This window comes from Caenorhabditis remanei, chromosome IV (assembly GCF_010183535.1).
Source record: "Caenorhabditis remanei strain PX506 chromosome IV, whole genome shotgun sequence".
Taxonomy (NCBI): domain Eukaryota; kingdom Metazoa; phylum Nematoda; class Chromadorea; order Rhabditida; family Rhabditidae; genus Caenorhabditis; species Caenorhabditis remanei.
Window position 1 is genome coordinate 21,574,079 of NC_071331.1, and position 124,747 is coordinate 21,698,825.

Below are 124,747 nucleotides of genomic sequence, written 5' to 3' on the forward strand. Positions count from 1 at the left end.
TGCAAACGTCTTCAATCTCCACTGCCTGAAGACTTTCAACCGGACAACTCCACTTATCCACCACTTCCAGACACCAGCACAATTTCAGAATTGATGTTGACGACGACGACGAATTCATCTGAATCATTGGATACTGTAACCACACCGACGACTAATGCACCATCTGTGCTGGATTGATCTACCATTTTTTTGTATTTTACGGGTTACGAACATTTATGAACTGATTTATTATTCTTTATAAAAAGGTTATGAAAAAGTTACAAACAGAGAATCAAAATTTAGTGGTGACCAAGAAAACTGCCTTTTTGTGCTTAACACAAACATATTTGATATTTAAAAAAACGTATTTGAGCATTTCTGGCAGTGACTTCATGCTTAAACATTTGAGAGAGCAATAACTTAGAATTTGGGCAATAAAAATGGTTATCTGTGACTCAAATACTTTTTTGATATTCGATTGTTCAGTTTGATGCCTTTGTCTTTGACAAAAATTTCGAAATGATTCGCCATGTTTTGTCCAGTGTATATTTTCCAATTTTCACTTTTGCCTTTCTTCGAAATGTGAAACCCGGTTGGAATTGGGTGAATGATTCTTTCGAATGGTATGAGAAATTGATGAAGTGTCTTCTGATCTGCACAGAAATGCAGAATCGTTTTTCATTATTAGAAGAAGAAGATAAAAACCAATGCACTGTCGCTGGTATTCGAGACGTGACCCTTGGTAGAGTTAAAGATGGAAATCCTGTTGGTGAGTACGATTTCTAACTGTATCTATTAAAGAACGAGGCATTAAGAGCGTTGTATACTTATTAGCCACCTTGTGGAACATGAAGTATTTAGCTTAGTTTCTTGTTAGTTATCTAAGAAGCGTTCTAAACCTATTTTGCTGCTCCGCGACAATTCGCAACTGCGACATTTCGCAACTAACGTAAATTTCGCAACTGCGACACTTTGCAACTACGACATTTCGACAAGGGTCTTTTCTATGGATTATTTAAATCAAAAGTAGTAATTCACTTTGTTGTAGACACAGAAAAGGTGTTTTTTTTTAAATGTATATCATCCGTACGAAATCGAAATTCTCGCACAACTAGTGTCACTTTTCAGGTAGCAACATTATCCGATTCAACAATCCCAGTGAAGGCACAATGTCAAATTATCATAGAATCTGCATAAACCCTAATGGAGGAAAAAACAAATCCGATCCGCACTTTAAAGTACCTGCTAGCATCGTGAATGAGATTGCACCGTCTATAGAAAAAAAACTTCGGGTAATTTTCTGGATACAAAGTGTTTCATCACACATAATAAAACACTTATTCGTTCATTTTTTGTGAGAGGAAATACATTACTCATTTTATTTATGAGCAATTGTGAGTTAATCACATGATTCTGACGCAACTTGTTTGCATATGCTATAGGATAGATGACAAAAAAGGTGTGTTGACTCGAACCACCCATTTTATGGTGTGCATACCTCATAAAGTTTTAAACAGTTTATTTTTTTCATGCTTTTGACTATTTCACATTTTCTCTATCATCCAACATGCTATGTTTAGTTCATTACTGACTTTTTTAAATTACTTTTTCAAATTCATTCCAACTTATCTTGAAAAATTGAGAAAAAATAGCCATCATTCTAAAATGCGGAAAACGCGCCGAAGACACGTCATCAAGAAAATCTTACAGACATTCCACATTTGGAACTGGCATGCATCGATCATCGCATCCTTATGTCGTATTTTGGGTTTTGATTTCTGGATTACTTTCGAATTGAATATTGATAGCGTGACAATAATTATTTTTAATACTGCAACTGAATACATGTTTGCACTTTTTTTCGCGTGGATTGGATCCTTGTTTGGGAATTACTGGCTTGATAAGTTCAAAGACTACAGACATGGGAAGTCATCAAAGCGATTGTAGTATTTTATTGTTGTTGTGCATTTGGTAGTTTTTGTGGGGTTAATTATAAGTTCCTGCTACAAAAATTATTTCATGTTTTTAACAAAGGAGCACAATGTTTTATCGGTTTTTACGAGAAGTTTATCTATAAATAAATGAGTTTGAAACCATAATTTTCCATCTGACCCACTCTTTTTAATCATTCGTTTCATCGATGCTATCTTACTATCTTTCTAACTATTTCTGATTTATTTCTAACATATAATTTTTAGATTACTCAATAATGTTTTCTTCGCAAAATCATGGTTTCAAAAAGGAAAAAGTTCGAGACGGACTATACAAAGTGGATGTGTTGGGAGGTGTGATTCAAGATGGGACTAATCATGAATACAGAAAATTTGGCAAAGAGTTGGCGGACTACTTGATTGAAAATGAGAAAACGGCAGTGCTTATCTCAAGTTATGAAATGGGACACTACCTACTCGATGAATCAGATATTTGTGAGTCATCAACCAGTTTTGTTCTGGATAACAAGGAGTATTTTATTACTGTAATTGAGAATTCTCATCTCAAAGAATACATTCCCGATATTCTGGAGTCTGAGGAGTTTGTGTATGGTTTGAATGTCTGGTTGTGTCTATTTGATAATAAACCAGTGGTAGCTGACATCGAAACAGTGGAGGAGGAAATGACAAAGTTGATACGAAACCTCTGCGAGCTGTATAATTGGAAGATGAACATTGAGATGCTCGCTGGATCATCAGATGAATGTGAAGTGTTATGGTTTGAACCACAGACTACTAGGTAAGAAATTTTCATCGATAGCAGACTGTGTTTGTAGAACGCCAAAACGGTAGTTTCTGTGAAATGCGCAGGAAAACTTCGATTCAGTTTTTTCCAAAAAATACAAGTTTTACAGTTGTTTGAAGGGAGATGTGGGCAATAAGTCAACAGTAGTGATCCAATGGTCAAAAAATGAAAATCAAGATTTTTTAAAATCAAAAAACTGTAGCAGACGCTAATGATACACTCGATTTGCGATTTCTTGAACTTTTATGATTTGAAATGTTTACAAAAAACTTGTAAACCATGGTTTTTTCCCAGAACGCGTATTAAATGTAACAAAAACTCTAAAATAAATGTTTTCCGAAAGTTTCAGGCCAATGATACTGTATGTGTATAGTAAAATGAAACACGATTTCGAGATTCTTAGAATTATAGTTGTTACAACATTGTCTAGTCTCTCTGTAAAACTTTCAACGCTCAAATTTTTTCAGTGAACCAGAAAAGTTGGAAATGAATTCTCAAGAACCGACAGTACTCACATTCACTCCGAAACAATACTCTATGAAGACTGTAAGCGGACAGCTCGCATTCCACTTTTTTTGGAAAAGTTTTTTCGGCAACTCATCGAAAAAGAAGTGATGAAGTTTGTTTATCAATAGCAAGTGATTGACCACTTGCGGAAACTCGGACACGGGACGTTGAGATCTGTCTTGCTCCGTAAATCGGAAAAAAGAAATAGTCATTTTGACAAAGCGAGGCTTTTCTCAATCTCCTGGGGACTGAGTCAAGCAAGATGTCAAACACTGTCATGCATTTTGAGAATCGTATTGTCTGATTTTGTACCTTTTATTTTGGTTTTATAGTGTTGCAATAAATCACTTTATTACTTGTTTGTGAAGGTGCATAAAGGTCAATACTGGTTTTTCATAGAATGAATGTGTGTGATAAAAACTTTACAAAACTTATTTATTGCTATTAAGAAAATAAAGAAACGGAAACACACCACAACCTTATTTAGATTGTGATATTACAGAACGGAGTCTTGATACCGTATCCAATGTTCCCTGCTTGAAATCCAAATCCCAAAATAGTCGCTCCCATTCCATCAGCACTAATTCTCAGTCCAGTATCCACATTTGCTCCGGCTCCGACATGAACAAGTCCGAACTTCTTCTCAGCCCACACTGCTTTTCCCTCAAACCCGGCATTCATTCCGTCACCAAATAAGCCGAGATGTCCACCGACTCTTGCTGCACAGATACTTCCTCCATTGTCATGTTTCCATTCGGCTCCAGATGCTTTCCATTTGTATTGAGCTCCGTCTGATCCAACTGATACGCGTGTGTCGATTGGGACGATTCGTGTTGTGGAAGATGGATGACGAAACTTTGCGAGCTCGGTGTTGGTTTGGAAGACGTCACGGGAGACACTCATTTTCTGGAAATAATAAAGATATATTGATAAGGTGCAGAGTTGAGCGGAATGCGGCAGGTGAAAATCCGCTCAACCTTGATAAGGTGAAAGCATAAAAAGAGATTTGAGTGAAAACACGATTATTACTGTTTTAATTATCGAAATCGTTGAAATAATTTAGCAAACTACAGATTAGAAAGTCGACTAAAAATTTGAAAAACCTTGAAACTAGGAAACTTTACGCTGTTTGAAAATCGAAATTAGGATTCCCTGTGAAACCTATAAGAGAGCCGCCGTAACAAGAGGCTATTACGAAAATAGTGAATTGACAAATGAGAATAGAGGTTGTACGGTATCAGATGGATTTGCTGCTCACAGCACGCCTCAAACTTACCCAAGGGATTATTGACCCTTCAGCAAATTCTTACTGTAGCTTAAAACGCATAGAAAAAGGCAGTGGTTTACTATTGAATTCAGTAAAGTTTAGTGTTTTATATAACTTATTTTTATTTTCCAAAAAGTCGATTTTTTCGGTGAAAACATTTTCCAAGCATTTTGAACACAGTAGACTTCTGACGTTTCTTCCTAACGCATTAAAAGTAGATTTTTGAGTGATAGGGTGCCGTGCTACTACTATTTTTTCTGCATTGTTCAGCCTTAGTCAACTTTTGATTTATATTGTTGCTTTTATGATTTAGACTAAGCAATCTCACATGCAAATAAGTATGAGATAAAGCAAGTTTTTTTTTAATTCAAAAATCGATATTTCAAATAAAACTAGCCGAAACCGCAGGGTTCTTATAACCTCATGTTACATGATGCAATAAGTAGGAGGGAGCAATGTGATCGACAGACAAGAACGAATTTCGAAATTTGTTTTGATAATGCAAAGTGGGTCGGGAAACATTGGAAATGAACAGTTTCGATGATGTTGGCACTCCTACTCTTGTCAGGGAATCGTAGAACCTTCTTCATTTTTTTTTTCTGAGAAATATTGGATATATTTAAGACCTCATTGCTAATATTCACTGAAATAAACCATTTTTTGATTCTTATTTCAAGTTTATCAAAGAAAACCTATTTGGAAAAAAATTATTTTCTAAAAAACACTGGACCTATTGAAACGTTTTATAGGCCTTTTCAGTTTATTAACACAGATTTCCAAGCTCCCAAACTTAACTTCACATATATTTTTTGGGAACTTGCTATATTTTTAAAAAAATCACATTTTCTTTCTTGTGTGAAGTGTACACAACTTTTTCAAATTGCGCGTTTTTCTAGGCCACGCGTTCTGAAAAATTTTAAACTGAAGCTCATGAAAACCATTACAAAACACATTTATTCATAGTAAGAAACAGAGTTGAGCGGAAGGCGGAAGGCGGAAAGAGGAATGAAAACTTTCTGGGCGGAAAGCAGAAAGCTGTAGGCGGAATTATTTTTTTAAATCGGCGAAAAGCGGAAAGCGGAAGGCGGAATTCCGCTCAACTCTGGTAAGAAAGTATAGAAATACGGAAAACAAAACACAAGCTAATTGAATGTGATGTTACAGAACGGAGTCTTGATACCCACTCCATTGTTGTCTGCTTGCAATCCCCATCCCAAAACACTCGCTTTCATTCCATCACCACTCCATTTCATTCCAGTATCCACATTCAATCCGGCTCCGACGTTCACTGGTCCCAAGTTCTGCTCAGCCCACACTGCTTTTCCCTCGAACCCGGCCTTCACTCCGTCAAGAGATAACCCAATGTTTCCACCGACTCTTGCTGCAGAAATACTTCCTTCATTGTCATTTGTCCATTCGACTGCAGATGCTCTCGCTTTGAATTGAGGTCCGTCTGAACTGATTGATACGCGTGTGTCGATTGGGACGATTCGTGTTGTGGAAGATGGATGACGAAACTTTTTGAGTTCGGTGCTGGTTTGGTGGACATCACGGGAGACACTCATTTTCTGGAAGTAACAAAGATATAATAGAATATAGATAGATAGAAGAGAATAAACTGAGAAGTCAAAAAAAGAGAAAAGAGGTTCTGATATAATGAGGAGACTTTGATGGGGGTTCTTATACTTAGCAATCATCAAACAGGTGGGAGGAGAAAAAATTTCTTTTATCTGAAAAATACAATCAATCAGGTCATTGGAAATGAACAGTGTCTTATCTATGAGGAAATTAATGAAATCGTTTACTTGAATAATGCTGCACTACAGTACCGGACAAAAAATGTGAACTTTTGACTTTTTCAGTTAAAAATGTCCAAGAGTGTGTTATAGTAAAACTAACTGTCCCACAAAATAATTTTTATAGGATCACGCAAAACAAGAATAGAACTCCATTTTTGTAGTTGACCTAGAAAGTTACGTATCTACAAAGTAATTTTTCCTCAAATCGACCAATTTCGGTGTAAAATAGTGCGATTTTTGAGCTTTCTACTTAAAATGACCATAACTCTCTAGGGAGTGTCCGTACCAAAAAAGTTGTCAACTACAAAAATGAAGATCTACCTTTGTTTTGTATGATTCATCAAATATCTAATTGATGCGACAATCAGTATTACCATGACATACTCTCAAAGTTAGACATTTTCAACTGAAAAAGCAAAAGTTGATACATTTTTGTCCGGTACTGTACACTGGAGGACGAGAGACATTCTAACACTTAACTACGTTATCCCTAACAACTCAATAACCAGCCTATCCTTATTTTATGAGGACCATGGTGGTGGACTTACGGTGACTTTTAAGAAAAAGTCGAACACTCGCTAATAATCGGTCCAAGAGGTAGAGATACAAGATGACGGATAACTGGGAAGAAACCTCGAATGATCATAATCTTTCCTTCCAATGTGGGGCGGGGCCGCAGTCGAGAGCATGAAAGAGATGACGGTAGGCGGCTCGTGCTCAAAGGGCGTCAGCTGGCGCGCGTGGGACGGTCCCGGAATTAGAATGGTTAGCGAGATATAACGTGTGATGGGGAGGACATTCGAAATCTGTCCAGAAGGACAGTCGCGTCATATGACCCCTTTTTGTATGACGCATCGCAAAGGGTCCATGGGAGACGTCACTAGGCCGAAGCACAGAAAGCCGAAGGAATATAGATAAGTATTACTCAGGGAATTTTCGGCAAGGGTTGGGCATCGGGTGGGCATACTGTAGGCGAATTGCCTACAGTATCGGCGATGAGCCTTCATTTAGGGCGAATCGCCGGCGTTTTGGGCGAAGTGCCCAGTGGGCAAGGGTTGGGCGACGGTTAGGTCGAAGAATTGAGAAAGGAGGAGTGGTGGGGCAGGGCGAAGTGCCCAATTCAATAGCAAAGTGCCCATTGAATGAGCGAAGAGCCCAAAATTTCAAAATGCGCTCCAGCGTATGTTACGATTTTCTAAATCATTCCACTATATTTGTTATTTTTATTCCGTTTTCTAACTATTTGAAATGAAACGACATGCAAAGGCGCCCTTCAGGACAACAAATAAAAAAAGTAAGTGAGTAAATTGAACTGGTTCAAAGAGAGTTTATTGAAGATTTTGGAGAATTAGAAGAATACGAAACTGAAGATGAAGAAGAAAGAGTTGAAGTAGAGAAGGAAGATGAATTAGATGAAACAATGAGCTCCATTGGTGACAATTTCGAAGTAGAAGAGCTATGTGAAGACTACGATTTTGGACTTGAACAGTGTGGTTATGAAGACGTAACAAGTTCAAATTCTGAAAGCGACGGAGAAAGTGATCACATAGACTCTGAGACGGATGCAAATGAAAGTAATGATGAGGAAGATGAAGAAGAAGAAGATGATGATGAGGAATTGTATGAAGATGACAGAGGAACCATTATTGTAGAAGGGGAGGATATGGACCACCGTCTTCTGGCATTGGTTACTTTCTATTGCAAGGAAGGATTATCAGAGAAATGCATGAAAAGGATGTTGGCTTTGATGGCAATAGTTTACGGTGAAAAAGCTCCATTTTCCGTACGTCTGGTGCAATAAACACACCAACATCTTAAATTTCAGATCAATGACATTAAAAAAGTGGTGAGAAATATGGGGAAAAATGTTATTGACAGTGTATCGTACTATTGTAACAAATGTGCGAAAAAGAAAAACTTCAAAGAAGAGAAATGTGCAGAATGCAAAGAGTGAGTATTTTGGAAATCATTGAAACTAATGATAGGAATAAATTTTCAGAAATCGGTGTGAAGTCTTGAATCGAGTTACCCTCGTACAGTGCAATGTATTCTGGCAGTTGGAAGAAGAATTAAGATCAAAGGGGATTGAAATAATTGAAGGACATAAAACGATTCATTATGGAACAGGAGAGTTGTTACCGGAGGATATAAGGAACTTTTCGGGTTACACGTCTAAAATGGAATCGAAAGAAGAATTTGAAAAAGGAACTGTTAACCTTATATTCTCAGTTTTTTCGGACGGCGCAGTTTTTAAAAGTTTGAGCAGGTATTACTACAATGAAAATTCGAAGACACATTTAAACACTGCAGGAGAGAAGTTACGCCGGTGTTGATGAGACTGGAAGGAATTAATGTGGAATCGAAGAGCGGAGGAAATAACTTTGTGATGGTGTCGATGGTGTTTGCAGATGGGGGTGTGAAGAAGGAGTTTGCGGACACTTTTGTAGAAAAGTGAGTTTATTTAAAAAAAGATGCTTCTGTCTTTAAAAAGATGCAATGTCATAATTGAGTTTAGGTCGTTCTGCAATCTGCCGAAATATGTGAATGTAGATGTCAATGGAAGAACATGGACTTTTCGACTCAAAATCATGAGTTTCTTGGCTGATATGAAGGTAAAATATGAGATGTTGTCAATGAAAATAATTATTTCCCAGGAGAGAAAGATGTTGACAAGGTTACCTAACTGGCATCAAATTATGGGATGCTCCGAATGTTTAACGGAGGGGAAGAAAAAAAGGAGTGGAACGGTATCGTATAATAATTTCAATAAGTTTTCCCATCGCACTGATTATACCATAATGAGAGATTCATCAGAAGGTATCAATGGATTTAACGGATCTAAAGGTTAAATTCCTCAGTGTCATACATCTATATGACAACTGATTTGCAGTTCCCGCTGTTTTCAAATTTTTCCCACCCAAGTCATTCTGTTTGGATCCATTTCACATATTAGGATGCGGGATTAGCAAACATCTAGTATCAGGTATACTGGTTATAATTGAATGAGATAATCATTTTTTGCAGAAATTTTGAAACCTCACCATTGGGTTCATTTGAAAATGAAAACCGGAAGTGTGGAGGCAATAGTAAATTGTATTGATTCAATCGTGCCGTACACATATGACCCCGTCCCATTAGTATCAATGAGAAAATCGTCTAAGTCCACAGGGAGAGAAACGGAGAAGGTAGTTCCACAGCTTATAAAAAATGAAATACGGTTGGAATGCAGAAGGCAATAATTATGAGCGGGCTTGTCTGGCAGGAAGCGTTTTGCACCAGCAACGATTACAATGCTCTGATGTGCGGTTTGTATTATTCTTTCATGTGCCAAGCAAATATGATGTGTGACTCCACAAGTCTAAACAAATTGTTGGCCAAAGTATATCAACTCCATGCCACTCTCGAGCCGGATTCTATAACAATTAAATACCATGTAGGATCCAAATGACACACATGTATATGATTAATCAATAGAGCTTCTTTCAGTCATTCTATAATCATATTACTTCACATGAATTGCAATACGGTAGGAAGCATACATCCGAAGTTTTCGAGAGAGAACATAAAAATTTGATGAAATCAGTCAATCATCAATCGACCAATTGTGAGCAATCCATCATTATTAGGTATTTTTCAGTATTGTACTCATATGTTACGAAAACATTCAGATATGTATGCGCCCAAAAATGCGAAACCCTTCTACTTGACGAAGCTCAAGAATTAGCCTGCAAAGAAGACATTTTTGAAGCATTGAAGCAAACCAAAGAAAGGCTACCCATCTTGAACAGCCAAACGAATATCATAAATATAGAATGTTTAATTCCGTTTCATGTTGAAATTGTCAAGCACTTGAAGTTGGGAAGAGATGTCAAATTTCTGTAAGCTTATCTATGCCATTCAAATCAGTTATGCCACCGTCGTATTGTAGAAAACGATGTAAAGTGTCATCTTCTTTCGGGAACTTCGTATTCTCCGCCCCTTCGTATTGTGGAGCAAAAACGACAGTGTCAAATTTGATATGCTACACGGATCCGCTCACAAAATCACTCACGTTCGGTCAGATTGAGATGATAGTTGATAACGGAACGTGCAAACATTTGATAGTTAAAGAATTTATTCTGGAACCTATGACAGAATTAATGAAATCTGTTAGGAGACAAGGGATATCTCGTGTTGCCTATGAAGTGCTCAAACAATGCCAAAGTTTGCCACCTTTCATTGGGAAAGTGACAGATAAAATTCAATCAATAGTCCCTCTGGAAAACGTGATGTGCCCCGCGATAAAACTCAAAATAAATGACGCCACTTATGTTTTAATGAGCAAATAATTGAGCATTTTATTGCCTCAAATAGAGATGTCAGCAAACGCGCTCTGTCGGACCTCCATTTATGCTTATAGTTATAACAACGCTCGCCCACCACTTCTCTCCAATTTCATCGCTATATGTCTGATTCTATGGTTAACTCTCGGTAAGCATTGAAGAATACAACCAATTGGTTCTCATGTATCTCATTCTCCTTTCAGCAAATGACCGCACGAAGAAAATCATCACGCATTCTCAGTGTCAAAGCACCGAAACAGAAGAAACCCAAACATGTTCCACCGGTACGATTCAAAAATGAACGGCTTCTGAAACGAGAAGGTTCTGTTTGCACCGCTTGTTTCTGAGTGAATTAATTCTGTTACAGTTTCACCCACTTCAAACACGGACGACAATTCAGATCGATCAAATGTGCAAAGTCCTGTCGGTAGTAGATTGCGTGAGGAAGAATTTGCAATGAATCAGACCTTGAATGGTTCTGAACCTAATATAGAAACGGGTGGACCAATGGACACTCAATATTCGTTTTCACGATCTCAAAACAGCACTTCTTATCAATTTTATCCCACGTTTCCCTCAACTTCCAACAATTCTACAACAAACAGCGCCATGGACTACATGAGACCATATCAAACACCCATGGGAAACTACACTCCTCATCAAGGTACACCTGTTCCGGTGTTTGCAACCCAGCCGAATAGTGGAAGTGCACCATTCTTAGGTGAATATTAACTTCCCGATATTTGTAATATCAAAAGTGCTTTCAGATCGCTTAAATTCATGTGTTGCCGGAGGAGTATTTAACTTGTTTCGAGCGGGGAAACTGTTGCACGAAGGTTATATGAATCGGATCCCAACATTGATTGAAGACTGCAACAAATTTGTTCAAAAACATTCTAAATCGGTTACTTCATACAGCCTCCCACCTTTGGATTGTTACGTTGATTCAAATGTTTCGTTGATCATCACTCAAGGTCAACTACTTTATGTAAGTGAATTAGTTTCATTATAATTACACACTATACATTTTCAGGGTCTACTGGCTAAACCAACAATTCCTAATTCCATTTATAACTCCGATTCAGATCGAGAATTCAAAAAACTTCGAGGTTCTCTATATAGAATCCGACATATGAAGTGTTTTTACCCGTCAGATCCTCCTTTTTCAGTAAGGCTGTTCATCTATTCACTGGATTTATCAAAATTCTAATTACAGGGGTCTGAAATAAGCGTCACTCCCATCCCATTCGACAGCAGGCACAGTGACGAGGCTCACATAACTTTAAAATCGTATCTTTTCCAAATAGTTGGAGCCAGCTGCTCTGTACCGCAAGATATTCAATGTGAACTTTGGAGTCTCCCGTTTGACAATGAGCTCTCTACCCACACTCCATTTCCCGTCAAATTTTACACAGATCTTCGAAGTAATTTTCCATGTATTAATCACGAAACAATTATATGTTTTAGCCCTCTTCCTCAACTTTTTTGGAATAGAAGAAGACGAATTGGAGTGCGGTCAATGGGAGGATTCATTCAGTCGAATGCGATGTTTGCAGCCATGGGAATCTCTAGCAAACAAAAAGCGAAAGTATCAAGCACTCTCCTTGGCTAGGTCCATGTACATGGGAAAAGGAGGCTTTCATAAGTGTCTTAAAGAAGCTCTGTAAGCTACTATTCCTTTCATACCTATCCTATTTTATGAATAACATTTCAGTAAAGAAATTCGCACTGCCGTCTACTCGCCATCTCTCGGTTCTAAGGAGTCAGGGTCTTGGAGTTACAGAGACGTGAGCCACATCCACCCTATACCATTTCATATAAGAATATTTCAGAGAAATTCGAAGCGAAAAATACGAGCTCCTGTCTCTTGTGAAGATAATCAAGATGAGAATATAAGCACTCCGACTACTTCCTCCACTTTCCGCCATAACCCTTCGAATTTAATTGATTCCCGTAACTTCAACGATTGAACCGAGACCTTATAAATAGGGAATAATCGTGGGAAAGTGACGATTCGGGAAGAACGCTTTTTAACACTTTTCGGTGTTTGAAAGGGAATCAAATTCATTAATTTTAATTTTAGTATGGTAATTTAGCTTATTACTGGTGTGTTTCATGTTCTTGCGCTTTCTTTACGAGTATTCGCTTCTGCTGAAAACTTTTGACACTTTCGGCATGTCGAGTGAAATTCAAAGTAATCACCAAAAACTGGTAAATACACCAGTAAAAGTGCTAATAACCACACAATAGACCTTCTAAAACTTATAAAAAGTGTTTTCCCGATTAGTCATTTCCCGATTCGTTTCTTCCCCATTTGTACGATCTCATCGAACCCTCATCATGTGTCTTATGCCATAATATCCTCCAAACTGTTTCATTTACTGTCATGTACTATTAATTGCAAATTAGATAAATGATTCCATAAAAACTCTATTTGTTTGAATCTCGTATTATCTAAAAGCAGCGAGGAGGCGAACCAGCGCCAGCGCTAATAAAAACCATTTGAAGGCGAATCGCCCACCGTTTGGGCGATTCGCCCATGATCTGGGCGGTAGTGCCCAACTCGGGTGGGCACGGCCGCCCAATTGGTGGGCAAATCGCCCAAACGTTGGGCGATTCGCTCAAAATTCCCTGAGTACAATGTGACATGACAAAATAAGTGGGAGGTAAAAGCATTATTTGCACCAAACAGTGAGGAATACAATCAATGTAATTGACAGACAAGAACAAGTGAGGAACAATTTCGAAATTAGTTTCGATGATGCAAATTGGATCGGAAAAACGTGAAAAACTGTTTCTATGACGTTGACACCCCTACTCTTGTCAGGGAACCGTTCTTTGTGCCTGAAGAAAAAAATCTAGGCACAAATTTCATTAAAATCACGAGAATCATAAATTGAAGTTTTGTTCGTTGGTGCTTCCTCCTGCATTGCTCAGTCTTACTTGGTTCATTGGTTAATTAAGTCTTAGCAATATAAATTTGAAACAAAACATTGCACCTCACCTAATCTAAGACGGAGCAACGTTGAATAGTACCGCCCATTCAGTGAACAAGGGAGAAGACTATAAAAGGAAGGTGTCTAACTTTAGTCTTCAACATATATATTTTCATTTTTGTAGATTTGTTAGGTTACTGTAGTTCATTATATTCTTTTTTCCAGAATGTCTGATGCCTATGCAAAAGCCTCCATCAAGAATGGTCCAGAAGTTGGTGCCGGTGTGACACTTTACAAAGAGACCGACAGTTCCGGTTCCAGTACATTGGCACAAGTCGGTGCAACCGCTGGATTGACTAATAATGGATTGGATGTGAGTGCAGATGCGAAATTTGTTTGGGTAGAGAAAACCGGAGAGTTCTTCAACGCTGGACTCGGTATCAATTTCGATACGGGAGTGAAGGCCAACTCGGATGGAGTGGATGCGTCTTTTCTTGGATGGGGAGTCAAGATGGGACCGAGCGGTGTTGGAATCAAGACTCCTATAGCCAGTATCTTTGGAAAATTCTGATTTTGTTGGTTTTTCTGAATAAAGGACTTCAGTTGCATCTTGTTTCATTACAATATCTACAGTATCCCTGTCTTGGGTTTTTCTCCACTAAATGGGCGGTACCATCCGATGTTGCTTAGTCTAAGATCTGGTGCAGTTTGATAAATGTTCGGTGTCAAATAAGATTGCTAAGAATAACCAATAAATCAAGTAAGGCTGAGCAATTCAGGAAGAAGCACCAAAGGAACAAACTTTTATGTATGATTCTCGTGATTTTAATGAAATTTGTGTCTAGAACTTGTTCCTCAGGTACAAAGGACGTCTCCTTGACAAGAGTAGGGGTGTCAACGTCATAGAAACTGTTTTTTTCACATTTTCCGATCCAATTTGTATTATCGAACCACGTTTCGAAATAATTCCAGTCGCTGAGTCTGTCAATCACATTAATTGTATTCCTCATTGTTCATTACGAGAAATGTTATCATCTCCTCCCACTGATTTCATCATGTCACACGATAACAGCAAAAGTGCAAAAGTTTTTTTTTTTAACGGATGAAAACCGACATTTCCCAAGTGATGGCCTAATAATCCGTCTGATGACTTAGAACCCCAAAACTGGTCCACGCATTGTTTTCAGGGCGTTAAAAGCTTTCAAATGAGCATAATCATGATTAGATTTGGATCACTTTGGCTATTTTCGGATTACTGTAGTTTTCGTGGCAGGACCCACTTTGAACGAAACTTAGGAATTATTACACTCATTTGAAAGTTCTCAACGGTGACCTAGAAATCCAAAACTAGTCCGCGTATTGTATTCAGGACAGGACGATGTCAAGGCCATCAGATGGATTTCTAGGTCATTTTGTCTAATTGTATAACTATTGGTCATAATATTTGTTATTATCTGGCCCAATCCTTTTTCCAACAGTAGGTGATATTTTTCACTAATAATAACTATGGCATGCCTCATTATTCTTTCCCATTTTGCATTTCTATTTTTAATAAGATTACTTGATTTCCCTAGAATACACACATTTTATCATTCAAACACTTGAAGTGCACAAAAAAACTTTATCAGATGTTAATAGTAATTTTAGGTGTTACAGCAAAAATAAGTAGAGAAAAGTCTTCAGAGGAAAAAATGCAAAAATTCAAAACTGATTTCCACAAAAATCGGGCCACACAACCATCTCGAACATCCGAGTTCCATCACGACCTGCGCCCTGGTATACTGTAGCAGTCACACCGTCGTCACGTGTCAGGTCATAACTATGACCGAATTCCAGCACACCTTCTTCCATCCTGAAAAAATTGATGTCAATTTAACTCACCTAACTCGTGCTGGGATCCGATTTTTTTAGTTTTTGGATAAAATATTCCGACTTACTTTGTTAAGAGCTTTCAAATGAGTATAATCATGACTAGGTTTGAAAAATCTCGAAAAATGACTCAGATGGTCTAGAAACCGACTTGGTGGCCTAGAAACCCAATACTTGGCTATCAGACCTATCCAGTTGAATTCAGCTTGTTGAGAGCTTTCAGAAAAGTACCCACAAGCCTATATTCTGACCAATTTGGGTCTCGACACGATTTACTGCGGGTTACTGTAGTTTTCGTGGTGAGACGCAAATTGCTCAGAATATAGGCTTGTGGGTACTTTTCTGAAAGCTCTCGATGTGCTGAATCCAAAAATGCTAGTTTCGTCTGTTTTCAGAGAAACCTAATTGAGTTACTGTACAAATTTTAATACTCACCATGTGTATTGCCTCCTCTTCTCAACCAGTACAACTTGATTCTCTAAATCTTTGAAGACCAAATTTAAATCGAGTGATTTGACTTCAACACTGAGATATTTGATCTCAGAAGACCCTCCTCCAATCAACCAATTTTTCAAATATCGATTGAATTCCGAACTGATCAATTTGGAGCCTCGAATAATGATAACCTTCGATTTCATTGCAATCAGATTGTCCAGTGTCACCCAGAATCCAGAACCTAGAATCAATGTCCCATAGTTCTGGAATGTTCCAGAATACTGGAAGTTTTCAGGTGGAGATGAAGCAATGCTGAGATGTTTGGTTACGATGGCGTTTCTGAAATAAAAATCTATGAAAAAATGTGCTGAAATCCGTCAAAATCGAAAAATTTAAAATTCCTGGCCTAGAAATCACCATAAATCTCGATTCCTAGGCCATCAAACTGAAAACTAATAAAATATTTGAATTCTTTATAAAATTTCGAAAATTTTGAGCCCCATATTGGTCTATTTTGGAGCTCTTTGAAAATTTTGGTCTGGTGGCCTAGAAAATGCGTTTTCTAGGCCACCAAACCAAACTGCTTTAAAATATGTAAATATGGGGCTCAAAACTTTGAAAATTTTATGGAGAATCTGAATATTTATTTATTTTTCACGTTGGTGGCCTAGAAACCCAGATTTGCGAAGATTCTGGGTCATGAACATGGAATTTTTCCGATTTTTGCAAATTTTCCAGCTTCAACTTGGAAAACTAATAATATATTTGAATTCTCTATAAAAATCCCAAAGTTTTGAGCCCCATATCGACCTATTTTGGAGTAAATTGAAATTTTTGATCTGGTGGCCTAGAAAATGCATTTCCTAGGCCACCAAACCAAACTGCTCCAAAATAGGTCAATATGGGGCTCAAAATTTTGGAAATTTTATGAAGAATCTGATTTTGTTAATGATTCATCTCGATTTGCTCATTTTCGCATAAATTTTAAGAGTCTCACCTCAATAAGAACAAGTATTGATCCTCTGTCACTGTTTCCTTGTGTCCACTAAATTCAACATCTGGAACGGATTTCTGTCGAGTCATCAAGTAATCAATAATGTAGAAATCATATTTTCCCATCAAAACAGTAGAAATTTCATAATTGTTGAAAAGTTTCGACGAGTAATCGATAATCATTCGCATTCCAAGTTTTTGATCTACCCAGTAGGTCACCAGACACTCCGAACCTCTCCGGTGTTCCCTTTTCATGTAACTGGGTACCAAATGGCCTCCGATATTTACAGTTTTTATTCTTCTCTTGTCAATTCCAGCCATTTTTGATATTTCTTGAGCTCCAATTAGACTAAACGTCTGCTTAAACTGGTCAAACGCAAAACTGGTCCGTGGACTGTCTCCGCCTGGCATCACAACCGTTTCCCAGTTTATTGATTTGTTATAATGCAGGTTAACCAGTAGATATGCTTTTTTGGAGCATAGGGACAAGCAGACTCTGGAATGATATGAACTTTTTCGAATATGAAGCAATATTTCCAAATTATGTTACACAATTCACTCGAAATTGATTAGGTTGGACAGAGCTCATCAAGAGCTTTGAGAAGAGTACCCACACGACTAGCTTCTGAACAGTTTGGGTATAACCACAAAAACTACAGTAATCCTTCTCATCATACTTTGTTTTCGTGGCGAGACCCTACTTGTTAAAAACCATCGTATGAGTTGTCTGGACCATCATGCAAAAATGGATGATTTTATCGATTTTCACACTTTTTTTCGAGTTCATCGGAAAAGGCTGATGTTGCTATAAAATAAAGAAAACTCACAATTCACTGGGCAATATTTCTTTAAATATTTCAATCAGAACCAATTTAGGAACCGAAAGTAAGGGAAATCCAGAAAGAGAAGGCATCGCGGGTCCAAAACGAAAGAAAAAATATTGAGTGAATGACGATGAGGGGGGGGGGAGGGGGTGGTATGAGACGTGACGTCTCTGATGAACGGAGGAACGGATGACGATTAGCCGCGGAGCGCGTTTGCTTTGTAACAGTAAAAATAAATAGGGGGATCGATAATAGACCTACAAGTAGATGGTAGTAGTCCGGCTAGTAGATCATGTAGATCAAACACATCGCGCGCGCAGAAAAAATGTAATTTCGTCTCGTTCAGCTAAGAGATGGATCTTCTCTGTCTTTTCCTTGCTTTCCCTGAATTATAGCTCAAAGGACGCATTTCATATGTGGAACAACATAGTAAGCTAATATGGCTACTTTAAACCTATTTTCCCTTTTTTCAGCAAGGGATTCCATTCGGTGCGCCAAACCCCGGAGATCCTCCGTATCAAGGAAGAGGACGGCGAAATCCCACAGAACGTCCTGATGCATTGAATACTCAGAATGTGACACCTGGTGCTCAGCCACCGACTACACACTATCCGGCACCTGGCGCAATGAACGGTGAGAATCCAAGACATTTTCCACATCGGTCTCCTACGTCGAGTGATGAAAATGGACTTCTTGCCGAGGGCGGATCTCTGTCAGACGTAATACCTGGCGGAAACGAATCACCGTCGAACAATCTTTCTGGACCCGTCAGTGTATCCTCTACGAGAGCGGTTGGAGTCGACTCGCAACCAGGAAGGGACAACAATCCCGGATTTGGCCGGCAAGTCGAAATGCCCAATCCGCCAAACTATGGACGATGTGCCGTGTGCGGGAAAGTCTTCGACGGTCCTCTGTCGTCGCGTCGTCATTACGACGCCATTCAATCCCACAGTCCAGGTAAGGATATTTGATCGTTTTCGATATGTAATTCATGCTTATTTCAGGTTTCAGTCTCTGGAACAACGACCCCCTTTTCCCGGAAGAAAATCCAAACAACCTCTAGGTAAGTTCGTGGCCGCCGCGAGGGGCGAGGCGAACATCCCTCGCACAGAAAAATTGAATTCAAACTACCCATATTCATGTTTCAGCGCACTGTCAAAAAACGGGATATTTCGACCGTGTCAACTGTTCCAAATCGTCGACTACAGTACTCCGTCCCTGCCTAACACCGAAAGAATCTCTTTTATTACGACTATTTCAATCTATTTCTTCCAATTTTTCCAATTCCATCTGTGTATAATTCCCACATTCTTAGGCCCCGATATCACTTTTTATTGACTTTCGGCCGGAAAAACGAGTTTTTTCGGTGTAATAAGTGATTTTTTAGACCTAAAAAATGGTATTTTTTCCGCGCAAAATTCAAGTTTTCAACGAGTGATTTCATCGATTTTCCCCATTTAGACATCAATTTTGAGCGGAAAAAAACGGGGTTTCCCGTTGTAAATTACGACTTTTCGTTTAAATTGATGTTTCCAGCGAAAATTGAGATTTTTATTTATTATAATTTGGTGTTGAGGTTCACTTCTTTTCTTGTTTTGTGTTTTTACCCGATTTTTCGGTTTTTATTTTAAAAAAACCGAGTTTTTGCCTCATATTTACTTGAAAATACGAATCGAAACATAAAATATTTTCACCACGAAAAATTGCTCAGACATTGAAAAATCGGCAGGACAACAACAAAACAATGAGAAATAACAAATAAATAATCAAGAATAGAAATCCTATTCCTTCCAACGGTGGGCACACGAATTGTCGGCGCATCGATAGAAAATGGTCATCGGTTCGTCGGCGGATCGAGTTTGGAGTTGCATGAAATAGGCACGTTCGTGTGCGCACAGCGGGCATCGTTCTGCAATTCAAAAAAATCATTCAAAAATTGCAAAAATTCCAAGAAAAACGGATGAAAACCGATATTTTCCAAGTTATGACCTAGAAATCCGCCTGTTGGCCTAGAAACCCAAAACTTGTCCGCGCATTGTATTCAGGGCGTTGAGAGCTTTGATATGAGTATAATCATGCCTTAGTTTGGAGAAAGATGGGTCTCGACACGAAAACTACAGTAACCCTTTTGGGATACTGTAGTTTTCGTGGTGGAACCCAAATCGCTCAGAACCTAGGCTTGTGGGTACTTTTTTGAAAGCTCTCAACGCCCTGAATACAATGCGCGGACTTGTTTTGGGTTTCTAGGCCATCCTACAGATTTCTAGGCCATTTTCTCGAATTTTCGAGTTTTTCGCATCCTTACCATCAGTAATCTGAGCGTTTTCCCACGCGCCGGGTCCACCGAGTACATCATCGATATCTTTGAGTTTCGGATAGATTCTCGAACTGATTGTTGAGGTGATCGGACACACGTACGGACACGCCGAACACGAGAAACGCATACACTGATCGCCGGCTTCCACTTGCAATACGCATCCGCATTCCGGACAAAATGTCAACATTTTGATTTTCGATTGGGAGGAAGGGGCTGAAAATTGAGAAAATTCTAAGTTTTTGAGTGAAAAAATCCGAAAAAATGAGAAAAATCGGGGAAAATCGACCGAAATTGAGAAATTTCGAAGAAAGGCTGGCGTGACGTCGGCGCGTTTTTCAAATTGTTCGTTTTTTTTTTAATTCTGGAAAAAAAGATGAATTTTGAGCCAAAAACCAGGAAAAAACTGTCCAAAATTACTAAAAATCAGTAAAAATCGACCGAAAACGAGCAATTCCGAAGAAAGGCTGGCGTGACGTCGGCGCGTTTTTCAAATTGTTAGTTTTTTCTTTTTAGACATTTAAACAAAAAAGAATCTGGGGCACCTCAGACGCTGAAAATTGAATATTTTGATTAAAAATTCCAGAAAAATGATGAAATTTCGATAAATAGGCTGGGGTGACGTTGGCGCGTTTCTGAATTCTCAATTTTTAGCCAAAAATCTCAAGTTTTTTCATTTTTTTTCAGGCAAAACTGTGATTTTCTGAATCTGGAGGGGTTTTCGAACCAAAAAACTCGTAGAAATTGAGTCTGGCGCACCTTCGGCGCGTTTTTTGAATCGAAAATTGGAAATTTTAGAGGCTGGCGTGCCTTTGAGGCATTTTGGAACTAAATTCTCAGATTTCAGGGTTGGGGCACCTTCGGCGCGTTTTTTGAATCGAAAATTGAAAATTTCAGAGTCTGGCGTGCTTTTGACGCGTTTTTGGAACTAAACATTTCAAATTTAAGAGTCTGGGGTGCCTCAGGCGCTTGTTTTGCCCAAAATTTTCGAAAATCTGAAACTGGGGTGCCTCGGGCGCGTTTTTTTTCGAAATTTCTATTAATTTTAGACAATTCTGGCGCGTCTTGGACGCTTTTTTGAAAAATTTAAAGAATTCCTGAAAAAAAGAACATAAAATATAACATTTTTAGGTCAAAAAACCGACAAAAATCACAGAAAATGGAGAGAATCAGGGAGAAAATTGGTGGTTAAATTGAATTTATTTCAGAGAGAACGATTATTATAATCATTATTATTACAAAGCGAACAAAGAGAGAGATATTAAAACCAATTATAGAGATGAAGATAGAGAGAGAAAAAGAGATAAAAAGGCAAATTTTTAGGAGGAGAAAAATGGGAAAATGAGAGAGGAAATTTGGCTGAAAATTCAAGTTTTCGGCTGAAAATTTAAATTTTTTAAATCAAAAACTCGAATTTATAGCGTAAAATCATTAAAAAAATTCGATATTAAGATGAAAGTTTGAGAGAAAAACTGAAATTTCAGATTTTTGATGAGAAAATCTTGAATTTTCACCTGAACACTCTGAAAATGGACCGAAAATCGAGTTTTATCAGCGATTTTTGAGAAGAAAAATGAGAAAATCTGTAATTTTCAGCTAAAGACTCAATCTGTCTGAAAATTCAGGTTTTGGGCTAAAAAAATGTCGAATTTTCAGACGGAACCGTGTTTGGGGCTGAAAATGTCAGATTTTTATGCAAAAATCTTGAAATTTGAACAAAAAAGCGTGAAAAAATGACAAAAAATCCAGTTTTTGAGTGTTTTAAAGTGAAATTCCAGATTTTTGATACAAAAATCTAGAATTTTCATCTAAAAACTTTGAAAAATGAAAAATTGCGAATTTCAGACCGAAATTGAGTTTTTCACGCTAAAAATGTCAAAATTTTTCCCGAAAACGTTAAAAAACAAGCTTTCTGAATAATTTTTCGAAAAAATAGCATTAAAAACAGCTAAAAAATCGAGTTTCTGGCGCGCCTCGGACGCGTTCTAAAAGTAATAACTGAATAACTCAAAATTTCAGCTCTGTTTTCAGTCATTTGTCACTCAAAAATCCCAAATTTACTAGATTTGTAGTTTGTAGTTTCTGTAGTTTGTAGTCAGGACGAGGAAATTAAGGCGATAGGAAGTGAGACAGAGGTAAGAATCAGATGATAATTTTGAGTTAAAATGAGGAGAAAATGCATGAAACGGGGGAGGGGGTCAATGAGATTTTTGGGTTTTCAGAGGGTAAAATTTCAGATTTTTCAGAAAAATTTCAGTTTTTTTGAAAAAAAATTCAAAATTTTCAGAAAAATTTCAGTTTTTTTGGAAAAAATTCAGATTTTTTCAGAAAAATTTCAAAAATTTCAGAATTTTTAATGCTCTTCCGGGACGGTTTCCTCAACGACGACCTCCTCATGAACGACTTCTTCTCCCTCCTCTCCATTCGTTTCGTCTGCGTCTCCTCTCTCTCCAACAACTACAGTAGTCTCATCAACGACTACAGTATCCGATGGGACGACGACTTCTTCAATCTCTTCGGCAATCACTTCCTCTTCGACGTATTCTTGGCCGTCGAATATGTAACGTTCGCCTGCAAATACTTACGACACATTTAGAATGGAAATTTCAATGAAAACGGTCGAAAAAACTGATTTTGAAATTGTCTGGGGCACCTTTGGCGCGGTTTTATAGTTGAAATAGCCTCAAAAACAATAAAAATCGCTCAAAAATCAATAGAAATTTCAGATTTTGGGGTGTTTTTATCCAAAAATCGAGTTTTTAGATGTGTCTGGGGCACCTTTTGCGCGGTTTTATAATTGAAATCGGCTAATAAATCATGAAAATCTATCAGAAGTGACACAAAATACAGTTTTTGTCTGTCTGGCGCGCCATTCGACGCGTTTTTTCACCATATAAAAAATCTGGAGTCATGGGGCCTTTGGTGCGTTTCTGAGAAGAAAATTGTGATTTTTATTCGAAAACTGGCTCGTTTTTCAATTTTTCCGAGTTTTTGATTCGAAAACCGTTACAGATTGTCAGAATCGATTTTTTCCTGAAAAAAAAACGAAAAAATTCGACATTTTTGGCTAAAATTTGAGAATTCAAAAACGCGCCGACGTCACGCCAGACTATTTATCGAATATAAGGAACTTTAGCTCATTTTTCTATCAAAATCATTAAATTTTAGCGTCTGAGGTGCCCCGGGTCTTTTTTGACTCAATTTCCAGTTTAAGCGGAAAAATAAAAAACTTTGAAAGCGCGCCGACGTCACGCCAGTCTATCCTCGAAATTTCTCATTTTGAACGAATTTCAATCAATTTTTTTTTGATTTTTCACTCAAACATCTCAATTTTTACCGATTTTTATGTTATTTTGAACTAATTTTCATGATTTTTAGCTCAAAATGTATCATTTTCTCCCTCATTTTCTTCCAAAACCAACCTTCAAATCTCTTGGTTGTCGTCTCAACACGACGAGTCGTCGTGTGTCCATCCTCGTCCTCTTCCTCTTCAACAACGTCGTGATTCAGTTCCTCCTCTTCTCCCATCAACTTCATTCGTTTCGCCGCATTTCCAGAATTTCCAGAAGTCGTCGGTTCGTCGACTAGGAATTCGTGTTCGTGCTCTCCGCCTCCCAACATATCATCCATTTGTTTACGCATCGAATTCACCACGTCGTGGATTACCTGAAAACGAGATTTGGAGGGGTTTTTGGAGGGAAAATATGGGAAAATTCTCATAAAAACAGCTTTTTTGATGGAAAAAATGGCAAAAATCTGAATTTTTGGCTTCAAAAAGTGTTTTTTTCAGCTAAAAAACTCCAAATTGAAGATTTCCGTACCATATGAAAATTGTCCTGAGAAGTGGATTCGAGTGCTCCAATCCACTCCGATAGTATGTCGGCATAGTTCTTTGGCGCCGGAAGACGATTATCCAACATTCGGGCGATACGATTCTCGATACGACGTCCCTCCATACGGACTGCCTGCAACAAAAACGGAAAAAATTGATGATTTTCATACTTGTCAAGGCCCACTGGTCCCTACGCATCCAATTGATCAAACTCTTACTGTATGCTTGAAGGCGCATAGCGAAAAAGATATCATACAGTATACAAAAATTTACTTAATCAGCAGTTTTCTACCGAATGCAGCAAAGTTTTGGCGTTTTATAGCATCAAAATTTCGAAAAAAAAATCCCTTTTTCCCGTCGCGCTGACGCATTAAAAGTAGATTTCGGAGTGATAGGGTGCGCTGAGGCCCCGGCTTTAAAAATGAACTAAAATTTTTGAATTTGTTTTCACTTTTTCATCGAAAATGTGAACATTTATAAATATTTTTCAGAAATTGTTCTATATCTGAATGATAGTCGAAAATTTGACTTTTCCGCTAAAAAATTCGAAAAGCGCGTCAGACGCGTTTTTCAAATAAAAATTAAAAAGTTTAGTTGTCTGGCGTTTTCCGTCAGAAGTTCTGAATTTTTTCCAGGTATGTGCCCGGGTGGCGTTGAGCGCCTCGCATTTTCAGCCGTAATTTGAAAATGCGACGAGAAAGAGTGTGCGAAATGGAGAGACGCAGACGCACTCTCTCGATTTTACACACTCTCTCTCGTCGCATTTTCGCCCCACTTTGAAATCTTTCAGCGCCCAAAGCGCCTCCACACGCACATCCCTGGTTTTTTTCGTTCAAACAATGATTATGGCGCGCCTGGGACGCGTTTTGAGCGGAAAATCCTCATTTTGAAAGGTTTTTTCATGGAATTTTCATTGAAAAATCTAATTTTCCACCAATTTTCCCCTAAACTTACCAACTGAGCGGCCCTTCCCGCATCCGTCTGTTGTTCTCCTCTGTTCGTCGTATTTCGAACATTAATCGGTTCGCCGTGCTCATTATAGTAAATCTCTTCGAACATCTCATCGTCGAAATACATATCTTCGAATTTGCGTTGTCCACGTTTACGGGCGTTCGCCATCACGTAACGACGCATTTCGTACGCCTGAATGGATACAGTATACATAGAATCGTGGTAAATATGGGTCGATGCACCATTAAACGACCCCCATCACCAGTTTTTGATCGATTTTTGACTTGAAAATCAGAATTTTCTAACTAAAAACACCTACAAACCATAAAACTGAATGGATATATTGTCGCAACAAAAAAGTTACGACATTTTTTCCCCCTCGGTGTTTGCGGACTCAAGCCAAAATTTGATAATTTTGGCTTGAGTCCGCAAACACCGACGAGGAAAAAATGTCGGAACTTTTTTATTTCGATAATAGTATTGAAGTGGGTGATTTTTCCCGAAAAAACTGTTTTTTTTTTAAATTTTGGCGGCGGATAATTTTTTGATCTACAAAAAATTTAGGTTGAAATGAATGATTTTCGACATTTTTTTGTCTGAAATTTAAGAAATTTAGTCGTTGGGTTACTGTAGATCCTAATGTATGCAAACACCGTAAAATTAACAGATATTTTCGTTTCATGAAAAACTGAAAAACTCAATTTTCACATCGAATATGACAAAATTAGACACAAAATTGTGTCTAATTTTGTCATATTCGATGTGAAAATTGTGTTTTTCAGCTTCTTCTGCATAGAAAATCGAACTTTTTGCGATTTTTGAGCAAAAATCATGAATTTATGATTTTTTTTTCAGGAAAATTTTAATTGAAATTCATTCGATTACGGTGTTGGTACACAATTGTGGTTACGGTAGTCCAAGGCTTAGATATTCAAATTTTCGACTAAACAAGGTTGAAAAACTGCCGTTTTCAAACAAAATATTTTCAGTTCGAAATTTCAGTTTTCTGGCGTTCATTTAACGCGTTTTTTAAGCCAAAATGAGGAAATATGGCATCTGGGGCGCCTTAGACGCGTATTTCGACGCGTTCTCTAGCAAAAATGAGTGGAAATGTCCATTTTAATCAAATTTGACATTTTTTCCCCGTTTTTTACCCGAGTTTCCCTCAATATTCCTAGCTCTCTCTTATTAATAATTGTTTCTTTCAAAAATCGATGAAAAATGAGTTTTTTTGATCGTGATCAATCAAAAGTTGGAATTTTCAAGCCTTGGATTACTGTAGCCCCAATTGTGAGCAAACACCGTAATCCGATGTATCAGATATTACGACAATTTGCAGAGACTAATAAATTTTTGCAATTTTCTACTGGAAAGTTGGAAAAATCTGCAAAAAAAACGGTCAAAAATAAGGGTTTTGACCATTTTTTGAGTGAAAATGACCAGTTTTTCCAAAGAAAATGTAATTTTTCCTCTCAATTCCTACCTGTTTCTTATTAATAATCTCTCTGGGATCCGTTTCTCCAGTCTCTACAAATCTCTGAACAGTCTGAAGTGGTGAGTCACTTCTCAACAATTCTTGAGCCACCGAACGAGTGTCACTATAGAGTTTTGGTGTCTTTCTGAGTTCAATCGGATTGTCGGATAGATAATTCACGTGGTATTGGACAAGAACGGGCGACGCGCGCACACAATCAGCCACTGTCTCCAACCAGCACACCTGAAAATTATAGGAGCTAGAAAATGCTGAAAATCGACCTAAAATGAGCCAAAATTGGTCGAAAACCATTGAAAATCATGAAAATTGGCTCAAAAAGCTCGGGAAATGACTTCTAGTCTGATTTTGGCTGGAAATTCTGGAAAACAGCTGGAAATGAGCTTAAATTCTCTGAAAGGGGCATAGAAAGGACTCAAATGACACTCGATTAAAAATTCTAAGAGGATGTTCCAGAATATGTTCAAATTAATCTACATTGACTGAAAATTGCCTAAAAACCTCTAAATTCAGCCCTATACCCAGAAAAACTGAAAATCTTGATCTAAATCTCTCCAGATCCGTTTTAAATGTCTGAAAATGGTCTCAATTCGCATGTGTATGAGTCTAGACTGAAACTGGTAAAAAATCACTGAAAATAACTGAAAATTGATAAAATTTGACTGAAAATGATAGGGACACACCCATTTTTCATTTAAAATCAACCATAAAACACTCAAATTGACTCGAATTTTTACTCTTACGGATTCATCTGGAATTTGTCTGAAAACCACCATTTTTAGCGACTTTAGTCACGGAAAAAAGTGGTTTTCAGATGAATTTCAGGTGAATCCGTAAATGTAAAAATTCGAGTCGATTTGAGTGATTTCCGGTTGATTTTAAATAAACAATGGGCGTGTCTCTATGATTTCCATTCAAATTTGATCAATTTTGAGTCATTTGTCATCGATTTTTGACACAATTTTCAGTCTGGAATGCGAATTGAGACTATTTTCAAGTCTTTAAAACGAATCTCAAGAGATTTCGATCAAGATGTTCTGTTTTTCCAGGTTTAGGGCTGAAATGAGAGATTTTTCGACCAATTTTCAGTCAAAATTGTTCAATTTTGACATATTCTGGGTCATTTCTTCAGAAATTTCAGTCAGTCTAGGGCCATTTGAACCATTTCTACGCCACTTCAAGAGAATTTCAGCAGATTTCCAGCTATTTCAGAGCTGTTTTACGGGATTTCCAGCCAAAATTGGCTGAGGTTGAACTTACGTGATTTTCAGCCATTTCCCGAGCATTTTGAGCCAATTTTTATGATTTTCAGTCGTTTTTGACCAATTTTTAGTCAATTTTCAGTCTCAAATCATTACCTTTTTGCATATACGATTCTCCATATTAGAGTAATACCAATTCAACACATAATGTGCGGTTTCACACGAACGTCTCGACGTTTTCACGTGATTTCCCTCTATTTCCACGAATATTTTCTTTTTTGAACTCGTCGATTTGCCTCGATTCCACAGATAACTATCAATATAGTAATCCGTATTTTTGAGTCCAACACGTGGCTCCACCAAGAAATTCTGTGGACCTTTTCGATTCTCATCGATCGTCAGAGGGAACTCTTTTTGAACTTCATGCTCTTCGTAACAACGGAAATACAAGAAATGGGCGGCCTTGTTGGGTATCGACAAGTCAGATGATTTCAGATTGAGTGTCTCACCTGTGAAGTTTGAGACGCGCTGCAAATAATTGGAAAAATTATTAAAAAAATAGGAAAAAATGATGGAAAAATGACTTTTTAAAGCCAAAAAATCATCTTTTTTAGACGCGCCAGACGTTAAAGTTAAACGCGCCAGAGGTGCGACAGTCGTCGAAAATTTATGGAAAAATTACAAAAAAATTCGATGAAAAATGACATTTTTAAGCCGAAAAATCATCTTAAAATCATTTTGAACGCGCCAGAGGTGCGCCAGCCGTCAAAAATCGGTCCAAGATAGTTTTCAGGCTTAAAACTAAGGTTTCGGGCTTTTTCGAGCAAAAAACGGTATTTTCAGTCGTTAAACGCGTCAAAAGTGCGCCAGTCGTCAAAAATCGGCTCAAAATAGTTTTTTAGGCCTGAAATTGACTATAAACGCGCCAAAGGTGCACCAGAATTCAAAAATCGGTTCAAAAGTGGAAATTTTCAGGGCAAAAAAGGATGTTTCAGTCAAGCATCGAATTGAAAGAGCGGCAAAGATGCGCCAGACTTTGAATTTGTGAGTTTTGTCTAAAACGCGTCAAAGGTGCGCCAGAACGGAGCAAAATTCAATTCTGAGCCATTTTTAGGCTATTTAGGCTCATTTTCAGCGAATTCTTAGCCATTTTCTGCACAGTTTGGGCTGTCTATGCTCTTTTTTGCTCATTTTTGAGCAGAGTCTATTCTAAAATGATTAGACTTAATTTCAGCCGATTTTCAGCTGTTTTGTGCTCTATAAATTCCAATTCAAGGCTACTTGAGCAATTTTCGGCAGTTTATGCCCAATTTCAGCCAATTTTTGTGCTAAAAATTCCAACTTAGAGCCATTTTTAGGCTATTTAGGCTCATTTTCAGTCTTGCTGAGCCGTTTTCGCAATTTGGGCTGTCTAGGCTCTTTTTCTTCCGTTTTTGCCAATTTTGAGCAGATTTTCAGGGATTTTGAGTCATTTTGGCTCAATTTTCGGTCGATTTTCAGCTGTTTTGTGCTCTAAAAACTACAATTCAAGGCTACTTGAGCCATTTCTAGGCAGTTTTGGCTCATTTTTTGCGCTGTTTCGTCCGCTTTTCCGCCGCTTTTCGGGGTTCAAGAGCCCCCAAATTCTCCACTATGAATACCTGCAATGAGTCTTGATTGTATGCTACCTTTTGTCTCATTTGTGGTGTCCCATGTGTTCCAGAAGGTCTTCCCTGATATTTCATCGAACTAATCGTCACCTCCGATGCCACCGAAAAATCTCCATTCATCACCATTTGAGCATCCATTTTCTCTTGTTTCTGTATCATTTCAAGTCCTCCGCCTCCTCTCTGAATCTCTTCGACGACGTCATCAACTTCTTCCTCAACTTCTTCCATATGCGTATGATCTACAAGCTCCGCCCCTCCATTCGACGACACATCGATTTCCTCTTCCATTGGTGGCGGCGATTGGTGGGCGATGGCGACCACTTTTCGGATTTCAAGGGGGGCACGTGGACGTGATGGCATCGGATTATTCGGGTGATGGGTGTGGAGGTGTGGAGAGCGGTGAGTGATTTGGTGATGCGCTTCACTCACTTTTCTGAAATTTTTGAGAAAAAATGATGAAAATTCGATGGAAAATTATGAAAAATCGATAGAAAATCGCATTTTTAAACTCAAAATCACATCAGAAACGCGCCTAAGGTGGTCCAGCTCCAGATGCTCGAAATTTGGTGTTTCAGTCTCGAAACGCGCCTGAGGCACGCCAGGCACAGAAAATGGGAATCTTGTCTGGGGCACCTTTTAGACATAAAAAGAAGATTGTCGGCTGATTTTAGCCAATTTTTCCAAAATTTCTGCAAAAACTAGGTTGAAAATCGATAGAAAATCGTATTTTTAAACTCAAAATCTTGTCAGATACGCGCCTGAGGCACGCCAGACACTGAAAATGGGATTCTTGAGGCCTAGAAGCGCGCTCAAGGTACGCCAGACACTCCATTTCGGTTTTTTGACTGAAAAAAATGCGTCTGAGGCGCGTCAGCAATCCCATTTCATCTCTCGACCGGAAAAAATAGCTGACTGGGGCACCTTTGCCGCGTTTTTAGACAAAAATGAGATTCTTGGGTGCTTTTAGCCAAAATGACGCAATTTTAACCCGATTTTTCTGTAACTTTGAAAAATCGAAAATTATCAACAAAAAAAGTGAAAAATCACACTTTTAAGCTCAAAATCATGTCGGAAACGCGCCTAAAGCACCCCAGACGCTCTAAAAATAGTTGTCTGGGGCGCCTTGGATGCCTTTTTTCACTCAAAAACCGATTTTCTGGACATCTGGGGTGCCTTAGGCGCCTTTCTTCATTCAAAAATCAAACTTCTATGATCTGGCGCGCCGGTCACGCTTTCCAGAAACTTCGTACCAGAAATCTGGGGTAAATACCTTCGGCGCGTTTTGCGCCCAAGTCACCCCAGCCCACTAAAATCCAGATTTTTGAAAAAACTAGTCTTTAGGCTTAAAATATTTTCAGAAACGCGCCCAACGCACCCCAGATTGCCAGAAATTCGGTTTTTGAGTGCAAAAAGGCGTCTCAGGCACGCCAGCCACCTATTTTTTGTATACTGGCGCTCATTTGACGCGTTTGTTCGCGGTGAATTTTACACCAAAAATTGACGATTTTTCGCCCGATTTTCCACCGAAATGACGCAATTTTCCTGATTTTTCTGAAATTTTCGTTATTTCTTCGACTCACTTGACATAAGCCAACTGTCCTTCAGGTGTTTGCAACAGAGTCGGTGGTCTCTCTCTAGCCGACGTGGTCGATTGTGGAGTCGAGGCGATTTTCCTCGTACTCGTCGCCCTGTTTTCGACGCCAACATACGCGCCGACGGTGTACGCACTTTTCGCGTTTCCATTCTTCGCTGAAAATCGAAAAAAATTTGAGAAATTTGAGAAAATCCGGGAAGAAACGACAAAAAATTGACGGTAAACTGGAAAAATATGGAATTTTTGTTGAAAAACACGCTTTTTCATTAATTTTTTCGATTTTTCCATCAAAAAACTACTTAACCACTGAAAAATTCGAATTTAGCGCTGAAAACCGACAAAAATGGCCTAAAAATACTTCTTCCAGCTGGCGCCGAGTTTAAAGGCGCATGCGATTTTCGAGTTGGGTCTCGCCGCGAAAACACAAATTTTTGAATTTTAAATTTATTTTTTCGTGGTTTTTGGCGTTTTTCGAGCGGAAAAAGTGGATTTTGAGTGATTTTTTTGTGGAAAAATCGAATTTTGAGGTGATTTTGAGTGAAAAAATCGATAAAAATTAATGAAAAATGGTAGAGATTCGTGTTTTTCGCAAGGAAAAACTGAATTTTGTTTAATTCGACTTTTTTCTATATTTTGAGTTTGATTTTCAACATTTTTCATCAGAAAATCACTTTATTTGTTGAAAAATGGGGTCTCCGAACAAAAAACCCGTTTTTTGCATTAAAAACAGTGAAAAACGCGTCAAAGGTGCGCCAGAATGGGATTGTAAGATTTCCAGAAGACCGAAATGCGTCTTAAGAGCCCAGGGACTGAAATTCCGCGAATTTGACAAAGAAACGCGCCTAAGGAACCCCAGCATTCTGATTTTTCTGAATTTCCACTCAAAAAACGCGGAAAAGACACCCCAACCAAATTATTTTTAAGATTTAGACTCAGAAAACGCGGCAAAGGTGCCCCAGTCGACTTATTTTCAAAAAATCACAGAAATACGCCTATGACACCCCAGCCATCTGATTTTTTGTGGATTTTCCTGAATTCCCACTGAGAAAAACGCGCCAAAGGTGCCCCAGAAATAGTTTTACTGCAATTTAGTGCGTCTAGAGCACCTTTCCCTCAATGTTTAGGATTCTAATTCAAAACGCGCCAAAGTTACGCCAGACTCGAATATTCGAAAATGTGCAAAAAATCGCGATTTTATCGGATTTTTCTGGCCTAAAATCGATTTTTCTCGATTTTCTATCGACAAATCTCCAAAAAATAGGAAAATTCAGTGATTTTTCAAAATTCTGCAATACGGGGCCGTCTAAAAATGGCCGAACAAATGTGCATTCGAACACAAAAGAGGAAAAACGCGAGACCGGGGGGTTGGGGGCCGAATTGATTCGGTTTTCTCAGCCGCCGAAATGATTAGAGTGGTGGAGACGGGAGACATCGGGGAGGCAGGGGACGAAGAAGAGGGTGGGGGAGGCGGCCGCGGCCGCGTCGCGTGCGTTGAGCACTGGAGCGTATTTGTATTGTGGGAGGGGAGGAGGGGTGTGTGGATTTACGGGGGACGTGGATTTTTCCGAAACGGAACCGGTTTTTCTCAATTTTACGTTAAAAATTGAGTTTTTTTTCTATCAAAAAGTGATTTTTTCCAGTTTTTTCGAATAAAAAAACTGATTTCTTTATCCAGAAATGGTCAATTTTAGAGCTAAAAATAGATTTTTGTTTCAAAAATACGGTACTTTACTGAAAAATCTAGGTTTTAACTTAAAAAGTTAATTTCGCAGCTCAAAACAGCGATTTTACACTCAAAAACTGAATTTTCTGGACCAATAACCTCAAAAATTCAATTTTCTACTTGAAAATTTCAATTTTACTCCAAATTTCCCACTTTGTTCGCTTTTTTCCGTCATTTTAAACCCGAAATTCTCAAAATTTCCATTAATTTCAGCCCCCAAAATACAGTAACCATGGAGTACTGTAGTACGAAACAAATCTCGACATTCATTCTCGCTCTAATCGGTTTTTCGATTCTTGTATTCTTCATTGAAGAATACACGGAAGAGAGTGAGATGCATGATGAGATGGAGATGAAGAAAGCTTTCTATAGTGAGTTTTTACTGGAAAAATAGGCTGGAAACCGAGCCTGGCGTGCCTTTGACGCGTTTTTTGATACAAAAATCACGAAAATTGATGTCCGATGCACCATTTTTCATCTGTCTGGCGTGCTTTTCGACGCGTTTCTTGGGTCCTGATTGTGAATTTTGATTTTTGAACGTATGGGGTGCCTTTGACGCGTTTTTTTGTTGCAAATATAGGGAAATCACGTTTGATTAACCGTTTAGCAAGGAAAAATGGGGGAAAATGCGTCTAAAAAGTATCCAAATGATGCATCGAACGCAGATTTTTATCAATTCAATTTTGCCGTAAAAACGCGGCCAAGACGCCCCAGTAAGTTCTTTTTCCAACGAAAAGTGGTAGAAATATATAGAAAAACGCGTCCGAGGTACGCCAGACTTCCGAGAAAGCAAAAAAGGCTTTTCATCGATTATTAATTTTTAGTCTAATTTCGTCATTGTAACTCATATTTTTTTGAAAACGCGCCAAAAGCACCCCAGCCTTTGGAAATCTGAAAATCTGAAAATGCCAGATTTTTTGAAAAAACAAAAACAAAACTATCCCAAAAAACATATCCCACGTTCGAAAAACGCGCCTAAAGGCACCCCAATAATCCAAATGGTGCATCAGCCATCGATTTTTATCAATTTTATCGTAAAAACGCGTCCAAGACACGCCAGACTGTCGAAAATTGCTCTCTTTTGAATATAAATGCGTCAAAGGCACGCCAGCCACCATTCCATTTATTTTAATAGCGGAAAATGCGACTAGAGGCACGCCAGATCGGAATATTTTGTCATGAAAAAATGATACCGATTGAAGACGCGCCTCAGGTGCGTCTTCAATCGGTATAGTCGCATTTTCCGCTATTAAAATAAATGGAATGGTGGTTGGCGTGCCTTTGACGCATTTATATTCAAAAGAGAGCAATTTTCGACAGTCTGGGGCGTATTGGGCGCGTTTTTACGGGAAAATAGATAAAAATCTGTGTTCGATGCACCATTTGGATCATTTTTATGATGCTGGTGTGCTTTTAGACGCATTTTCGCCTTTTTCCTCGCTAAAACGGTTCATCGAACGTCATTTCCCTATATTTGCAACAAAAAATGAGCCAAAGGCGCCCCATACGTTCTAAAATCAACATTCCAAATCTGCGACCGAAAAACGCGTCCAAAGGCACGCCAGACAGATGAAAAATGGTGCATCGGACATTAATTTTAATGATTTTTGTATTAAAAAGCGCGTAAAAAACCTCAGCCTCATTTTCATGAATTTCCAGATAATGAACACAACAAAGTGACTGGATTGACTGGAAAAGTGGCGACAGAGTATCCAATCGATGAGTGTTGGAAACACGAACCATTCGAAATCGTCACTCAGTGTGCACCGTGTAAAGAGTTCGAAGTCAAAGCGATCAAAGCTGGTAAGCGGAGTTTCAGGTGGAAAATTGAAGGAAAATGATGAATTTTGAGCCAAAAATCATGAAAATTGGTCCAAATTAACCTAAAAATCGGTAACATTTTACAGAAAATGAGTCATTTATAGTGTGAACTGGGCGTGACGTTGGCGCGTTTTTAAAAATTGAAATTTTGAACAATTTAGAATTTTAAGTGAAAAAAATAGAAAAATCGGCAAAAATCTGGTCAAAATGTTCAAAATTCTAATTTAAAATCTTGAAAAGTCCAAATACAACGCATTTTCCATCGAAAAAATCTCGTTTTTTTTTTAAATTTCAGCTTCAAGTTTACCACTAAAAAACGAATCAAGGCTGTCTTAGACGTGTTTTCTTCAGTTTTTAATTTTTTTTTTTGAAAATTACTGTTTTTTGCTGAAAAAGGTCTCAATATGCTATTTTCAACCTGAAATTGAGCAACTTCTGGCTGAAATTTTCAATTTTCATTATATTCTGCCTAAAAGACGATCATTTTTTGTGTTTTTTCACCGATTTTTCTCAAATTTTCATTCAAAAACGTCTTTTTCTCCTCCAATTTTTCTCAATTTTCCATTTTCAGCTCACTGTCAAAAAACGGGATATTTCGACCGTGTCAACTGTTCGAAATCATCGACTACCGTACTCCGTCCGTGCCCGTCACCGAAAGAATCTCGTCGTCACGAATTCTATTTATTCTATGCATTCAATATAATCCTTTTAATTATCAGTTATTCGGTCACTGTCCAGCGGAAATCCGTTCTCGATAGATCTGTTTATATGCGATTGCCACAACATTTCTAATTTTTATTTTCCGATTTTTTTCTCTCATTTTCATGTATTTTTTTGCGGAAAAACGGGTATTTTCGGTGTAATTATTGAGTTTTCTGGCCTAAAATTCAGATTTTCGCTTTTCATGTAATTTTATCGATTTTTCCCGTGTAAATATCAATTTTCAGCGAAAAAATCGAAAAATTTGAGTTTTTTAGCATCTTTTCTGTTTCATGTGATTTTTTTTTCGATTTTCATCTGTATTTATTGGTTTTTATTGAGAAAAAACGGGTTTTTGCTTCAGATTTCCTTGAAAATGGGATTTTCTCTAAAAAATTCTGAATTAGTGAGTTTTTGAGCGGTTTTTTATTGTTTTCATATGTAAAAACGCTTTTTTCAGTTAGTTTCACCCCTGAAACCCCATATTCCCACAAAAATTAAGAAAAATGACTGAAAATTTGACAAAAAGCCCAAAAAATTCGAAACACCCTCTTTATCCGAGAGGAGTACACGGCTCCCCCACTGATAACGCGCTCCACTGAACTCCTTCGTGTAATCCTCTCGGACAACTTGGAATTTCAGATTTCAGACGTTTTTCAGCCAAAATACTCCATTTTTGACAGTTTTTCTTGCAACATTCGCCAAAACAATTCAAAAAATTCAGAAAATCAAATTCATTTGATAAGAAATACGAGCAAACGACACTTTTTTCGGGGATTTTTAGTGATTTTGGGTTTTGGGTGATTCGGGCGAATAATAATAATAATGAAAACACTGGTTATAGAATCGGGACGTTAATATTGGTTTAACATTTTGGATATCGATTAAGAAGACGAATTTTTCGAATTAATTCACAGTGAAATGAAACAATCAATGCAATATTCAAAAGGGGGCGGAGTCAAAAAGTGGGCGTGGCCTATCATAAATGCAATATTGGGGGAAATCAAAAGGCAATGAGCAATAAGTGAAACTGTGTGGACGGTGGATGGGAAACCGAAAAGTGGGCGGGGATTATATCACAATTTTGGAGTGGGTGGAGTCAAGAAAAAAGGGGCGGGGCCAATATAAATTAAAGCTAAATGAGAAAATGGGGGGGGGGGGGGGGGGACGAGGGGGATAACGAGGACTTTTAAAGCGGCGGGAAATTTGAAAATTTTATGAAAAATTTGGGAAAAAGTGGGCGTGGCCTAATGTCCATTGATCATCGGTGCGATGGGGGCGGACGCTTCCTTCATATCGGGCAAATAGTCACGAGCCATTAGACATGCGAACACTGTCAACACCATCTTTGGTTTCACCTGAAAAAATGAAAAAATGGAGTTTTTTGGCTGAAAAACCACTTTTTTTTTGAAGATTTTGAGGCAAAATCGAAAAAAATCAGTGTCTGGCGCGCCTCTGACGCTTTTTTGAAATTGGGTGGAAAATACGCGTCAAAGGTGCTCCATAATATTGATTTCCCGAGTTTTTTGAGCTGGAAACTGATTTTTCTTCGACTGGAGCACCTTTGACGCGTTTTTGAGTTTTTTTGACAAAATTTTTGAGTTTTAGCTGTAAAAATCGCATTTTTCAGTAATTTTTCATCGATTCCACATCAAAATTTTAGCAATTTCTCACCTCCACAATAAAATCAGCCGAAAAATGTTAATTTAAGCTTAAAAGTGGCAGAAATAACTCTAAATTCAACAGAAGCGCGTCAAATGCGCGCCAGACTTGAGTGAAATGAAATCTGGCGCGCCTTGGACGCGTTTTTGACTTTCACGGATTTAAAACTCGAAAATCGCAATTTTCCAGAATTTTCGGCTGTTAATGACTCATTTTTTCAGCCATTTTTCACTATTTCAGCTGTAAAAATTGCAAACGCGTCAACGGCGCGCCAGAAATTGATTCTGACGCACATGAGACGCATTTTCTCAAACCTATACTGTAAAATTACTCAAAATTACTGAAATTCAGCCGTTTTTCACCGATTTTAGGCTTAAAAATCGTCATTTTCCGGGTTTTTTGACTAACATTTTCCAGTTTTTATGCCAAAAATCGACGTTTTCAGTGAATTTTGGCTTAAAATGTCTCAAAATTCACTAAAAATGACGAGTTTTGTCAAAAAAACTCAAAAACGCGTCAACGGTGCCCCAGTTATAAAATTAAAATCGTTAATTACAGCTTTAAAAACACTAAAAATTAGCTGAAAATTTTCAACAAAAAAAAAGTCTGGCGTGCCTTTGACGCATTTCTGGAAAACAAATCTCAATATCAGATCTGGCGCACTTTGGGCGCGTCTTTAGTTGAAAATTACAGAAATATCGAGAAATCACCAAAAAATAAGTGTATGAGGTACCTCAGGCATGTTTTTTAGACAATTCTGGCGCGCCTCGGACGCATTTTTGAAACAAGTATATATATGTTGTAAAATCACTCAAAATTACTGAAATTCAGCCGTTTTTCACCGATTTTAGCTGTAAAAATCGTCATTTTCAGCCGTTTTTCACCGATTTTAGCTGTAAAAATCGTCATTTTCAGCCGTTTTTCACCGATTCCACATCAAAATTTTCGCTATTTCTCACCTCAACAATATCCTCGGGCAACGCGTAAATCTTCGCTCCAATCTTTCTTCCACAAGTGATCGCATACTTTGCATTCGACATTTTCTCCTCATTCGTCTGTCCCCCTTTCACCAAACCGAAATCAATAACATTCGGTTTGATCGAATCAATCAGATCCAAAACGACTTTTCCCGTCGAAATCGTCGGATCTTGGAACGATCGAATCGACGTCGTTTTCCCGGATTTCGTCAATTTCTCGTTGACCCACGCGACGATATCTTTATCAGCTGGAAGTGAATCACCAGATTGAGTACATTGAGCCAATACACTCAGAGTGTACGCTCGCATTAGTTGCCAGACAAGAGCCAGTGTCAGTGTCTGATTTCCATCGTAAATATCTTTTCCTTGAATTCCGACGAGTGAGAAGCGAAGTTGTTTGCCCAATTCGACGGCGTAGTTACAGTTTTGAATTTGATCCATCATTCCTCTCAATTTATGGAATTGACGAACCACACGCTTCCAGGTGACCATTCCAGGGCGGATGATATCGTAGAGCTGGAACAAAATAATGAGGAATTAGATTCTGAAGATGTCAAAGGGGTGTCAGGGCCTTCTGAAGACGACAGAATCGCCATATTCAGTGAATTTTGGCTCAAAATGTCTCAAAATTCATAAAAAATACGTCCAAGGCGCCCCAGTTATCAAAATCAGCCAGGGATGTGCGTATGGAGGCGCTTTGGGCGCTGAGAAAATCAAAAATGTGCGAAAACGCGAAAAGAGAGAGTGTGTAGAATCGAGAGACGATGTCTGGCGAGGGGGACCAGTTTTCGCTTCGGCCACGGCAAAAAATGCGTTTATTGCTCACTCTTAGTTTCAAGCGACCAATCAGCGTTCAGCGAGAGACTCCGCCCCTTTCAATCAGCCAATCAGCGCGAAAATGGCCAGATCTCGTCTCTCACTTTTACACACTCTCTCTTTTCGCGTTTTCGAGTTTTTTCATCACACTTTGAAGAAATGCGAGGCGCTCAACGCCACCCAGGCACATACCTGATAAGATTTTTGACAGAATTTATCAAATTTGACTTAAAAATCAGAGTTTTTACTCAATTTTTTCTCCCAAAAATACTGGATTTTGTCTTAAAATGTCAATTTTCGATAACGGGGGCCTTGGACATGGTTTTGCGTGCGTTTTTTGACAACTTTTACAGTTAAAATAGTGAAAAATCGGAGGACAATGAGTCATTTTCAACCTAATTTTCGGAAAACGCGTCCAAGGCACCCCAGTCGTTGAAAAAGTCAGTTTAAAAACTCGAAAAAATGAATAATCTGGCGCTATTGACGCGTTCATTCCACAAAATTTCAAAAACGCGTCAAAGGCACCACGCCAAATTCTGTTGAGGGAGATATTGAGGGAATCTGACGACATCAGAAGTCTCCAGAATCCCCATATTCCACTCAGAGTTGAGCGGAATGTTATTTTTGAAATGGCGGAAAGCGGAAGGCGGAAAGCTTAATAAGAATTTTTTGGGCGGAAGGCGGAAAGCGGAATAAGAATTTTTGGGCGGAAGGCGGAAAGCGGAATAAGAATTTTTTGGGCGGAAGGCGGAAAGCGGAATAAGAATTTTTTGGGCGGAAGGCGGAAAGCGGAAGGCGGAATTCTAAAAAATTCGGCGGAAAGCGGAAAGCGGAAGGCGGAAGCGAAAATTTTTTGGCGGAAGGCGGAAAGCCTAATGAAAAAAATGCCAAATGGCGGAAGGCGGAATTCAATTTCGTTTTTAAGAACGATTTTGGTCTTATTTTGTTGTAAAAACCCATTAAAATGGTTAAATTTTGTTTTTTTTTCGGTAAAAACTGATAGCCTTGCTGCAAAAAAACGTCAAAAATATCAGTAAATTGGAGTAGGCAAACATATTTTTCAATCTGATATCCTCTAGGCGGAAGGCGGAAAAAATCATAAAATAGCGGAAGGCGGAAGGCGGAAAGCGGAAAGCGGAAGGCGGAAAGAAAAAAGTGGCGGAAAGCGGAAGGCGGAAGGCGGAATTCCGCTCAACTCTGATTCCACTCCTGATTCCTGTTATCAAAATTTGTTACCTGGAAAATGACGACACCATTCTGAAGATCTCCGTAGAGCCAATTGACATACGGATCCACACCCATCGAGTTCATCCAATTTCTGTATGTTTTCTCTTCTCGTGTCTCTTCGACGACGTCTTCCACTGAAAAACCTCGACGAAGCGGTTAGAATACTGTCAGAACATGAATGAATGGGGGAGATTTTTCAAGTAATTTTCAGCCAAACAAACAAGATTTCGTCTGGAAATCGCAAAGAATCGAGTTTTGCTCATTCTGGCTTCGAAAATCGTAAATTTTTGACGGTTTTTCAAATGGAAATGGCAGAAATGAGCTCATTTGAGTGAGATCTAGAGTTTAAAATGAGAAAAAAAGGCTCATTTTCAACCAATTTTACTGGAAAACAATGAATTTTTGTGATTTTTTATCAGAAAACAATGATTTTGGACATTCTCATCTCATTTTAGCTCAAAATTGTTCATTTTTAGACCGTTTCAAGTAAAAAATGTCATAGTTGTCAAGGCCCGGGCCGGTAGGAAATATTCAAGGCTTCTTTTTGAGTTTTTTGACAAATTTTTTTAGTTTGAGTAAAGTTTGAAATACTTTTTAGCATAAAAACGAGAAGATTTTGTCAAAAAAAACTTAAAAACGCGTCAATGACGCCCCAGTCGAAGAAAAATCAGTTTCCAGCTCAAAAAACTCGAAAAATCAATAATCTGGCGTGCTTCTAACGCATTTTTCAAACAAAAAACGAGACTGGGGCACCTTTGACGCGTTTTCTCCTTCCCAATTTCGAAAACGCGTCAAAGGAACCCCATCCTCATGGAAACTGCCTCTGGCGCACCTCAGGCGCATTTCTGATGTGAAAAAAAAGAACATCGAATCTGGCGCACCGTGGGCGCTAAAAACGCGTCAGAGGCGCGCCAGATTCTGAATTTTTTCAATTTTGGCTTAAAATCTTCAAAAAATAGCCCTTTTTTCCAAATTCACGGATGGGTTAGAATACTGTCAGAACATGAAGGGGAGGAGTAATTTTGAGATTTTTTGAGTAATATTGACTCAAAAATAGGAATTTTCATCCGAAAATAAAGGATATTGTTTGAAAATTGATATTTTTCACTCAAATTTGCTCAAAACCGGTCTCAAATAGTCATTTTTTCCGTTTATGAAACAGACAAATATGATTTTTGAACTCTATTTCAGCAGAAATTGCGTTTTCTCGAGTGTTCTGAGATTTAAAAGAAAAAAAATTAAAGATATGGTGAATTTCAGCTCCGAATTGCTCACTTTCAACCAATTTTCGCTGAATTTTTAGTCAAAATCAGCACAGATTGGCGCATTTTTCACTAATTTTAGACCTAATCATCTCGAATTTTTATTTTCGCTAGTGATTTTCAGCCTATTTCAATTAAAAACGTCTCAAAATTACTAATTTCCAATCAATTTTGTCTAAAAATGATCCTTTCATCCCACTAACTGAATTTTTCCAGATTTTTTGATCAATCTCAGCTAAAAAATGATCATTTTTGGCCAATTTTGACAGAAAACAGTAATTTTTGAGCAAAAAGTCCGAATTTTTGCAGATTTTCAGTCAAATTCAGCACACAAAAACTCATTTTTCATTTTCAGTCAATTTTGTCTCAAAACCTCTCTATTTTTTGCATCTTGTTACTCTGATTTCCGCTCTCTTTTTAGTGGAAATCTCATCAGTTTGATTCGATTTTCACCAACTTTTCACAAAAAATGACAATAATTTTGTGCAAAAAAAACGGGATTTTTGCTGATTTTCAGTCAAATTCAACGCAATAAGGCTCATCTTTCACTAATTTTAGACCTATCTTCATTTCAGCTAAATTTCTGTGAAAAAACCTCGATTTTTAGTAAAAAAGGCTGATTTTCAGTCAAATTTACACTATTTTAGCTGTAAAAATCGTCAAAAAACTCAAAATGCGTTAACGGCGCACTGAAATTCAGCAAATTTTCACCGATTTTTCATGAAAATGGGTTACTTTCTCACGATTTTCAGCTAAAAACGGTTCGAAATGACACATTTTCAGTCAATTTTGTTCGAGAATCTCCAATTTTTCAAGCTATTTTGGTTCGAAACTTCTTATTTTCAGTCAATTTTTCACGATTTTCAAATAAAAATTAGTCAGAAATCCTCATTTTTTGCCATTTTTAATCATTTTCAGTCAATTTTGTCTGAAAAATCTCTCAATTTTTTGCATTTCCCTCACTTACCAACTTCATCAGCTCCCGGATCCGGCAACATTGGGTGTTTATTGAACAAATTAGCGACAAACGCCAAATTCAACTTATAATTCCCGGCGGCAACATCATTCGCCGTCACAAACTCTCGACAATCCAACTTTTCAGCCTCATCTAACATAGCACCAGCTCTCGGTATATTCCCCTGAACACCGAGTGGCGATAGGGTGACTCCGGAGCCATTTGGAGCAATTTGATGGAGAAGATAAGTGTAAATTTCCGAATCAACGATATCAGAAGTGAAATTATGAAGTCGTCGGGGGGTTCCAGCTCGTTCCAAATGATAATTCACCCATCTCATCAGAATCTCTTCTGGAGACAAACGACGTAGATCATCAAGTGTTTCACCGTCACGAAGAAGACGAAAGAGACCTGGACAGTGTTGTAGATCAATTTGATTAAACAACCCAATTCGAATGATTTGCCATAAGAGCCCCAACACCAAATGGGCGGTCCCTTTACTCAAATCGATATTATCAATATTGATAATATTACATCCAATCGCCTGTGATGACATCAGTGCCAACGTCAAATTCTCCAATTTCGTATAAGTATTCAGATTCTTTTTGTTAATTGCCCTCTCGTCAATTGTGCCCGGAACAGCCAAATTTATCAATTTACAAATGACAAGACCGTCTTGAATCTTAGTATAGAGTTCTCCTTGCTGAACGGGAAGAAGTCGTTTCAGATCAGAATCATCTGACAGATTCGAATTGATCCAATTCGAGAATGCGACTTCTTCTTCGACTCGAATCGTGTGTTGAACGTTTTCTTGTTTCGACGAGTGAGTTTGATACGCTCCGGAGACTTGTCTGGAAATTTGGCGATTTTGAAGGTGAAATAGCTCAAAAACCGCAATTTTTAGTTCAAAAGTGGCAAAAATAACTGAAATTTCAAATAGAAACGCGCCAAATACACGCCAGATTCGAATACAATGAAATCTGGCGCCTATTTGACGCGTTTCCAGTGCAAAAACGGAGTCTGGCGCGCCTAGGGCGCGTTTCTTTTCTCATTTTTGGTGTCAAAATATCGTAATTTTTGCTTAAAATCATAATTTTCATTTTAAGCCATTTTTCCACTATTTTAGCTGTAAAAACCGTAAAAAACTGGAAAATTTTGTCAAAAAACTCATAAACGCGTCAACGGGGCCCCCGGTTATCAAAATCAGCCGAAAAATGTTAATTTGAGCTCAAAAGTGTCAGAAATTAGTCTAAATTCAATAAAAACGCGTCAAATGAGCGCCAGATTCGAGTAGAATGTAATCTGGCGCCTATTTGACGCGTTTCCAATGCAAAAACGGATTCTGGTGCGCCTGGGGCGCGTTTTTTTCTTATTTTCAGCTGAAAAGCTATAATTTCCAGTCGAGGGGGGGCTTAAAAATCAGATTCTGAGTGAAAATAGCTAAAAGTCGAAAATTGCGGGGATTTTGAGAAGAAAATTGGTGTTTTTGTGCTGAAAATACACTATTTTTGCTGTAAAAATCGTTTAAAAAACTCAAAAACGCGTCAACGGCGCCCAGACAGCCGGAAAATCGTTATTTTCAGCCTAAAAACACTAAACATTAGCTGAAAATTTTGTAAAAATGAAGTCTTTGACGCATTTCTGAAAAACAAATCTCAATATCAGATCTGGCGCACTTTGGGCGCGTCTTTAGTTGAAATATCGAGAAATCACCATTTCTGGGGCGCCGTTGACGCGTTTTGGACGATTTTTACAGCTGAAACAGTGAAGAAATGGATAAAACTGAGTATTTTCCAACCGAAATTTCGGAAAATTATGATTTTTTATTTTAAAATCAAAAAGGGCGATTTTTTGACATTGAAAATGAAAAATACGCTTCCAAGGCGCACCAGACTCCGTTTTGAAGGTGAAATTGAGAGATTTTAGGCTAGAAAAGCTCAAAAATCGCAGTTTTGAGTTGAAATTTGGAATTTTCAGCTGCAAAAACAGTTTTGGGGAGATCTCATTTTCAGTTCAAAAGTGGCAAAAAAAATAACTGAAAATTCAATAGAAACGCGCCAAATACGCGCCAGACTCGAACAGAATGATTTCATATCTGGCGCACCTTGGACGCGTTCTTGCGTTTTTTGAAAAAAGTTCACAGTTTTTATGACAAAAATCGTCATTTTCAGTGAATCTTGTCTCAAAATTCACTAAAAATGACGGGGTTTTGTTATAAAAACTGGGAAATTTTGTCAAAAAACTCATAAACGCGTCATCGGCGCCCCCGGTTATCAAAATCAGCCGAAAAATGTTAATCTGAGCTTAAAAGTGGCAGAAATAACTGAAAATTCAATAGAAACGCGCCAAATGCGCGCCAGACTGGAATAGAATGAAATCTGGCGCCTATTTGACGCGTTTCCAGTGCACAAACGGAGTCTGGTGCGCCTTGGACGCGTTTTCTTCATATTTTCAGTGAAAACCTGCAATTTTCAGCTAAAAAACTATAATTTCCAGTCGAACTCCAGCTGAAAATGGGAATTTTAAAGTGAAAATTTGAACTTTCAGGCTTAAAATACATTAAAAATGACCATTTTCGACAGAAATTCGCACATTTTCAGTAAAATCTTGGGGTTTTCGGTTCAAAATTGAGAAAAAACAACGAGATCATTGTTGAGACAATATAACTATAAAAAGTGCTGAAAATAGCTGAAAATTTCCACTGAATGACTCAAAATTGAAGATTTCGAGCTAAAAATTGCAATTTTAAGTGAAAAATAGTGAAAATCACAGCATTTTTGATCAAAAAATGGCAGTTTTGGGCTGAAAATTTCGTTTTTTTCACAGATTTTCGACTGATTTCTCTCAATTTTCCCTTATCCATTTCATACTAACTTTGTCTGTTGCTTCCAACGATTCGCCTCTTCATTTCTCTGTGCATCCAACGTATCAAACAGTTTCGCAAATTTGTCCACATCGATTTGTGCCTCGTTTCCAAAGTGTTGATCCATCAGTTCGCGCATCTGCAAAAAAATTGGAGAAATTTCAGTGAAAAACGTGGAAATTTTAAGTGTAAATTTGGAAATTTTTCAGCCAATCTGAGCAAAAACGCGTCACCGGCACGCCAGATATCTAAGTTTTGAAATTTCAGCTCAAAAACGCGTCGAAGGCACGCCAGCCGTCTGAATTTCAAAATTTCAAGCTCAAAATGCGTCAAAGGCACGCCAGATATCCAAATTTTGAATTTTGAGATAAAAACGCGTCTAAGGTGCGCCAGATATCTGAATTTTGCAAATTGAGCTGACGAACGCGCTAAAGACACGCCAGACTATACATTTTCACATCCGGAGCTGTGAAACGCGTCAAAGGCACCCCAGCCGTTGGATATCGACATACAGAGCTCAAAAACGCGTCAGCAGTGCCCCCGACTAGTTGAGAATCGCGTCAAAGGCGCGCCTGCCATCAAATTTTGTCTAATTTTCGCGTCAAAGGTGCCCTTGACAGCCGTTTTCAACCGTTTTTTCGCGATTTTTCTGGAATTTTGTCAGAAAATTTCCAATATTTTCAGCCAAATTACCTTATATCCGGGCACATCGATACCCAATATTTTGAGTGCCGTCTGCACATCACTCCGCGGCAAAAAACCGCTTCCGCTCTCGCTGACTGTCGGAAAGTTCTCGTTGAGGTCGGTTAGTTGCTCTCGTGACAACATGATTTGTGTGTGTATTTGTCTGAAATTATTATAGATTATAGACTTGGTATAGTGGGGGGAAATGACGAGAAAATGACGAGAAAAACGGACGGAAATTGAGAAAATTCCAGAAAAATCGGTGAAAATCGAATAAAAATGATGAGATTTCCACCAAAAAGAGAGCGGAAATCAAAGTAACAAGATTTGTAGATCAAAGAATTCCTAAATTTTTACTACGGTAGATCAAAAATAACTTAAAATGGGAATAATTTTTTAGAATGAAAATAAAGGATTTTACGTTGGTAAAAACCTAAAATGACAAGAAATTATCAAAAATCGAGTTGTTTAAGTCTGAAATTTTCCAGAATGACTCTAATTAACAATATTATCAATGTATTGTTAATTAGAGTAATTCTGGAAAATATCAGACTTAAAACAACTCGATTTCTGAGAATTTCTAGTCATTTTAGGTTTTTACCAATGTAAAATTCTTCATTTTCATTCTAAAAAATTATTCACATTTTAAGCTATTTTTGATCTACCGTAGTAAAAATTTAGGCATTTTTTGATCTACAATTCTTTTTACTTTGATTTCCGCTCTCTTTTTGCTGGAAATCTCATCAGTTTCATTCGATTTTCACCAATTTTTTACGAAAATTCCAGAATTTTGCATAGAAATTATAGTAAATAGTAAATCGAGTTGTCTGAAAATTTCCAGAATGACTCTAATTAGCTCTAATTATTGCAGGGTTCAAAATTGTCAATTTCCAGTTAAAAATTACCGAAGGAAGACGAAAAACTGTCAGCTTATAGCCTTAATCAAGCAAAAACCGAAATTTGAAAAATTTCGAGCAAAAACGCGCCAAAGGCACGCCAGACATCAATTTATTTTCACACCGGAGCTGTAAAACGCGTCAAAGATACGCCAGACGTCTAAGTTTTTTTTGTTCAAATTTCTCATTAAGTTTCACTCAAAATGGCTGAAAACTGCGAATTTTCAGCTGAAATAGCTAAAAATGGCTGAAAATTCCAAATTTCCCACTGCAAAATCGACTAAAAATTGGTCAAAAGTCACCCAAATTGTTGACACACATTATAATGGTGGTCGTTATTGGAGTTGTTTGGGGGAGTAAACGACAGAGCATAATGATAAGAAATGCCAATGCGAGAAGAGGGAAAAAAGACATTAAAACTGAAATTTTGTCATTTTCTCGGAGGAAAGTGACGTCGGAAGGAACTAAAGCGAAGTGATAATCACAGAAAAACGACGCCCTTACTTTCAGAAATTTCCAGAAAAAGGTCAAAAAGTCAGAAACCGATGAAAATGGCTGAAATCTCCTAAATAACTCAACTAATCTTATGGAGAGACTTATTGCAGACGAACGCGTCAAAGGCACACCAGTTATCTCAATTTGGAAATTTCGAGCCGAAAACACGTCAAGGGCACGCCAGACATCTCAATTTCTAAATTTTTGAGCCGAAAATGCGTCAAAGGAGCGCCCGTCTTCGGAATTACTAAATTTTGAGCTGACGGAAAATCTTATGGAGACTTAAATGCTCGATTTTCTCGTATAATGAGTGAAAATCGAGGAAAAACTCTTTTTAAACCCGAATCCGTTGAAGACAACGATTCTGAAAGTGTCAAATTCAGAATTTCAGGCTGAAACCCGGAATGTCGACCCGAAAAGCTGAAAATCGTAGTTTCAACGATTCTAGATGACAAAACTTGTCTGAAAAAGACATTTCTAGAAGTTTCGAAATCGTAAACTCCTGATTTTTCAGATGAAAAATCGCTGAGTTAAGCTGAAATTTCCAGTTGAGACTACCCTTCTGGCAGCACATTCCCAAAAAATCAATTTCTGATTCAAAAATCGCTTTTTTTGATCTAAAAATCTCAATTTCTGACTCAAAAAACACTTTTTTGGTCTAAAAATCTCAATTTCTGATTCAAAAATCGCTTTTTTTTGGTCAAAAAATCTCAATTTCTGACTCAAAAATCGCTTTGTTGGTCTGAAAATCTCAATTTCTGACACAAAAATCACTTTTTTGGTCTAAAAATCTCAATTTCTGACTCAAAAATCCGCTTTTTTGGTCTAACAATCTCAACTTTTCGAGACGTTCAACAAACCGTCAAACTTTCCCATTGAGAAATGAGACGAGAGGGGTGACCCCTCTCGGCTAATTACCATCAATTCCTCCGGGAGGTAGTCCAGTTCCCTTCATTTTTTCTCTTTCTCTCTCGAATCGTCTCAAAACACTTGAGACCCACCAGGAGAAGAGGGAGAGACCAGAACACGATGATCCGGAGACAGTTCAGGAAGAGAGAAATTAGTCTCTCTCTCTCCGGAGGGCTCTCACTGACTTAACACCTTTTGCACACAAACAGATGGTGGTGGTGTCCAGTGGAGAGATGGCTAAACCAGACTCACTTTCCGGAGTGGAGAATAGTGATTTCTGAGATAATAGGATGATTCAAAACGGTCCAGAATAGTCTTGAAAGGTCTAGAATGGTCTAGAATGGTCTAGAATGGCCTAGAATGGCCTAGAATGGCCTAGAATGGTCTAGAATGGCCTAGAATGGTCTAGAATAGTCTAGAATGGTCTAGAATAGTCTAGAATGGTCTAGAATGGTCTAGAATGGCCTAGAATGGTCTAGAATGGCCTAGAATGGCCTAGAATGGTCTAGAATGGCCTAGAATGGTCTAGAATGGCCTAGAATGGCCTAGAATGGTCTAGAATGGCCTAAAATGGTCTAGAATGGCCTAGAATGGCCTAGAGTGGTCTAGAATGGTCTAGAATGGTCTAGAATGGTCTAGAATAGTCTAAAATGGCCTAGAATGGCCTAGAATGGCCTAGAATGGTCTAGAATGGCCTAGAATGGTCTAGAATGACCTAGAACGGTCTAGAATGGCCTAGAATGGCCTAGAATGGCCTAGAATGGCCTAGAATGGTCTAGAATGGTCTAGAATGGCCTAGAATGGCCTAGAATAGTCTAGAATGGTCTAGAATGGCCTAGAATGGCCTAGAATGACCTAGAACGGTCTAGAATGGCCTAGAATGGTCTAGAATGGCCTAGAATGGTCTAGAATGGCCTAGAATGGTCTAGCTGTCTGAGACCGTCTGAAACGTACCGTGACGTTTAGATTGAGTGAAAATCGAGGAAAAACGGTTCGAAACGTGCCAGAAAAGCTGAAACTCACAATTTGAGCGGTTTTCAAGATGACAGAAATTGTGAAAATCGAAAATGTCACTTCTAGAAGTTTCGAAATCGGTAATTTCCTACATTTTTCAACTAAAAAGCTGAGTCAAGCTTGAATTTCCAGTTCAGACGCTTCTGATATGTACGTCTGAAACCAATATAGTGGTTTTAGACGGTCTAGAGGTCTAGATCTAGACAATTCGGACATAACTCAATTGTCTGAATCTAAAATCGTTGAACTATCTTAGATAGCTCAAATATCAAGTATGACTGTCTGGAATGTTCTGAAACGTACTAGAACGATTTCCGACATTCAGAAAAAAAACGTTCAGGTCGCCTTTTTCTGTCAGAAAAAGCAAAAAGGTCTGAAACTGAAAAACTCAGGCTTATTACAGGTCAAATCAAAGCTGGAAATTCGAACGAAATCGGGCCCAGCCCACCTGATTGTGATTCTCTAGCCGTTCCAGAAGATTTTCAGCTCAGTTCTTTCAAAAACCGGCAAAAAGGTCTCAGGAAACTATTTGAAACCAATAGAGATTACTTCAAAACAGCTGGAAAGGACTCAAAAAACGAGTTTTTGTCATTTTCGAAGTCAAATAACTCAATTTTTCACTAGAAATCTCGAACATTCTCCCAAAAACCAACAAGTTACAAAACCCTAAACAACACTCTAACAGAAAAAAAGAGCGTCTTCTTCTTCCTATTTTCCGTGTCTCCGCTTATCGGGATGGTGGAAAAACGAAAAAGAGGGGGGGGGGGGGGGGGGGAAAAGTCGAAATTCAAACAGTTAGATGCAGGGAGAGAGACCTCTCTTTCCTCTATTCACATAGCATAGAACAGAGAGTGTCAATGGAATGAAGAGACGCAGGAAGTGAGATTGTGAAAACGAATGAATGCCATAAAGGAAACACCTTGGAGGGGCGCCAGTGGCCGGACTGAGAGGAGAGGAGAAGGCACGCGTATGTCATCCAGATGGCAGAGGATGATTTGAAGGAAGAAGAAGAAGAAGGAGGAGACATTATTCCATATGGAATTTCAAATATTCCGAGGAATTTCATAAACTATTTTATGAAAATTCTTCCGGGAAGTATGACTCATGACTGATAGCGTTTCACTGTAAGCAGTCAATTTGAGTCTCAAATTTTGAGACCAGATGGCTCAAATCTCAAGATGAACTCTCGGGCTGAGATCCGAGACATTCCTGATAATAGTCAAGACTGAAAATCCCCTTCTTGAACTGAATCTAGGCAATTTTCTGACTAAAAATCGAGTCTAGACAGTGTCAAAACAAAATTTCGGGTCGAAATCTGAGATTGGTGGCTCAAATCTCAAAAAGGGAATCCGAAAATTTCAGATTTGTAGTCAAGTCTGAAAATCTCCTTCTTGAACTGAATCTAGGCCGTTTTAATGTAGAAAATCGAGTCTAGACAGATCGTAATCTGAGATTTTCAGACTTTATTCAATCTGATTCCGCGATTTTAAGGCGAAATTCAAAATTTTCCTGTTTTGACAATTTCAGAGTCTCAACTAGGAGCTGAAATCTTTCGATTTCAGATTTCCGGGAAGCATGAGTCATGTCAGATGAAAACTGCTCAGAAATGCCAGAAAAGGCCGAAAACTCTGCTCAGAACGGAATTTCAGACATATAAGTATACTGTGGATCAGTTTCAGCTGTACATCCAGTCTCAAAACGAATTTTCAGCTCAAAATATGAAATTTTCAGACTCAATTCAGCTAGATTCAGCGAATCGATCCATTTCAGCAATCTAACTGAATCTAGACCATTTTTGCTATAATTCTAGATTTCAAAATCCAGAAATCTCTGGAGCTCTTGATCTCGGATTTCGAGCCGTCTGGGTCGGTCTTTTGACCAAATTTCAGGTTTCGGCTGAAATTTTTGGCTTTAGACCAAATATATTCCCAGAATCCCGGCATTTCATCCAGAATATTCTCATCATCATCTTCCGATTAGCGCGGCCGACGACGATGACGAATATTTTTATTATGAGGAGGATGAAGATGCTAAGAGACCGAATGAAGAGGACAAAGATAACAATCTCGCGGCTTTTTGCCATTTCTTCTTCCGACAGAAGAGAGAATTTCGAAGAGGAAGGAGACGAATGATGGATTAATTATTTTTCAATTATGTTTGGAATCACGGCAATGTGAAAAGGATGGGAAAACTGTGTGAGAGGAATGGGGGAATCCCGATAGGGCAGAGTCTGGTCAAGTGGCCCAAAACGGTCTCAGGTGGTCTAGAACGGTCAGGAATCGAGCAAAACCGTCTCATCGCCGAGATAAACCGATTTAAGGTGATTAACCTGTCAGAACTCATACCTAGACAGCAAATTGTCTGGATCTAGTTAGAAAAGGTCGGTCTAGGACGGTCTAAAACGGTTAGATGACCAAAATTGGTACAAAATTGTCTGAAACAACTTGGAGGTCTCTAGATCCGTCTGAAACTGCCCAAACCAGCGATCTCAAACTGCTAAAATGACTGAAATTTTCAAAAATGACATTTTGAAAAGGTTCGGGAATCGTCCCACTCTGTGAAAATGGTCGAAACGGAAAACGGTGTCGGGGGCACCTAAGACGCGTTTTTTGACTTTGAGAACTTCGAGATCTGGCGCATCTTTGACGCATTTGAAATCTCAAAATGACAAAATCGGACGACTGGCGTGATTTTGACGCGTTTCTCAAGTCAAGACGTCTGTCGTACCTTTGACGCAAGTCTCAACTGTTAAAACTGGAATTAGAGCCAGGGGCACCTCTGACGCGTTCTCGACGTCTAAATTTTGAAGTTTAGCGTGCCTAACGGTCTGAAATGATCGGCACGATCAGAATAGAAAACGATCGTAGTCGAAATACGGCCGAAAATTTGAAAACTCACAGAATTTCTCAGGACCGTAATCCCGCCTCCAATTTCCACGCTTTTCAACTAAAAAATGGCTAAAAAGTGTGTGGGATGCTTGAAAAGAGTAAAAAGCGGTGGGTGACTAACCACCCAACCCAAAAACTTTCTTCTTCTTCCCAAAAACGGTGTGCTTCTTAGGCAAATAAAGTCAGAAGAGGAGACATTTCAAGGGAAACATACAAACACACACAAGGCATGTTTTATACTTGGACAGATAGTACTCCCTAATCGGTTGTATGTTTGTCTGCGTCTATCACTCTCTGCATCTCTATTAGACAGATGATGACTCATTTATACCAGACAGAGAAGTTGTTCTCTTTCGACACCCATTAGCCTCGTCATCAGAATAACACCAATCGGGTGATTAGAGATGGATGACACATGGGTGGTCCTTCCGTCGGATTAGGCCAACTTTTTTCAAAAATACTCTGTTTACAGCAAAATATGCTGAAAATAGCATAATTTTCTCGAAAAAATGGCTAATTTTGGCCACTTTTGACTCGAAATTGATCAAATTTGAGTAAATAAAGTCAATTCCACCTATTAGCCAATTCGTGGAACTTGTTTACCGCTTTTGGGTCAAATTTCCAGAATTTTTAGTCTTTGGATCACAGAAGACTTTTTCAGCCAGCAGAATTTGGTCAGAAACAGATAGTTTCCAATCAATTTCAATAAAAATGAGGTTATTTTCAGCAAAATTTCGTGATTTTAGAGAAATTTTGGATGGTTTCAGGCCAATCTGTACTCAGAGATGACACACTGGTCCTTCCGGTCGGGCGGTCGGAATAGGCCAACTTTTGTCAAAAAGAGACAAAAATAAGTTTTTTCGGCTGAAAATTACATTTTCAGACTGAAAAATTGAGAAATTTGAGTCAGTTTCACTGATTTCAGACCGTTCTGAACTCGATTTCAGCCAAATTTGTGTCATTCAACTGATTTCGTCGAAATTATAAATCTGGACTCAATTTTCACAAATTTTGATCAGAAATCGACTATTTTCAGTCGAATTTGATGAAAATTAGTCTAATTTCAGCTAGAAAAACCGTATTTAACTGAACATTTATATGGCTGACACAATTTTCAGCAGTTCCGGATAGTTTCAGTACAAATTTTACTGGAAACTAACCAAATTCTGCCGATTTTAGCACGAAGATGATTAGCACCAATTCTGACCGATTTTAAGCCAATTTCAGCCACATTTGGTCATTTTCAGCCGAATGCGATCAGAAACTGACTATTTTCAGTCGAATTTGATGAAAATGAGTCTCTTTTCAGCCAGAAACCGTATTTGACTTGGAATTTGGACGCGGAATCCAATTTTCGGTCGAATTTATTCATCTTTGGACTGTTCCGGATGGTTTCAGTACAATTTCAGCCGATTTGGACCAATTTTGGACGATTTTAAGTCAATTTCAGCCAAATTCTCCGCACTTTTGACCACCACACTTTCATAGATCACACCAATTCACGCATCTTTCTCTCCGTGTTTGACAAAACTTGTCCTTGAACAGAAAAAAGGGTGAGTAGTGTGTGTGTGTGTTTACTTTTCGACAAAACTTTTCGTGTTTGAAATGGAAGGAAGGAAACCGTACTCCTACCACTACCACTACTAAACAACACCTTCACTAAACAGGTGTGTTCCGCTTCGTCACTTTTTTTGGTTCCCCTTTTTTTCTTAAAAGGAGAAAAAGTGGAACATGCGGATGGTTTAGATATGGGGATTAAGTTGAAAAGGAAAAAACGAGATTCTTGATGTGAGAAAGTCGAAATTTCAGTGAAAAACTGCAGTTTTAACACTGAAAATACCGAAAAATCGGGCAAATTCAATTTTGATCAGAAAAATCGATTTTCTGTGATCGTCATACTGTAACTCGGATTTTCAGCCAGAAACTGGAAAAAATCAAAAAGTCTGATTTATCGCAGTTTTCCGGGTCAAAATCACGAAAATGCACTGCAGAAACCCGAATTTCGGTTCAAAATCGAGCATTTCAGCTATTTCGACCTGAAAAAGCGTTTTTTGATGGTCAAATTCAGAATTTTTCCTGTTTCTGGCTAAAAATCGGAGTTACAGTAAAAAAGTAAGAATTCTAAAGTACAGAATCCCTGGATTCTTATTCCACTATTTTGACTTGAAAAATAGCGGAATCGTCAATTTTTCAGTCAAAAATCGACATTAACTACCGATTTTCATCCGAAAAGTGTGATTTTTGATGGGGTCTAAAGTCAAATTCAGAATTTTTTCCAGTTTCTGGCTGAAAATCCGAGTTACAGTATGACGATCACAGAAAGTCGAGTTTTCCAGGTCAAAATTGGATTTAACCGATTTTTCAATATTATCAGAGTTAAAACTGAAAAATTAATGAATTTTTCGAATAAAACCACCAAAACGGACATTCTGAACACCAAACTGAAGCTTAGAAGCTTAGCGGAACATTCAGAAGACGTTGAAAAACTTCCGAAGAGAAGAAGACGAAAAGAGGAACCGAGAGAGGTATTAAAGGAGAGAGAGGAGACTGTCCTCCTCTTTTTCTCTACCGCCTAGTGACCGAATGGGTGGATGAAAAACCAGTTTGTGTATTGTTTTGTGTTGTGTATTCTCTCTTTTCCTCACTCTGTGTGAGAAAAGGTACAAAACACTCGAATACTCTCTTTTAAGGCGCCCAATTGACGACTTATCTCTCGGAGACGATTCTGAAGGCACACACTGTATTCAGAAGAAGACGTCTATTATAGGATTTGTTGTGTTGTTTTTACAATTCTAGATGTTTGAATTTCTCCAAAATTCAACTTATTCTATAGAAATATGAATCGTCTCGGGGATTTGGCCGACTTTGAGATCTAGACTTGAAATAAGCTATGAAATTCAGAATTTAAGCTGAAAATTTTGCAAAAAGCGTCGAAGGTGCGCCAGATCGGCTTAGAATGTTGAAAAATCAGAAATGTTTAGTTAAAAATCTGAAAAATCGGCTGAAAATGACCGAAAATGACAAAAATTGGCTCAAAATGCGTCTCAGGTGCGCCAGATCGGCTTGAAGGCTGAACAACTGTTATTTTACGCAAAAATTACAGTTTTTCAGCTTTTAAACCCAGAAAAAGAGATGTTCTGAGAAATCTGACTATTTCCCTATTCTGGAGCCGATATATTCAGACTAGACTCATATCTCTAAAGATTTCAGTCAAACATACGGTTTAGACCAAAGTTTTCAGAAGAATCAGTTAACCTGTTCCACTTGTTCATCCAAAACTCTAGAATCCGGATCCATAACTTTTAGCACGGAACGCTTCTTACAATCGCGCTCTACCGAAACCGAAGAAAATTGTGTGCGAAACTGAGATACTTAGAGAAAAAGAGACATTTCTCAATGGCAGTTCGGTGGAGCGCAGTTGTAAGAACTGTGCGGAGCTAATATAGACGGGAAAAAACTGAAAATCGACACCAAAATGTCGCTTTCAACATGAATCTCGTCAAAACTAAAGGAATGAATCCAGCCACTTCTCACTAATGAGACCTCGTCTCACCGTTTTAGCACCTCCTAGCCTCCTAAAAAGTCAAAACCGGACTAATGACGGAAAACTGTGTGTTCGTAACTAAAAAGGAGGCGATGGATGGCACTCTGAGGGGCGAAGAGGATGGAAACATATACACGAACAAACAATAGAAACACCACACTGTTTGAGAGTGTTTGACTGAGTGTCTATTGTGGGGAAAATGTTGAAAAAACAACACGAGATCACTTATTTTCCTGATTTTCGGCTCAAAAATCATGGAAAATTCTGGAAAATTCGTCATTTTTAGCTGAAAAATGACGATTTTCACTCGAATGACATCGTCAATTGCACTTATAAAGTACTTGGATGTCGAAAGGAAGGAAGCTACGGAAACAAGAAAGATCAGGTGACAAAATTGGGACACTCGAGACTTCTGAAGGACATGAACGTCTTTTTTGTGGTATGAAGTCGTGAGAATGAGAAAATCGAGATTCCGAGATGAAATTTACAGAATTTTCGAGATTTTGCCACACATGATTCAAAAATCTGGAAATTCGAATTTCCAGACTAAAAATCTTGATGACCTAGACGGTCAAAAATAAGCGATTAGACCTATTTTCACGACTGGAACACCTCAAACATGATCTAGACCTCATAGATCTTCCATATACAGGAATTTTCGACTCAGATTCTGGAAATTAATCTCAGAATGTCTGAGGAAATTTGCAGCCAATCTGGGTGGTCTAGAATTAGAAAATCTATAGAATTTCCAATTTTCTTGACCCAACACCTCGATGTCACATAAAATGGACTGTTTCCATGCGGAAATCCCGTAAAATTGACAAAAAATTCGACAATTTTCAGTTCATTACAGTTTCAGATGGTCAAAAATGGCCCCGAAATAGGTAATTTTTGACTTCTAAATGAAGGAAATGAAATTCTCATTCATAGATATGTCGAAGAATCCGTTTCTTCTAGCCAAACCAGATCCTAGGCGAGCTAGAATCAGAAATTGCTCTAATTTTTGATTCCGGGGTTCAAAATGGCATAAAGAAGCTATCTAGAGCTATCTGGCGACATTTTTGTGTCTAATTTTCCCAAACCCAGAATTTTACATACAAAATTCAAAATTTGACGATAGATTCGGTCTTCCAGCGAAAAATCCAATGTTTTGAAACCCATATCGACCAATTTCAAAGCATTTTGAATTTGGTGGCCTAGAAACCCAAATTTGGAGTTTTCTAAGCCACCGAATTAAAAATTCTCTGAAATTGGTCAAGGGGCTCAAAACTGCGGAAATTCGGTGCTCAATTTAAGCCAAAAACCGAATGAAAATGCCATTTTTCATGCTAGAATTATAAATGTAAAATTTGAATGATCTGAAACCGTGAAAATCGCTTAAAATTGCAATTTTTTGAAAAAAAGACACAAAAGTCTTCTTCAGAAACAGAAAACGACTACTCTCCAAAACATGCTGTCAATAAGAATAATTGTCAAAACATGTAGTAGTGTAATGAGCACCAATTACACCCTCTCTTCTCTCGAGAAGTAGAGAGTAACCAGTCACTCACTCTCCATATACTCAACGACATCCGAACGCCTTCTCTAAACAAGAAGACGTACTCACGGACGGAGAACAATAGAGAGAGTGGTCACTCTCTCCGAGTAGCCTACTGGCTCGTTTTCTAATCGTTTCGAAAAAGAGAACGGAGAGAGAGCGTACTCTGAAGAGACGCAGAGTTTCGACTAATTTGTCTCCTCCTTCTTCTCTTCGGACTCTCCGTTTCAACTCATTTTCAATTCATGAATGGAACGATGTCGTCAACGGGATAGAGGAGGACAATTTCTCTCTCTTTGGAATAAGAGATTCCACAAGGAATTGGGATCGTTCAGAATTCTAGTCATTCGATCAGTTTGTGCTCAGGCGAAAAAGAGCACAGAGAGAGAGCTCTTCCGTATTGAATGAGCAGACGGTTCAGTTTCCACACTCACTGTTTTTTCAAGTGGTGAAAACATGTGTGTCTAACCAGCTAAATGACGATTTTAACGCTATTTTTGGGGAATTTTTTGCAGTTTTTGGACTGGTTTTCATCAAAATCCTCATAATCTTATATTATAATTGGTCGATTCTAATGATTTCTCGGTTTCTGGAACATTTTCCATGGAATTCCATCTGTTCTACGCATTTCGGACGAATACGAGTAATTTTCAGTTAAATTTGTCAAATTTTCAGAGTCTTCGCCGTTTTCTTCGTGATTTTTGACCTATTTAAAGTCAATTTTTGTCTGAATCTTCTATTTTTGCATTAGAATTAGTTTTCATCTAAACGGACGTTCTGAGTCCGTGAATAAACTAATTTTCAGTCAAATCTTAGATTTTTTGAGACATCCTCGATAACTGCTCAATTTTAAGTATTTTATACCGAAAATATGAGATTTTCAGTGTAAAATACTTAAAATCAAGCAAATATCGGTGATAACTCGAAAATTCTGAGATTTAAAAGAAAATTGGCTAAAAATTAGTTGTTTCACAGTCACAAAACGTCCATTCAGATGAAAACCTATTATAATAAAAAAATCGAAGATTCAGGCGAAAATTGACTTAAAATAGTTCAAAAATCACGTAGAAAACGTCTAAGACTCTGAAAATTTGAGGACTTTAACTGAAAGTTACTTGAATTTGACTGGAATGCGTAGAACAGGAAGAATTCCATAGAAAATGTTTCAAAAACCGAGAAAGAGAGACAAAAATCAGTCAAAAAATAATTAGAATCGACCAATTATGAGATTATGAGGATTTTGATGAAAACCAGTCCTAAAACTGCAAAAAATTCCCCAAAAATAGCGTTAAAATCGTCATTTAGCTGTTTAGACACACATGTTTTCACCACTTGAAAAAACAGTGAGTGTGGAAACTGAACCGTCTGCTCATTCAATACGGAAGAGCTCTCTCTGTGCTCTTTTTTTGCCTGAGCACAAACAATGGAATGGACAGAAGCTGGAGCAGGAGCAGGAGCAACAGAAAAAAATGACGAAACATTGTTTCGTTCTCTCTGTCTGTGTCTCTCTGCGCGAGTACTCTCTCACTCTCTGTGACTCATTTGTGCTCAAAGAGCTCGGAGCCAAAGAGAGGAGCCAGGGACGTTTCGCAATGTTCCTTATGTTATTCTGGGAATAAAGATCTCAGAAATGTGATTGGATCTGAGTCATTAGGTATACAGATTTACCGTCTGAGACAATAAATCTGGAGATCTGGATAGAGAATTAAGGGTTTTGGGTGGAATTTTCAGCATTTTCAGGTATGAATTGCTCAATTTGTGGCTGAGCCCTGGTTTCAGAGGAAATCTTCTGAATTCCAGGTTTTTAGGAACTTTTTGAATTTTTTCTCATAAAAAATGTATTGGCCATTTTTTTTAACTCTCTGCCTCAAAAATAGCGCAAGAATCCCTAAACATCCGTCGAAAATTGATTTTTCGTCGATTTTGGCTTTTTCATTCTGAAATTTCTCGACCCGTACTCCAAAAAAATCTTTAAATCTTATTTTTCTCCGGATTTTAACCATTTTTCTCAAAATTCGAAATAATACGTTTTTCAGCGTTGAGGTGCCAATTTGCATCAAAAAAATTGAAAATTTCGGTTAATTTTGTGAAAATAGGCACTCCAAGTGTAGAAAACTTGATAAAATTTACAGATGACTTAATTTGTCTCGATTTTTCCAAAAAATACAGTATTTTCTCGCGAAAACTCTACCTAAATCACTTTTTCTGATCAAAAACTATGGAAACTGTCTTGAAATCACTGATTTTAGGACAGTTTTCATTGTTTTTTATCAGAAAAAGTGATTTAGGCAGAGTTTTCGACTGGAAATACTAGATTTTTCGGAAAAATCAATACAAAGTGAGTGTTATGTAAATTTTATCAAGTATTCTAGCCTTGGATTGCCTATTTTCACAAAATTAACCGAAAATTTCAAATTTTTCGATGCGAATTGGTCCCTAAGCGCTGAAAATGGTAGTGTTACTCAAGTTTTCAGATTTTGAAAAAATGATTCAAATCCGGAAAAAAATCGACAAAAATTGATTTTCGGGGGATTTTTAGCGATTTTTGCTCTATTTTTGAAGCTGTGCGCTTGAGAAAATGAAAAGTGAACTTTTTGAAAGAAAAAATCCAAAAAATTGAATTTTACTGAAAAAAACGTTTCAAAATACGAAAAAACGTGTTTTTTCTGGGTTTTTTCTATTTTAATAAAAACTTAGCCTTCCCGGTGTTAATTTTGCTAATTTCATTTAATTTAATGTAGAAAAACTTTTGAAAATTAAGAATTTTACAGAAAATTTTAAAATGAACGTTTTTCTATACAAAAAACCCGAAAATTCTATTTTTTCGTCTAAAAAATCTCCATTTTTCACGAAAAATACCGAAAAATCGTCTCAAATAACTTGAAATTAATCGGAATCAAACAATCAGAGGCGTGAGGTGACAAAATAAACAAAGAGGAGGTAATCGGCGGCGATTTATTTGCGTAGCTTGATCGGAAACTTGAAGAAAATCGTGAATTTCATCGAATTTTATGCGAAAATTGAGAAAAATCGAGGAATTTTGATAGAAAATCATGAAAAAACCGTGAAAAATGGGTAAAATTGATGATAAATAAATTTTCGCGCCAAAATGAGAATTTGAAATTTGTCGCGGTGATTGCGTACATTGGCAACACTATCACGAAAAATGCACACTTTAAAATCTACCGTAGTTAGTTTATGCAGAATATTGTTTTTAAAAGATTTTTTCAGGAAAAAAAGGCTTTAAATGTTTATTACAGAAATTATTAGTAGGAAAAACTATCAAAAAACCGAGAAATAAGTATTTTACATGGGAAAAATCAGTTTTTCGGGAGAAAAAGTGTGAAAAATCAAATTTCGAGAAAAAGAAAAAAATGGAGAACCCGCTAGAGATCAAAAAGAAACAATCGACAACGCACTGGAGGATCGAGAGAGAAAGAGAAAGAGAGAAAATTGTGATTTTTTAGGTAAAAATGTTTTTTTTTTCGAAAAATAAACATTCAAAAATTATGATTCCTGTTGCTTCTGAACTTCCCAAATGACCACCGGAATGTCGTGCTTCAGACGTGGAATCGCGTATCGTTCTTTTCCCTGAAAGAATATTGAATTTCAGATGAAAACACAAAGAAAACTGGAAATATTGGAATTTTTAGTGAAAAAATAACGAACTGTGACTCTAAAACTGTATTTTTAACGCCAGGTTACTGTAACGCCGATTGTGTGCAAACACCGTGAAGCCAATGTATCAGATATTACGACAATTTGCAAAATATATGATTTTCAGCCAATTTTCGAATCGAAAATCCCATTTTTCAACTCAAATATCAACATTTCCGCTATTTTCACTCAATTTTTTAATTTTCTGCAAATTGTCGTAATATCTGATACATTGGCTCACGGTGTTTGCACACAATTGGTGCTACAGTAATCCAAGTATAAATTTTCAACAATTTTGACTCTAAAATCTGTATTTTTAACTCTAGATTACTGTAGTTCCAATTGTGTGCAAACACTGTAAACCAATGCATCACGTATTACGACAATTTGCAGAAAATTCAAAAAGCGGGATTTTAGGATAAAAATAGACGGAAAAGTTGATTTTTCACATCAAAAATGCATTTTCTCGCTGTTTTAAGCCCAAATTTTCCAATTTTCTGCAAATCTTCGTCCAGTGTTTGCACACAAGCGGTGCTACCGTAATCCCGTCTCACTTTTGGTCTCAAATTCTTAATCAAACGACACAATCGTCGTTTCTCCCCATCGCTCATCGTCTCCTGATAGAATTCGTTTGCCACATCGCCATCCTCATCGATATATTGGGAACTGGAATGAAAATTTGAGGTTTTTGAGTGAAAAAACGTGAAAAATTTCGAATTTTTCGATTAAAAATCGCTCTAAACCCACCTTTTCGCCTCATGAACCAGAAAATATTCGGGTAAAATGCCACGTGTCTTCAATACTTCCGCGTATTTCGCAATCATTTCATCTGGACGAGCGCCGCGTTTTACCTGCAGAAAAATCGATAATTTTAGTAAAGAAAATCGAAAAAAATGGATTTTCAAACCTAAATTCACTGAAAATTTGATTTTTTACTCAAAAAATCACGAAAAACGACAAATTTTGACCGTGGATTACTGTAGTTTCAATTGTGTGCAAACACCGTAAGCCAATGTATCAGATATTACGACAATTTGCGGAAAATTTGAAAATTAAGTAAAAATAGCGGGGAAAAGTGGGTTTTCAGTTTTTTTCAAGCGGAAATTTGTGTTTTTTGTGATTTTTCATGCAAAATTTCGAATTTTCAGGCAAAAAGTGAATTTTATATCATTTTTTTACAGAACATTCAAAAAAAGAGTAGAAAACAGGAAGAAAAATGAGATTTGAGCTATTAAATTTGATTTTCAATTCCAAAATTGAGTAAATTTCAGATTTTAGAGAGAAAATAGGCTTTTTGGGGGTTTAGGAACCCGATTTTATAGTCAAAAACTGAAATTTTTTGTCCAAAAGTGATTTTTTGTTGTTTTTCACTCATTTTTCGAATTTTCTACAAATTGTCGTAAGATCTGATACATTGGCTTCACGGTGTTTGCACACAATTAGTGCTACAGTAATCCAGTAGCCAGATTTACGCTTTTTGCTCGAAAAATTCAATTTTTGACCCAAAATTTGCCGATTTTTGTCAATTTTAATCAAATTTCTTCAAAAATTTCAATTTTTCACCTAAACACTCACTTTCTTAACCGTCTGCTGCTCGCTTTTCGTCGGCGACAACTCCTCCTTTCTCTTACTTCCAGTTAGACCCATTCCGTCTCAGATTTATCAATTTTTAATCGATTTTCAGTCAAATTTCAGTAGAAAATACGTCTAAAATGATAATTTTTTCGTTTTATTCGAAACAAAACAGGGAAAAAAACAGAAAAAACTGGTCAGGCGGGCACGAGACGTCTCATTTATATGCAAATCTGGGCGGGTGGTAGGGAAACGAGGAAAAAATCAAAACATGAGGAAGTTTCAATGGTTTTTGAGTGATTTATAGGTTGAGATGTACTCAAAATGACTTAAAAATTGGATTTTTCGACTGAAAATGTAGCTTTTTGAGGATTTTAAACCCAAAAATCAGTAATTTCGCAGTTTTTAGTGTTAAAAACAAGAAAAATCGGCTGAAAAACCGATGATTTTGAGGTGGTGGCCTAGAAATCCAACCAAATTGAAAAACTAGTCCCCGGACTGTTTTTTGTCAGATTTTTTAATTTTTTGGCTATTTTTGATGGATTTTCATCGGCAGAATCGTCGAAAAACCGGAAATTTGAATTAGGCGGACTAGTTTTAGATTTCTAGGCCACCAAAAGAGGAACATCGGTTTTTAGCGTAATTTTTTGAAATTTTCTCGATTTTTTGTTGGAAAAGTGTAGTTTTTGAGGACTTTAAGCCCCAAAATTAGATTTTCCGGTGTTTTTACGTCAGAAACAAGAAAAATCGGCTGAAAACCGATGATTTTGAGGTGGTGGCCTAGAAATCCAAACAAATTGAAAAACTAGTCCCCGGATCAGATTTTTCAACTTTTTCATTGTTTTTGATGGATTTTCACAGCCAGAAACATAAAAAATCGTCGAAAAACCAAAAAACTGAATTAGGCGGACTAGTTTTAGATTTCTAGACCACCAAAAGAGGAAAATCGGGTTTTGGCGTAATATTTTAAAATTTTTTTCGATTTTTTTGTTGGAAAAGTGTAGTTTTTGAGGATTTTTAGCCCCAAAATTAGATTTTCCGGTGTTTTTAAAGTAAAAAACGAGAAAAATCGGCTGAAAACCGATGATTTTGAGGTGGTGGCCTAGAAAACTAAACGAATTGAAAAACTAGTCCCCGGATCAGATTTTTCAATTTTTTCATTGTTTTTGATGGATTTTCACAACCAGAAACATAAAAAATCATCGAAAAACCGGAAATTTGAATTTGTTGGACTAGTTTTAGATTTCTAGACCACCAAAAGAGGAAAATCGGGTTTTGGCGTAATATTTTAAAATTTTTTCGATTTTTTGTTGGAAAAGTGTAGTTTTTGAGGATTTTTAGCCCAAAAAATTAGATTTTTCAGTTTTTTTTACGTCAAAAACAAGAAAAATCGGCTGAAAATCGGTGGTGGCCTAGAAACCCATACTATTCTGAAAACTAGTCCCCGGACTGTTTTTTGTCAGATTTTTTAATTTTTTGGCTATTTTTGATGGATTTGCATCGGCAGAATCGTCGAAAAACCAAAAAATTGAGTTCGGCGGACTAGTTTTGAATTTCTAGGCCACCAAAAGATGAAATTTCGGTTTTTAGTGTAATTTTTTGAAATTTTTTCGATTTTTTTGTTGGAAAACGTTGCGGCAAACACATACATATAGGAAATGAAGAATTTCCAAGAAAAATGAGAAAAAGGAAAAAACACTAAAAAATGTTAAAGAAATTTTTTAAAGAAAAATATTTTTCATTTTTTCTCAAAAACTTTCTCGCAAACCAAAGTCAAAATGATACAAAAAACACACCTGCTATCTATCACTTCTCCAATACAATTTTTTTTTGAAAAAAAAAACAAAAAAACAGGTGTGACGAATTTTTTTTCATGTCTTGGGGGTCAAAATCGTTAAAATCTTTATTACACTAAAAACTACATTTTCCAATGAAAACTGGTTCGTATCATTACCAAAAAAATCAAATTTCATCATTAAAAATCGGTCGAAAAATCGAAAAAATCAAAAATTGATAAGATAAAAGAACGATTATGACCAACGTCATTTCGCCAACATAAACTTTGCGAAAACTGGGGTTTTTGGGGTTAAAATGTTCATTTTTCCACTTTAAAACCCTCAAAAATCGATTTTTCACACCGGAAAACGCCAAAAACACTGGAAAATCCAAGAAAATTGAAGAAAATGCGCGAAATTGCGCGAAGAGAGCGACGAGAGATTGTGTGAAACGAAGAGACGCAGAGAAACGGAGAGACGGCGAGACGAGAGAGTACACGAGGCGAGGAGGGTGGCGAGAGAAATGAGAGACGGCGGAGAGCGCCGAGAAGCCGTTTCGAGGGGCGGGGCTTCCCGAAAGTCAATATTTTTGAAGTGGGGGACGAGAAATGGAGAGTTGGGAAGTTAGGCCATGGCCTAGAAAACCAAATTAGCGGGTTTTCAGGCGGATTTTGGGTGTTTTGGGAGGAAATCTATGTTCTGGATAGATTTTGAGTACTTTTTTCAGTTTTTTGAAGTATTTTTTACAGAAAAAAAATGTTTTACCCACAGGGACTAGAAAATGCAAACTCGGAAAACTAGTCCTCGGTAAAAATGTTGCGAATTTCAAAAATTGGAAATACGTAAAATTCTTCATTAAATTCTGACATCAACCAAGAGCTTCGTACTGAAAAAAAAACAATTTTTAACAACTTTTAATCTTTGGGTTACTGTAGTTGTGATTGTGTGCAAACACCGTGATGTCTATGCATTAGATATTACGACAATTCGCAGAAAATTTTAAAATTGGGTGAAAATAGCGGGGAAAAACAGAATTTTAGGAGCAAAGTTTGAATTTTTACTCTGAAAAATCAATTTTTGCCTCAAAAATCAACTTTTCCACCTATTTTTACCCTAAAATCCCGTTTTTCGACTAAATTTCAGATTTTAAAGAGAAAATCGGCTTTTTGGGTTTAGAAACCCGATTTTATAGTCAAAAAATGAAATTTTCTGACCAAAAAGTGAGTTTTTGTTGTTTTTCACCCATTTTTTGAATTTTCTGTAAATTGTCGTAAAATCTGATACATTCGGTTACGGTGTCTGCACACAATTCAGACTACAGTAATCCAGTAGCCAGATTTACGGTTTTTAGCTCGAAAATCCTATTTTCAGGCTAAAAATTGTGATTTTCAGTCAATTTTGCTCGAATTTTTTCGATTTTTTCAATTTTTCCTTTGAAAAACCTTCAATTTCACCTAAAAACTCACTTTCTTAACCGTCTGCTGCTCACTTTTCGTCGGTGACGCACCCATTTTTCGAATTTCCTGCAAATTGTCGTAAAATCTGATACATTCAGTTATGATGCCTGCACAGTGGGTGAAAAACGATAGCAATATTTTCTCAGTTTTTTTTTTGCTGAAATTTTGGAATTCTGAAAAACGAAATTTTTTTAATGCATATTGAACATTTGAACAGTGTAAAGACGAATGATTTTATTGAGATTTTAAAAATAATAGAATAATTAAAAATACACGAGAGAAATTAAACAAATTACGGATTGGTCGAAAATCTTTCTGGCCTAAAATTGATACGTTTGCTGCTGTCAAACCATGGGTCATCCGTCCTATCGAAGACGAGATTGGAAATTAAGGATCTGCAACAAAAAATCATTTGGCTAATTTTTAGTTATGATATTTAAATTTAACTCGTTAAGAGCTTTCAGAAAAGTATAATCATGCCTAGGTTTGAAAATTTTCGGATTTTTGGGTCTCGCCACGAAAACACAAAAAGTACCGTAACTAGGTTAGGTTTGGACCAATTTTCATGAGGCTTGTATACTTGAGTTCAGCTCGTCCAGACCGTTCGAGCACTTTGGGTCTCCAAGCGAAATCGGAAATTTTGGGTTACTGTAGTTTTCGAGTAAAAAAACTCACTTCTCGGCTCACAAGGACCTGTTTTCTATTCCAATACGGTCTCTCCTTGATGACGATTCTTTTGTGCATGTCACTCTAGGTTCAAAATCGAATTGATTCCATATTGACATGGTTCGAGATCATTTTCTGTAAAAATAAATGAAAATTTTTTTTTTCAGGCAAATCTAAATAGAGCTCACCATCATGAAATTCTCGAAAACTTCCAAAAAATCAGAGCCATTCCGACTGAATTCTAAGCATTCAGCTCTCAATTCAGGTGGAAACAAGTGTAAAATGGTGCTCTCCGAACAGCAAGTTGATTCGACAAGAATTCGTTCAATGTTCAAGTTTTTGCATCTGAAAAGAATAGTTTTAGAAACAACATATTTTTAGTTCACAGATATAATCCCTAACCATTTTTCGTAGGGACACAACCTGGATTGTTACAGGTTGTCAAATCTCAAAATTTCACAAATGACAACCTGTAACTTTTCGGATAGTGTTCCCACAAAAAAATGGTCAACTACAAAAATGATTTGCTGTTTTTGCTCTGTCCAACCCATATAAGAAAAAATCTGTCGGACAATCAGAAATACACTAGACAACGAAAAAATTCACATTTTTCAAACAAAAAACCTTTTGGGAGGAAAAACATTGAAGAGGTACACAGATCTACAGTTAACTCACCTTCTACACAACAATGTTCACAGTTGTTGGTAAGAAATCAATAATAAGAGGGGAATAAGGGAATTAGAATTCGAAAAGAATCAAGAGAAGACCAGCCATTCAGTAGGCAGTCGAGAAGGCAGAATGAGAATAGATGGTCGAGGATTCTAACAAACACAGGAAGACAGATGGTGTACGCAGTCACTTTAAGAGCGCGCACCATCTTCTCATTTCCCGCCATTTCCTAGGAGGTGGGAGCGCTCTAATGTGACTGCGTACACCATCTGTCTGAGCGCGTACGGTGTATATCAGAGTTGTCCGGAATCCCTGATTTCGGATTCCGAAATTCCGGAATTCCGGGGTTTTTTCGGGATTCCGATTCTGGATTTCGAAAAATTTGATTCCGGTTCTGGATTCCGTATTCCAGAAACTGAAAAATGGCATTCCGTACGAATCTGGTGTATATACTGCCATTGACTTTTAATTGAACTTCCAAATTAAAAGATTCATATAGAGTACCGTTAAAAAGTTATAAACTTTGGCTGTTTTCAGTGGAAAATGACCAACTTTGAGAGTGTGCCATAGTAATTCTGATTGTCACACCATGAAATATTTCAATGAATCATATAGATTGAACGTACAGCTCCATTTTTGTAGTTGACAACTTTTTGTACGGACACTCCCTAGCAAGTTACATATCGACAAAGTAATTTCTTCCTCAAATCGACCATTCAGTGCGATTTTCGAGCTGTAAATGACCATAACTCTCTAGGGAGTGTCCGTACAAAAAAGTTGTCAACTACAAAAATGGAGCTCTATTTTTGATCTATATGATCCATAAAAAGTTTTCTTGGTGTGACAATCAATATTACTATGGCACACTCTCAAAGTTGGTCATTTTCCACTGAAAACAGCCAAAGCTGAAAATCTTTTCAGAGGTACTGTAGATGTGAAATTCTAAAACTCAAACAAACTTTTTCATAAAAACATGATTATATTCATTTGAAAGCACTTCTGAATTCAATCAGCGGATTTGATATCAGTCTTATTGAAATGTCAGAATCCAAAAAAGGGCTCGCTGACAAGGGAATTTTTTGAGACACCGCTTTCAAACGATCTATAAATTTGTTCATAAGTACTTTTGACTACGTGGAGTCCATTTCTGCAGTCAAAACCTGCTAAATGTTTCTGCGAGACGAGTTATGAGCAAACGTGTTCACATTTTCTCAACGAACGGTGTAAAGGTTGTGGGTGCCACGCTCCGACCCTGCTTTCCTTTTTTTTCTGTTTTTCGAAATATTTCCGAAGCGAACACACATTCTTATGCAAAAACATAGTCTGATGTGTGTTCTACGATGTTTCCATAGAGAATGTTTGTAGTATGAACATTTCATTTATTTGAAACAAAATCCCTTAAAAAATTTTTTAAAAACCCGAAGAAATCGAGTAGCTGCAGCTGGTGAGAATGACCTTATGCAAGTGGCTCGTACTGAAATTTATACTTGGATTACTGTAATCCCAAATGTGTGCAAACACGGAGATGCGAATGTATCAGATGTTACGACAATTTGCAGAAAATTTGCAAAGAATTTTTAGTTTTTTATGTTAGAAATGTGGAATAATGTTTTTATCGTAAAAATCGCATTTTTCAGGCGAAAACCTTAAAAATCGGGTTCATCGAAAACCTTAATTTTCGAATTTTCTGCAAATTATCGTAATATCTGATACATTGGCTTTACGGTGTTTGCACACAATTGCCACTACAGTAACCCTAACTAACCCAACAATTCCCAGTCCATCCAATATAATAAAGTGTGACATTCAATCCGGCGAACCCTCCCAAATTGATCACAATTTGTGTCATATCAGTGAGTGGAACTCGCGGATCTAAGGTATACTGTAGCAGGGTTCCATTCATATAGATATTGGCTACAGTATCCGTTGAATTAACTCGAATTTCGAAATCTTGCAACGGCGCGTAAGGATTCCTTAGATTTTCGTCTCGTTTGATTTCTGTTGTTTGGTTGAAAAATGTCGATATTTCGGTATTTGTATTGTTCCCGTAACCATTTGAAATTCGAATTCGCATCGCATAGTCATTTTCACCGCCACCATTGCCTTGACGGTAAAAAGAAATTGTGAATCTGTAATGGTATGAGATACATGACTTTTTTTGTCTGAAACTCAAGAATATCACATTCTCATTATGATATTTGGATTCGCCTTACCGAGAGCTTTCAGAAAAGTACCCACAAGCCTATGCTCCGTCCACTTTGGGTCTCGCCACGAAATTCCTGGGTTACTGTAGTTTTCGCGTCGAGACCCAAAATTTCTCCGAACCTAGCTTGTGGGTACTTTTCTGAAGCGTCTTGGCAACCTGAATTCGAATACTATAATGAAAACTTGATTTTCTTGAGTTTCATACAAAAATTTCAGTAAAACTCATTTTATGAAACTTTTTGAGCTCACCGAGATCCATACGCCGGTGTTTTTCCTGTCATGAAAAATGTCTCTCCTGGAGCAAACGATGAGGCCAAATTCATCCAGTAGGGCTCTCCATGGTTGACCAAAGGCGTCTAGAACAGAAAATTCCAGAAAATTCTCAATAGAGCGCACTTACATAGTTCTCAGGAATATCAGTGAGACATTTGTGTATACTGTAGTTGAAATTCCACGTATCCGGTGTTTCAGTAATTTCAGATTTATAATAATTATCCGATCCATCTGTTATAATCAAAGTAGAAGAGACATTCCCGAAAAGGGGCGGAGTCTGAGAGACCGGTGGACAGTCGGTTAGGCTTATCTGAAATTTTATGAATTTTCAGATTTTTTTGATTTCAGAATACCTTAAATGCCACAACTCTGCCGTCGGAACTGGTAAGTTTTGTTACAGATTGGATTTCTTGAGTATTGAAATATTCACATCCATCCGGTATTTGGGAAACTAGCTGAAATTTTTTATTGTAGCATTTTCAATGTTTTTGAATAAGATATTCGGATTCAGCGGGAAAAGAGCTTTCAAAAAAGTACCCACAAGCGTATGTAGGGTCCTACCACGAAGACTACAGTAATTCAAAATTATCAAAATTTCCTGGTTACTGTAGTTTTCGTGGTGGGACCCAAATCAAGCGGAACCTAGGCATGGTTATACTTTTCTGAAAGCTCTCAACGAGCTGAATTCGAGTTTCAGGTTTTCATGGCCTAAATTTCTTTTTCTAGATTTCTAGGCCACTTTCTTCAAACCTACCACACAATTCCAAGTGGCCAAACATTTATAAAGACAATCCAACCAGTTTTCTTGAGTTGGCATTTTGAAGATTCCAGAAGATTTCTTAGGTGTCCCATAGACCTCTACCATTTTCAGATTTTCAGATATCTCGGGAACATAAGAAACTGATAATTGGAATATCAGAAAATATAAAATCAGGGAGATCATGCTCGAATATATTATGAGGCCGCCGAAATAAAGAACAAGAACATTTTCATTATTTGCTTTTATGGCGTAGATGTTGTCATGGTAGGCCGTGTTATTGGGGAAAATGTTTTGCGGGAAACGCTTTTTTAAAAAAGAAATAATAGAAAGGACCTTTGAGAATCCAAAAGTTCAAACATAATTTTTACAATATAATGTACTGATATGGAATCCGTTATGACCGGACGGTTCTTGCAAAGGACAGACCACCGGAAATGATGATTCCATTTGTACTGATATGGAATTCAAAGGATCGTTAAAAATGGAATGTTTAAGAAAAAATCGGGAAAAAAGTTTATGGGCGGAGCTGTCTGTTCTGATAATATTAGAATGAGGAAGACGATATGCTGGTTGAAATATAAATGAATAATAGAAAAAACGGCCCTTTTAACGATCCTTTGAATTCCATATCAGTACATATGGAATCATCATTTCCGGTGGTCTGTCCTTTGCAAGAACCGTCCGGTCATAACGGATTCCATATCAGTACATAAAAGTATAAAAATTATTTCTTCTTAGGAAATCATTCTTCCACGATAAAAGAAAACCATAAAAACGACCTTCCTGCAATCATTGAGTTATCAGCGGCGGCCTTTTTCTAGTTTTCATACATAATTTTATTTTTTTTGCCAGAGCGATATTGTTACTTGAACAACTTTCTGAATATTTTTTTTTCCAGAAATGAGCTCTGCAGATCGTTGGAATACGCTCTGCAAGGAGTTGCTGGAAGTGATGAGAGACTCCGAAGCAATTGGGAGACATCGGATTGCACCTGATGAGTTGGATAATAAAACTCTTGAAGAAATATTGGAAGTAAGTTTCAGAATTCTAGGTTGGGGGAGGAAGGCGTCACTGAAAACTGCATTTTGAGCATATTGCAAATTTTTGTTCAAAATTTAGTTCAAATTATCGCGATAATTTTCGTCATGACCCGGTTTTTGGAGTACGGTAATCCGTTTTCGCGTCAACGGAAATTGAATTTTTATGCGTCAGTCAGTACCAGGTGTAGGATGAAGCATACTTCCAAATCGGGCCAAACGGGCCGACACGGGCCGGCGCATAACTCGCTTCAAACTCAATATGATGAGTTGAAAAATATATCAAAATGTAGATCTCAGCGAGTTCTATGTCCGTGAACCACTACGGGCCGGATGGCTTTTTGTTAATGTGCCGCGGGCCGGGCTATAAAAACGTTTTTGACCATTTTCGCGTTTTTTGGGCAATTTTTCCCGGCCCGCGGCACATTAACGAATAGCCATCCGACCCATCAATAGCCATCCGGAATTGAATTGAATTGAATTGATTTATTGAGATGAAGGGCCAAAAGCCACTAACACAATCACAGTAGAGAACAAACAAAAGCGATAAGGAAATTAGATTAGTAGGTAGACATGTTAAGAGTGAGATAATTAAAGAAGTCAAGAAGTTTAACATTATTTCTGAAACAACGGGAGGAAGTTTTAACCGGGAAAACATTAACAGGAAGGGAATTCCAACAGGATAATAAACGATTAGGTAAGTATTGAGCACCGAATTTAGAGTTGTTAGACAGGAGAGATCTGATATGGAAAGGGTGGCGTCTTAAAGACTTAAGGTTTGGAAACAAGGTAAAGAGCAGATTTGGGGAGTAAAATTCCTTAGAAACAATTATTTTATACAAGTAAACTAGATCGTTTAATAATCGTCTGTATTCCAAAGATTCCAATTCATAGGTTTCCAAAGTTTTGAAATAGGATATATATATTCAAAGTTAAACTTCTTCGAGCAGCGATATATAAACGATTTTTGTACTGACTCCAATTTTTTGATGAGACATTTGAGCGTGGGAGAGTGTATCGTAGAGCCATATTCAATGATAGGTCGGATAAAAACCTTGTAGCACTTAAGCATCACTTCAAATACTGAGTTCTTAAGAACATTTAATAACATATTGATTCGACAATGAGCTCTTCGTATAACAGAATTAATGTGAGAATCGAACGATAAATCAGATGAGAAGATGACTCCAAGGTCACGAATAATTTCACATTTTGGTAGACGTAGACCATTAAGAGAGATGTTCAGCAGTGGGTTCGATTTTACATTTTTCTTTCTAGATTTGAAGAAAGTGATCAATTCACACTTTTTTGGTGCTACATTCATCTTTTTGGTGCTACATTCATCATGCCAGATGTTGCACCATTCAGATAACATCTTCATATCATTCTGAATCGTAACTGCCTCAGGGGAAATAAGTTTAAGGTCGTCTGCATAGAGTAAGGGATTGGATTCCAACTTATCACCGATATCATTGATGTAAAGAATGAATAGAAGAGGCCCGAGGACAGAGCCTTGGGGCACGCCAGAGTCCACTGAGGTGTAATTGGAGAGCAATCCATTAAGCAAAACTTTTTGGGATCTTTCACTGAGGAAAGAATTTATCCAATTCAAAAGCTTCCCTTGAATGCCATAAGCTTCGAGTTTGATCTTCAATTTAGGTATGGCCAATCCGGAGATCTACATTTTGATATATTTTTGAGCTCATCATATTGAGTTTGACGCGAGTTACGCTCCGGCCCGTGTCCGCCCGTTTCGGCCCGGTTTGCAAGTATGGGGTGAAATGATCGATCCGCCCCTTTATCAATAAATAAACCAATATTTCAGGTGCTCCCACACGTGAATCTCATCATTTCCATCCTCATCGGTGTCATTTCGATTGGAGAAGAGGACGACTATGACATATTCCAGATAGAGCATCAAATCGAAGCTCTGGAGAGAATCATCGAGTGTTTGGAAGAGGATTTGAATGGGAATCCGGGAAATGAGGACCAAATCGAGAGAGCCATCGATACCGCAGAGACACTTTTAGATTGTGCGAAACACTCGAAAGAAACAGAGAAAAGAGAGGACATGTTGGATATTTTATGGGAAGTTGCGGAAGAGTTTGAGTCATTGGAAGATACGGATAATGATGACACCAAGAGAGCCATCGAAGACATCGAAATGGCGACGGAGTCCGAAGTAAAAGAGGAGAAAGAGGATACTATGTTCAATATTTGGACAACAATTTTCGGTATATCAGCTATCGGTGTCTTGACTTATTTTATTGTAAAGCATTAGTACCACCATTTTTATAACAACTGAGTCCCTTAAGCAACAACACCCACAAAAAAACGAATAAAAACGGGCTTGTTTTTATGGTTTAGGAGAAAACTGATTCTTCGAGAACCATTGATTTGAAAAAAGACATAGAATTGCAAAAAAGAAATACAGTTATGTACATGGATAGAAGAAGTAAACGATGACTAACACAACCACCACAATTTTAATATCCCTCCACAAATCGATTTCGTTGACATTCCTTGATTTATTCGCTTTTAAGATACCTACTTGGGCTATCATGATGGCTCTCTTGATTCCGACTTCATTACTCGGATTCCCCTTCAAATCTTCTTCCAGACACTCGATGAGTTTTCCCAACGCTTCGATCTGCTGCTCGAGTGTGAGCAGTTTATTGAGATCACTTCCGGTATTAATTCCAATAGCCATTACGGAAATGTAGAAACGCACGTGTCCAAACTTCTGAAATACTTGTTAGAAGAAGTCGTGGCCTAGAATCCGACAACTCGGCCAACATACTGACCAACCGATTACAGTGACAAACTACCCTGAATATGTGTAACTAGAACCAATTAACTCCGGATAAATTTTTTGAAATTGATTCATCCATATCTTCTGAGGAGGACCATGACATAAAGTATACCCACGTCTGGAATAAAAAATTTTAAAGATTTATTTACGGTCACCCACATAATAAGACAATTTTCATAGGCTATGTCCGTAGGTGAGCAACTTAAAACTGCACGTCAAAAAATTAAATGGTTTGTTTGTTTCAGAGTGTTTGTATAATAGTAAGGAAGTTTCATTTATTTGAAAAAAAGTTCACAACAATTTTTAAAAATCCGAAGAAATTGTAGATACTGCAGCTGGTTCTCATACAAGTGGCTCGTACTGAAATGTTATACTTGGATTACTGTAGCCCCAATTGTGTGCAAACACAGTGATGCCAATGTATCGGATATTACGACAATTTGCAGAAAAATTGAAATTTTACTGCAAAAGTTACAAACGTTTCAATTTTTGATTTAAAAAATGTGGAATTTGGCAGTTTATTGTTACATTTGGAAATTTTTTTCAATTTTATCGCTTTAAAACACAAATTTTACAGCACAACTTTGTATTTGATCGCTTAATGGTGTGAAAACGGGTTTAGAATGACATTTATGAACCAAAAACACATTTGTTTCAAATTTTCTGCAAATAGTCGTAATATCTGATACATTGGCGTTACGGTGTTTACACACAACTACAACTACAGTAACCCAACTTTGCTCAAACTGACCCAACAATCGCCAGTCCATCCAATATAAAATAGAGTGACATTCAATCCGGTGAACCCTCCCATATTCACCACAATTGATTTCATATTAGTGAGTGGAACTCGCGGATCTAAGGTATACTGTAGCAGAGTGCTGTTCATATAGATATTGGCTACAGTATCCGTTGAATTGATTCGAATTTCGAAATCTTCCAATGGGGCGTAGGGATTCACTAGATTATCGTTTCGTTTTATTTCTGTTGTCTGGTTGAACCACGTCGATATTTGTATATTTGTCTTGTTCCCGAAACCATTCGAAATTCGGATTCGCATCGCATACTCATTGCCTCTACGGTGAAAAGAAACTGTGAATCTGTAATAATATCACATCCTCATTATGATATTTGAATTCGTCTCACCGAGAGCTTTCAGAAAAGTACCCACAAGCCTATGTTCCGTCCACTTTGGGTCTCGCCACGAAATTCCTGGGTTACTGTAGTTTTCGCGTCGAGGCTTGTGGGTATTTTTCTGAAGCGTCTTGGCAAGCTGAATTCAAATATCATAATGAAAACTTGATTTGCTTGAGTTTCAGACAAATAATTTCAGAAAAACTCATTTTTTGAAACTTTTTGAACTGACCGATATCCATATGCCGGTGTCTTCCCTGTCATGAAAAATGTCTCTCCTGGAGCAAATGGTGAGGTCACATTCACCCAGTATGGCTCTCCGTGGTTGTCCAAAGGCGTCTAAAACAGAAAATTCCAGACATTTCTCAATAGAGCGCAGTTACATAGTTCTCAGGAATATCAGTGAGACACTTGAGTATACTGGTGTTGAAATTCCATGTATCCGATGTTTCAGTAATTTCAGATTTATAATAATTATCAGATCCATCTGTTATAATCAAAGAAGATGAGACATTCCCGAAAAGGGGCGGAGCTTTGGGGGCTAGAGGACATATAGAGAGGCTTATCTGAAATTTTTTATTTATTTTTCTGAAATTTTTAATGGTTGGAACCTTAAAAGCCACTCGATTATCACTAGTATTGTCTAGTTTAGTCACTGACTGGATTTGTTCAAAATTGAAATATTCACATCCATCGGGTAGTTGAGAAACTAGCTGAAATTTTTTATTGTGAGGTTTTGAAATTTTTTGAATAAGAAAATCGGATTCAGCGGGACGAGAGCATTCAGAAAAGTACCCACAAGCCTATGTAGGGTCTCACCACGAAAACTACAGTTATTCAAAATTATCAAAATTTCCTGGTTACTGTAGTTTTCGTGGTGGGACCCAAATCGATCGGAGCCTAGGCATGATTATACTTTTCCGAAAGCTCTCGACGAGCTGAATTTGAATTTCAGGTTTTCAAGGCCTAAATTTCTTATTCAAGATTTCTAGGCCACTCCCTTTCAAACCTACCACACAATTCCAAGTGGCCAAACATTTATGAAGACAATCCACCCAATTTTCTTGGGTTTTCAATGGCTCAGTAGATTTCCTAGGTGCCCCATAGACCACCACCATTTTCAGATTTTCAGATATTTTGGGAACATATGAAACGGATAACTGGAATATCAGAAAATAGAAAATCAGGGAGATCATATATTCGGAAGAGACGAAATAAAGAATAAGAGCAATTTCCTTTTATGGCGTATGTGCTGTCATGGCCAGACGTGTTGATGGGGGGTAATGGTCTGCGAAGAGCGAATTTTGGAAGAAATAATATAAAGATTTATGGAGTTTGGACTTTTGAGCAACCAAATAGTTCAATATTTTAGAAAATTCGGTTTAAAACGAATAAAATGACCTAAATATTCAAAAAAAAACCCCCCTAAACTATTATTCAGCTCGTTGAGAGCATTCAAATGAATATAAGGTTAACTAAATTTATATTTGGTGGCCTAGAAAACCAAAACTAGTCCCCCAAACTCTATTTCTTCGAACCTAGGCGTGTTAAAAATCATTCATAAATCGCAAAAATTTTAAGAAAAACGGATGAAAATCGACATTTCCCAAGTGATGGCCTAGAAATCCGTCTGGTGGCCTAGAAACCCAAAACTAGTCCTCGCATTGTATTCAGCTCGTTGAGAGCTTTGATATGAGCATAATCATGACTAGGTTCCGAAGACTTTGGGTCTCGACACATAAACTACAGTACCCATTTTCCGGGGTACTTTAGTTTTCGCGGCGAGACCCAAAGTCCTCGGAACCTAGGCATGATTATAGAGTGACGTGTCAACACGATTATCGGAAAATTTTGTGTCGAAAATCGGAATATAAAAGTCAGTGAAAGTCACGGAAATCGAAAAAGTTGCAGACTATATTCGGCAAAAACCGACATGACATGACTTTCATTTCATTTCGTTTTTCGTTCAAAAAACTAGTCCGCGCATTGGAATCAGAGCGTTGAGAGCTTTCAGAAAAGTACCCACATGCCTAGGTTCCGACGACTTCGGGTCTCACCGCGAAAACTACAGTAACCCAGAACGGCGGTTTTCGCGTCGAGACCCAAAATGCGCGGAACCTAGGCATGATTATACTCATATCGAAGCTCTCCACGCCCTGAATTCAATGCGCGGACTATTTTTGGGTTTCTAGGCCACCAGACGGATTTCTAGGCCATTGCAGATCCGCCGACAAACCGTTAGAAGTAATAAGTTTTTTGTTTTTTTCAAGAAGTTATAATAAATGTAAGTTACTAATGCTTTACAATAAAATAAGCCAAGACACCGACAGCCGATATACAGAAAATTGTTGTCCAAATATTGAATTTAGTAGCCTTCTCCTCTTTTACTAGAGTCGCCATGTCTTCGTCGGCTGTCTTCGCTACTTCTTCATTATCCGTATATTCCGTGGGCTCAAACTCTTCCGCAACTTCCCAAAAAATATCCAACATGACCTCTCTTTTCTCCGTTTCTTCCGCGTGTTTCGCACAATCCAAAAGTGTCTCCGCGGTGTCGATGGCTCTCTCGATTTGGTCTCCATCCGGATCCCCCTTCAAATCTTCCTCCAGACACTCGATGATTTTCTCCAGAGCTTCGATTTGATGCTCTATTTTGAATAAGTCATAGGCGTCGCCTTCTCCAATTGAAATGGTGCCGAGGAGGATGGAAATGATGAGATTCTTAGGTGGGAGGAGCTGGAATATTGAAAGCTTTATATTTTTAGATGTATTTACCATAGTTGTCAAGGCCCGGCCCGGCCCGGCAAGGCCCGGCAAGGCCCGAAGGCCCGGGCCGGGCCGGGCCGGGCCGGTAGAAAATTTTCAAGGCCCGGCTTCAAAAAATGACCCTTTTTTTCCCAATTTTTTTTTCGAAATTTTTTCAATTTTTCATCGGAAATGCGTCCATTTTTGACTATTTTTCAGAATTTCTTCTAATTCTGACTGATAGTCGAAAATTTGACTCTTCCGCGAAAAAATTCAAAAAAATTTGAAAAATTTGAAAAAATTTGAAAATTTGACTTTCGCTCCAATTTGCCCGGGCCTTCGGGCCGGGCCTTGACAACTATGGTATTTACGCCCGAATACGGACATGTACTAACTGCCACATTCAATTTTCGTTAATGCAAAACCAGATTACCGTACTCCAGAAATATAAACAACGACTGAAAAAATAACTATTTTTCGTCATGCAATCCTTACTGGGGAAGGTCATAGAGTCAATTTGGAGTTATGAGACGTGACCTATATCATTGGAAAGCTGAGAAAACACTGATTCCAAATATATATTCAGTTTTTGCCTTCGAGCCCTGGTATTCGAAAAAAAACGGGGTCAAAGTATGGAAAAATGGCAATTTATTGCCTTTTTCACACGCGAAAATTGCAACTTTCAACAATTTTTAAGCGGTACAAAAAGGCAATAAATTGCCATTTTTTCAAGCGTTCACCTCGTTTTTCTCGAATACCAGACCTCGAAGGCAAAAACTGAATACATAATTGAAATCAGCGTTTTCTCAGCTTTTTAATGGTATAGGTCACGCCCCATAACTCCACTGGAGGCATTCCCTAGTTAGCGTCTTTCATTTTTGTGTAATCTGTAGCTTATTTAGCAATATTATACATTTTCTTAGAAAAACCTATTCTTTACAATCTGATGGTCTTTAAACGACGTTTCAGTCTCCCAACTATAATGCAAACGCGCACCACGGATAACTTCTCCGTACGCATTTCTTGGCACTGTGCCCGCCCGCCTGCCTCCAATCTATAATTTTAACAACTTACTTGCAATATTTCTTCAAGGCTTTTATCACCCAACTCATCAGGTTCCATCCGATGCCTCCCAACTGCAGCAGAATCTCTCATTACTTCCAGCAACTCCTTGCAGAGCTCATTCCACCGATCTGCTGAGCTCATTTCTGAAATTTTAAAATAGTTATTCATGTATCGCTCCGGCAAAAACTTATAAAATAATGTATGAAAACTTGAAAAGGGCCGAAACGCTGATAACTCAGTGAAGGTCGTTTTTATAGTTTTCTTTTATCGTGGCGGAGCTTTTCCCAAGAGGCCATTGCTTTTATATTTTAATGTACTGATATGGAATCCGTTATGACCGGACGGAAATGATGATTCCATATGTACTGATATGGAGTTCAAAGGAATATCGTTAAAACTGAAATGTTTAAGAAATTGCAATTTTTATGGCCGGAACTGTTTTGTCTGATAATATTAAAATGAGGAAGACGATTTTTGTGAGTCAGTTCTTACAACTGCGCTCCACCGAAATCCCCTTGTCTCTTTTTCTCTGAGTCTCTCAATTTCGCACACTATTTTCTTCGTTATCGATAAAGCACTTTAGGTCTCGACACGAAAACTACAGTACCCCTTTTTCGGGGTACCAGGTGATGGCCTAGAAATTCTTCTGGTGGCCTAGAAACCCAAAACTAGTCCTCGCATTGTATTCAGCTCGTTGAGAGCTTTGATATGAGTATAATCATGACTAGGTTCCGAAGACTTTGGGTCTCGACACATAAACTACAGTACCCATTTTCCGGGGTACTTTAGTTTTCGCGGCGAGACCCAAAGTCCTCGGAACCTAGGCATGATTATAGAGTGACGTGTCAACACGATTATCGGAAAATTTTGTGTCGAAAATCGGAATATAAAAGTCAGTGAAAGTCACGGAAATCGAAAAAGTTGCAGACTATATTCGGCAAAAACCGACATGACATGACTTTCATTTCATTTCGTTTTTCGAAAAAAATTATTTTCCGATTTTCGAAAAAAAAAATTCGATTTTCGAAAATCATGACTTTGAATTCCAATTATTTTTTTTCGCATTTTTCAAGAAAAACACGATTTTTATTGAAATTTCGAAGGAAATGAATTTTTTTTTCTGGTAAAAATTTCGAATCATATTAAAAAAATAAGTTTTTGAAAATAAATAAAAATTGCATATATTCTGATTTTTATATTTCGATTTTTTACTGATTTTTTATATGATAATCCCTCATTCGAAATTTTTACCAGAAAAAAATTCATTTCCTTCGAAATTTCAATAAAAATCGTGTTTTTCTTGAAAAATGCGAAAAAAAAAAATTGAAAAAAAATAATTGGAATTCAAATTACCGCCATTTCGGGTGCAAATCCTAGGCCGCGGCCACGGTTTCTCATTTCGATAATCACTGACTTTTTTTCGGAATGACACGATTTTCGAAACGAAGATTTTTTCGAAAATCGGAAAATAATTTTTTTCGAAAAACGAAATGAAATGAAAGTCAAGTCATGTCATTTTTTTTCGATAAAATCAACAACTTTTTCGATTCTCATGAAAATTTTCGAAATTTTTGGCATGACATTTTTAGATTTTTGTCGATATTTTCGGATGACACCGTTATCGACACGTCACTCTACATGATTATACTCATATCAAAGCTCTCGACGGCCTGAATTCAATGAGAGGACTAGTTTTGGGTTTCTAGGCCACCAGGACATTTACCATCACTAATCTGAGCGCCGGGTCCACCGAGTACATCATCATTTTCTAAAATTGTGTCTTGCCCTCGTGGACTACACTGTGGGGGTACAAACTGAATCTTCGAGCACCATTGATATAAAAGAGATTTCATCGTGAACACTTTTATTGATGAAACAATCGGAAACTACTATAGTTTACTGTCCATAATGATAGACAAAGTAAACGATGACTAGCACAACCACCACAATTTTAATATCCCTCCACAAATCGATTTCGTTGACGTTCCTTGATTTATTCGCTTTTAAGATACCTACTTGGGCTATCATGATGGCTCTTTTGATTCCGACTTCATTACTCGGATTTGCCTTCAAATCTTCTTCCAGACACTCGATGAGTTTTCCCAACGCTTCGATCTGCTGCTCGAGTGTGAGCAGTTTATTGAGATCACTTCCGGTATTAATTCCAATAGCCATCACGGAAATGTAGAAACGCACGTAGCCGAATTTCTGAAATAAGAAAAGTAAAAAGAAGTCGTGGCCTAGGATCCTCCAATTCGGCCAACATACTGACCAACCGATTACAGTGACAAACTACACTGACCATCTTACACTGACCAAAGTACTACAGTTACCACAATTCATTTTTTCTTGAAATCGAGAAGTGGTGGCCTAGAATCCGTCAAGGATTTACCGTAATATTTTGGCGGGAAAATTTGAATTTGTAGAAAATCGAAAACATTTTTAAAATGTAATTTTTTCGATATGGTACTGTACCACCCGTTTCAGCTGTGTCATCACATTCGTGGTGCGATCTCCACACGATGGCCGAGTTGACGGATTCTAGGCCAGCACTTCTCAATTTCAATAATATATGAATTTTGGTCACTGTAGTAATTTGGTCAGTGTAAGATGGTCAGTGTAGTTTGTCACTGTAATCGATTGGTCAGTGTGATGGCTGATAGTTGACAGATTCTAGGCCACGACTACCACTTTTTATACCGATTTCGATAGTTATTTGCGGAGATTATGACTAGAATGAAGAATTTGTAAAAATTTCTCATCCGGAGTCGGTAATGAAAAAAACCTCCCTGGACATCGGAAATTTTCAATAACACTGGTTCGATTGGGGTGAAAAAATGAATGCTGAATAACTCATGGACTTATTCAGATTTAGAGAAGGAGACTGTCACTGATATTCACAATTTCTAGTTCCTGAACAACAAAAACGAAAAAAAATCATCCCAGTTTTCATGTTTTAAGATTTTTCCGCCTAGGGGATATCAGCTCCGCGACATTTTGCAACTACGACGTTTCGCAACCATAGAAATAGCAATAGTTTAACCTAGTTTTGTCAGAAAGACAATTTTTTCTTCTATTTAATTGTTTTCATATATGTTCCCAGACCCTTCGGTACAATCAACATTTGCAACTGACCCAAATACGCAAATGCGGAGTAGTTGCGAAACATTTGTGAGTTGCGAAATGTCGCGGAGCCAAAATCGACTTTTACAAAATGACATTTTATTCCGCCTTCGGTATTCCGTTTGTTTTGTTCCTTACCTGCAATATATGTTTTGGTCTTTTTTCATTTTGGTCTTTTAATAACAAAACAAGGCCAGAATAGACTTCTTCAAAATAACATTTTATTCCGACTTTCTCTTTTTTGCACTTTTTTCTTCCGCTATTTCAAAAAGTGCGTTCCGCTCAACTCTGACTGTCACTTAACCGATTTCTAGTCCCCCGAACACCTAGAATCCGTATTCTGTTCCTTACCTGCAATATATGCTCAAAAGAATCCATAATCCACTCTTCCCTCGGAATCAAATACTTCTCAAGTGTCTTGGATGCACTCAACACGTCCTCCCACTCTCTGACTCTATCCATTCCCTGCTGAAGTTCGGCTTCAGTAAAACGGCTCATTTGGATTCTGAAAATTAGTTCAAAATAATAAATAATGATTGTGAAACATTTCAACCGAAAAAAAAAGAAAAAATGAAGAGTGGGGAAACAGGTGTGAAAAGAGGAAGTGGGTAGAGGTGTACTGATAACAGGGAAATCAAGGAGAAACGCACTTTTCATGTTTCTCGAGCAGGAAGTGTTATCACATGTTTATTTCGAAATTCTTAGTTCAAAAAACGCAAAAAAAAACAGTAAAACTCGGCATTGGGAATCAACCAATCCAATAATTTTGAGATAAAAAAACCAGAAACCTGAAAATTGTCAGCTCTTCAAATTGTAAGGAGCATTCAGAAAAACACCCTAAGCCTATAAAGATTCCTAACACAAAAGCTACCGTAACCTGAGAATCACAATTTCAAAAAGTTTCAAACAACTCAAAATACTTTTATTGCGGGTTTTTTTTGAACGGATCCGTCTCTTGCAAATGGACAATTAACTATCATAACAATACACAGATGAATAAATAATTGATTGCAGAATGTACAAATATAATATTTCAGTTACCGTAAAAACTGTAATAGAAGCACCCCTTTATTAGAGGCGCACCCTCTAATAGAGACGCACCCAAAATATGTTTGAAATATTTTTCTGGTTTTCAATCACAATGTTCGTGAAAAAACAGAGAAAAACCCATTTTTTCGGTCAAAGTACTGCAAATTTTTGGGTTTTCGTGTAATTTTGCCCGAGAAAATCTTGGTTTGGTTGAAAATTGATGACTTGAGGGCTCGAAAAATAGCCAAACGGACAGGTTGAAAAATAGAGGCGCACCCTTTATTAGAGGCGCCCCTGTAATAGAGGCGCATTTTCGCAAGGGGGTTGAAAAAAAGAGGCGCATGCGCCTATCATACAGTTTTTACGGTATCACGACTTCCTTCCGCTACCAGATTTCTAATAGTCAGTCATTGTTCTGTGCGGTTTTCCAATAAATGTTCATTTCATTTCAATCAATGTTTTCTTGTTTCTAATTGTGTTTTAGAGCTCTTGACAGTTACACCCTTTTCTTTTTGTTTGCTATGATGATATCATACATGTCATGAGACATAATGTATAAAAGTACGCGTGATAAGAAGAAAGTGTTTTTCCGGCAGTCACTCATATTCTATTCAATTTCTAATCATTCAAAAACTAATATTCAAAAAAGGACTGATATCAGAAGCGGGGAAAAATTAATTGAAAAACTAGCATCACAAATTGTAAAAGTACTTATTTCGATTTCAGGTTCATTTGGTGCGTGTGTTCATTTTGAAAGAAACATCAGTGTACTATACGCATATTCAACTGAAATTGATCAGGAGACATTTTGGGGAGGAGCTGACACGATAGCTTATTATGCTGCCTATTACAAAACTGCAAATGTTCGATTTGATACTGAACAAGAAGAAGAGATTGAGTATCACACGGACCGCGAGTATGGCTCAGTTTTAGTGTTTAACATTCCCCTAGATATATTTCAGCAGTTTTAATGCATCTGTGAGAGCACACCCACCAAACTTAGCTCTTGGATATGGAGATACGACTACTGGAAGTAATTTATATAATATTTTGAAGGTTAGTTTTGTTATCTTCTTTCTCACTTTCATAGAATATTCCAGAAGTTTCTGAATAACAAGAAAGTTTCAATTTGTGGCACCTTAGTTTTCATAGCTGTGAAACGGTATCCAGATGAGGCTGATGTATCTGACATCATCTCCCAACTCCGAGCCAATCATGTGATGGTGCACATTGCTGTGGACGATGTTCCCTCCGGTGGCAGTAATCCCTCCACCCTTTTCGAAATGTCCAGCAAAACAAACAGATATTGTGTCTTCGGCACCGGGAACGATCTCAGATTAGTAGGTTTTTCTTGCGATTAATGCCTCTTTGCGTATACGATTATACCTCTTTGGAATTCCATGAGAAAGTTTAAGCATACGAAACGTTTGAGAGCTCATAACTCGGCTCACAGAGACAATTAGCAGGTTTTGACTGCAGAAATAGACTCCACATAGTTGAAAATACCTAAAACCCATTTATAGATAGTTTGAAAGCAGCCTCTCCAAAAACTTACCTTGTGGCATATATCTAATTATATAATTTTCAGGGGTTCCTTCTAATGGTGCAATTACTTGAATCCCCTTTCCAAGTGTTCGCTCAAAATCTAGTAGTATCTGGATCGGGTAGAATCGAGTTACCGACAATCGAAGCTAATTTTCCACTTGATGATAGAAATTGGATGGTAGCTGTGATAACTTTTCAAGACCACAGTGAGTATACGCTATCTCAATCATTCAGAACGCCACTTTACAGAACTGGACAATAATTTCGTTTCGATCAACTACACCATTGCAAGTGTATATGGTTCTTATGTTTTCAATTATCCAAATATTTATTCCATGGATCCTTATGGTACTGGAATTACAGATTATCCCATGTTTGATGGGTTCAACTTTTACAAATGGATAATCGACTACCATTATAATACAGATGCGCCACAAGTGATTGAATGCAGAATGTACAGTCGATAGTGAGTGGTTCTAAATTTTTTACTTTTTGCATAAAAGGGTTCTTTCAGCTATCACGACTTCCTTCCACTACCAGATTTCAGAATCGACGATTGTTGAAATTCCCCCAAAGAATATTTGTTCAATTCTTTTTTATTGTTTGTTTATAACATTCAATAACAATCTTTTTATTAAAAAATGAAGGCATCTTGACAAAAAATTGGGTATAATATTTGGAATTGCGTCATTCACCTAAACCTTTCTATCTCTGTTATCATTGCATAATCTTTATTTATGTAAAACGTTTTCTGAGAATAATCTATACTTTCTGTCAGTGAACACACGTTCAGTTTTTAAAGGAGGACAGAAGTCATAGTTGAATTCCTAGGGAATCCGCGCCAAACTTCTTCGGTCATTTCACTGATCAAACTTTCTTGTTTTCAGATATTCAGATTGAGCTCACCAAAACGCTTCAGAAAAGTACCCACAAGCCTGTATTCCGAGTAGTTTGGGTCTCGACACGATTTACGAAGACTACTGTAGTTTTCGTGGCGAGACCCAAATTCCTCCAAACCATGGTTTGTGGGTATTTTTCTGAGAGCTCTCGACGAGCTAAAATTGAAAAAGATAGTTTCAAGCTAATTCGACTCTAGCTGGTAACATTCCGATATTGTTTTGTGCTTTCGTTGTAAGACCCAAAAATTGAAAACTTTCAAAATTTATCCAAACCTGGGCGTGTAGTTTTTTGCCGTGTGGTTTATCAGAATCTTGGTCTGAAAACTCTTGAATCACACAAATATATTTATTGCAAATCAGAAAAAGCAACCGACGAATACCATGAGCAACACTGAAAAGACACAAAATTTCGATGAGCCATTCGCGTTCTCCATTTCGAAACTCAAATAAAATCCGGTATTCGGTAAAGACTCTGTTCTGAAATCCACGTAGAGTGTGTCGCCATAGAATTGCTCCTGCGCCAGTGAGGAGGAATGATTATACCTGAAAAAATGTTAAATAGTTGGGGATTCTGGCGGAATCAAGTTTTTCACTCACGATTTAGAAAACGCTAGGGATCTATTCAGATACCCAATAACTTTCAATGTTGCATTTCCACTAAAATCCACGTTTTGGATACTGTAGCTATATTTAATTCTTTGTAAATTCGGAGACGTGATCTCCGATCGAGAGCCTTGAGAGGTACTGTAACTTCCGTATTGATTGGAAGAAATAAATCCATGACGTGGAAGTGAATTCGTTTCTTCGAATACATTTGAAATATCAGACATTGTGATATTAGCCACTCCTCCGGTGAGAACGTACGTTTTGATTGGTCCCAAGAATTGTTGGGGGAGGTTTAGACTGTTGTTCTTATCGGCTCTGGAAGTTGCTGTTACAGTAGAAGTTGGCATCGTACCAATTTTCATTTTAAAATTTTCGTACACATTTAACTATTATTTTTAAGGTACCACTCAGGGATTGACGGAACGGAAATTGAAAATCATAAAAAACTTTTTCGTGATGATAAAAAGTGTAATTTGTGCGGAATCGGAACCCAAAAGGTCACCCTGTGCCAAAAATTAGAAAATGTTCATGTTTTAGTGTATATTTATTGATTTTGACTAATTTTTTGGAAAATTTTCAAAATACCGAGTTTCCGTAATTTCCAAAAAGAAAAATTCCGAATAATTTCCAAATTTTTTATTTCCGCACATCCTTGACCGAGTTGCATAGAAGTGATCCATCAACCACGAAACATAAGTCACTCGACACAGATGGAAACGAGTGTTACAGTAATATTTTGGCGGGAAAAATTGGAATTGCATTGAATTTGTCGAGTTTTAAGCGATTTCATCAATGAACTTCAAATGTTCGAAAAATATTACGGTAACACTCGTTTTAGCTGTGTAGAGCGACAACAAGAAAATAGGAATTTTGGTCACTGTAGTAAGATGGTCAGTGTAGTTTGTCACTATAATCGCTTGATCAGTGTGACGACCGAGTTGGCGGATCCTAGGCCACGAGTTAAAAAAAACAAATTTCACTGATAACTCACTGATAACTGGCAATCAGATTCGTCCCATTACTACTCGTTATCCCTCCAATATATACATCCAGATTTCCCGTTCCACTGATACCAGTTATCACATTTGGCCATCTGCTAACTGGAGTGTATGTCTGAAAGACAACTGGTCCCATCGACGCATCCATCATCTTCACAAATAGACATTGTTCGGACCAGTTGCACTCCATCCCTTGAAACTGCACAATATCCTTGGTATGTGAGTAGTCTTGAAGTAAAATGTCAATGTAGTCGAAGGAAAACGCTTCGAGTATCAAGACACTCATATAGTTTCCACTGGAAACATATTGAGTATTTCCTTTGGATAACTGTGAAGCAGTGCCTAGACACGTTGCGTTCCAGGTGGGCCCGTCGAAGAATATGACTCCACGAAAGTATTGATTTTCGTCCCACCATTGAGGAGCCAATACTGTTGCAGACACTTTGGTCTCTCCTCTCACCACAGCTGGTTGTGCACCGTTTCTAACGATGAGAGTTGGTTGAGTATCAGATTGGGAGACATTCAAGAGAGCTGGCGGAGTGTTGCTGTCTGAAATAGGAAGTGGTGAGGTATCTAGGAAATATATGACTCACATGGCTGCCATAACATGGTGAAGCCAAACTGAACGGTGTCAGTCCTGGTGGTTAGTTTGATTTTCCCACCATTTGCGATGAAGTAGAAACGTTCCTCGTCGGCGAACGAGACTCTGAAATTTGTTTTTACCAGATTTCTCTTCTGACGTCATTTTTGCGGTGCGATCCCACGGTTTTTTCAAAAAGAACAATTCGGGGATGTTTCCGAGTTCCGAATAATTTCCAAATTTTTTATTTCCGCAAATCCTTGACCGAGTTGCATAGAAGTGATCCATCAACCACGAAACATAAGTCACTCGACACAGATGGAAACGAGTGTTACAGTAATATTTTGGCGGGAAAAATGGGAATTGCATTGAATTTGTCGAGTTTTAAGCGATTTCGTCAATGAACTTCAAATGTTCGAAAAATATTACGGTAACACTCGTTTCAGCTGTGTCGAGCGACAACAAGAAAATAGGAATTTTGGTCATTGTATGGTCAGTGTAGTTTGTCACTGTAATTGGTTGGTCAGTGTAATGACTTAATTGGCGGATCCTAAGCCACGACTTTTTTTTATACTGGTTTCAATAGTATTGATTAATGGAAGGTTCAATACGGACGGTACTTTAACAATAAAAAATTATTGCTCATTCATTAAAATTGGAAGTTTACGGACCGTGAATTTTTTTGTAATTCAAGCTCCGCCCTAAATTAGGACATATGACATTTTGTCTACCTCTCAGTCCTTTGCAACTGATCTGTGATAACCACATCGTAATCTTTACCAACATTGCAATTTGTACATGTGACAGAAAGCTGAATCTGTACAAACCAGCCTTGTGGGACATTGATCTGCAACGTCGACATGGTTGCAGTTATGAAAACTGAAAACTCACTCCATATTCACAATCGAAATTATTCGGGAACATCGGCACCGTCGTCTTTGTGAAATTACTTGGGTACCAAGTGAGAGCATTCCGGTTTTGTGGTGGATTGAATTGATTGATGCATGCTGAAAATATGGAAATCAAACCTGTCATCTGTCATGGGGCAAAGATCTAGAACACATGTTCGCCATGATGCACTCACCAACTGCCATTATTTCAAACACAAAACACCCCTCGTTCTCATCTCCCCTCTATCTTAGTTAGCTTCTACCAAGCGGTCGTGGCTGGTCGGCTCCCGCCGACTCTCCATTATACCGCCACAACAATAAAGGTTGATCAATCTATTCATGGACACTCACACTACAGAACACAGTTCTCACGTTAAAGAAGGTTAAGAAAACGCCTTAAACCCGCGTTACACATCACTCGTTTCAAAATGAAAATTACGAGACGAAACATATACCAAAATATAGATCTCAGCGAGTTCTATATTTCTGATATGATATGGGACCGGTTTAGGATTTGTTGTAGTACCGAGTGCCGATAATCGTAATGTAATGAACCCCAAGCCGGTCCGTAGTCTTGGTATACAGAACCGTCCAGAAGGTTGTAAACTTTTGATCTTTCAACCGTAACTTTGTTCAAATAGGTCGGATTGATCGGAAACTTCGGGAAAATATTTCATGTAGAGTTTTTGTTAAATTTAATGAAAGTTCTGGGTAAAAATCACGTTTTACAAGTGTTTTGTAAAAAACCAGCCTATCTGCCTCGCCTTCGGCGATTCAGTCGGCTGGCCTCTCCTCATTCACGTGGCCACCTTCTCTCAAACGTGCCCGCATGGCCGAGTGGTCTAAAGCGGCTGTCGCTGTTCAAAGCACGGCAGTTCGGTTTTGCCCGCTGGCTCAGTTTCTCTTCTCTTTCCAAAACCGTTGCGGACAGTGCCTCAGACAGACAGACAAACACCACTTGTCTTTTATATTTTGTAAAAAATTTCGAAAATCACGAAAATTCGACCAACCTTTGACAGCCCAGTAGACATGGGTAATAAGTCAAGAGTAGTAGTCCAGTGGTCAAAAAAGGAGAATCAAGACTGTTTTTATCAAAAAAATGTCATAAACACTAATTATACACTCTTTTTTTGATACGCCGGTCATGGAAATAAAATTATGCGATTTCTCGAATTTTCGATAATTTCGAAAATTTTACACATAATTTGTGAAACATGATTTTTTACCCTGAGCTTTTATTAAATACCAGCCTGTCTTCCCCGCCTTCGGCGGTTAAGCCGACTGGCCTCTTCTCATTTACGTGGCAAACCTTTTTCAAACGTGCCCGCATGGCCGAGTGGTCTAAAGCGGCGGTCGTGTCCAAAGCACGCTAGTTCGATTTTGCCCGCTGGCTTAGTTTCTCTTCTCTTTCCAAAACCGTTGCGGACAGTGCCTCAGACAAACAGACAACGCCCAATTGTCTTTTATATATAAGAATGATAACAAAAACTCCACAAAAAATATTTTCCCTAAGTTTCAGATCGAAAAACCAAAGGTATACAACCTTCTGGACGGTACTGTAGGACTCGTAATATTTATTTTTGAAAGGCGTATGTGCCATGACAATTATAGTTACCTGGAACCCCAATAACAGTTGGAATAACAATGAGCAGAAGTGAAACTCGCATTTTTTGCAAACTGTCAAATGGGTTGATGTAACTGTAACCTTTATATATATTTACTTTGATAATAAAGAAAATGATAAGAGAATGACACCTATTACGTAACAGAGAACGTTTTTTGTAACGATGAGATCAAATTACTGTAGTTTTGACTCATCAAAATGATGTCAGTTGAACTGTTTAACAAAATATAGTTGGACACTTTCGAAAATGATCAATTTTCGATCTTTCTTATCAATAAGGCATCTTACTTTCATTTCGAAACTCAGTTTTCAAGAGGATTAGAGAAAAGCGGAGGAAGTTTGGTCTTAAAGACGGATTACTGTAGTTTTTTGCCTATTTTTGTGATGAAATTGGGTTGTACAGTGTTGGGCGCATTGTTTATTCGAAAATTTGCATTATTTTTTTCACAAAAGTATTTGAAATTTTTCTTAAAAATAGTCAAAAATCCTACTTACGCTTAAGTTTTATCAATACTTGAAAACATAGACTACTGTAGTGTTTTTAATTTTCATGGTGGGACTCTAATTGTTTTAAACTTTCGAAAGTTTTCAGGTTTTTTCTAAATTTTACTGAGGAAGTAAGCGTTTTTAATATTCCAAAATTTCGGGAGGTTTCAGAAATGTACAGGGTGGCTAATAAGTATACAACGCCACTAATTCTTGGATATTCGGCGGGAAAACGCTTGAATCAACAAAAAAACATTATGAATGGTTGGAATGTTCAAAATAGATTTAGTATACAAAAATAATTCGAAGTTGGATACTTTGGCTTTGACACAGACCATCAGACGTGAGACGCCAAAATCGCCTCTGCGCCGCGTATCGGGCGTGATCTGGACTTATGATAAACATTTTATTATTGAACCTTTTTCCTACCGTCAAAAGCAGAAAGTTTTGTTATCAAAAGATGATAGTAGGTCCCCTTAACGTCACCAGGCCTATGACCACCTTTTTTCTCAAACTGTGTTGGCATAGGCCGCGGTGAAATCTTACGGTAGAACTTCGTTAGTTTTCATTTTAAAAAATGCGAAAATCAACTCGGGGTCTTCCAAAACTTGGTTTTGAAGGATGTTTTGTTCCTCTGCACAGCTCAAAAATCTACTGGACGCTTTTTCATTTTTCAACAAGATTGGGCTACGCCCCACAGATCCAAATTAACAAAATTCATCATCTCTCTCATTTTCCTGGCTACTGGAACAACGACTTTAGGCCTTTCTCGTCGGCGGATCTGAGTCCGATGGATTTCATCGTATGGGAATATTTGAAGAGCAAGTTCTCAGGAATCTCCTACAACATGGCCGTTGTTCTCAAGACCGTCCTTCAGAAGATATGAGACGAAGTCGACGTCGACTACCTGCGGCGCACAGGCGATTTTGGCGTCTTACGTCTGATGGTCTGTATCAAAGGCAAAGTATCCAACTTCGAATTATTTTTGTATACTAAATCTATTTTGAACATTCCAACTATTCATAACGTTTTTTTGTTGATTCACGCGTTTTCCCGCCGAATATCCAAGAAAAAAAAATCCCCTGGTCCCCGAATCAGGTTCCTGTCCCACTCCAAACTAAAATGTAATTTATATTACTAAATTATTCTAATTTAGTTTATATTTATTACGTATTTTACTTTCAGTTAATTATCTCCCTTCTTCCCTGTCCCTTTAACCCCATTTCAGGCGGAAGTAATATTCCTCAATTCAAATCGCCGCCAACAAGTCGTGTCTGCGTCTCTCCAGTCAAAGGCGCACACTATTTCCTCGTCGGGTCTCGCCGCGCCGCACACCTGCCAACGACTGTGACCGTACTCGACCGACACCCCCACTTGGCCTAAAAGCCATTAATTAATTCAGTCTTGTTTTTAGTTTTGTTCTTTTAACAATTCTCTCTTTTGTTGTTTGTTTAGAAGTTGTACGTGAGCCTCGTCGGCGTCCCTCTGGACACCCCTAAGCTTTAACTAGCTAGGAATCCCCAGAGAGACTCCTCGAATACCTCGCTTACTTCTTTTCTCCCTTTTCATGTAATTTCCTAAAGGAAATAATCGATCAGGTTTTTAATGCAGTCCCTCGCGGGTCATGCTTTTCCCCTGAATAAATCGGTTATTTAATACACGTGTTAACTGTACAGCGGGACACTTCCTTTTACCTCTGAACCACCTAAAACGGAAGTCTATTTTGGGCGCATGTTCCCACCCCACTCGGCACATTACCGGCGGCCTTCTGGAGACAGAAGGGGTGGCCACATTTGGTGCATCTAGACCAGGTTGTATCCGCTCGGGCGGAAAATTTCGAGATTATCGATTTTTCCCCTCGACCGGACGAATCAGTCGGTTTGCCCATTTTTTGTCCGATAAAATCGATATTTTTCGATTTTAATGTACAGTTTTCACTTGTTTTCCCTCGGAAAATTAACGTGAACGGCGAAAAACTTCTTCGCAAACTTCATTTTCGGGTTTTTCGATGTTTTTCTCCCCGAAATTTTGCTTTCCCCTTTTGAATTTGGCGCCAATTTAGGCCCCACCTTTAAATTTGGAAGCAAGTTCGCTCTAGTGCGAAGCGCTGCGCCGCGAAGCGGCTTTAGGCCTTCCCACTTTTTACGCGAATTTCCGGGCGATTTTCATCGTTCTTTTCTCGTTTCTCCCTCGTGTTTCGTGATTTTTTCGCGAATTCCCGACGGAATTATTCGGGAAAGGCCTGAAATCGGTCAGATACTCGAGAAATTCGGCAAATTTCGCCAAGATTTCCGCCGATTGACTGGAAAAACTCTTTTCCCTCGAGAAAATCGAGATTTTTCGGTCTTTCCGCGCATTTCAACGCGAAATCGCCCAATTACCCTCGAATTCACCACGCCTCGTCATGGATTTCGACTCCTCGAGCTACTTCACCGCGGTCTTGCTGAAATTTTAGCTGGAATTCGATCGGAACCCCCTCGCGTCGATTTCAACGGATGGATCGTGCTCCCTTCACCTCGTTTGCTGCTGTTTCGCTCCACTTCCCTCGTTTCGACCCGGAATCCCTCATTTTTTCCGGATTTCGAGTGTTTCGAAACTTTTCGAAACATTTCGAAAATCCCGAAAAAATCGGACACCGGCGAGAATCGATCAGAAGTTCAATGGATCGCTTGCTGTGGCTTTCTCGTGTTCGGATGCCTCGTTTGCTGATGTTTGGGTCAACTTCCCTCGTTTTTTTTCACCGGAATTCCCACTTTTTCCGGATTTCGAAATATTTCGTAATATTTCGAAAATCCCGAACGGGTCGGAACACCGGTGGAATTCGATCAGAAGTCTCGCTGATGGTTTCGGATGGCTCCCTCGTGTTGCGAATGCTTCGTTTTCCTTCTGTGAGTCGATTTTTTGTGATATTTTCGCCAGACCCCGAACTCCCTCGCGTAACGGACCCATTTTCGAATGTTTCCAATACCCGAACGAGTCGGGCGAGGCAAAAATTGTTCAAAAAATCCTCCGGATGGCTACGTCAAGCCTCGCACACATGGGAAGCCGTCATTTGGTGTTGGATATCTCCCTCGTGTTTCGCGTGCTTCAGTTTTTCGTCGTTTCGTCAACTTCCCTCGTTTTTCGCCGGCTTCTGAATTCCACCGCGATTTCGAAACGTTTTCGAACCTTTTCGAATATCCCGGGCGAATCAGAACAGGTGGAGAGCGATCAGAAGTCTCGTGGATGGATTCTTGTGCCTCGCTCACTTCGGATGTCGTCGTTTGGCTCTACTTCCTTCGTGTTTCTCACCGGTTCTGGAATTCCTCGCGTCTTCGGAGCATTTTCGAATGTTTCCGAAGCCCCGACCGAGCCAGAAATGGTAGAAATTGAGGAGAAGTATCGTGGATGGTCGTGTTTTGATGACGCTCGTGCTGGATTCTTGTGTTTTTTCTCTTGTATCGCTTCTTCCTTCGGGCAGAAGCAACTTGGCTTCTTTTTTGTTTGTTCTTTAGTGCCTCGTTGGCGAAAGACGCTCTCACTTCTTGCTGTGTTTTAACACGGGCTTGCCCGTTTGCGGAAGTGATAGTTGATTTGGGAATTCTCCGACGCCTCAGGTTTTCTGATGCCGATTGGAACCCTCGGAATCTCTTCGGAGAAGTCCTTGAGATCTTCCATTCGGACCAGAGAATCATAGAAGGCGTCCGATCAATTCTCTTCAATCAGCGCGAGTGTCTTCCTCGCTCACCAGCCGCTTTAGATAATAACAATTAAGGACCAAGGTCCCTTCATGCCAGCTTGCTGGATCGGAGGGAGCCTCTATGCGGGTTCATAGTGTCACTTGGAGGTTACATACGTAAGCTTTATTGATTTATCCCCTCCTCGTCCGAGCATTCTCAGGATTCGGATTTATTCGAAGCCCTCGAGAGTTCCGATAAGACCGGTGGTCCATAATTCGCTTCCGTATCGATAACCTGCAATCGATGCTTTGGATTCAAGACATTCTCCGGAAGTTTAAAGCAATCAGAAGCTCCTGCGGGGTCACCGAAAGGTAGCTCCGCGGTTGAGATGTTGAGAGCTTGAGCGGAAGGAGAATGTAAACGAAAACTGGGGGTCCCTGGTTTTGAGCATGGTGTTGATATTCGGCGACTCCTTTGTTGGTTTATCGATCTGCTTGCCCTCTCCGGAGCTCGAGCAGTATCGATTGCCAGTCCTCTGATTACGCGATCAGCAGTTTTTACTGCACACGATCCCGTTCGTGAGGCGAAGGATATCCCCGACATCGATGTTGTCCTCCAGACCTCGGGTCGGCTGATGCTCGCTTCGGTACTTTTGTATTATGATCAGAAGTCGTTCTGATTTATTGAATAGTACTGATTCTGATGCAGAGCAGGCGAGCCCCCTGGTGTGAAGCTTGTGTTGCTTCCGAGTATAGTCTTGATGCTCATGTATACTCGTTAGTGATCGGTATCAGGGATGCCAGGCAAGAGACCGCATACTTCATGTGTTGGAGTCGCTGTTGGCCTCAGGTGCTCCATCTTTGTATCGATTAGGAACTGTAACCCCAGTGTATCTCCGTCTCCCGTAGAGGATTCCGACATACATTTGACTACAGTACCCCTCGACTGTTGCGACACGGCGCAGGTGCATACCTGTCTCGTACTCCGCCTCCTCGAGTTAACGAGTCTCCATGAGAAGTTCATTTAAGGTTCGGCATTGTTCCTCTCGCCTTATCGTCCTCGGACGATTCGGCAGTCGTTTGAGAGTGAACGAAGCAAAACCTGCTATATGAGGAACAACTCAAGGCTCAGAATTTTCATAAGTCGTAGTAGATAGCGTAGCGATACGTTTGAGGCGACCTTTTACTGCTAATCTTAGAGCCCGAGCAGGAATATTTCCTAATCGGCCCTCGAGACACAAGCGGTTCTAGTTGATGGCGATGGTGTTAATGCGAGCCTCGGCGATTTGATCTCCCCCGATTTATTTCGGGTCTTTCGAATCCCCGTCACCTCGCTAATACACCTCTTAACTCTTCTAGTGGTAGCCTCAAACCCGTCCCTCGCTTTCAGACTCCGTTGGGAGAGAGTTGATACAGTCGGTCTCCGTATCGGGATTCTGAAGGGTTAAAGCTGATGCCTAAAATTGAAAACTTTGAACGCAAGCGTTACATAGTGAGTAGATTCGAGGGCGATCGAGCAGTTGGTACCCTCTGTTTCTTGAACGGATATGGCGTATGTCATCCTGATTGATTGGTCTACTTCTTTTTCAAAGTGAATCGCTACTATCGCAGAAAAACTGAGTAATTTTGCACGTGTCTTCTGGGAATAGATATATTCTCATGGGTTGATGAATCCTCGTCTTTGCCCCGCTGTCCGACAGCCGCTTTCTTTAAGCGCCTGGGTATGCCGGCCAGAGCCGAACGAATCTCCTCTACGAGAAATGCTTAGTGCTAGCGAGTCTTCCGTTTCGTGATAACGCTGCGCTCTCTTTCCGTTCTTCCATTCTCTCCGTACATAATATGGATGAGGTCGAAGCACAGCGAGGGACCGCACCCGTATCAATTGTAGTACGGAGAGCTATGCATTAAGTGGGTTCCAGTTCGTTCTGATCTGATCGAATCGGCTGAATTTCGTATCGAGCGGAAGCTCTTTTGAGCATCCTCCCTCGGATACATGCGTTTTGATTTTCAACCGAATCCATCATCGTTAGTTCGAAAACTGACCTATCTACCAGAAGACTTAGTTGAGGTGCTGTATTCGAAAGGCCTCAGCGACCGACATATTCAGTAGTATGTAAATACGAGCTGAAATAGTCAAACCGGTTATTTCGGGTCGTAAGGTCACTCCCCTCGCAGCAGGTCGCAAGACTCGCGCTTGCGGATCGTCCTGAAGACTAATGGAGTAGTCGGCCGTATCGGTTTGAGACGATATCTTTCGTTTACCGATTCTGGCTCAAGTATCTGAGGAGGACACTCCCTATGGAGCATCCTCTGGCCCCCCGGAGCGTATTGATTATGTTCCGGGAGGATTCTAGTACGAGTCTGGTTAGGAGACGACCATAGGCGATCTAGTGCATTTTTCACTCCGGAGCCCTCCCTCGTTGGTGATAGACGCTCTCACTTCCTGCTGTGTTTTAACACGGGCTTGCCCGTTTGCGGAAGTGATGGTGTCTCCTCGCTTATCGAGCGAGATTCTTCGGATCGTGAATGCACTCGGATCCTCTGGCCCCCCGGAGCGTGAATTCTAGAATTCACTGCTCCACGGTGCCACTGACTATGATAGTTTTATAACCAGATCTAGTGCTATCGGATAATTTTTGCTAAGAAAACGTAAACGATGTGTGGAACCAGAGTTTCGGCTCCAGATCCTAGATATTCTATCATTCTTAACGCGGAACTCTGAGTATCTTATGAAAGATGAGGAGTACCGAGTGTAGTTCGGGCAAAATTAGTATACCTCCCCTCTTCGTGAGCGGAACGTAGAAGGTTTCCCCCTAATTGCAACGGAATTCTTGAAGCGTTAATTTCGTTTGAAATCCGCTGTCCCGTTTGGGATTTGGAGTATTCTAGACCGTTTTTCGCAGAGTATTTCTTGTCACGTCGCGTGGCTTTTGTGTCGTTTAGACACAATAGTGATTGAGAATTCTCTACCGAAATCTGAAGATTGTTTACAATCATTGTCGAAAATACTTCCAGTCTTGAATTCCACTCGAGAAACACATCTGGATGAGAGAAAGAGCATAAACTAAGTGGTGTACTAGTCTACGGTGTAGGCGGATAAGAGCGAGCCGCCGGAGTTATGCTAGCAGGACAGTCGGAGGAAATGAGCATCGGAGTTGTTCTGATTCTATCAGAGCATGTAGTGTAGCTAGAAATCATATTTGGTGCCTTGTGTATCGGATTTGGTGATTCTATGCAGCGCATTTGATACTTCGTTTCATTAGTTTTTGTGCCTCAAATCTACTCCACCCTCGGGTCGATCTAGATTTGTGGTTCGAAATGCCGACTGAAACTCGTATCACTCGCCTCCATCGAAGTTTCGATCGAGCAGTTTGGTATGTAGTATTCCTCGTGTGTAGATGAGAGTCGCTATTCTTAATAGTGATTCGTAAGCTACCCTTTCAAGTATAACTCCGTCCGCTCTCCCTCGAATCCCTCAGTAGTTATTAGTAGTCGTTTTTGGACTACGGATCCTCTCTGTCATTCAAGTCTTCGTTTCGTTTCTGTATGACTCGGCGATAGGCTATCTGTGTACTCCTCGGTGCAGCGACTCTTAAGCGGATCGTTAGATTAACGGGCCGGCCGCCTGGCAAGCGGAGGGCCTTAATAGGCTAGCGATACCTCGACTCCACCACGATCTACGCAGATAGTCACTCCCCGAGCTATACTTAAACCCGATGAGAATGACAGTCGTTTAAGAGAGACCGTATTTCAGCTAATGATTACACTATATCCCAGACAAACTACATCACGGAATCCTTTATGATTCCGAAGCCTCTTGATTAGCTTTACTAGTATCGATTTCAATCGTTATCAAGTAAGCTTTCGCTAAGCTTTGAGATGGTTTAGTATCGGTTTGCGGCGAAACTACTCGCGTAGAGCTCTAGTTAGAGTCTGAGAAGGTGATTCCTTCGATTGATGCCGTTAACTATCTCTCGTCATCTCGAACCTTTGCGTATTGCATTTCCGCAAGTAATTTTTTTTCAAGTAGTTCGTATCTAGTTCACTCTTATCTGCCTCCGTAAACTTTCTTGTTCTCGTATCTCCCAGAGTCAGTTGAGTCATATTGATTATGCTTCAGCTATCCCTCGCGATCTACGATGTCGAGAGATGGATCGAATCCGCCAGCCGGCGATGACGAACCTTCGGAGCCTTCGGAGAGTGAGACTAACCGAACACTTGAGAAGAAGTTACAGATGATGGTGTTTTAGGTCAGACTCCGAATCTCAATGAGAACGAACTTCTGTCGTCCGAGCAGAACGCGTTAAGTCATTCGCCTCCCTCCCTCGCGGACACGCTTTGCAGCATGTCACCGAATGCGGGCCGAATGCACGCACTCTTGAATAGTAAATTCAAGACTGATATCTCCTCGGCTACCAGTAGCAAGCGTCTCAAAAAGAATCGTGGTATTGCGAAGGCTTACAAGAAACCCCGCCAAGAGCGCAACTTCTACCCAGCCTACATAGTACTAAGTCTGACTTAAATATCCCAGCATCACACGATGTTTCAGAGAATACGGAGATATGTCGAAAGACTACTCGGAGATGTGGCAAATAAGAAGCTGAGAGCCCGAACCATCGAGCGCCGTATCAAAAAGTTATGTCTGCCACTTATGGTGACTTCCTGGAGTCGTCCGACTCCTCTGAAGATTCCGATTTCGGAGATTCTGAATCAGACACTCCGCCATCCGAATCCAACGACGAGAAAGACAGCTCGGATGACGACACCTTCATGGGACCCAACCTAGAGCCATTCTCCTTTGGAGCGGCAAAGGTTTCTGTCCATGAAGCTGTTTGAATCTTATTTTGATACGTACCTCGCTGCCTAGCGCCGTTAAGTTTTCTTATTACCACTCTTCTAATTTCCCTCGCTGAACATCTACATATCACACGTTCGACGTCTTCGACTGGACAATCCGATAACTCCTCATTTGTGTCATCTGAATTTCTATCGAATTCTCAATAAACTTGTTCTCGGAACTAGTGTACGATCAATTTCCAGTCATTCAAAAACACATGAGATAAGACCGCATTCGTCCTATAAGTAAGACCTCTCGTATGAACAGCCGTAAGAGTCGATCGGAAGTTGATTCCGAGAGATAGTGACGACGGAGTGATAACGCTCTATTCTTGGAGTGGATTGGCAACTTAAATTGCCTGTCTCTAGAGTCCTCTGGACTATAAATAGTTACCTAATCTGGTCCTCGTTTCAAAATTCAGAAAATATGAAATGTGAGTAGATTTGAGGAAACGCACCTTTCTCGATCTTATCTCGGACTAACAAGCGCTATTTCGTCTCGTTTCTAATTTTCATAGAGTTGAGAAACTTATGGAAGTCACTGTCAGAGCCCCCGTTTTCGGACCGGAACGCTAGACAAGTGATAAATCACAGATTGGTAACTCCCAAAATCGTCGATAAGTTGCCTGTTATGAGCATCCCCTCGAAAAATCCCTCGCTAAATGATGAGGTGTTTTTTCGCGGCGAACGTTGTATCAGCAATTAGCTATCATCAATGCCTGCCCACACGTTCATAGAAGTAAGATGTCTCGCTCTTGCGCTAAGAACACTGTCCCTCGGATTCGGAGGATGCGGATATTGGCGAGAATATTCAATTTGTGCCGAATCGCGGTGACATCATCTTCATCTTATGACGTAAGCTTCCTCGATGGACCTCGTTTCCTAGCGAAATGACTCCTGGACGATATGGTCTAAGCTTTCCAGAAGCGATTGCATATCCTCACCTACGCGGTTGAGCGTTGCTAATTGTCGGAAAAATTATACTATTATTAGGAAGACTGGTTAGCTAGATGAGAGCTAGCAAATTTATTGACGACGCTTCTTGTTGTCAGGATCGGAGTTCCATTCCTGTCACTTCAGATTCATCGCAAGATCGATTAGATCTTGTCGCTTAATCGGAATCACTCGTAATCTTTGAAAACACGCCATTTCCCTCGTTGAACCTCTCTATGGAGTAAGATTCGATACTCTCCCCCGTCTCACGCTATGGATTCGGTATCGTGAAAACGGGCGACAGCTATCCAACTTGCCGATTAGATGTCGACTAGCGAAGCAACGGTTTTAGAAGATATTCCGTCAAATATCGGTAACGACTGTAATCCCGTAAAAATCAGAAATTGATCTTCTATCGGAACAGTCGAATGCCACCTTTGACATTGAGCGAAGCGTAAAGAGTATCCCAATAGAGCACTCGCCTATTCACCGATTTTTCAATCGATCGAAGAACCGATGGCTCTGGAATACGCAGAAAAGTCGATGCACGGTGTGTGCAATTCGCTTCCTCGAGTAATAGAGAGTTCACTCTACCCTCGGAAATTGCCCTGGAATACGAAAGTATTTCTCCTGTCAATGTTGTTCACCTTCAGTTTCACGATTCGTACCCTCTATGCTTCTGATGACACCGATACTGATTTAAATCTATTATCGTTGTTGAAGAAGCGGATGACGGAAGGATTATTGAGACGGAGGTCATCAGACACTGGTAATTCTGAGCATAGACTGGTCTACAGTTATTCAGGAAAAGAAGGATATTTTCGAGGAATCTCGAAAAACTCTCGACAATTCTATTTACAGTTGATGAATCTTTGGGTAGTGCCAGCCAATTCGCTGGGCTCTCCTGTCTCCTATAGTTACGAATAGAAGCAAAACGCCATACTCATGCCTATCCTTGGATTGTGTGAGGCTAAAAGGACTTTCATCCTTATCCACGACCACGAGTCTGGGTGAAATGATAATCTCGTAAGTCAGTCACCAAGTCGATCGCCTTTGGGCATAGATTTTGTGCAATTTGGTGTAATTTTTGCACTTTGGGTAGATAATTAGCAGGCAGCTAACGCCGTAATCCGATTGGACTAGTTCCAGCGCCCACGGGCATGTGACGTCAGACCATATTTGATGCACTTCCGGAGCATCAGTGATGCATTTTGACTCACAATCGGTTACAATCTCCCCTTCCGATCGAAGAAGTATTCAATTGGAGAAACCTAGACCTGTAATCGGAGCGATGACTCTTAGGTGGCTCCTGAGATTAAGCCGAGATTCAGGGTGATCCGGGTCGGTGATCGTAATGATCTTAAAAACCGGTCCAATCCCTCGGGATAAATAAATCAATATCCAGATCTATGATGCTAACGCTAGAGAAGGATAAGGATGTAGGAGATGATTTGTGTTCAGATTGTTCAGACACCTCGTGTCACAATTCAGTGACCAACAGTGATGTTCCAACCTATTGGTGCGTCAGATGTATTTGGTGCGTCAAATATATTGTGTCTAGAACAACGCGTTCATTCTGTTCGTGAGAGAATTCTATGCCTGCTGCACATTTTCGAGCATCTAGGTCCCCATGAGTCATTCGAATGTGACCCCGATCCCTCCGCATTGCCAATCGTACTGATCTCTCTCCCTCGGAGGTCGAGATTCGTTCGAGCGCCAATGCCGAGCAATCGGGCATCTCTTCGAGAACTCGGCCCTAAGAACTACTGCACTATACACCTTTCGGGGTTATAACAGCAGGAGTTCGCAAATGCAACAATTTAGTGGGCATCGGCTCTAATCCCGTTGGACCAGATAATGGTGCAACCGGAGCGTATTGGCACAGGTTTCGCAAGAGCGGAATTTGATACTCTGTCATTACGTGAATTAATCGCCTCGCAGAATAACTAGCTCACAAGTGTACCGTCGAATAAAGGATGTGTCCTTCGCGACTTCCTCAGTGACCATGACACCTCGTTTATCCCTATACGTCTTCTGACGGCTTCAGGAAAGTCAAGCGACAGAACTGAAGTGCCTCTCGTACCGAGATTTCATCTCAAATTCGTTCATCAATGTATTTTCTTCCCCCCGTATGGGAAATGGAGTTAATCGTTCATGATCGGCGGTCCGATGGAATTGGAATGTCCACCAGCGGAATATCTCGATTATTCCAAGGAGCTCGTTCTAAGACTTGACGATGGCAAAGGTGCTAGTCACCTCCTTGACAAGTGATATCATCTTGTAGTTTACTGCAGATGAAACCTCAGTTCTTTCTAATGCTGCTGGATCGAACTGCAGCGTATCGCGAAAAGCAAGGAACACGTCTCTCTAAAAGGAGGTTTTCCTTTTAATTCATGCATCGATGAAAATTCAGCTGAATTTACCGTCCATGCGTGGTCATATCCCCTCGAAGATGCATTCACCGGTCGAAAGGCTACCGAAAGCTATTAAACTTTGAGTCTTATATGACACAACGAGATTATGCGTAGATTATTAGTGCGTATAAATCCTCGTAAAACGTCTCGAAAGAGCGTAATCTCTCTTACATGTTCTGATAAAACTTGTCCACGTTCTACGTGGCTAAAGTAAGCTCGGTGTTGACGAATAAGCAGTGCCTCGCTGTGTTTGGCTACACATCGACACACTCCTTCTCTCAGACTCCGTCTTAATTTGGTTAGACGATATGTTTATCGGTGCTAGTCTGTACAATCCGTGAGATGCACGATCATCCTCAGTTTCACACCTCCTCGCTTGATCTGGTTTCTGAATCAGTCGTTTCGAGAAATCTTCTGAGAAACCCCTCGGCAGAATGTCCGCACGCCAAACGTGTACCGCTGGTTGATGGCGATGACCTCGTTTTTTACGAGAAATCACCTGATTCTCACCGGTTCGTTTGCTGCCAATTCTATTCTACCTACGGTTTTTTCAGAGAAGGAGACCTCGCGTTTCCACCTCTCAATGACTATACTCCGAACACCGCTCATGAGGAATTTCGCGTCGCCCTCACAAGAGGACGCCAAGTCGAAGTCTCGTCCAGCAGCTGACGAATTCGAGTCCTCCCAGAGCATTTTTGCAGATAGGAATCTTATCCAGGACACTTCAACCGAGAAGCGGATCTCTGTGACTTATCGGATTGTGTTATCCTTTAAAGGGAGTAACTTGACTAGTTCACGTTACTCGAGTGTAATGATCGATTTCCGATTTCATTTCTCTAACTATTCTGGTTTGTCACGAGACATGCTGACTCGCTTGCGTATCCTGTGATTACTATCTGAAACTATGCCTCGGAAAAAACTCGAGTGAAATCATGACGGTTGATTCCCATCTCAGGAATGATTCTAAGCCATACCCCTCAGAACCCATTTATAGGCCGAAAGTCTGGTGCAAAAAAGCTCTAGCAGCTGTATGCGTCATGCTCTCCGCTTCTGATGGGTACTCCTGTAGACGTCGTGGTTGGTTTCAGCGAGATTGAACGGTCTCTCTGGAGCACCAGCACGATGAGCTCGGAGTGAAAAATTTTTTTGGCAATGAATACGCCCTCGGGCATCACTAGTGCATTTGATCTCCATCGAATTCCTCGTCAAGAGACGATATTTGGTGCAAATTATGCTAAGTACAGATAGCAGCCGTCCTTGAACAAGATGGTCCGATTTAAACTCCTCGTCCTCCTCTTTAGATTACAAGTATGCATGTAATGAGAAACAAGCCTTTCTCGAGATCGAGTCTCTTGAAGGGGGTAAAATGTTATGAAACCAACTCAACGTTGAGTAGAAAGCAGGCTCGATACGATCGTTCGAGCGTCCTGGGGCAAGATCGTACTGCTTTTCTAGCGTGTTAAAATCGGTAAAGTTCACAGATGTGGTTAGAACCCGAGAGTTTGAGGCATCGGATGCTTCAAATTTCAGAGGGTTCACTGGGAAAAGTGGTAGTTTATGGAAGAAAGCGGCATCTTAGCCAGATGGAGAGCTCCATAATACAATAAATCCGCATCGGATCTATCCGCCAGTTGATGAGTGGGTCGAGCCCCTCCATCGTTCCACATAACCGAGTCTATGCTATGGTACTAGTTTAGAAACACGTACAATTTCATTTCATGTCTCTAGTTCAGTCTTTTGCGGTGACACCGTGTAGTCGTAAAAGGTTGATTAAACGGGCGATTTCGATCGTCTGGTCAAGGAGGACATATTCCCGACTTCTCTAGGGGACCGAGCATGCTATCTAAGCTCTAGATCCTGTCTCATACGTATCCTCGATACATCAGAGATCTATAATGAGCCGCGATTCTAAATGCTACCCGCTAGAGAGGGTTTGTTGAAAACCGACAAGCGTCGGACAAGCCTAGTTTCCCTGTCCAGAAGCTACTATAGCCTTGATCGAGTGTTGGAGTTGATAAGAGGACCCAGCCACTCCCACCAAGTAGTAGTGCCCTACCGAAGGGTTCCGAAGTTCCTATTAGCAGATCCAGTTTCATCTGACGGATTACTTCAGGGGTAAATTCGCAGTGTTTTGTCGGAAGACCTCTGTGTTATGGTGAGAAGCCACCAGACAGTGGAGAACACGCCCTCGCGATACAGTAGTATGACTCTAACGAACGAGTTGAAACTGTAGTCCCTCGCGATTTGAATGGGTACTCGTCTGGTAAACGATATCCCAGAGCCAATTCAGAACTCTTATCTGGAAAGGTCCCCTCTCGTATCTCAGAGTTGCGAGGCTCTGAAAGTGTCTAGCTTACGGTAAAGCGACAACACCCCAAGCCACTTCATTTCTAAAAATTTTAGTATTATACTGCCTCGACACTCTCGAAAGTGAAGGTTTTTCACGTCTCGAAGTGAGGGTCGATGAGTAGATGAGCCAGGACGAGATATACGTTGTATAACATCCGTATAGGATGAACTAAGTTAGAGTTAGACGTAATTATAACTTGGTATTCGTCCTACCAAGGCAACGTCTCGGAGCTCATCTGACTCATCCTCCTACTGAGCACAGCTGATGCTACGATTTTAGTTTTGTTGTGTAGCCTGGTTTTCAGCTTCGAATGTGTACAGTTCGTGGATGGACGTCAGGACTCGCCCAAGCTGGAGCGGACTACTTAGCGTTTTGTTTCTTTGTTTCTCTGTCTCAATCGTCTTATAGCCCCGCCGCTTGGTCTCAATTCTCTTTAAGAATATTTTTGTAATTTCAGCCATCGCCTTCAACCCTTGTGAACAACGACAATGTCTGGTACCGGACAACAACTGCGGAGCGACACCTCGCCAACAACTGATGCTGTCACCGCTACCCTCGCGTCTCCACTTCTGTCATCGAAAAACTTCCGGAAAGTGCAGTTCGACGTCAAGACTGCGATCAATCGTGCTAACGCCGCCGGCTCTAAAGCAGCGGAGGAAGCACACAAGATCATCGATGACACATTGGCCAATCGGGATGCCCTCGGACTCAAGAACATCGACGAACTGCGCAAGCAGATGCTCGTCATTTCAGGAATGATTGAGACGAATTCTCATTTTCATCAATTCGTTTCAAAAGCCAAGTTGCACTTGTCTTCCAAGGAAATTGCGGAACTCTGTCAAGTGGCTACAGATCACCTCGACCTGAAGCCCCGTACAGACACCCTGCCAATTCTCAAAGAAGCAATTTCGGAGCTGAAAAGAGTCCTCGAGGAACAAGGTTGCCAATGCCTCGAGAAGATATCTCCTACGGAAATAGAAGATATCGCGGAGAACGTGGAAAACACACCCCAGGAGAACGAAGAACCCTTCGTGGATGATTCGCTCGCCCCCTCTTCCGATTTCGATCCAAATCAGGAAGAACTGTTCCCTCGTGATGGAGATCTCGCACCAACAACTCGCAGACAACATCCTTCATCGAATGGAATGGTAGATTCATTGGTCTACGGGCACTCAGCTTCGGCTACCGCCCACGAGACCGTCGGAATCAACAACCCCGGTGGAACGCAAGTTCCTCCAGTGGTCTCCTCGGATATTCGTTCAAATACCGAGAACCACGAAGCCTCTAGTCTACCTCTCGGAACGGCTCCGAACCGCGCGTCCCCTGGACAGTCGATCTCGTGCCCGGTCTGTAGAGGTAGTCATGATCTTTTCGACTGTGATAGCCCGAAGCTACCGGCCTATTGTGCTAGGAACCATTTATGCGTTCTCTGCATGTCGTCAGATCACCCGACACGCCAGTGTCAGATTCAGGTTATCCGGTCATCACCTATTCTTTCTGACTACATCAATAAGATGTACCCAGGAAGTGGTGGACGTTTCATGACCTCGGATACACAGATAGTAGCATCAACTCCTCGCGCCAACGTTCCCTCGAACTTCCATTCTCTGTCTGACAGCGAAAGGAAGGAACACGCTCGCACTGATTGGACTCTTGCCCCACAATCTCGAAACGAAGTCTCCTCTGAAGAGGACACTTACGACGAGTGTCGTGCGGCTGAGAGAGACAGAAAAATAAGGTCGAATAACTATTGGTTGTCATTTTACGACCTCGAGTCTATTCTCCCGGAATTTTCTGGCGATCCATTCAAATACAAGAGGTTCATCTCGTTGTTCGAGAAACTTGGCATGGAGAATCCGCGACTTTCAGATGAGATGCGCCTAGCTCTTTTGGAAAAGAAACTTGTCGGAGACGCCCATCGGTTCTATGTCGACCTTAGTGACACCCGAGAAGCGATCGAAGCTTCGTTAAACGGACTTCGAACTGCTTTTTGTGGAGATACTTCGGAAGTGACGGAAGCCCTGGCCCGTTTCCGTGAGCTCAGTTTCCACGAGTTTGACCACAAACGTATGTCTCGCCAGCTACATGATTGCAAATCGCTAATCCTAAAGCTTCGAGACCTAAAGGAGGATGTAGATTCTCCTGCGTTTGTACGCACCCTCATTGAGAAGTTGCCGGAGATGATTCTAAACATCATCAAACCGTTGTTCGACAACGGTGCGCAACCGTCGACAGATCAAATAATTGAAGCATACACGAGTTACTTAAACGAGTGTGCCTTCTTTGATAGATTTCGTCCTGCGCATGCCTCTAAGAGATCGAAAGAGATCACGGAAGGTCCCGAATGGGATGAGTCCCTGATCTCTAGTACGTCTAACGGCGGACAGTCCACAGCCAGAACCCATCAGTCTGAGTTTTTTCGTGGCCCCCTCGGGGGCTCGCAATAATTCTCCAGGGGTTGGTTTTGGGCCGTCCTCGGCTCGCACGCCAACTGTTGCCTTGCCAGCAACAGTGCCTCTAAGAGCAATTGAACCGTTATACAGTAGCATTCGAGAAATCCATGATGCGACTGTTAGGTGCAACGGCAAGATCTGCGAGTGGCTAGAATCATTCGATTTTCTTCGAAGTCTCCTCCTCGGAAGACGTTCCAGCTCTTGAGCCGGTTCAGAGAGATCATGATTTTCGACCCCCTCAAGATCCCCCTTGCATCGCAACGTTCTCAATTCACTCTATGAGGCCACCCGTTGAAGTTTCTGTAGTAGCCGCAAGGCACGCGGAATTTTCTCCATTTGTTCCAATTATTTTTCCAGATCCTCGAGCTCTCCAGTTCCCATCTCGGATTGTTACCCTAGCAAGTTCTCGCCTTCTCACCGCGGAAACTCTCTCTCGTATTGATCTCTCAATTGTTCCAACCGACGAAATCTTCACCGACCTCGCACATCCTCGTCTCAATATAAAATCCGGCCCCCTTCATGTCAACTCCAGTAATTCTTATACTGTACGAAGAACACTACACGTCGTCTTCTACTTTTGGATTTACCCTCGTCTTGGCCCGTATATGAATCGTCAACCCGGAATTACTGACGAAAATTCCATTCATGTCAACCTACAAGGAACGTGCAATCCTGTGCAAAATGGTCTCGGAATCCCTCGTCATGGAACAACAAGTAGACAATGCGATAGAGAAACTCCCCGGTTGCGGAAATCCACAGAAGAATGTTTTCTTCTGGAGACTTGCGAAGGTACCACAATCCCTCGACTGGAACCACGGAGAACTCAGGAGAAGGGTAAGATTATGGTTTCCCGTTACCTCGGAATTCATTGTTTCAATGACACCGAGCTCATCCGGAAACCAAACGGAGATTTGGTAGAAGTATCTAGCGTTTTTATGGTACTTCAATGGGTAAACAATTTGTTGAAGACCAGCGACGAAGGAAAGAAATTTTCGAAAGTTAAAGTACAAGTCTGCAGCGAAACGTTGAATGTAGCGGATTCAAAGAAGATTCCGGATGTAGGAGTTTGTCGTTCTGGCACACCTACAGAAGGAATTGGACTGAAGTCTAATGGGACCGAGCCAAAACTCGTGCCTCCTTGCCCGACCTTGGATACTTGTCGATCAGGCGCACCCAAAGAAAGGATGGTACCTCCAGCACCGGATTCAGATTCGTCTGAAGAAGGATCCTGGCGGGAAGTCCCGAGCTTGGAAGCTTGTCGATCAGGCGCCCCCAAAGGAAGAATCGTACCTCTAGCCCCGGATTCAGACTCATCTGAAGAAGGATCCTGGCGGGAAATTCCGACTTTGGACGCTTGTCGATCTGGCGCATCCAAGATAAGGATTGGACTAAAGTCATCTGGTCTCGAGCAATTGCCCGATAGTGGTTCCCCTCGAAATGCTAATTCATTGGCCTTCGACGGTACACCTCGATCCGGCACTGCCCCACCAGCCGAATCTGCCACGGACATGGATGCTTGTCGTTCAGGCGCACCCAGGAAAAGAAGAAGACTGCAGCCTCCAGAATACGTGTCAATACCCGAGAGTGGTCCCCCTCGAATTGCTAATTCTTTAGCCTTTGATGGTAAACCTCGCTCTGGTACGGCCGTTTTCTCAGACACAGGGTCAGTTATGGATGTTGGTCGATCTGGCACATCCAAAGGACGGATAGTACCCCCAGCACCGGATTCAGATGCTTGCCGTCCAGGCGCATCTGGAAAAGGATCCTGGTGGGAAGTCCCGAACTTGGAAGCTAGTCGTTCAGGCGCCTCCAAAGCCAAGGTACCTCCTCGTGCCCCGGATTCAGATACTTGTCGTTCAGACGCATCTGGAAAAGGATCCATGCAGAGAATCCCTAACTTGGATGCTAAACGCCACGCATCTAGTAACGATTCTGCAAAGATGTATTCTAATCCTAAAGCCCCTCGACAACGAGCAACCGCTAAAATGGATGACTGGACGGAGTCCTCAGGTTCCGCGATCTCCCATGACGATGATGGACCCACAGATATTGTTAACCAATGTCCTGGTGTCAGTTATCCAATGGTGTCTTCTCGCCCTGATCCCGTAGATCGTGCGAAAGCTCGATCACTCAGTCACCGTGTCCGGCCTTTCAACCCTCGCAAATCGAAAGCTAACCTTGCATGTTATGCTTGCATAACGCAAGAAGCCGGGCCTCAGACCCCCCGGAGTGTTGACAGTCCCCTGGTCCCCGAATCAGGTTCCTGTCCCACTCCAAACTAAAATGTAATTTATATTACTAAATTATTCTAATTTAGTTTATATTTATTACGTATTTTACTTTCAGTTAATTATCTCCCTTCTTCCCTGTCCCTTTAACCCCATTTCAGGCGGAAGTAATATTCCTCAATTCAAATCGCCGCCAACAAGTCGTGTCTGCGTCTCTCCAGTCAAAGGCGCACACTATTTCCTCGTCGGGTCTCGCCGCGCCGCACACCTGCCAACGACTGTGACCGTACTCGACCGACACCCCCACTTGGCCTAAAAGCCATTAATTAATTCAGTCTTGTTTTTAGTTTTGTTCTTTTAACAATTCTCTCTTTTGTTGTTTGTTTAGAAGTTGTACGTGAGCCTCGTCGGCGTCCCTCTGGACACCCCTAAGCTTTAACTAGCTAGGAATCCCCAGAGAGACTCCTCGAATACCTCGCTTACTTCTTTTCTCCCTTTTCATGTAATTTCCTAAAGGAAATAATCGATCAGGTTTTTAATGCAGTCCCTCGCGGGTCATGCTTTTCCCCTGAATAAATCGGTTATTTAATACACGTGTTAACTGTACAGCGGGACACTTCCTTTTACCTCTGAACCACCTAAAACGGAAGTCTATTTTGGGCGCATGTTCCCACCCCACTCGGCACATTACCGGCGGCCTTCTGGAGACAGAAGGGGTGGCCACAGCGTTGTATACTTATTAGCCACCCTGTATAAACACAACTAGACTCTAAAATTTTGAATTTTTGTTTTATATTGTTTTTCCTGCAAATTTCAGACTCCTGGCAGCATTTTATGCCTGAAACCAACCCAAACGAGCAAAAATTCAGTGAGTTTTGGAATTTCGAAACTTTTCGAAAATCTGATTCTTACTTTATAAGTTTTGACACGAGGATCTCAGATATTTCAGAGAACTATGTGAGCGCACTGGAATTTTTTTCAAGAGTTTAAATTATTTTCAATAATTATTTTTTTTCAATTCGTAATATAATATAGTTTGCACTGTGCTATACTTTTAGCAATCGGAAGAGCATTATTGAAAAACTGATAAGAAACATTTCGAATGTGCATACTGCATTTATTTGTTCAAGGAATGTGTAGTTTCAGAAGATCAAACGAATAAAATTTACCGTAACCCAGACACTCAGTAATACAATTTAGTAATAAAAAAGAGGGATTTAATGTCTGCTGCTGTGCCTACGAGACACAAAACGTTTCTCTTTTCTCAAACATTTTTTCATTCTTCTTGTTTCCACAAGAATGTTTTCAATCCTCTTGTTACTCCTGCTCCCTTCTATATCTATCTGCTATAGACCTCCATTGTCTGAAAATGTGAAAATGGTAGTCGTCTTCGGGAAACCATTAGAATTCACGAATCCTGAAAAATCCGAAGAAAATTGGGCGGATTGTCTTCAAAAATGTTGGAAGCAATGGGATTGTGTGGTGGGTTTGTTTGCTGGCCTAGAATCCCAAAGTGGGAAAGTTAGGCCACAAAAGCAAGAAATTTAAATTCAGAATGACGAGAGCTTTCAGCAAAGTATAATCATGGAGTGAAAGCACGAAAATGAAAGACAAAAAAGATTACTGTAGTTTTCACCCTATGAGAGCTCTTTTTCTCCTCATTACAATCCTAGGCTACCGACTTCTTCTAGTTGTGGATTACTGTAGTTTTTTTTTCAAAAGTACTGATGTATGTATTACAGTAGTTAGAACAATTTTTTAATGAAAATTCAATTTTCTCCACTGATTTTAACCCTGAAATCAGCAAAAACCAACAAAAACTGATTGAGTTACAGAATTTCGAAAATTTTCGAAATATTCGAAAATCTTGTTTTTACATTTATTATTGTAACTCAGTCAGTTTTGACATTATCTACTCGAACGCTACATTTTTGAATTCAGCTTGTCGAGGGCGTTCAGAAAAGTACCCACAAGCCTAGGTTCCGACCACTTTGGGTCCCACCACGAAAACTACAGTAACCCTCGAAAATCGTGTCGAGACCCAACTTGCTTCAAACCTAGTCATGATTATACTCATTCGAACCGTCTTAACGAGCTGAATCTAAATATTGTGTGTGTTTTGAGTCTCGACCAGATTTACAGGGGTTACTGTAGTTTTCGTGGTGAGACCCAACATAGACATTTTTATACTTTTCTGAAAGCTCTCGTTCTCCTGATTATAACGACATTGATGAAATTTCAAAAACTTTCAAATCCTGGAAATTTTCAGGTAGTTTCACAACTCTCCGATGGATGTGAATATTTTAAAATTCAAGAAATTCAAAAAGTGTTAAAACTAGATAGTTCCAGTGGTCACAAAGTTGGAATCAAGGTATTTCCTGATTTCAGAATATTCCAGAATCTATATTTTCAGATAAGTCTTTTTACCGACATGTGTCCACGTGATACAGAACCTCCGCCCCTTTTCGGGAATGACTCATCTTCTTTGATTATAACAAATGGATCGGATAATTATTATAAATCTGAAATTACTGAAACATCGGATACGTGGAATTTCAACTACAGTATACACAAGTGTCTCACTGATATTCCTGAGAACTATGTAAGTGCGCTCTATTGAGAATTTGCTGGAAATTTGTTTTTTTTTGTTCTAGACTCTTCTCAACGGAACATATAGCGGTCAACGTTATCAGATGAATCTTACGTCCCCGTTTTATCCAGGAGAAACATTTTTTATGAGAGGGAAAACGCCGACGTATGGAAATCAGTGAGTTTTTGGGTTCTGGGGGGTACTGTAGTTTGAAAAATATTTTTTAACAAATAGCTCCACTCAATTCCTATCGTTTGAACCCAAAACCAATGAAAACGAGCAAAAATTCAGTGAGTTATGGAATTTCGAAACTTTTCGAAAAAAACTGATATTCACATTTTATGCCATAACTTTATAGTTTTTGACACAAAATCATTGAAAATTACATTTTTGAAATCAGCACGCTGAGGGCTTTCAGAAAAGTACCCAGACGCCTAGGTTTAGAAGAATTTGGGTCTCGACGCGAAAACTACAGTAACCCTTGTAAGTCGTGTCGAGACAAAAAATACTCGGAATATAGGCTTGTGGGTACTTTTCTGAAAGCTTTCAACGCCCTGAGTACAACGCGCGGCCTAGTTTTGGGTTTCTATGCCACCAGACGGGATTCTAGGTCATTTTTAAAGTTTTGAACCATTAAAAACACTATTTTCAGAGTTACAATCTCATTTGTGAAATTCCCAGAAAAGGATTTTGCACTCCACATCCGATTATACTTTGGTTATAAGAGCCTTAATACAACGGATATTTCTGTATGGAAAAATGATAAAGTGGTAAGACCAGTGGATAATCAAATAAATCCATACGGATGCGAAGAAGATTTCGAAATTCGAATAAACGCTACGAATACTGTAGTTTTCATTTTCATGAATGACTATCCGGTGATACAGTATACCTTGGAGCCTACAGTACCCTTGTGGGACATTACTAATTTTGTTATTAATGATAGTGGACATAGTTATCAACAGGTCACATTGTATTATATCGGATGGACCGGGAATTGTGAGGTAAGAATTTTGAGAAATAATAATAATTTAATCAGAAAAACCCAAAATTTCAGTATGTACCATTGTGAGCAGACACTGGATGCTATAATGAAGGAAATGTACAAGTTTTAAGCATGGTTTAATAGCTTACTCTCTGTGCAAATGAAGACTACACTTGTTGTTCAATATTTTTGCAATTTGTCGTAATAACTGATGAATTGAATGTATTCTGAAAAAAACATGCAGAAAACATATTTTAGTAACTAGCCCTACTCAATTCCTATCGTTTAAACCTTAGACCAATGAAAACATGCATAAACTCAGTGAGTTATGGAATTTCGAAATATTTCGAAAATTACATTTTCACATTTAATGTCATAACTTTTTAAGTTTCGACATAATGTCAATGAAAATCATATTTTTGAAATTAGCGTTTTGAGGGCATTCAGAAAAGCACCCACACGCACAGGTTTCAAAAATTTCAAAAATTTGGGTCTCACCACGACAACACAACAATTTACGTATCTCCATTAGTTTTAGCCCAATTGTCTTGAAACTAACTTTCTCGGATTTAGCTCATCGAGGGTTTTCAGAAACATACCCAAGAGCCTATATTCCGAGTAGTTTAGAGAACCAAATCACTGCAAATGTATATCTTGTGGGTAGTTTTTTGAAAGCTCTCGTTCTCCTTAATCCATTACGCAGACAAATGTTGGGTTTCTAGGCCACCTGGTGGATTTCTAGGCCATGGTGGTCATAGATCTCTGATTTTTTTAGTTTTTTGTTCGAAACAAAAAGAGTGAAACCACTTGAGACAAAGTGGGAGGTGTCAAATGTGACAACTAGTGAAAGGGAACTAAATTTGTTTCACTTTTCTCATTTTGACATTGGAAAATGGTGACTAGAACTCTTTTTCTGGAGGTTTTTCTCATTTTCTCGATATTCTGCTATAAACCTGATATATCTGAAAATGTGAAAATGGTCGTGGTCTATGGGACACCCTTCGAATTTTCAAATTCTGAAAAAAGCGAAGAAAATTGGGCGGATTGTCTTGACAAATGTTGGAAAGAGTGGGATTGTGTGGTGGGTTTGTAAAAGGTGGCCGAGAATTTCAAATTAGGAAAGTTAGGCCACAAAAGCAAAATATTTGAACTCAGGATGACGAGAGCTTTCAAAAAAGTATAATCATGGTGGGGTTTAGAGTAAAAAAAGCTCTACTTTTCCTGATTCGAACGACATTTATGAAATTTCGAAAAATTCAATCTCTAGAAATTTTCAGCTAGTTTACCAGTTGCCCGCGTACGAATACGGGGTGATAGGGTCCTGATAAAATAAGACGACAAATACACAGTTTCTTACAATAAATAAGGTTTATTGCAAGAAAATAAAATAAGAGAGCGTAACTTACAAAACAAAGGTTAAACAACCAACGCTAAAACTAGAACTAACTCTGAAAGCCAACCGACTCCAGAAAACTACTTGTTGCCACGTGGAGTACACGTGTCCACGTGAACTGACGCGCTGAGGTTACGGTAGGCGCGTGAGCTTTTGGCGGAGTGTCGTTGCGTATTTATTGTGAGGACTCGGAGAACTACAGGGTTATGAGGGTACCTTGCCACCGGCAACTTCCCCCCCTTTACAGAAACCGGGCCCCGACCGGTTCGAGTACTCTCACAGATACGACTTACATTCTTCTCCCCTTATCTCACACCACCTAGCCTAAACTCAGTCACACCACCCTAACATAAAAAATAAACAAAAGTTGTCTTTAGGAGACCTCAATGCAAAATGCTACCCTAATTTTACACTGCTACTAAAACAAACACTTAATTAACAATTTGGATTGTCCACCAAGATGACATCACTGGTGACTCCATTTGTCCTCCTCTATCCGTGGCTCCGAAGTCACCGACTCTTTTCTCAGTTGGGCCACCACCACATTCTCCGTCGTCCTCGCGTCCAGGAACTCCAGCAGTTGTTCCCACGTTTTGAACTTTTCGCCCGCACTCGCAGCCGAATCGCTCCACTTCACATGACCGGCAGTTATCCAACTCCGTTTCCAACTTTCCACCAATCCCGATTTTGCACCATCCATTTTGTATGGAATGATCGTGATCTCCTTCACTTCCTCAGCTAATTTTCGCACCAAGTCACCCAACTTTTGGTTCGTTTCCTCGTCCTCCGTGAGCTCTAACAAGAATACGATCGATTCTACATTCGCAAAATCGAATTTATCCTTCCCCGTTTTCAGCGCACTTTTCTGATACTCAAAGATAGATTTTCCTTTCACGCCAATTCTCGGAGTTATGAGAATCTTCGATTCTCTAATCACCGTCTTCTTTGGCTTCATCCCTTCTTTTTTCTCTTCCGTCACTGTATCCACAGCGATTTCCTTGCTCTTCTCCGCAGTTTTTCCGGAAGAATTCGTGTTTTCCACCCGGATTCCCAGATTTCCTACCATGAACACCTTCTTCTCCTCACTTCTCGTCTCTCCTCTTGACAGACTTTCCTTGCTTTCCCCCTTTCTCGTCGCATCTCTCTTTCCCTTCTTCTGTTGAACCTCCGTTCTTTCCCTTTTCCACTCCAACGAAACTCCAATACTTTCGAATGCGTTCGTTCCAAGCAGCATTATTTCAGCACCGTTCTCAACGATCTGAAAAACTACTTCCGCCTTCCTATCTCTCACTTGAATCGGTACTTCGATTTGCTGAATGATACGCATCTTCTTTTTCGAAGTATCGATCACTTCGAAGCTCGGTTTCCTTAACCTTTTCACCACCTCCATCCAATTTCGGCAACCCTTCTTCAGTCCATCCCATGCTCCAGTTGACATCACCGACACCGCGGCTCCACTGTCGATCACCATTCTCCGCTCTTGTCCCAGCAACTTAACCGTCTCCACAGCTACTTTGCCTACACCTTCTCCTTTTCCTCTCACTTCTACACTTTGAACTGGCTTCGGTGAGCATTGACGCGCCAAGTGTCCAACACCTCCACATGAAAAACATTTCTGCTCCCTCCAGTACTGCTTTTCCCCACTTCCTCTATCTGCGACCGTTTCTCCTTTCTCGCAGTCATTTTCAGCCTTCGGACGTTCTTCTTCTCTTTCCTTCCACTGAGAGTCCTTTCTCCCCTTCCAGCCTTCAGAATATCCACTCTTCTGGCCATTTCCACGACGCTGTTCGTTTTCTTGTTGCAGCACGATATCTTTCAGATGATCGTACTGTTCTTCCAACGATAACTCGAAACGCTTCATTATGAGCATTTTGTGCAACGTCTCATCTCCGCGCACCGCTTTCATCAGCTTTGTTGTTCTCATCTGAGACAACGTCTCCTGCTTTACCTCCGGGAACGCCTTCCTCGACCACTTCTCCACCTCCACGAGATACTCCCACATCTTCTGGTCCGACCTTTTCTCCAGTCCTTCAAACTCGTTCAGCGCTTCGATCTTGCTATCTCCTTGTCGCTTTCGCAGCTTTTGCTCAAACTCTTCGAACAGCGACTGTATCGATCTTTCGAATCTCTTCGGCAATGTTTTGAACAATGACTTAGCTGCCCCTTTCAAAAACTTTTCCTCCAAGATTGCGACCAGCTCGTCATCACTCTCCGTCACATGGTTGTACTTCAACAAGAATGCCCGTTTGAATTCCTTGAACTCGCCTGTTCCATCAAACGTTTTTGGCTCCGGCAACGCTGAAAACTTCAACATCCTGTTCATACATTGCACCATTTCGTTGACTTCGCTACTTCCTGACCGACTCAAAGTTTTTCTGCTAAACTCGTCTTCTCCTCCTTTCTTCCTGTTTCCCTCATCGTTTCTCTCGATGTCCCAATTTTCCACCCTCTCGCACCAGCTTCTGTTTCCTTGGGTTTCGTCCCACAAGCCATTCGGCTTGCGTTCCTGCCGCTCCACCGTCTTCCTCAGTTGTTTCAGCGCCTTCTCCAGCCTACTGACCTGCGCCTCAGCCACCTCCTTTTCTCTCTGGATTTTCCGGATTTGCTCCCCGAGCATCTCCTTTTCTTCATTTCAGCACTCCGTCAACAAGTTCTTCTCATATTGCACTTTCTGCAATTCCAGATTTACTTTTCCCACGGACCATTCCGCTTCTTCACTTTCCGCTGCTTTCGCACACGCCTCTCTCAACTCTTCCACCGATTCGAGCTTGAACTCTCTCATAACTCGAATCACCGATCGCGGCCATTCATCTCCTCCGATTTCTTCGAACTTTTCCAACAACTCTCTGTGGAAAATTCTCATCGGCCCCAGAATCGCATCGGCCTCCTGTTCGCTGCATTTTGCTGTCAACTCCCCGAGTTGCAACCTTGTTTCGTCCTCCACTTTGACGCTGCTAGCGATAAGTTTAGTGAACTTCTTCACTTTCTTTCTTCTCTCCTTCACGCTCATTTGAGTTTCCACAACAATCATCCGATTGTCGTCCACTTTCGACGTTGACTGCTTCGACGATGTTTTGTCGCTCATCTTCTGCGTTGTTGTCCGTAAACTAAGTTTCTATTCAAAAACTGTCTACTTTTCGTTGATTTTCAATCGACGAAGATTACTTCGATTCTTCGGAGAATTCCTCCAAGTTTCCACGTTATCCAACGAAGAAACTGCCAAAAACCAGTAAATTATTCCTCCGTTTATTCAAACAGAAGAAAAATAAACCAGAAAATTACAGCAAAACAAGGAAAAATAACGAAAAAAAACGATTGACACGGTTCGGCCCCCAAGTTGCCCGCGTACGAATACGGGGTGATAGGGTCCTGATAAAATAAGACGACAAATACACAGTTTCTTACAATAAATAAGGTTTATTGCAAGAAAATAAAATAAGAGAGCGTAACTTACAAAACAAAGGTTAAACAACCAACGCTAAAACTAGAACTAACTCTGAAAGCCAACCGACTCCAGAAAACTACTTGTTGCCACGTGGAGTACACGTGTCCACGTGAACTGACGCGCTGAGGTTACGGTAGGCGCGTGAGGCTTTGGCGGAGTGTCGTTGCGTATTTATTGTGAGGACTCGGAGAACTACAGGGTTATGAGGGTACCTTGCCACCGGCAACTTACCAACTTTTCGATGTATGTTTTAAAATTCAAGAAATTCGAAAAGTGACAAAACTTGACAGTTCCAGTGGTCAAAAAGTTGGAATCAAGGTATCTCCTGATCTGAAAATATTCCACATTCTCCCAATCTATATTTTCAGATAAGCCTACCGTCCGACACGTGTCCTCGTGATACAGAACCTCCGCCCCTTTTTGGGAATGTCTCATCTTCTTTGATTATAACAAATGGATCGGATAATTATTATAAATCTGAAATTACTGAAACATCGGATACGTGGATTTTTAACTACAGTATACACAAGTGTCTCACTGATATTCCAGAGAACTATGTAAGTGCGCTCTATTGAGAATTTTCTGGAATTTCGTTTTTTTTTGTTCTAGACTCTTCTCAACGGAACATACAGCGGTCAACGTTATCAGATGAATCTTACGTCACCGTTTTATCCAGGAGAAACATTTTTTATGAGAGGGAAAACGCCGACGTGTGGAAATCAGTGAGTTTTTGGGTTCTGGGGGTACTGTAGTTTGAAAAATATTTTTTAACAAAAAGCCCCACTCAATTCCTATCGTTTGAACCAAAAATCATTAAAAAAAAGCAAAAATTCAGTAAGTTACGGAATTTCGAAACTTTACGAAATTCTGATTTTTACATTTTATGCCGTAACTTCATAGGTTTTGACACATGGTCAGTGAAAATCACATTTGTGAAATCAGCACGTTGAGGGCTTTCAGAAAAGTACCCACACGCCTAGGTTTAGAAGAATTTGGGTCTCGACGCGAAAACTACAGTAACCCTCGTAAATCGTGTCAGACCCAAAATACTCGGAATATAGGCTTGTGAGTACTTTTCTGAAAGCTTTCAACGCCCTGAATACAATGCGCAGCCTAGTTTTGGGTTTCTAGGCCACCAGACGGATTTCTAGGTCATTTTTGAAGTTTTGAACCATTAAAAACAATATTTTCAGAGTTACAATCTCATTTGTGAAATTCCCAAAAAAGGATTATGCACTCCACATCCGATTATATTTTGGTTATAAGAGCCTTAATACAACGGACATTTCTGTATGGAGAAATAATGAAGTGGTAGACCTAGTGAATGATAAAGTGAATCCATACGGATGCGAAGAAGATTTCGAAATTCGAATAAACGCTACGAATACTGTAGTTTTCATTAACATGAATGACTATCCGGTGATACAGTATACCTTGGAACCAACAGTACCCATGTCCGAAATTACTAATATTGTTATTAATGATAGTGGACATAGTTACCAACAGGTCACATTGTATTGTAAGGTATCGACTGGATTCAACGGACTGATAATTCTCACTTTCAATGTCTGCGTCTCCACGCGCACTTCTATCTCTCACCCTTTGTTATTGTCACACCATTTGACCTCTCCCGTTTGCCCTACGCCCGCGGGCGCCAATGTCTTCCACCCCAGCACCAGTATATAAGGCCGGGCGAAAGCTCATACCAGGCCGATCTTCTTGATCCCACCTTTGTTGCCTTTTACTCACTCTTGTATCCTTTATCCCCGCGCCCCTTTATCTGTAATCTTAGTTAATAGACTAATAAATCTTTAGTAAAGCGCATAACTGTTTAGTGTTCCCGCATAAACACATAATCGTTACTGGTAGCAGCGAGTTGCGTCTCAATTTTGAGACGTTTAAACACCCACCCACCCACCCCGCTTTTTATCGATTTTTAGTGCGCACGGGCTTTTACTTCCCTTTTTCTAGTTAACAGGAGGGCCCGCCTGTAGTTTTAGGTTAGTAATTGTAGGATTTCATTAGTATCTTAGGTAAAATTTAACATTTTGGGTTTCATTTAGGTTAATGGGAAGCGCGACTGTAAGAACCGTCTTCACCGGTTAAAGTAGAAACCGCCGGGGTTGCCTAATTTCGTGAGCTCACATTCGTCGCATTCCCTACTTCCCCTCTTAACAAAATTGTTAATGCATTACAATTTTTCGGCCCGTTTAAACTCGTTATCGTTTCTCTGTCCGGTTATTCCCGCCGGCAGAGCTCCCCCTCGGTTATCCCGTTTCAGCTGGTACGAAGCACATTTGATACTTCGACGCGCAAACGACAATCTGGCATCGTCAACAGCCAAGGAATAGTTCAACGACAAGGAACATCTACACAACTGCACACTATCACACAAAAGGTAAATTTAATCGAGGTCCTGGTACAGAGCGGTGCGGGAAGTTTGATAATGGGATGACCACCGCGTCATCTCTCAAACGAACCCCACAACTCTCAGGTCTCGCAGTTTCAATCTGTAACTGAGTGTGAAAGCATTCTCCACAACTAAAACCATTGCATTTCTGTTGTCGCGAGATAGCAGAAAGTGATGAGCCAATTTTTCCATTCGCGATGGTCGTCGAAGTACAGCTGATCGGATGAAAAGTGAAGATATTTGCTCCGCTTCAGAGCATGAAGTAAGGTGAGAACAGCAAGCCTGTATACACAAGCCCCTCAAAGCAGGGATGGTCCGCAAGGTCGACACGGACATAGCGAGGTGAGAACAGCATCGTGCCTGTGTCCGCTCCCCCTATAGTCACTAGGGATGACTTGCCGTAGGTGCAAGGCAGAGACAGCGCTCGGACGCGAGCATGGAAGTGGTATGTACAGAAGATTCGCGTACATACACCCCCTTCGCAGTCAAGGGATGGTCAGTAAGCAGAAAAATAGTAAGTTTAGCCCCTGCGCAGGCTAGGGATGGTATCAGAAGCCTCCAACAGGAGCAGCAAGAAGTTTGGAGACAGGTAGAAGGAAGAAACCTGTAAAGGGAAAACCACGCCAGAAGTGGGTTTTCAACGAAGTAGACGCGAAATGGTCATCAGTTTCCGCTCAAGGAAGCATTTCGTCGTCGAAGTTGTTCACCGGACGCAACATCACTGTCCAATCACGGAAAACATCTGAAAAGTCTGCGGCGTTCTCTCAAAACCCCAGATTTCCAGTTATCGGCAGAGGAATTCACCGAAAATCGATGGAGTACAGTAAAAACTTATTTTCAGGTTACTGTAGTAAAGGCACACGTGCGGCGGCCGTCGACGGGTCTCAACACGAGAGCGCGCGCGACGCGAGCCGCGTCGCCCACAGTCGACGTAAACAACAACAAAACGTCATTTCGTCATTTTCGAAACTTCGCCGACGCCGTTTTGTCGCATTTTTGCTCCTTTTTGTCGATGTTTTCGCGTTTCAGATGCTTTAAAAAAATTTTTCGCAAGCGTTTCAGCAATTTTTAGCAACAAAATGCTGTCAAAATTGTAGAATTTGCCTATAAAGACACCAAATTCGTCTTGGCCTAAAATTTTCTTCGTTTTTGTTCGTCGATTTCAGCCTATTTCCATTCGTTTTCGCCTTAAATCGTACGCTCATTAAGCACATTTCCAGGCTGGAGCGAACATCGAACAGCGAGAAAGTAGGAGGCGTAGCCGCAGGCGTGGCCACGAGCGAAGTCGGAACATGGGATGACCACCGTGTCATCCCTCCGACGAACGCTTGCGGCGCCGGCGAGGCCTCCACAGTGATGCACACCCAACCGAAGGATGCGTCGGGTGTAAACCCGAGCATCATTCAAAACCCAACCGAAACAGGTGGTATATCGGGCGTTGGCTCGGATGCCAACCTAATTGTTAACCAATTGAAAGAGATTGGAGAAATCCGAGATCTGAAAAGCCTTTCAGATATCGATGGCACATGGAAGCATCAATTGCTTGGATACACCGAGAAACCAGTCAAGGAAACTGAAGAGGACAATGGAAAAGATTCTGGCCCTCGAGTATTGACAGAAACAGCCAGAGACGACTGCAACGTTTCCGCTTCGGCAAACAAAGATCGAATAGCAACAATCGATGAGAAAACGTCAGAAGATGACAAGAATAGAGCATTTCCCACTGGACGGAAGAATCTGGCAACTACATGGGATGCAGTCGAGACAATTCAAGCCAAACAACCGAGCAACTTGGTATCGCGCACCGGTCAGATGAACCGAGCATCCCTCGAAGCGGGTAGAGCAAGCCAATTGGTGGATTCCCCGTCGACAAAGACCAAATGCTTAGAACGAAAGGTGAGTGAAACGGGTCTCTGTTCCGGATTTGTGGACATGGTTGGAAAATGGGATGACCACCGTGTCATTTCTCCAACTACCCCCACTTCTCCAAGAGCTCGTTCATTGTCTTCGAACCGTGGCTTACGCCCACAGATCTTACACACCCCTGTTGTCGTGAGACAGCAGGGCGTTTCTCGCGATGAACCGGCTGCCGACATGGATTTGTCGCAGAGATTGATCGATGCTAGTGAAGGCATCATGGAGAATAGTCATCCACCCATGGCTAACAATTTGACTCCGATAAGGAACGGAAGCCCTCAATCTGAAGAGGAGAAAGACGAGAGCATGCCATATGCTAATCTTGACATCACGGTACGTTATGAAGTGTATGACAGCACACCTAACGAGCGAAACGAGGAATCGCCAAATCCAGAAGACGTGCAAGCAGCTGTGACAGCAAGCGGAGGAACCACATCTCCCGAAAGCACACCTCCACTGAGACTCGACAACGGAAACATCTCAAAGATCCAGGAAGCGGTTGCTTCTGAAGCCAACGATGAGGATGAGGATGAAGCCAATCAAGTCAATCAAGGACGAGCGGAGAACAACGAAGAAGAAGGCTCCCTACCCCACGTAATGGCACCATCGTTCAAGTCGGCAGCTTCGTTACCAGCCCATGAAGACATCAACAATTCCGCGCGGTCATTCAGAGACCACTTGGTCGCGATCAATCCAGATGCTTCACAAGAAGACTCCAGGAGAGCATTCCTCACCGTCCTCAAGTATCGAGCACGACGCAGAGCTGAAAGCATGCTGATAGAAAAGCCAGAGTCGACACTCAACGAGCTGGTTCAAGGTTTGAAAGAGATGTTCGAGTGCACTAGCCATGCACAGCGGAACAAGACACATCCGCGATCAAGCAAGCAGTCGCCTGGTGAATCATCTTCCGATTCCCTCTTCCACAGGACCATCAAACTGGCTAAGCAGTCGTACCACGAGTATCAGAAGAACCTCGAGTACCAGAAGGAAGACGTCACACTTGAGAAGTTCCTGGAAGGATTGAACCAGGCAATCAAAAGCCTGGTCATACGGGAGGCACGACCGATAACAGATCAGATCCGGAGCACTGCTCTTGAAGGAGAAGCACGCCTCGTCCCCAACGAGCAACCGCTGGAGCCCATCCAATTGCTTCCGCCACCGGCAGCTTCGTTGTCAAACACGACAACCAATCACAAAGATCAAGATGACTGTCGGGACCATCGGTCAGAACGACAAGGTCGGGACGGCGACTACAGAGATCGCAGTTCTGAGAACGATTTCCAGATAAGTCGAAGAGAAATCTTTCTTACTTTTACAGGAAAGTGTCACTATTGTGGAAGAGTAGGACACATGGCAAGGAGCCACAACCTGAAGCAGCGGTCAGTGGCCAATCAGCAAAAGTCAAAGGATCCTGGAAGCAACCACCAGGTTATCCAGGTGGATGCGGAAGAAGAAGCATCATGCCTTCGCGAGATGATTCTGTGGCAGGACCTCCGAATCCACGAGCTCAAGGAGTGGAATGATGACTCCGGAGAGACAACAGCAGCTCCACGAGCAGGGACCAGACAAGTCAAGCAGACCCACCAAGCGCCATGGCCCTATGGACAATATTTGGCCAAAAGAATAAGTTTCCTAGGTCTAAGTTTAACTTGGTTTAGTAGACCAGGGACGGTCTCGTATAAAAAAGGGAGCCGGGAATGTCATCCTGGATGAATTTCTTGGTGCAGACCTAGGAAAAGCGGTTCCCAAACCAATTTTCACCCCTTTTCGGACCCCAAATTTTCAATACTTTTGTTCGGTTTCCAGAGAAACTCGTTCACTGCAACCATTGGTTCTACACTGGACATTCTAGTCACGTGAGCTCTGGCCACTTCGGCAACACACTTCGTGTCAATCAGGCAACACCGTGGTCCAAACCAAGCAGCTGAAGGAGGATCAATGGATCGAATCATCAGTCCGTTCTATGAACGATCGAGGACGATCTCGAATAAAAGATGGGAGGTGTAAGGTATCGACTGGATTCAACGGACTGATAATTCTCACTTTCAATGTCTGCGTCTCCACGCGCACTTCTATCTCTCACCCTTTGTTATTGTCACACCATTTGACCTCTCCCGTTTGCCCTACGCCCGCGGGCGCCAATGTCTTCCACCCCCGCACCAGTATATAAGGCCGGGCGAAAGCTCATACCAGGCCGATCTTCTTGATCCCACCTTTGTTGCCTTTTACTCACTCTTGTATCCTTTATCCCCGCGCCCCTTTATCTGTAATCTTAGTTAATAGACTAATAAATCTTTAGTAAAGCGCATAACTGTTTAGTGTTCCCGCATAAACACATAATCGTTACTGTATTATATTGGATGGACCGGGATATGTGAGGTAAGAAATTTGAGAAATAATAATAATTTTATCAGAAAAACCCGAAATTTCAGTATGTACCATTGTAGACAAATACTGGATGCTATCGTGAAGGAAATATACAAGTTTTAAACATGATTTAATAGCTTACTCTCTGTGAAAATGAAGATTCCACTTGTTGTTCAAATTTTTTTTGCAATTTGTAGTAATATCTGATGCATTTATATATATATGCTGAACGAAAAATGCTGAAAATCTATTTATATAGAATAGCCCTACTCAATTCCTATCGTTTGAACTCCAACACCACCGAGACGTTTAGAAACGGGTTTTGTTGCAATAACTATTCAAAACCACAGTAAGATTAATTTCCAACTTAAACTATATCACTCACAATATTTGCAGCACTCGACAATTCATTTGTATCTGTCATCTATACAATTGAGAGTTCTGATGCATCTGATGTTTATACATTTCCGAGTCGCCACGCCTCGTATCTC

The 124,747-nt window shown here is 39.7% G+C and overlaps 24 protein-coding genes across 24 annotated transcripts; 10 read left to right on the top strand and 14 right to left on the bottom strand.

Annotated features, from left to right (window-relative positions):
* Nucleotides 1-642: 642 nt before the first annotated feature.
* Nucleotides 643-5,935, top strand: GCK72_015636 (uncharacterized protein; the record flags this gene model as incomplete). The annotated part of the gene is made up of 4 exons (XM_053731029.1): nucleotides 643-748; nucleotides 2,178-2,709; nucleotides 3,183-3,261; nucleotides 5,654-5,935. The coding sequence occupies 4 exons, from the start codon at nucleotides 643-645 to the stop codon at nucleotides 5,933-5,935; spliced, it is 999 nt and encodes a 332-aa protein (XP_053585801.1).
* On the bottom strand, nucleotides 3,706-4,125 carry GCK72_015637 (uncharacterized protein; the record flags this gene model as incomplete). Its single annotated transcript, XM_003091531.2, has 1 exon — nucleotides 3,706-4,125. One exon carries the CDS (start codon nucleotides 4,123-4,125, stop codon nucleotides 3,706-3,708), a length of 420 nt encoding a protein of 139 aa, XP_003091579.2.
* On the bottom strand, nucleotides 5,632-6,054 carry GCK72_015638 (uncharacterized protein; the record flags this gene model as incomplete). The annotated part of the gene is made up of 1 exon (XM_053731030.1): nucleotides 5,632-6,054. The coding sequence occupies one exon, from the start codon at nucleotides 6,052-6,054 to the stop codon at nucleotides 5,632-5,634; it is 423 nt and encodes a 140-aa protein (XP_053585802.1).
* A 1,482-nt stretch (nucleotides 6,055-7,536) lies between these two features.
* GCK72_015639 (uncharacterized protein) lies at nucleotides 7,537-9,736 on the top strand (the record flags this gene model as incomplete). Its single annotated transcript, XM_053731031.1, has 9 exons — nucleotides 7,537-7,582; nucleotides 7,626-8,071; nucleotides 8,114-8,238; nucleotides 8,288-8,554; nucleotides 8,599-8,739; nucleotides 8,804-8,900; nucleotides 8,943-9,132; nucleotides 9,313-9,473; nucleotides 9,518-9,736. The coding sequence occupies 9 exons, from the start codon at nucleotides 7,537-7,539 to the stop codon at nucleotides 9,734-9,736; spliced, it is 1,692 nt and encodes a 563-aa protein (XP_053585803.1).
* A 442-nt stretch (nucleotides 9,737-10,178) lies between these two features.
* On the top strand, nucleotides 10,179-10,616 carry GCK72_015640 (uncharacterized protein; the record flags this gene model as incomplete). The annotated part of the gene is made up of 1 exon (XM_053731032.1): nucleotides 10,179-10,616. One exon carries the CDS (start codon nucleotides 10,179-10,181, stop codon nucleotides 10,614-10,616), a length of 438 nt encoding a protein of 145 aa, XP_053585804.1.
* Nucleotides 10,617-10,816: 200 nt separating this feature from the next.
* GCK72_015641 (uncharacterized protein) lies at nucleotides 10,817-12,580 on the top strand (the record flags this gene model as incomplete). The annotated part of the gene is made up of 8 exons (XM_003109165.2): nucleotides 10,817-10,931; nucleotides 10,978-11,331; nucleotides 11,378-11,598; nucleotides 11,644-11,778; nucleotides 11,827-12,034; nucleotides 12,078-12,273; nucleotides 12,325-12,397; nucleotides 12,443-12,580. The coding sequence occupies 8 exons, from the start codon at nucleotides 10,817-10,819 to the stop codon at nucleotides 12,578-12,580; spliced, it is 1,440 nt and encodes a 479-aa protein (XP_003109213.2).
* A 1,192-nt stretch (nucleotides 12,581-13,772) lies between these two features.
* On the top strand, nucleotides 13,773-14,117 carry GCK72_015642 (uncharacterized protein; the record flags this gene model as incomplete). Its single annotated transcript, XM_003091534.2, has 1 exon — nucleotides 13,773-14,117. The coding sequence occupies one exon, from the start codon at nucleotides 13,773-13,775 to the stop codon at nucleotides 14,115-14,117; it is 345 nt and encodes a 114-aa protein (XP_003091582.1).
* Nucleotides 14,118-15,247: 1,130 nt separating this feature from the next.
* Nucleotides 15,248-17,254, bottom strand: GCK72_015643 (uncharacterized protein; the record flags this gene model as incomplete). Its single annotated transcript, XM_053731033.1, has 3 exons — nucleotides 15,248-15,398; nucleotides 15,851-16,189; nucleotides 16,848-17,254. 3 exons carry the CDS (start codon nucleotides 17,252-17,254, stop codon nucleotides 15,248-15,250), a joined length of 897 nt encoding a protein of 298 aa, XP_053585805.1.
* An 827-nt stretch (nucleotides 17,255-18,081) lies between these two features.
* Nucleotides 18,082-18,730, top strand: GCK72_015644 (uncharacterized protein; the record flags this gene model as incomplete). The annotated part of the gene is made up of 3 exons (XM_003090757.2): nucleotides 18,082-18,096; nucleotides 18,141-18,624; nucleotides 18,672-18,730. The coding sequence occupies 3 exons, from the start codon at nucleotides 18,082-18,084 to the stop codon at nucleotides 18,728-18,730; spliced, it is 558 nt and encodes a 185-aa protein (XP_003090805.2).
* Nucleotides 18,731-19,448: 718 nt separating this feature from the next.
* On the bottom strand, nucleotides 19,449-20,171 carry GCK72_015645 (uncharacterized protein; the record flags this gene model as incomplete). The annotated part of the gene is made up of 2 exons (XM_003090756.2): nucleotides 19,449-19,576; nucleotides 19,973-20,171. The coding sequence occupies 2 exons, from the start codon at nucleotides 20,169-20,171 to the stop codon at nucleotides 19,449-19,451; spliced, it is 327 nt and encodes a 108-aa protein (XP_003090804.1).
* A 2,163-nt stretch (nucleotides 20,172-22,334) lies between these two features.
* GCK72_015646 (uncharacterized protein) lies at nucleotides 22,335-32,599 on the bottom strand (the record flags this gene model as incomplete). Its single annotated transcript, XM_053731034.1, has 9 exons — nucleotides 22,335-22,552; nucleotides 23,404-23,647; nucleotides 23,803-23,946; nucleotides 24,768-24,956; nucleotides 26,248-26,481; nucleotides 27,615-27,986; nucleotides 29,126-29,540; nucleotides 30,688-30,856; nucleotides 32,578-32,599. The coding sequence occupies 9 exons, from the start codon at nucleotides 32,597-32,599 to the stop codon at nucleotides 22,335-22,337; spliced, it is 2,007 nt and encodes a 668-aa protein (XP_053585806.1).
* GCK72_015647 (uncharacterized protein) lies at nucleotides 29,203-35,037 on the top strand (the record flags this gene model as incomplete). Its single annotated transcript, XM_053731035.1, has 5 exons — nucleotides 29,203-29,506; nucleotides 30,713-30,827; nucleotides 32,638-32,795; nucleotides 34,084-34,227; nucleotides 34,817-35,037. The coding sequence occupies 5 exons, from the start codon at nucleotides 29,203-29,205 to the stop codon at nucleotides 35,035-35,037; spliced, it is 942 nt and encodes a 313-aa protein (XP_053585807.1).
* A 1,154-nt stretch (nucleotides 35,038-36,191) lies between these two features.
* GCK72_015648 (uncharacterized protein) lies at nucleotides 36,192-45,534 on the bottom strand (the record flags this gene model as incomplete). The annotated part of the gene is made up of 6 exons (XM_053731036.1): nucleotides 36,192-36,302; nucleotides 37,566-38,099; nucleotides 39,636-39,760; nucleotides 41,856-42,694; nucleotides 44,718-44,845; nucleotides 45,400-45,534. The coding sequence occupies 6 exons, from the start codon at nucleotides 45,532-45,534 to the stop codon at nucleotides 36,192-36,194; spliced, it is 1,872 nt and encodes a 623-aa protein (XP_053585808.1).
* Nucleotides 45,535-60,180: 14,646 nt separating this feature from the next.
* On the bottom strand, nucleotides 60,181-61,977 carry GCK72_015649 (uncharacterized protein; the record flags this gene model as incomplete). Its single annotated transcript, XM_053731037.1, has 4 exons — nucleotides 60,181-60,264; nucleotides 60,885-60,996; nucleotides 61,078-61,181; nucleotides 61,906-61,977. 4 exons carry the CDS (start codon nucleotides 61,975-61,977, stop codon nucleotides 60,181-60,183), a joined length of 372 nt encoding a protein of 123 aa, XP_053585809.1.
* Nucleotides 61,978-68,225: 6,248 nt separating this feature from the next.
* On the bottom strand, nucleotides 68,226-69,764 carry GCK72_015650 (uncharacterized protein; the record flags this gene model as incomplete). The annotated part of the gene is made up of 5 exons (XM_053731038.1): nucleotides 68,226-68,598; nucleotides 68,924-69,030; nucleotides 69,075-69,257; nucleotides 69,301-69,402; nucleotides 69,702-69,764. 5 exons carry the CDS (start codon nucleotides 69,762-69,764, stop codon nucleotides 68,226-68,228), a joined length of 828 nt encoding a protein of 275 aa, XP_053585810.1.
* An 843-nt stretch (nucleotides 69,765-70,607) lies between these two features.
* On the top strand, nucleotides 70,608-73,025 carry GCK72_015651 (uncharacterized protein; the record flags this gene model as incomplete). The annotated part of the gene is made up of 2 exons (XM_053731039.1): nucleotides 70,608-70,739; nucleotides 72,570-73,025. The coding sequence occupies 2 exons, from the start codon at nucleotides 70,608-70,610 to the stop codon at nucleotides 73,023-73,025; spliced, it is 588 nt and encodes a 195-aa protein (XP_053585811.1).
* A 153-nt stretch (nucleotides 73,026-73,178) lies between these two features.
* On the bottom strand, nucleotides 73,179-78,638 carry GCK72_015652 (uncharacterized protein; the record flags this gene model as incomplete). Its single annotated transcript, XM_053731040.1, has 8 exons — nucleotides 73,179-73,487; nucleotides 74,308-74,656; nucleotides 74,923-75,029; nucleotides 75,074-75,256; nucleotides 75,302-75,403; nucleotides 75,704-75,850; nucleotides 76,995-77,423; nucleotides 78,507-78,638. The coding sequence occupies 8 exons, from the start codon at nucleotides 78,636-78,638 to the stop codon at nucleotides 73,179-73,181; spliced, it is 1,758 nt and encodes a 585-aa protein (XP_053585812.1).
* Nucleotides 78,639-80,393: 1,755 nt separating this feature from the next.
* Nucleotides 80,394-82,118, bottom strand: GCK72_015653 (uncharacterized protein; the record flags this gene model as incomplete). The annotated part of the gene is made up of 2 exons (XM_053731041.1): nucleotides 80,394-80,705; nucleotides 81,972-82,118. 2 exons carry the CDS (start codon nucleotides 82,116-82,118, stop codon nucleotides 80,394-80,396), a joined length of 459 nt encoding a protein of 152 aa, XP_053585813.1.
* A 1,082-nt stretch (nucleotides 82,119-83,200) lies between these two features.
* Nucleotides 83,201-84,757, top strand: GCK72_015654 (uncharacterized protein; the record flags this gene model as incomplete). The annotated part of the gene is made up of 7 exons (XM_053731042.1): nucleotides 83,201-83,210; nucleotides 83,376-83,565; nucleotides 83,612-83,705; nucleotides 83,750-83,989; nucleotides 84,238-84,400; nucleotides 84,444-84,660; nucleotides 84,709-84,757. 7 exons carry the CDS (start codon nucleotides 83,201-83,203, stop codon nucleotides 84,755-84,757), a joined length of 963 nt encoding a protein of 320 aa, XP_053585814.1.
* A 692-nt stretch (nucleotides 84,758-85,449) lies between these two features.
* GCK72_015655 (uncharacterized protein) lies at nucleotides 85,450-86,046 on the bottom strand (the record flags this gene model as incomplete). Its single annotated transcript, XM_053731043.1, has 2 exons — nucleotides 85,450-85,636; nucleotides 85,691-86,046. 2 exons carry the CDS (start codon nucleotides 86,044-86,046, stop codon nucleotides 85,450-85,452), a joined length of 543 nt encoding a protein of 180 aa, XP_053585815.1.
* A 640-nt stretch (nucleotides 86,047-86,686) lies between these two features.
* Nucleotides 86,687-89,834, bottom strand: GCK72_015656 (uncharacterized protein; the record flags this gene model as incomplete). The annotated part of the gene is made up of 5 exons (XM_003090838.2): nucleotides 86,687-87,246; nucleotides 87,291-87,403; nucleotides 88,009-88,124; nucleotides 88,169-88,284; nucleotides 89,783-89,834. The coding sequence occupies 5 exons, from the start codon at nucleotides 89,832-89,834 to the stop codon at nucleotides 86,687-86,689; spliced, it is 957 nt and encodes a 318-aa protein (XP_003090886.2).
* A 7,419-nt stretch (nucleotides 89,835-97,253) lies between these two features.
* Nucleotides 97,254-98,721, top strand: GCK72_015657 (uncharacterized protein; the record flags this gene model as incomplete). The annotated part of the gene is made up of 4 exons (XM_003090931.2): nucleotides 97,254-97,309; nucleotides 98,056-98,135; nucleotides 98,186-98,439; nucleotides 98,485-98,721. 4 exons carry the CDS (start codon nucleotides 97,254-97,256, stop codon nucleotides 98,719-98,721), a joined length of 627 nt encoding a protein of 208 aa, XP_003090979.2.
* A 9,143-nt stretch (nucleotides 98,722-107,864) lies between these two features.
* GCK72_015658 (uncharacterized protein) lies at nucleotides 107,865-108,803 on the bottom strand (the record flags this gene model as incomplete). Its single annotated transcript, XM_053731044.1, has 1 exon — nucleotides 107,865-108,803. One exon carries the CDS (start codon nucleotides 108,801-108,803, stop codon nucleotides 107,865-107,867), a length of 939 nt encoding a protein of 312 aa, XP_053585816.1.
* Nucleotides 108,804-116,749: 7,946 nt separating this feature from the next.
* GCK72_015659 (uncharacterized protein) lies at nucleotides 116,750-117,202 on the bottom strand (the record flags this gene model as incomplete). The annotated part of the gene is made up of 1 exon (XM_053731045.1): nucleotides 116,750-117,202. One exon carries the CDS (start codon nucleotides 117,200-117,202, stop codon nucleotides 116,750-116,752), a length of 453 nt encoding a protein of 150 aa, XP_053585817.1.
* Nucleotides 117,203-124,747: the final 7,545 nt, after the last annotated feature.